Here is a 144,179-nt window from a genome sequence, read left to right as displayed (position 1 = left end):
CCCCCCCCCAACCCGGGTGCACCCCTCTCCTCCGGCCCGGGAGCTGCGTGGGGAGCCGCAAGCCTTCGGAGTTGCCCGTCGGGTTTCGATCGCGACACGCTCCGCGGATCGCGATTTGGGGCACAAGCGGGCCGAGTCCGGACTTCAGGCCCCGCTTCGCCCCGCTCCTGCGGCTCCGCTCCCTTTCCTTCCCCCGCCTTTTCTCCTTCCTCCACCCTCTCGTAGGGAAGAAACTATTTAGGCGCCTCCGATAACCTGGTAATGAGCTGGAAGCCCCCTTAAGCCCTGGAAATAACTTACTTTCGTCACCTATTGACTGTTTGGCTTAGTTTGGAACCGGTGTGGATTTTTCGGGTCTTTTCAAGAGAGCCGGTCAATGAAAAGCTAATCCAATATTTACAAAGTATAAGGGCAATTCTCGGCGGTGGTGAGGAAGGGGCCGGTGGGGAAGGGCTGCGGGGGGACACGGAGGAGGGGGTGGGGGGGCGAGGTCCGCCCCCCCGCGACGTGCCCGCTGCGGCTGGAGGGGTGAGCTCTGGCCCGGGGCGGGGGGGGGGGGGCAGGAAACCTGCGCTGGTGGCTGGGGGAGCGCCATGCCCCCCCCCCCCCTTATCCCCGCACCTGCAAATAAACCCCCGCAGACACCCCGCCCCCAGCCCAGCGACCCCCCCATCTCCCCGAAAAGGGAACAATTTAGGGGTTTATTGCTTTTCCGCAGCGGCGGGGATGGAGTGGATAGTATATATCCCGCCCCCCCGCCCCCCCCCCACCGCGGTGCGGCCGCAGGGAGGCAGCAGAGCCCCGCGCAGCCCCGCTACCCCTCCGCGCTCCCCCGGGGCTGGGGGAACCGGCGGGGGGGTCAGGGGGAAGCGAGGCGGTGGGCACCGGCCTCCGACCCCCCCTCGGGGCGGGGCCGCCGGCGGCCGCACGGCGGCGCTGCCGGATAAGGGACGCGCGTTGGGGGCCGCCCCCCCCCCCCCCCGAGGGTCCCGATGGCGGCCGGGAGCCTCCTCACAGCGTCATCCCGGAGAGCGGGGAAAGGGACCCTCACAGCCCCCGCCCAGGGGCAGGGATGGACCAGGGGGATGGGGGGGGGGGGAGCACTCCGGGGGGGAATGGGAGGGAGCAGCTTTGGGCCTACCCCCGTCTCTTTGAAACAGGGCACGGAGCTCAAGGTGTGAAAATATCCGCCCCGTAATCCTCATGCGGGGCAAGACACCGTAGAGGGGGGCAGTCCTGCTGCCCCTGCCGGTGGTGGTGCTGCTGCTGCCTCTTCTGCCCCCGGCAGCCCCAGGGCTCTGGCAGACCCTCAAGAGCCGGGCCCCTGTCTTCTGGGCAAACAGCACCCCTCCGAATCCCAGGCAGGGTTTGGTGCGAAGCGTTCACCTGTTTTATATCATGACGAGGATCAGCCACCCCAGAAGAACAACCGAACGAAGCGGTGAGGTTATCGCAGCATTCCGGAGAGCTGACGATGAAGTGACGGCACGTACACGGTCTCTTCCCAGCACTCCGTCTCTTCTCACCCCGGCATCAAGTCGGAGTGTCGGCAGCCACGGGGATGGCTACAGCTGCCTCACTGCTCTCGGAGGTGCTGGGGGCACTTACGGCTCACACGCTCAAAGGCAACGAGGCATCTGAGCAGGGCAGGTAAGTGCTGAAGGACATCCCTTTTTTGAATGATCCAACTCAAAAGCGCTTTGGGAAAGGCCAAATAAATGGCAGCCTCCGGCTGCCCTTGCCGTGCCTTTAGCAAGACTCCCCCCCTGCCCGCACCGCAGATAGCCCACCGCACTGTGCCATTGCCACAGGAGCTTTTTTCGTCCCTGTGCTATCTGGCCTCTCGTATTAGCCAAAACAAGTTCTAAAAGAATGTCGGTATTCGCGTTTTGCATCAAAAACAAGAGTCCAAGCTGTGGTTTCGTTCCCACTTCTGACATTTGAAAGTATCTGAGCAGCAGGTTAAAGCTCATAGCAAGCAAGTTAGGACACCTTCGTACCAAAAAAAATTCAATTCTGGGCAAGCGTCCGCTCTCATTCCCAAGGGCAGCATTGCATGCTCACCCCTTCTTACAGTGACCTCCCCAGGCTGACCCCATTTGGAAACGCTTCAGGAGAAACAGATAGAGCCCTCCCTTAAGTAAACTGTGAGAATAAAGGCCTGGCACTGCTCACCTCCGTACTACGGCCCCGCTGGGGCACGGCCAGCATCGGTCTGCCTTTCTCTCTGGGGTACAGCACGACGAACACACTCCAAACCAGAGACCTCCCTTTCTTCCCCAGGGGACAACCCCTTTCCAACCCCAGAGAAATCTGGTTTTCTTCACAGGCTTATCCATTCTGTGCTTATTTCTCACCAGGTGATGCATCGCTAAATTTTGCATTTAATTCAGTAAACAGCAAGACTTTCATTCAGCAGATTCACCATCCAGTGATGGCGAATGTGCTGGTTCTTGCCCAGTGTCGTTAATTAATGATACTTTATACATAAACACCCAACAATTCTGTCTTTTTTCTTTTTTTTTTTTTTTATATGTACATACACACACGCACATAGAAGAGCACCTAGAAACAAACACAATGGTGCCGGACGGCTGGGGTCATGGGGGTGAAGACCTGACTTCCCAGTCCCCCACTGGACGTGCACCCACCCGTTCTCCCTCCCCACACAGCGCTGCTCCCACCTTGTACAGCCGGTGCTGTGGCTTTGCAGACAAGCCGGCCTGGCAGCCGTCACTCACCTGGGGTGACACTCGAGGATTTGTTCTTCTGCCGCTCCTGGGTGCTCAGTCCTTACCTGAGGGGTGCCTGTCACCCCACTTCCCAACACAGAAGGCTTTGGCGTCAGCTTCCAACACCAGCTGACCGCCCCAGGTTTCTTCATGCTGCCCACAGCGGCTGGCCCGGGGGCGTGGGCAGGAGGGACCTCCCTTTCGGCTCCCCCATGGCCCTTTCAGGCAGCAGCCCCCCTCCTCCCTCCCTGGCCATACCCTTGGCTGGGACAGGTTGGTCCCCCGCGAAACGTTTGAAAGACCGGCAGGTTCAGAGCACCCGGGATGCTCCGAGTGCAAAGGACAAGCATTTGGTTGGAAAACAAAAGGATTTAAGCCTGAAGAGTGGGTTATACAGTTTGGGTGCAGCGTCCTTCCCTCCTGCAGGCTCCCGGGCTGACCACGTGCTCCACGGCACTCTGCAAGTCTGGCCAACCGCAAAAATCAGCATCTGTCCCACGGTTAAGAAAAATGGACAGCAACGTGCAGATCCCTTGAGGCACCGCGAGAACATACTGGCATGCAAATCTGACAAGTTCTTTAAAAAAAGTTTTATGCATCAGGCAAAAATAATTTAAAACATGAGTTATCACATCTCCATTTTAATGTTTAACATATTTTATTGTTTTCCACAAATCAGGTTTGAGCACGTCGAGGTAAGTGGGGTGCATATAGTAGGCCCTAGCTCCACGTACATATTTGGGATTTAGTGGCTAGAAATCACGTCAATGCTATCAATAGAAAACATTCAAAATGCGATGTAAAAAGCCGAGAGCTCAGAGAAACTTGCCTTGAATTGTTGCAGATTCACTTAAACAGAGTCCCTTGATTCTGCACAGAGATCTGCTGTATTTCGTAGGGTTTAGCACCATTTCAGGGAGAAAGTTATCTGTGAGATAAACACTGCAAGCAAAGCTGCTCCGAATAACTTGTGTAAAATCATATTATCACCACCACAGCTTGGGTCTGGTTGAACAGGCTGAACTATTTCAACTGTTTAAGGAAAGAAGAGTTTTTGAAAGTGTATGTGTATTTTGATTTATTTATTATTTTTTTTTAGTGCAAAGAACACACACAAAAGTATACCAATCTAACTCTGAGAAACAAATTCAAGCATCTTAACGTACCACGCCCTACTCTGACCACATGGAGTATATAGGATGGGGGAGGACTTACAGCATAGGATCCTTTTAGCATCTAAGGTCATATCTATACTAGTAAACTAAACGGTACTGGTGATCATTCCTGGGAACAGTGTGCTCTACAGCACCACGCTGCCAGGAGAGTCCCTGCCTCTTCCCAAGGTTACCGGAGCATAGTTTCAGTGCCACCCCTGAGGCCGTGGCAGGGGCTGTGTCCCCCCAGACCCCTGCCCTGCAGTCACGCTACCGGCGTGAGCGCTCACCGAGGCTGATGGAGAGGTGCGGGTTGCAAACAGCACATAGGAGAGCTTCTCTTTCCCTATGGCCTCTGGGGTGTGTTGTACACATCTTGCAGGAAAGAGAGACCTTTGCAAGGAAAAGAGTTCATCTCCTGTTGCCCAAGACTGTAAAAAAAAAAAAAAAAAAAAAAAAAAAAATCATCCCTGGAAAACTTCCCCAGTCGTGGATCTTCCCAGCTATTTTCTTATTCAGACATTTTTTCCCCTTCTCCTCAGTTAAATTTGTCCCACAAAAGCCTGAAAGTCACTGACTCCTAAAAAAAGATAAAAACCACAGGATTTGTTAGCCAAGATCAGACCAAGCAATTCAGCTTCAAGCTATTTGTGATAAAGGTGGCCTTAAATCCCTCATATCCTCTATCCAAGGCTCATCCTCTGCTACACCGTGAAGAAGGATTCGGCACCATATCTCGCAAGTTAAAACAAGTTCCTGATCCTCTCTGGCGCTGTTAGGGCCTGCCCTGCTCCACATTCAGCGAGCCAAAGGGGTACGGTGCGGTGCTGCTCCCAGGGGAGCGCAGAGCCAGATCACGCTGCAAACGAGGGGGTGCGACAGCAATGGCGTGGGACAGGAGAGGCACCCGCGATGTGCGCGGCGGGAGAGACGTGTTCTTTAACAATGTCTCACTGCTGCCTCGGCACAGACCTGACCCACTCCCAACAGAACCGTGGTGTCGGGGCGCGTGGTTCCCCACCGCACCTGCAGTGACAACCGCCCCCGCTTGTCAGATAAGGAAGCTCGTGTCATGCAGCAGCTGTTGGGTTTGTTTATTCCTCTTCCTCCCCTTTATGCTTCTGTTTCCGTAATCGCTGCAGCAGTTGAGAAAGTCCGGTCCGTGGTGCGGATTTCTGTCCACAGTCTATGCACAAGCAGAAATATACTTAGTTCAGAACATACGGCGGGAATCAGCCTGAAACACGTGCTTTCGAAGAAAGCTGCAGCAAAGCAACCCTTGAGGTTTTTTTCCCCGAGGCATAGTCACAAAAGCCAGCCACAAGAGCTTAGTTAAAAGTATATTGTAGCCCCCTTGCCTGAACTGGGTGTAAATCACAGCCCAGGGGGTGTTCCTAGAAGACCCATTTACATAAAATACAAGTGACTTCTAACCTGACCTTACTTTGCTCTAGAAGCAAGATGAGACCTCGCGTTTGCCAAGATGTATGCAGAGCTCAGCATGCACCATGTATATCCAAAGGTTTTTTGGAATTCCCACACTGCCTTCCTCCCAGGTGGAGGGAGGCAACAGCTATACGTGTCAGACCCATCACTTTCACACTCAGGTACCGTGATGATAGGTGAGGAGGGAAAGGGAATTACTGGTGATTTTAGAGGTTACCGCAGAGCCCAGATCGAGGGAATATCACTCCAGCCCTTCCCTCTGGCACACTGCTTACACGTGCATGCCAGGTAACCACATCTTCAGCATCTTCCAGTAAACCGTTAGAGATGTTTGAGGGAAACCCTGGCTCTGCCAGAAACCAGCCCAAGTTTTGCAGAGCGGAGGTCTCCTCCTTCCTTCAACCCATCTCCCGGGTGCATGTAACAGCCAGTGGAAAGAGGACGCTGGCTGGCACCGTCACCTCACCCCACTCACATCACCAGCAGTGGCCTGAAGCCCCTGGAGAGCCAAGCACACCTTCCCAGGCAGGAGGTGGGAAAGGGGGCTCTCAAACCCACCAAAAGGGGCTGAGAAAGGGGAAAATGGTGTTGTGCATTCACTGCCATCCATTCCACCCTCACAGGTCCTTTGCTCCACTGATGCTGCCTTCACATGCTCTTCCATTGTGACCACCAATAATCAAAATCTATATGCTCTTATATGTGTGACATGCGTGAATTTACATACACACCTAAGAAAGGCAAGGAAAGTGGTGCTGGCAGTGCTAGGCATCTCGTTAATTTACTCCTGCCATTTGGCCAGGATGAAAACACGTTAGGTTCGTGCAATTCTTACCGCTGGTTTCCAAAGACAAAGGCTTTAAAGGTTAAAAGAAAAGCTCACTCATGGCTTACGGGATGCTTTTTGAAGTAATGGGTAAATGTGGAACTTGTCTTGGCGGTGCTTTTCAGAGTTAGGTAACAGCTGGATGAAAATCCACTACAAAAGAGAATTCAATGTTATCATTAGCAGTGACTTTGGATAGCAGCCGTTTGCTGCATTTTTCAGAAGACCGCTTGATTTGTCCCCCTCAGGTGAGGCCACTTAAAACTCTATATTATGGAAAAAACAACAACTGAAACATCCCCAGCTCTTTTGTATTTCTCTTAGGGTAAATGTTTCAGAATGAGGCAAAAATAAAACTCAACCCAGAGTCAACAAAGAAAAAATCAAGCTGATTAAGGTGAGGAGGGAAGGAGAAGCAAAGAAAGTATGGTCACCCAGTCTGCACATGCAGGCACCTGACCACTCTTTGTGCATTTTGTGCTGGGTACTGCCCATATACAGTAACTACGACACACCCCACCCCCCCAGTATAAAGATTTGGGAAAAATAGGTCAATGAAGATAGGTGGATTACAAAATTAATCTGAAACAACAGAGAAATGGTAATATTGCAAGCAATTTTGCCTTTTTTGCAGCCCAGGACATTCAGGATTATTTTTTTTTCTTCTTCTCCATTCTTCCTGAACCAAATACTTTTGTGTTCGCAACCTGTAAATAACAACAACCTGATTATTAAACCACAGCCTCAGTGCCGCGTGGTCCAATTTGACAGAAACCTGGTCAAAAGTTGGTCTGTCCAAACTCACTCTGGAACAAATTAGTAGCAAATTAGTGACTGCCAGCTGGTACGCACGGTCACAAAAATCATAACAGTATTGTCTTCAGTGCGAGCATAAATTTTCAGAAGGGATTTAAAGAAGCAAAAGATTATGGCAGAGGCATCTGGGAAAATGTTTCAGCAAAAGGTATATGAACATCAAGCTCCATCCGTACTGATAGGTATGGGTCCATCTCCTGCTGATCCCAAGTCCACCAAAGTCTGAAGACACCTATTAACCTCATAAAAGAACGCTTTTGCCTTTGGAAGACTTAGACTTTGGAAAATAGTTTTTCTGGACACCCCAGCAGCTGTAAAGGAATAAATCAACTCAATAGCATGTTTTAAGCCATCTGGCCTAAAATACCATCAGTTTTTTACCACTGTCACAAAAAGCCCGAGTTAGTCTAGACTTTCAGCTAAAACCATTGTGCAAGTATTCAAATAGGAACTTAAACGTAATCACTGTTAAACTTTATCTCCCTTTCAGCTCAAATGTAAAGCTGAAGCTTGGCTGTAAACAAGATAAGACTGTTTTTTGCATAACCAAATTTGTTTGGCTTAAACTAAAATTCTAGGGCTGCCTTTTCATTTATAGCCATGCTTTGCCCCTGGGTTAAGGACTTTAAAGTATGCTAAAGATAGGCTTTTGTTCTCCATCTACTTGCTTTTACCTCTCTGTTCCTACTGAGGTCAGGTCTTCAGCTAGTGGAAACCAGCGTCTCTCCATTAGAGCCCATAGGGTGTAACACTTGCTTCAGCTGAGAGCAAACTGCTACGTACACGCTCTCTTCTTCGCAAATCACCACAGGTCACAGCTCCGGAGGAGCTCCTGGACAACTTTCTGTGTAATTCATGATTGCTTCCTGCAGTAAATAATGCTTTCTGCCCTCCCCATGGTCATTGTGCTCCTTCCTTCAAAGGCCCAGACAAATAAAAGTTTGATGTTTATTTTATTTTAAGAATGACTGTTTACCCATCTTCCCTATTCTACCTTTACTTTGTTTACTACCTCTTACAATAGCAAGAAGTCGCTGCTAGGTAGCCCCTTGCATTTCAGCCCTCTCCTTGCTAAGTAAGGACGCGTAGCCTTTGGTCGCACTGTTTGATCTGCAGCTGAGCAACGCAGTTTCACTGCGAGGCAAACACACCACGCTTTCTTCAATTCTTCAGGTAAAGTGCTGACATCTGACCCTTGTCATGTCTCCAGCTTTCCATTGGGGTTGGTCTGCCTTCCTACCCTTCAATCACATTCACCGCGTACACCAGTCAGGACTCATTATTTGCCAGACACCCTTCGTCGGACAGGGGGAACACGCCTGGCCAGGGGCCAGCTTCGTGCTGGTGGTGGAGGTGGCAACCCCCTGGGACACAGGGCTGGTGGCAGGTGCTGGTTGGGGATCTGGGACCAGCTCAGAGTCAGAACACTTCGTCGGGTGAGTGCGGCTCCACCGTGGCAGCTCTCGCTCACACGGTCATTATTTGGGCACCTTTCATGCGAGATAAATATTAACATAATCCAGAAACCGAAGCAAGTGGGTCTTTGCATGTGTTTGAAACAAAGGTTTTGGAAACGTGGTTTTCAGTAGCACCACCAATAATGCTTAGGTCATTGCATTTTCTGAAGAGGCGCTTGGCTATGCCAAGCGTGAGAAGTAGTTTAGTCCCAATGCCATCCTCTGCTCACACTCTGGTGACATCAGGTAAATGCAGAAAGCAGCAACTACCTGGGTTTTGGGAGGTTCCTGTTGCACCTCAGCCAAAGAGAAGCTGAAGAACTTTGTTGTTCCTCCTCCAGAGCAATGGCAAAGCAGAGCAGGGCTTGGGTTCACCCTCAAGGGCCGGTTTCTTGGCTGTCACTGTGGTGATGTGGCTGTGGCTCTCACCATGTCTCTTAGCATCACAAGAACAGGATAAGCAACCATCTCAGGATAAAGGTCGTCTGTGTATGTTTACCCCCCACCCCCATATCCACCTTTAAAAGATTTTTCTCAAAGCCTGTAGAACATGTTGAAAAGCAATCAGCAAAACCAGCCTTTTCCTTAACAAGAAATATCTTGGTCAATCCCACTGCAGAGCAGAATGGCACTATACAGTAACCCCTTGCCAGAAACATGAACAAAACTGGCTTTCTTCCCCCTTCCCAAGAACTGGTAGGGGAAGGGGCTAACCGACTCTGTCAAGTGCCTTTTGTTTGCATTAAATGACTATTCCAAGTTTGCTGGATGGGATGCAAGAGTGCAGCAGCAGTGTTTTGGCACAACGCAGCCCTCCGTGGCTTCCAGACAGGTAACGCTCCAGGTGTCGAAGCTGTCGTATCTCCTTAGCTTGACTGCTTACAGCCTACGTGAGGGGATGGAGGGTTTGGCCAGCAGTCTGTACTGCCTGCTAGAACAGATGTACTGGGGCTTCATGAGTTACTCAACCTGCAGACACATCCCCACGAGTGTGAGAGTCAGTTATGTACACAACTTGGCTAGACTGAGTGCAAGTATCCTTACTTAATTTGCAATAAACCATTAATGGAGCCAGGCTGGGGAAGATCCCACATATGCTCTTCCATCAGCTCCTGCTACTGGTCACCATCAGGCACAGCGGTAGGCTGTGGGGACCTCTCGCATAACCTGTGCGAACAGTAATTATGTTCCTAAATATTCAGTTTCTACTTTCTTCAGCTTGATTTTAAAGGCAAACAACAGCTTTTCTAGTTTTCATCAATTATTCATGGGCCACTTCAGATAGCCATCAAATATATAATCAAATTAAATTAACATATCTTGAGTTTTGTAACCCAAGATTTCCTGTTTCAGCCCACAGGACGCCTGCTTCTGTTTGGGTTGCCACTTAATCATTGCATAATATTTGTTTTGGCTTCGTTGTGTGTAAGAAGAGATTTATACCATTCCATCTGGCTGCAGCATGTTAGTCATCAGAGGATAAAAGCTACCCTTAACTCCTCTATAGGCTGTGTTAGTGTAACACTGTGCTGCTTTATGAAGCTTTGGAAACGAACACCAGAACGGAGTAACTAATAATACATACGACTATCTAGTTTGCCACGCTGCTTATCAACCTTATCAGTCTTTACTAAATAATACATGCCACTTGAGTCTTCTCCCACCTCCTAAATTGCCTACACAGAAATACACATGCAGGCACACACTCTACACAGCTCTCAAAGAGGTAACTTGTAGTCATAGTAGTCCTAGTTTTGTCTATGCCCCTCCAAAACCAAAATATAAGATGTGGTGTGATACAAAGGTTTCATCTGAATTTATTTAGGATGATTTCCCTGTCATTGTTAGAATAGCTCTTAGGGGCCCCAAGATGAACAAGGGTCCCATCGTACTAGGTGTACGATACTCAAAGCCGATTCAAAGACAGTGCCTGCCATCTCAGTCTAAAGAAGAGCTTGACTTGACATCCACTGGAATCAATGGAAAGACTCACATTGACTTCAGGAGACACTGAATCAGGCTCTCAAAGGAAGATACGCTACAAGAAGTGACTGATGGATATAGGCTTCACATTTATTGGCACTTGGAGATATAACAAGGAGTTCTGACAAGTCACAGATGTAAAAAAAAAACCAACAAAAAAGAAACAAACCAACAATAAAACTCTACAACATCATCTATAATCAAGTGTAAAGTAAGTGGAAATAGCAGCAGTTGCAACACAAAGTACTTCCAGTGGTACTTGTTGCAGATCTGCTATCAACACATGGGGGTTACAGAGGATAAGAGCAGAGACACTCACGCAACAGAGCTGGGTTTGCAATGATTCAGTCATTGCAACAACTCTTCGGGGAGGGGAAAAATAATTAGACCAGAGGGAACGTGCCTTCCCAGTAAACCGATGTGCCACTCCTGACCGATGCCCTGCAGCCAGCTCCCTGGGTCCCCAGTGTGACTTGCTACCAACACCCAGATGGCCAGCTGGCACTTGTGTTGCCAAACAGAGGCTTTTCCAAAACCATCCTCACAAGGTCCTTCAAACTCAGCGTGACCTGAGGGCAAGGGGTACACGTCCCTGTTTTTAGCAGAGCCATTTTTTCCCCGTGTACCCATCATTACCAGATTCCAGCCATGGCTGTGACACAAGGGAAAGGACAGACACCCAGAAGCCATTTTAGCACGGTGTCCCTTCGAGCCAGTTCTCTTCTGACCGGCGGCAGCACTTACCACATCTCTGATGTTAGCACAGTGCACGTGCAGGATGCTTTTCTCCACCGCCGTAACACACAGGTGACTGCGACCGACCTACCTGTGACAGCACGCTGGTGCCACTGGAAGGCATCACGTCGTCCTCTCCTGTTGTTGGCCAGAGAACCATGGGCTTTGCCGTCAGGTCTGGTGCAGCATGAATTTATCTTCTCTCCAACTCCTGCCAAGGTGGGTTTGTAGGCAGGCTCCTCCTGCTGATACCTGCTAGCAGCATGGTTGCGGAGTACTGTGGATAGTATCTTCTTCTGGCATCGGCTCTGCCTTCCACCGAAGAGGCTCCTCAAAGGTGAAGTTGAGCCTGGGACTTGGACTGCAGCCACCCGTAGAGGCTCAGACCCCTCCTTCTAGCAGATCACTGGCAGACTCCTGCAAGATAAATGTTTTAGCTTTCCGTGCAGCAAGTCAACACCCTCACATGCCAGAGCAGTCCAACCTTTTCAAAGCCACAGGCTGGGAGACACTGTGCACATCTCCACGGGCCACACACAGGGTCCCCTTCCTTTATCATGTGTTCTGGGGTGATCTGCAGGGGGTTCAAGGACTGCTGGGCTCCAGTGGTGGGCAATAGCGACCACCCTCCTTTACCTGCACTCCCAGCAGGGGACCATGGGTCAGGAGGCTGCACCCACCCAAGCTTCCCCTCCAACCTCTCAGCACCATACAAATGGGGATTTGGCTTCTTCACCCACCCGTGTCACTGGCTTGGACAACTGCATTGGCCATTGCATTGCATGGATGTACACCTGACAAAAGGGGGACAAATTCAAGCCGCATCCACCTGCTGGGTGAAGTAGAGGATGACCCAGCCTCCAAACAGTTAAGGGCACAGAAACAGTGGGGCAGGTACCCCAGTACTTTCTCCTGTGGGACCTCCAACACCTTCCTCAGGGGCTTTGCACATCAGCTCTGGGGTAGGCATTGCATCCACACGCAGATAGAAAAGCTCCTGGAACACCTCTTACCCTTGGTATGCTTGCATGGGTCCTTCCAACCAGCACTTTATTTCCTGGGGGAGGAAAAAGAGTCAATTCAAAATGTTATTTTAAAGAAAGGAGAGCAGATACCATCAGAAGCCAATTCGCTGAGCTCTGTAACAGCTGAACAGGAGAAGCTGTTTTACTCATTGAGTGGCATTTTAGGCACAATGGTTTACATTTTAGATAATTCAGTGTATCAACTGTGCAACAAAAGTAATTCAATGATACCATTTTCAGCCTTTGAGCAGAATGGATCTTAATTGCCAAAGAGACATTTTCCTTCATATCTCTGGATCTGTACTTCATGATTTTTGTACTCTGAGCCTCAGAAAATTGCAGCTCTCTCCTGATTAAGTGCTTAATTGTGGTCACTGCTTTTCAAAGTATTTTCAGCAGTTAGCTTAAGTTCCACTTCAGACACACACCGTTATCGACTTCTTTATCAACTCGCACAATTTCCCTGCATCAAATGCTTTCTGAAGTATACTTGGTGGGCCTTGATCACGTCCCTGTTTCGCAGGGACTCAAGTGGAGAGCCAGATGCCCGGAGGGCTGGACAGCTCTTGCTAGCTCGGGCTCCAGCAAGATGTTTTCCTACCTTCCTTCAAGGCCCTTTCTCATCTGAAGCGGCAGAGTTGCACTGCACCCAGGGAAGCACGGGCAGAATGGGCAGGCAGCTGCCTGAAATGCTGCCGCCTGCCCAGCACCCGGCATTGCACCGTGCACTGACCCCTCGCCTGCCCTCTGCACGTGGAGCGGCAGCAGCTGAATCCCAACTATTTAAGCTGGATTTGCCAGGAAACCAAAGGAATTTAACCATGATTTTAAACCAGGAAATAACAGGCTAGGAGGGGATGTGCTGGACAGCAGCTAAAGTCTATGGATGCAGTGCTGAAAGCATTCCCCTAGTTTTAAGACCTGACTCTAAATTAGGAAGTATAAGGGCTAAACCCCTTTTTTCCTCCATTCTGAAGCAGGTGACCAGTTAACACTGCCAGTTCCTCGCAGTGTGGGAGCTTTTGCAGATGCCCAGCGTGTCCAGTCACCAGCTGCCTGCTCCAGGACGTCTACACGGGCTCGGAGTCCCCTTTGGACAAGGGTCCACCCGAGAGCCCCTCCCAAGGTAAGTGGTCATGGGTTTTTTAGGGATTTCAGTTTCAGACTAAAGGAAGAGACTAGGGGAGGTGGCATTTGCCTCGGTATGAAAAAAAGGTACCTACCCCTTTGGACGGGGTGCTGCTCCGGGGCCATTTGCCCCCTGCAATACCTAAAAGTCCTGTGGTCCCACCTTTGGTGCGAGGGTCCAGCTGCAGCCGAGAATGATCTAGATCAAGCATGCAGGAGAGCTGCCCAAACAGCAAAGCCTGGTTAGCACCAGCCTTTCAGGATGATATCCTAAACACCAGCTGGACCACAATGGACTGGTCACCACCGGGTTGCGGTGATATCGTTCATATGTTTTGGCACTGTGGATGTCCTCCTCCACGGCAAAACCAAGTCACGGCCACTTACCGCACAGCATCCGCTACGTGCCAGGCTGCATCAATAAGTACTAACGCAGGGTCCCTTCGACAGGACCTAATCACTGCTGTGCATCAGCAGGAGTCAACAAGGACTCTCAACTTTATCCCCACCTCTTACAAGGCTGTGGGAACATGCTGATGGAGGGTTTGAATTTCTAACTTCACAGCTCTAGGAAATCAAACGTGATGTTTGAAGTCTTTTCTGGAAATATTGCAATAGGTCTCCATGGATCACTGTCACATTTTAAAACTTCAGTTGTGTATTGTACCACTGTGAACTCTCACATGTAGATTACTGTTGGGGGTGACACCCTGAAAAGATTTCCACTCTTGTAGTTTTCATAGCTATGTGGTAAAAAAAAAAAAAAAAAAAAAAAAAAAAAAAAAAAAAATCACATTAGTTGAAACATGCCAGACCTTAGAAAAAAAGAATATTTCAGCACAGTTCAGAAATACTCATGTTCGGGCAAGTGTATTACAAAGAAGCCCAGATCCTTGCCTCCAGTAATCCGCTTGCAACTGAGAGAAGCGAAAACAGCCCCTCACCTCCCCCCAGTAATTCACAGGCAATGGGACCTCTTGGGCAAGAAATGGTTCAGGTTATTTATCCACCTTGAAAGCCAGTACTTGCATCCATTCCAAACACAGTATATAGTCTGTCAGCTTTTTGCTTTCAAGCAGCATCAACACTATCCACGCACGGGAGTGCTCAGGAACACACGACAGGGTCAAGCCTCACACGCCAGACCTTAAACCCTTGTTGAAGCTCAGTCCGGTGCCTCTGGTTTGCACAAGTAACAGCTACGATTGCCAAGGTAAACCGAACGCTTGCCCACGGGAGTGGCCAGCAAGGACCACTGACAGATTTTCTGCTCATTTAGATGGGCTTTGGCTCAGGAACTAAAATGCTATTAATTTGTGGAAATACAGCCGCTACTCACAGCCCGGAGTGAGACGCTGGATCTCTGCAGCATAGGGCTCACTCTGTAGCGATGGCCGGGCATACCTACCTGAGCTCCACCGTGGCCGGGGCCAGGCTGCTCCTCGCATCGTCGCGTGAGCAATGCCGTGCAGCCGGGCACGTGCTGGGAACAGCTCCAGCCTCGCCACACAGCTAATGGCCTTCTCTCCATCTTCTGTGAATTTGCAAGCAGCTCTTGAAAGGTTTAATGGCTTCTCTGCATTGTGGTTTTGAATTTAGCGGGTCAAGAAGCAGCCCCAGCTAAGATCAAGTCTCACTCTGGGCACCCTGGGGTGTCTCCAAGAGGCTCAGTTCAGCTGCACAGCGCTGAAAAGTTTTCCATAAATTAGGTGTCAGGAATGGAGCTAACCGGACCTCAGCTACAGGTTCAGCCATGAAGTCTTGAAGAGCCTCTTCATGAACACTTCATTATACTTGAGCCAATTATCACCTGCTAGGAAGAGCTGTGCCTCTCTCACGTCGTGGTTCCTGAATGAGGATCACCCACAGCTCCCAAAAAGTTTCCAGCTGTGGGAAAACTTGCGAGGTTTACGCCTACAGAAGCAGGGGATGGCATTGTAAGTGGTGCCGCCGGCCGACATTCAGACAATGGAGCCAGCCGCTAATGGTTAATATAATAATATTTTCACTTCGTTGTACATGAGAAAAGATAATTACTTTCAGGATTTAAGAACTGAACGTGTTGATCCAAATGTAATCTCTGTGTTTTAGCATTTGATTATTACATTAGAAATACAAATGTCAATGGGCTGTAGTAACCTAAGTAATCAGAGGAAAAAAAAAAGAGATGTGTTACTTAAATTACAGTACAGAGGGAAGAGCAGAAGCCAACAAGGGACTTGTAACTTCTGTTAATTAAAAAGACACTACTTCTGAAAAGCATTTCAGAAGCCGAGAGCTTTTGTTTTTCCTAAGTCATCCTTTCGCTACACCTGGAACAAGTGAAGGCCAGGGGGTTGCAACCAGAAGGGGGAACTGCAGATCGCTTCCATTTCTTGATCGCCCAAATCAGAGATATGAAGACCTGAATGGCTTATCTGCCACAGCAAGGAAGATCCATGTTTTATAGCCATTTAGTGACAGTGTAGCTGTAGCCACCTACTTGGCTGTCCTGAGTTAATATGGGAATCCCAAAAGACACACAGAGGTTGAGCTCCGAGCAATGCTTCATCAACACTTCTCCTGGGCTCAATGACTGAAGATGCTTTTGTGTTTCCATTCCTTATCTTTTTTTTTTTTTTTGCAATCCAGTTGGCATCCTGCTCCGACATCTTCTTTCATCTTTGTAAGTCCAGATGGGCTTGTTTGTCCCTCTTGTCCTAAACATGCTGTAATGAATCTGGCATGCAAAGAATTTTCTTTCCACTCCAGCCCAATTCAATGCAAAACCGATGCACAGTCTAACCAGCAGCCCAAACAGAGCAAAGCCCATCTATTAACTAGTTTAGAAATGAAGCATTTTCCTCCAGGGAGAGATCCCTATTTTGAAATTCTTGCTAAAAGCATCTAACGCAAACTGGAAGCCAAGACTGTGTGTAATAGTTAATAACAAGAGTGTGCTGCCAAGAATTGATTCAAATTGTTATGATTTGCTGTTGAACAAGCTATTGCCTTGATTTCTCAGCAAAGTTCAAGTTTACAGCAGGCTGATTAGTCCTGCTAACATTCCTGAAGCACCTACCGTTGTATGAAATTTTATTAAACTGCCAACATCAACGGCTGTTCAAAGTTTGTGTGCCTTATTGCAATTGATGACAGCAAAATAAGGAAATAAAGAAAGGGGGAGGGAGGGGAACTCTGTTTGTTAAGGTTTTTTCTTTTTCCTTTTCAATAAAATGTCAACTCCATTATATAGATGTCAACTCCATTACTGTAATGCTCCTTCTGTAACCTCAACATGTAACTATCTGCTAATAAAACAAGTTTCTCAAAGGGAGTGCTGAGGGCAAGCATACCTGCCGTAGGTTTCAATCTGCTTAAGAAAATGCCTGTTTATCCCTGTAGACACAAATACCATTTTCATTATTCTGTCTTCCTGGTTGTCTTTGTCGCCCAAAAATAGAAACCTGCTCCTTATCCCAAGGAGCCTGCAGTGGTCACAGACCTGTTCTTGTTATAGGAGAAGCCAGAAAATATGAAAAGCAATGCCTGGCATGCCAGTGGGGCCATAAAAACAGCTGCATTAGACAGCAGCGAAGATGGGAGAAATAGAGGAGCACTGCCCCAGGGTCCTGCTCCAGGCAGGAGACCCCCAGTGTGCTGCCCTCTGAGGGTTTTCCAGGGGGGCAAATGCCCCTGGAAGCAGCAAAATCTGAAAGCCTGGGCAACCCTACAGGCAGGACACACTGTAACCATCAGCCCACGAGCACTCCCAGCAACGTCACTGAAGCCCTCGATGGGCTTAGACAATTTTCTGTGTTTGTGAGGTCTGGATACCTGAACTTTGGGAAGAGGAGATGGCTGTATGAAACCAGGGGCTGTTTGTAAGCACCATTCCCCCCCTCCCCCAGCACCTTTTTAAAAAAAATCTTATTTGTAAACAAATAAAAACATGACGGGGAAGACCCTCACCCTTTCCCAGGCAATAGCTGCGAGAAGCCTGGAGAAGGACAGATCACCTCCTGCAATCTCAGGTTTGTGGGCTGTACACATCAATACAAAGACAAAGATGAGTACATATTTAGAAAAGAATAAAGAAATCCATTCCAGAACGGGAGTTGTTTAGATAATTGATTTCCCTTGGACTTACAAGCACTAAATAACACCCACTGAGCCACATCTCTGAGATAACCTTTTCCTTCAAATCTCTCTTCCAAAGGATTGGCCTTTGACAGAGACATCTTTCAAAGTGCAAATCTAGCAAGCTTTAAGCCAGCTCATAGGTAAGACCTTTCTGAAAGAACACGATGATGATTCCTCAAGCAATTATTTTTCCTTAGTATCCTTTGCATAGAAAGAGCTAATTAACTGCCTGCCAGGTTCTGCAGATTCACAGTGAAAAATGAAGTAGTACAAATGTCATAATTAATTAGCAGTTTAATGCTAGAATGAACATAGCAAAGGTGCTATAAATATTCAAGCGACGGGACCCTCCACACCAGCGCACGCTCACTGTGCAAGCTGGCCCCGGTGGGGATGTTGGTGGGGATTTCATATGCCAGGGACCACACAACGGGGCCCCGTATCGCCATCCCTTAGCATTGAGCTCAACTGGAATCACAGAGGAATGAGGAATAAGCTGTCATCTCCCACCTTCGTGCTGTTAGCCGTCTTCCCCCAAGGAGCTGTGCAGGGGAAGCTCACGCCAGGCAGTGTTCTCCGCTCCTTGGACCCCCTACACCACCTCAGGCTCTACCCCGGGGGGGGTCCCAGGGCTCAGGCTGGTTAGCACAGCCCCAAATCCCGCTGCTTTTCAGAGAGGTAAGGTCAGTCCTACCTTACTTCCCCACCCATCCGGACGTTTTGTTTCTGTATTTTTAGTGAGCACAACCACGACAGTGGACATCAGCCAGCTTCCCAGCACCTCTTGCAACACACCTTGCATGGGGTAGATATGAAGACACAGCCATCTTTTGCACATTGATCTGAAGCCTTCAAAAACCTCACATGGGTAGCAATCCCATCCCACAGATAGAAAAGGAGCACATCAGCACGCAGAGTTTCCAGCTTCCCCATGGACCAGTGCAGACCGGGGGTTTTAGACCCGAGTGAAACCCAGTGCCTTACACCAGCTGTGCAATGCAAATGAAAAATAAATCATCAAGACTGGCTTTTGGCAAGAGCAAAAACCCAAGAAAACCCCCGAGAAGACGCTCAGCCCTACCCTTGCGCCTTGAGCAGATATGCCCAGCACTTGCAGGCACTGGGGAGCGTACTCACCCCTACTCGGAGCCCAGCACAGGACAGCTCTGCGTGGAACACCTCACACTCTGCTGTGGGCTCTGGACCAGCCCTCATAAGCCTACAAGGACCTAGGCACAGATCCCACACTAAAAATAAATGACCCTGGGGCTCAGGCATGGTTCCCACCCTGAATGGCCCAAGGGCTCTGGAGCAGAGCAGGATCCTGCAGGAAAAAAGTAGAAGGGGGGAAACTTACAGGTGTCCGTGGCTCCTTTCACACATGGTACCCAGGCACCCATGGCTCCCTCAGCTCTGCTCTCTTCCGCATCCACCTGCGGGAGATGTTCAGGGGTAAAGATTAAGCAAATAAATGAAGCCGCTCTGCCAGGCACCCATTTCCAGAGCATCCCGGGCAGCGGTGCCATCATTGCCATCTGCTCTGCTTTGTGGTTATGGAAGGCAATGCTGCTTTTTAATTTTTTTTTTTTTTTTTTTTTTTAAATGCCACTATCTCTTTGCAGACTGTAACTCCATGGTGACAAGCACTACCGGGAGACCTGTGACACTCACGGGTCACAGCCTGCACAGCACGTGCAGTAGCAAGGAAAGAAAACAATGAACTGTAGCAGTAACCCAGGGTAGGAAAAAGAGGATAGCCTTGAGGATGAGAAAACACACAGCAGAGAAGAGAAGGTGCTTAAGTTAAGTTTCCTCTTTTTTTAACCTAATGAAATCTTTTATTAACACAATCTGGAAGAGGCCAGCACCTCTCAAACATCCGCTTGGATGCTTTGTTCAAGTACCAAACTTCTCTTTCCTTTGCCTCCACTGTTTTAACATGCCTGGCCCATCAATGGCATATTTCAGCACTCAAAAATGTGACGTTTCCAGGTTTTTTTTCCCCAAAGTGCTGCCTTCTCCAGGTGAGAGCAGTGAAATAATGGCCGGGTTATGTTCATTGGTCATTAGGGTACCACACACCGTGGAGCTCAGCCTGTGGACACCAGTGCTTGGGATGCAGCAGTGTATTCCAGTAGCTGGGAAGGCATCAGCAGGGCACCCACTCCTCTACAGCCTTCCATACCCAAAGGCAATTTCCCTGCGCAACAGCTTTGGATTTAGGCAAAGGTGGCTAGAGCAACAGGGATTTATATGGAGGGAATCTGGGAGATGTCTTTCCAGAATGCCTTTTACTACCACTTCCTCATTTGAGAGCAGAACTAGTCTCCTCCAGGTTCACATCATTCATAAAACCAGTTTTACCAACTCCTCCTGACTCAGTCTTGACCTGGCCTGTTATTTCCAGCTCCAACTGTTCACTGCACTGCTCTGCTCTCCTGGATTCAGATTGCATCCACGCCAGGCTGTCCCACAAACTTTCATATGCATTGAGAGCCCCAAGATGCTGAACTACAGAGTCGCTGGATATACAAATCGGATTCAAAGAACGTCCGCGTGGCCTTTGCCAGCCCCATACAAGAGGCTGAGCCTTTACAGGAAGACCATGGTGTTGGAATCGAGCTACTAATCCTGGCGGAGCCAGGCAGGGCAGCACAGCAGAGAACAGTGGGATGGTAACGTAGCTGCCCATACCTCAAGCCAGAGCTGGCTTCACCCCTGTGGGATTTATAAAGCTTTTTCAGTACCTGGAGATGCTGACAGGCACCCGACAAGACAAAGATGAGTTGGTACCCAACTGCAGAGCACACTGATGCTCTGGGTGTGTTGGAGTGGTCCAGCAGCACGAGATGGCAGCCTGAAGTGCCCGATGCCCTTGCAGAATGAATTCCACTGACTTTTCTTTCACTAGGGTTTATGGTCCTTCATGAAGTCTGAAAAACCCCACTAACATCGCACAGAGTGCGGGACAGCCTGGACACCCCTGAGCAGGCACGGGGTAACCTAAAGCGAAACCTGCCTCTGCACAAAAGGGCAGAGAAGCGAGGCAACCAGGGCACAGAGACTCCCTCTCCCAGCCAAAGACCACCTTGCACCCCACCACCAGCCACCCCCTCCCATGCCAGCCCAGCTCTGCTCAGTCCCTGTGCCAGCATTCAAACCCAAGCTCAGTTCAGTTAATTAATTTCAAGTGTTGCCTCTTGATTCCTGATAGCCAATACTGGTAAGTTATCACATGCACTGGCTTCCCTCAGTGTAATTTAATTAAAAGAAAAAGCTCAGACAATTTCTTCTTTAGAAAACTGTCTTTCTGGTGGCTCCACTATCCTCTTCTGGTTTCTTGAGAATATTTATTCTTTTATTCTGCATATTCCAGTCCTCACATCACAGGGAGCACCATCGCCGGTAATGGCGCAACAGCAGCAACCCCAGGGACCTGCACACAGAAGACACGAGCAGCCGAGTCAGAAAAGCCGCCTGGGGTGCCGGGACACCACATGCAAGCTCAGGTGCCCTTTGCAAGGTCCTGACGTGAGGTGATCCAGCAGCAGAGCTGGCTGTTGCATCACAGCTCCAGCAGGTCTACACCAGTGAGGAAGCTCTGCCACCTCTGGTCCCTGCCTCCTTCCACACCGGGGGACAGGGGACCAAGCCCTGATGCTGTGGGGGGGGGGGGGGGGGGAACCTGCTCTACTGCGTGCAAACCCCACCACCTCCCCCCTCCAGATGGGCTGAGGGAGAGAAGAGAGAGGACCATATTCCTACCCTTTTACCCACTGCATTTGGCAGCCCCTGATGACCCTATTATAATCCTCATCTCCCAAACCAGCCGCATCCCCATTGCCACCAGGCAGGCAGCCTCACCTCACGCACCCACGCTGCCCCGCGGAAGCGGCCGTGTCCTCCTCTTCCTCTCCTAAGTGGGAAGAGCGGGAGCCCCTCCTCAGGTCCCCTCTGCTTCATCCAACCAGACGAGGTGAGCTCCCCTCCCTTCACAGGCAATCGGCAGGGGGATAAAAGTCCTTAAAGTCCAGCTTCACAGCTGAGTGCCATTTAACACCAGCACCCACACCTGCGCGGCTGGTGAACGAAGCCCCACGGACCAGCTCCCCTCGCTCTCCACATCCCTGGGAAATGAATCATTTCCCCATGGCCCAGCCTGTGCCGGGTCTCGCACCCACGCTGCCCATCGGACGTGCTCCTACTCCACAGGGCTTGCACAGAAACTCTTCCTCCAAAAGAGGCGTTTTCTCCCCGCTCCAGTTGCCACCTTGCTCTGCTCAGCCTCCCGGAGCCAGGGCTCTGAGTAACTATGGTTACTTCTAATTGTACAAAGAATATTATTCTGACTTCAAAGGTGATGGAGAGGATCCTTCAGGAAGTCTCTACTTTGTGTTTTCATCACACTGTATCTAAATCTAACCCAAAGAGTCACCTTGACCGTGCACTGACATAAGAATGCCCACAAAAGGAATCAGGAGATGTCACCTTCCCTGTGAGGGTGGTGAGGCACTGGAACAGGTTGCCCAGAGAAGCTGTGGTTGCCCCTATCCTGGGAAGTGTTCCCGGCCAGGTTGGATGGGGCTGGGAGTAACCTGGTCTAGTGGAAGGTGTCCCTGCCCTTCGCAGGGGCTTTGGAACTACATGATCTTTAAGGTCCCTTCCAACCCAAACCATTCTGTGATTCTATGATCAAATGAGTATGGAGGTTTTTTCACCTTTTTTTTTTTTTTTTTACCTTTCCAAAGAAAACCCATGTGTTGCTAAATGCCTGTCTGGGGTTTTGCGTAGAGCCAACTCTGTATCTGAAGACTAACTTCTCAACCTACTGCCCAGGCTGGATACAGGCAGCCTTTGACTCTTTAATCCTCCCTGTTAACATAGAACATTTTGTACAGTTTTCTAAAGAAACTGTTTGCAACATGGGCTCCTGAGCATGCATAGCGACCAGTGTCTGAGGCTCTTCCTGCACTCCGGAAGAGTTTGGCATCCCAAAGGGAAGGCAGCACACAGCCATGAAACCCTCAGGCAGATGAGGACCCAGCAGGTACAGCAAACACCAGTACGAGCTGGGGGTCAGAGTTTCGCAAACCAGCAACGATGTCAGACCTGACAAAGAGCTCAGCTCTCTGACCTGGGCACAGGAGGGGATGGATACAGGGAGACAAAAAAATTAGTATTAAATTAGTAAAATACTTGAGTAAGGGGGCTTAGGGGAAACACCGAGCCTTCTTTGACAGATGGAAGAAGCTACATGGATTTGGATAGCCTCTACATCAGCAGAAAGATGACAGAGCAGGACAGGAGAGGCATCATTAAAATTCACCCCAGTGCCACAGAAGTGTAACAGAGCCCCCAGCATCCTGCGCGCACATCTAATCCAGCTGCCAAGGAGCACGAAGAGGTTTGATAATCCCTCTGAGCGCAGCCCAGGCCAGCTACGACGTGTGGACAAACAGGCACGTCCTACGTGAAAGGGCTCCTCTTCCAAAGCCAGAAGCAGCTGCGAGCAACATGTATCAGGAGGAAATTTTAAACAGTGACAGAAAATAACCGGAGCAGTAACTCGGGAGCCCAGATTTTACCGGCGTTCCCTCGCAGAGAAATCATCGAGCCCCACACCGTGCAGTGACAAGGAAAGCCAGCGTCGTTATTCAACCCCACTAGTTAAAAAGGAAAGGAAAACAATATGGAATAAAAGAACACTATACCAACAAAGAGAGAAGGGGAAGTTGGCCGGGAGGCTGCGGCACGGCACAAAGGAGCCAACAGCAGCACAAGCCTGCTGCTAGCCAGAAGCGGTGCAGGGTTCAGTGAACCTTGCAGAAAAGGCTGGGATGCCAAATAAATATTTACATTCTGTTATTTGAGGAAAAGCTGGATGAGATGCCACTGTCACACAACATCGACATATTTTCTACTGCATCAATAATTAGAAAAACATTAAAAGCAACTCTTGGATATTTCACTTAGCCGGGAAGACCAACATTCCCTGCACCCGAGAGCCCCCCAGGAGACAGCTCTGTTCCCATCACCACACACCACCGCGTTTCTCTTGCCAGAAACTTTTCCCAGCCAAATCTGAGAGCACGAGACATTTACCTGGGATCTCGATAGCTGGGAACATCCCCTTCCACAGGCAGGAGGAAAACTGGCTTGTACTCCCACGGCTGCAGAAGCTGCCACCCAAGCCCCGCTCCGGGCAGGGCAGAAGTAGGGGGCCAGAGCCCACAGCTGCTCCTGGGGAACACCTCGCCTGCCCGTGGACGTTCATAAACTTACGTGTCTCCATGCAGGAGTCAATCAAGGGTCCCAATAACAGCCCACATCCGTGCGAGCTGCAAGCAGCCGCCTGCCCTGACTGATCGCTGCAGGCTGCCAGCCCAACGGCGCTCCGCTGCGGGGCAGGAACGACGGGCAAGAAATGCAAGGATCGGGAGCTGGCAGCAGGGTCAGCGCCGGTTAACGTTCAAAACGCATTGGGGTGAACAATCTTGTCATTATTTCAAAGAGAGGAAAACATGCTCAGCGGAGGTAACTGCCGATATGCTCTAACCCAGGCCCAAGGGATTCACTGAATACAGAATCAGCACCAGATGAAATCAATATAACCCTCGTTAACAGGATCAGCAGCTGATCTCAGGGGATAGCTGCACCCACTGCCAACCTGCAGGGTGTTTCTAGAGGGGGTCTTGTGCCGCTTAGCATCTTCTGCAGGAGTTCGGAAGAAAATCTGGAAGGACTGCTAGTGTTTTCAGCCACCCCCCCCAAATTAATAGCACAGTAAATAGCTACAGAACAGCTTACTTCCAAAAGGTGATCGAAGCCACGCGGCACCCAGCTGTGGTCACACCCCGTGGGTTTAATGCACCCAAACGCGGTGTCCATGTGCCTGGGCATCGAGGGCAGAGGAGGGATGAACCCTGGTGGGCTCTCTCGAGGGCACAGCCAGCACCCAGCCCAGGTGATGGGCTAGGCACTGCCCCAAGCCTTCAGCAAGGATGGGGCAGGCACAGCCAGCCAGCCAAACCTGTCCTTGCTCTGCAAAGCTGCGATTCTCGGGAGCAGCAGGGGATGGGATGGATAGCCGGGGGATCCGGAGGTGATTTCAGCCCAACACGCAGCATCTATCTGTGGGGCACTGCAGACACCCTGCCTGCTGCGGGTGCTGGGCAAAGGGCGGGAAAGGCTCCTCAGGAAAAAAGCCCCAAGGAAAAAAATCCAACTAGCAAGCGGGACTTTCAGGGAGGGAAAAGTCCAATATGTTTAGTGTTGGGGTTTTTTTTCCCAAAAAATAGCATAAGGAAAACGTACGGTCACAAGGAAAAAAAAAAACGTAAAGGGTAACTCTGATGGTACTCATCGTCGCGTAAAGAGAGGCAGGATGAAGGGAACCCTAAGGGTGGATGGATGTCAGGTGCAGTGAGATTAACACACACAGACATACCCCCCCCCCAAAAAAAAGTCTGCTACTGACTTTAGTACAAGCAAAACCCCCAAATCTGCGACACGGTCTCCTGCAGAGGCCGTGCCCCCTGTGGTGGCACTGGCAGGTGTTCCCCTGAGCAAACACGCTGGCCGTTAATTCCTGCCCACGATGACTCTCTAAGTGCTTGATTTCCCCTGGAAAGGGAGATGCAAACCCATCCGGACGCAGGCAGCGAGACCAATGTCTGCAAGAGGAGCAGAGATCGCTTTATGCCGTATAAATATCTTCCTTTCCCTGTGAACAGACCATTTAGTGACACTCAAAACTACTAAATCTGGGGTTTATGTGGAAATGATTTTAGAGTGCATTGGAAACCCCAGGTTCCTTTTTCAATCTAACAATGTCTTTAGAAAGCAATTCTTTAAGCCTCCATTTCCAAGACCCTTTTAATCTCTGCAAATTATTGGTAAGAGCTGAATCAAGGCAAACTGCCATCAACTGTGATCACAACACTGTAACTGGGCAATGAGCGACTATCGCTGATTATTTAGAAGAAACTATTGCTTTTAGGCAAGCTGCAACAGAAATAAATTAGCATTTATACTGGATTATTGAAAAACGCACCAAAAAAAAAAAAAAATCAGCCTCTATCTATATGTCAATTGTGTCTTGCCAAGGTCAATATCTTTACAGTAATAGGCACGGTCTCAAATAGCAAGAACAACTTATGTGTGGAAATGAGCACCGGATGGCCAAAATATGTCATTATTATCAGAAAGACAAACTGATCTCTGAAATAACATCTGCACTCCCACAGCTTTAAATAAAGGTGACCTTCTGTGGAAGGTGTGTAATCAAGAAGCTAGGAAAATAATTCAAAAAAATTAAAACCTAATGGTTTGACTTCTCAGTACGTTCTTTCCTATCACCGTCAGCCTTATTGCATTTGTTATGTCTTTTCTGAAAATCTGCTTTTGAAACTACTTTGCTTGAAATCTGCAGTTTGATCTTCCCAGGCTATAGGAGGACACAGTCCATTTTTCCACGGCACTTCCAGGTAATGACTGATTAAGTTAGAAAAATACACATTCTGTAAATGAGGATGATTTTAAGGGTTTGGGTTTTTTTGTGAAACATTTGCCGTATCAATAGGATTTTCTTTACCACCGCCAGTCCAGCACATTCTAATGAAATGAAACGTTTTCTTCCCCATCAGAAAATCCAGTCACTGAAGTTGAACTGGAACAAAGGAGCGCATCGGGTTTCTGCTAAAGTAAAACAGCAAAGGGAAAAAAAAATCACCTCGATACTTCATTTCAACAAGGACCAAATATTTGATACTGACCCTGCCAAAAGGCTCCTTTTCAGGAGGGTTACAATGCCCAGATTAAGAAATTATGAAAGCCTCTGTTGCAACGTTACGCTTTTTATAAAAAACCATCACGCTACTGATGTGGGAGAAATTCTGGGGTGTTTTCAGTGCCAAATAAACGTGAGGAATTTTGTTGCCTGCATTTCTTTCAGCCCCCCCCCAGGCTGTGCTTCCCCTTTGGCTTTGTAAGGGGATGCAAGGCGCAGCAGCCTCTGCCCCCAGGGAATCGGGGCAAGGGGTGTCCCCCGGGACTCTGGAGGAGCCCGTGGGCAGGAGACTTGGGTCAGTCCCTGGGACTGACACCCCACCACCACCCCGGGACCCACCACAGACCTCGAGCGCCCGTCCCGGCCCCATCACTGGTGAAACACCCTGCATCGCTCCTCATCCCAGCTCCTCTAACAGGAGTTTGGCCGTGGCTGTTGTGTCCGGGGTCAATTTCCTACCGGCTCGCCCTTCCTGGGCTGCTCCCCGGCTGGGGAGACCCGTCGGGTTTACACTCCCCTGTGCACAAGGTCCCCGGTTAAACGCCTCTGTGCGTAAGTGGAGGCCGCGGGGGTTGGAACCATGCCCATTGCCCCAGTCCTTACCGACCTCCTCGCTCGTGCCAGATCCCCAAAACCCGGGTCACGCCGGCCAGGCTCACGTCCTTGTTCATCCCTTCGCCTTATTGCTGTCTGATTTGTTACCAAAGCAGCACCGAGGCCTCAGTGAGATCCCAAACCTCTTCCCTGCCCCAGCGGCTTGCAAGGATTCATCCCCAGGGCACCGGGAGCAGCCTCTCCCCTCCCTGGAGAGGAGCAGGACCACCGCTCGCCGCCCCTCCCGGCCGATCTCCATCCATCCACCTCCCGGGGCTCTCACCTGCACAGAGCCGGGGCTCCTGCGGGGTCCTCTGTTTGCCAAGCTGCAGGTTAACCCCAGGGCCGTTTCCCCCCAGGGCTGACCGGTGTCCCCCTCCCTCCTCCCGCCTGGCCGGGGGGGGCTCAGGCCCCTGACCCCCCCATCCGCCGGGGCCCTGACAACAACAGGGCACCTCTGAATGCGGGGAGGATGGAGTTTTCAGCAGCCCCTTCCTGGAGTGCGAGTCTCAGAAAGGAGGGGACGTGCTCCAAAAGGGACAGAAAACGCTTCGGGAAAAGAAAACCAAACCATAAAATGCAATATAACCGTCAGCCTTTTGAGGAAGACTCTGGCGCAGTGAGAGCTGAGCTCAGATGATGCTCAGCAGCACGGCGTGCAGCACGGCTGTACCGCCGGGGGCTGGAAATGCCCAGGCTGGTGGGCGCAGGCACCGGGGGCTCTGCTCCAGGGCCCCGTCCTTCAGGGCCAGTGGGCAGAGCTGTCCCCCCCCTCTCCCGGGGCTGCCCTGGTGGGCAGGCGGGTCTCACCGGTGGGCCACCTCCAGCCGCAGGGGCAGAGCGCTGCGAGAGGGGTGGCCGCAGGCCCTCGGTGCTGCTCCCGTCGGCGGGAGCGCCGGAGGAGTTTTTCAAACGGGGTTTTTTTGAAGCAGGGAGGTGGAAAACAGGCGCAGGAAAAAATAGCGCAGGTGCCAGGAATCCTGCCCGAACTGTGGGAAAATTGCAACCGAATAAAGTGTTGCAGGTAAAATTGGCGGGGAGTGGGAGTTTCGGACAGGTGAGCAGCAAGAGCAGTAGCGCATGCAGAGATCTGAACGCGTTTAACTACCGCCCTGCACCGAGGGTCTTCCGAGTTCAAGGCGGGGAGCCCAAACTTTCAGAAGCAGACCTGTCCTCTCGCTGATTCTCTTCTCTTTTTTTCTTTGACGGTCACCCCAGGGCTGGAGGCGCTTTGCCCAGCGCTTCTCGCCAAAGGGATCAGGGAAAGGATGGGGTTTGGGAGGGGAAGGGCCCGGTCCCGAGGTGCGGGACACCCCCAGCACCCCAAAATGGGGCTCAGCCCCTCCCGGAGAGCGGCCGGTGCCTCCGGGGCCGACGAACACCGGGAGCGGAGGGCTGCGCACCCGGGGGGGGGGGGTGCAGTTCAGGTGCTGCTTCTCGCACCCACCGAGTTTTATCAATTCGTATGGAAACCGCAGCTGGGCACCCCGCGGCACCCCGGCCCGCACCCTGCGCGGAGCGGGCAGCGCCAGGGAGTGCAGGCAGCGGCCGCGGGCAGGTCGGCAGCAGCGTGCGGCTCTGGGAGAGGCTGCGCCTACCGGCGAGCCAAACCCGCGGGCTCCCGCGGCGCTTGTGCGGGAGCAGCCCGCCGCTGCGGAGCTCGGGTGTCGTCCCCCGCCCCGCACGGCCCCGAGGCGCGGAGCCCCGGTCCCCCGGCCCCGGGTCGGGGTCGGGGTGGAGAGGCAGGGGGAAAGTTTGGCCGCCGGCTCGGGGTGCGCCCCGTCCTCTCGGCCCGCAAAGGGCCGTCTAGGAGCCCCCTCGGCTCCCTCCTGCCCGCCGGGAGCGGCCGGGAACGGGCAGGAGGCCGCCCCCCGCCGCTGTCCCCCCCCGACAGGCGCCGGGCCCCAGCCCGGGGCGGCGGGGGCGCGTCCCGCGTCCGCCCCGGCCCCCAGCCGGGGGCACGGGCAGCCCCGAGGGAGCGTTTCGTTGTCGCAAAACCAACGAACGAACGAGCAACGACCAAATCAAACCCCCCAAAGCAAAGCGCGAACGAAGCATCATCCCTGGAGGGGCAGCCGGCGCCGCGGGGGTCCCCGCCCGGGCCCGCGCCCGCGCCCGCACCCGCACCCCGGCCGGAGCGGCTCCGGGGAGCGGCGGCCCCGGGGCTCCGTCCCGCCGCCCCGAGGGGCCGGGGCCAGCCGGCTGCTTTGCCGGGGCTCGGAGCCGCGCGCCCCCGGGGAACCGGGCCGGGAGAGGGCTTTCCCCCGCTCCCGCCGTCGGGTCCGCGCCGTCGGGTCCGGAGCCGCGCCGCCGGCCGTCGCGCTGCCCCCCCCCCACCCCCCCCACCCCGGGGCGGTTTCTTTTCGGGGACGCGCGCGCACAGAGACAGACGGACAGACGGAGGGACGGACGGACGGACAGAGGTGCGGTCCGCGCCCCCCGCCCCTGCCGCGCCGCGCGCCGCGCGGGGAGCGGGCCGGTACTTACGGGCGAGGGCCGCGGGGCTCGACCCGGGCCGGGGCCGCTCGGAGCCGCTCCGGCGCTGCCGCCCCGGGGCGGCCGGGCTTAAGAGCCGTCCGGCGGGCGCAGGACAATGGCCGGGAGGAGGGGGCCGGGGAGGGCGGCGGGAGGCGGGGAGGGGACGGGGCCGCCCGCCGCCGCTCTCCCCCGCCGGGCTCGCTCGCTCCGCCCCCCCGCGTCTGGCGTAAACCCGGCGCCGGGCTAAAAGAAACGGCGAGCTACCGGCGCCCGGGGCTGGTGGCCGCCGCGCCGCGCCTCGCCTGCGCACGGCTCGCCGGTGCCGGCGGCAGCGCCCGGCCCGGCCCGGCCCGGCCCGGCCCATCCCGTCCCGTCCCGTCCCGTCCCGCCATGTCGCTGAGCCCCAAGCACACGACGCCCTTCTCGGTCACCGACATCCTCAGCCCGATGGAGGAGAGCTACAAGAAGTTCGGCGGCATGGACGGGGCGGGCGCGCTGGGCGCGCCCCTCGGGCCCTACCGCCAGCCGCCGGTGCCGGCCGCCGCCGCCGCCGCCGTGCCGCAGCACGTCGTGGCCGGTCCCACCGGGGCCGCCGCCTACCACATGCCCCACGGCGTCTCGCAGTTCCCGCACGGCGCCGTCGGGGGCTACTGCAACGGCGGGCTGGGCAACATGGGCGAGCTGCCCGCCTACCCCGAGGGGATGCGGAGCGGCGCGGCGGCGGGCGGCGGCTGGTACGGGGCCGGCGGCGACCCCCGCTACTCCAGCAGTAAGTGCGGGCGCGGGGCGGCGGGGGCGGCGGGCGAGGGGCGGCCGGCGGGCGGGCGGGCGGGCGGGCGAGAGCCGCTGCCCCCGACGGGGCGGCCGCCGGCGCTGAGCCGCCTGTCCCCGCTCAGTCTCCAGGTTCATGGGCCCGTCGGCGGGGATGAACGTGGCCGGGATGGGCGGCCTGAGCGGCATCGCCGAGGGCGCCAAGGCCATCGTGCCGCTCCACGCGGCCCCGCGGAGGAAGAGGAGGGTGCTCTTCTCCCAGGCGCAGGTCTACGAGCTGGAGCGGCGCTTCAAGCAGCAGAAGTACCTGTCGGCGCCGGAGCGGGAGCACCTGGCCAGCCTGATCCACCTCACCCCCACCCAGGTGAAGATCTGGTTCCAGAACCACCGCTACAAGATGAAGCGCCAGGCCAAGGACAAGGCGGCCGCCCAGCAGCTGCACCCCGACGGCGGCGGCGGCGGCGGCGGCGGCGGCCTCTGCCAGCAGCACTCGCCCCGCCGCGTCGCCGTGCCCGTGCTGGTGAAGGACGGCAAGCCCTGCCCGCCGCCGGGCAGCGGCACCCCGGCCCCCGGGCAGCCCGCTCCCCCCCCGCCCCCCGCCGCCTCCGCCGGGGCGCTGCCCGCCGCCGCCGCCCCCGCCGCCCACCCGCACCCCGGCTCGCTGGGGCAGGCGGCCGACCTGGAGGAGCTCTCGCCCAGCCCGCCGGCGCTGCACGGCCAGGTGCCCACCCTGGCCCCCATGGACTCGGCCGGCGTCGACTACAACGGCGGCATGGTCAGCCCCAACCTGCTCTACGGCAGGACGTGGTAATCCGTGTGTGCGTGTGTGTGCGTGTGCGTGTGTCCCGCCCCGCCCCGCCCCGGCGTCGCCCCCGCGCTCCGGGACCGGACCCTCCCGGCCCCGACGGCCGCCCCGGCCCGGCGAGGCGCCTGCGGGGACCCCCCCCGACGGCCGCCCGTCGGCCGCGTCCGGCCCCCTCCCCACCCCGGCTCCCCGGCCCCGCGGCCTCGCTTCGGCTTGCTTAGCCTCTCCCCGGTTTTGGAAACCTGGCCCCGACGGCAGAGCCGCGGCGGTTGAGGGGGGGGGGGCGTGGGGAGCTTGCGGCCGCGTGCGCGCCCGCGCGTGGGCGCAGGGCCGGGGGCTCCCTGCGTGCGGGCGCGCCTTGGTGGCTCCGCGTCCCCGCCGCCTTCGTGCCGCTGTGCGCGGCCGCCGCGGGCCCGCCCGGGAGAACCGCCCCGACGGGGCGCACGGCCGGCGGCGGCGGCGGCGGGGGACGGGCACGGGGGGCCGCGGGGCTCCGCTCCCGGCCCGGCCCCGTTCTCCTGCGACCGGGCACCGGCAGCCAAAACCCGAGCGCGGCCGGGAGCCCGCGCCGGCGCGCCTATACCTTACAGACCCACCGAAGGCGAACAATAAATCTTCTGAAGTGCAACTTATCTCAGCAGAATTAATTTTATAAGGGTGCCCCTGAAGTGCAATTCCATTATTATTTGATTGAAGGTAAATCGAATTGTACCTCAAGGTCGAGGAGGCGGCGAGCGGCGGGCGGCCGCTGCCTTTCGGAGGACGGGGCGCGCCGGACCAAGAAAATAAAACAAAATCCAAGCCCGGCAGCGGCGGAGGGTGTTTTGGCGGAAGAGCTCTCCAACGCCGGTGCTCAGATTTAAGGGGGAAACCCGTTTTGATCGTTATTGTTATTAAATATGGCTTAGGAAATGAACGTACGCCAGCGGAGACGCTGCTCCGCAGACGGCACCGCAGACCCCCGGTCCCTCGCTAAGCTTCCGACGAGCTGCGGAGATCACGGAGACTCCCGGTCATTCCCGGGGCTGGACACCGCCTCCCCGCCGGGAGAGGCGGGGATCGGGCCCCCGCAGCGGCCGGGGCGGCCGGGCTGGAGGAGGAAGGACGGAGAGCGGTGGGACGGAGCGGGGCGGCGGGGTTTGTCCCCTCGCCTCTTCCCCGAGGAAATCCAGCACACCGGCAAGCGCTTCTCGGAAGTTTCCGGCAATTTTTCTTGCTTTTTTTTTTTTTTTTTTTTTTTTTTTTTTTAACAATAAAGGGAAACGTTGTTCTCAAGAGTTGCCTGCTTCGTTCTCGGGCTACCTACGGCTGCGGTTTGACCGCCCCTGGACAACCCCCAAAACCCCCGTTTTTCCGCCTCCCTCCCAGCCGCTAAGAGGATTTCGTTCCACCCCCCCCCGCCCCGGCTCCGCCATCCTCGGGGGGGGGGGGTGGGGGGTGTCCGCTGAACCCCAGCCCCTCCGGGGGCTCCCCAGCTTCGGGCACCGCCGCAGCTCCGCGCCGCTCCCGGCTGCGCCGTGAAGGAACGATTCTGGGGTGAAAAAGAGGGATTTCGGCTTCTGCGAGCCCACGGGCCGGCTCCCGGCCCCCTTCTCAAGGGCCATCCCGGGAGCCGGGAGGGGAAGGGGGGGGACCCACCGCCCTTCCCCTCCCGGCGGCCGCCGCACCGGGAGCGCTCCCTCGGGGGACAGGGGGATGCGCAAGGACCCTCCGCGGCTCCCCCCCCCCCCCAACGTTTCTCCCCGCCGGCTCCCACGCGGGACGGGGTTGCAGGACGCGGCTCGGAGCGCTCGGCACGGCCCTTTAGGGAAGGGGATGGGTCTGAGCCCTCCAACCCTGCTAAAGCAAAAGGGACGGCAGCAGGCTCAGCTCCAGCTTCGAAAACGTAAGGCAGAGCAGCATGAGGAGTGCCACGGGGATCCCGTCCCCACGGGCCCCCCCAGCGGCTCCGGGTCCCGGAGAGCGCTGGCATGCAGCAGGACCGCACGCCTTGGGCAGAGGCGATGCCCGGGCAGCCGAAGCAAAACAGGCGGCGGCGGGGCGGTGCTCCACGCCCAGGCCCCGCGTCCCAGCCTCGGGTGACAGAGCGGAGGAACCGGAGCACCCCCCCCCCCCGGCCAAGCGCGTTGCTCCAAGCACCGCTCCGAGGCGCCGGGTGGGCGCCGCAGCTCCCAGCGCCGAGGGCAGGCTCCGCTGGGGAACGCCAGCCGGCGGTCGGCCAACAGCGGGAAGAGCTGGGCAAGGGGGAACCTGAAGGGACGAGCCCTTGGCAGAGCAGCCCCCCAGGATGTTCCTCCGGCCCCGTTTTCATACCGCCCCCCGCCCCTAAACGCAGGGAGCGAGGAACAAAAGCCCGCTGGCACCCCGGGTTCGTTCTCGGGAGGAGGGGGCGCCTTTGGCGGTGCGAGGGTGAGCTACCCAGCTCCTTCCTCCAGCCTCGCACTCAACCACCGCATTTGCATGAAAATCCACATTGGCCGCTGGTTTTGTTCCGCTCGAAAAGCAAAATTACTTTTTTGAGACCCAAATATTTTCCCGGCGGAGGGAGAAGGCCATTGGTGAGGGCCGACGACGGTTCCCGGCTCCGGGCAGGATGGCAACTCTTTGCATTACAATGAAGGATTCTGCTCCACCCTCAATCACTTGAAAATAATGAATCCAGTTTCATGATTTCTTCCTCCCAAGGTTACACTGGTCTGGTCTTTCTCCTCGTTGCTGGTGATTAACATCTGGGCCCTCGAAGGAAGGGGCTGAAAAACTACTCACGCTTTGCAACCGCGCGTAGGGGCAACAGCGAAGCTTTGAAGTTTACTGATGTATACGATAGATGTGTTTAATGGAAAAGTCCACGCGTGGCACAGCCGAAAGATGGTATATTAGCATTAACGCTACTCATTTAACTGGATGCTCTCGTCATTTCTTTTTGATTAAACAAGGCTTTTAAACGCTACTGTAGAGGCCGTGTGGAATTATTTTCTGAGAAATTAATATAAGTGTGTACACGCAGGTATAGATAAAAGATACAAACACAGGCCAGAGGGGGTTAGAAATAAACCACTCGATACTGCTCAGAATTTCAAAAGCCACTTTATAAAGCAAATAAAAATATTTACTGATTTGGTACACTCACATGGAAAATCCCTAGAAAGAGTGCTAAAAATGAATGGAAAGTCCGTACTTTGCAGCTATTTTAAATTATATATCAAAACAGACAAATACACCTTCCGTGCTGGTTTATGTTACAATAACAAAGTCAAAACAGGCACAGGTTGTAAAAGTTGAAATGTTTTAATTCAAAGTCCAAAAAAATCTCCTTTCTTTGTGAGAAATTCAAGGAAGCATCTGACAAGGGATACTGACAGACGTGTCTTTAAACACCGTGCTCCGCAGGCTGCCTGCTGCGTCTTCCCCAAGAGTTAATAAAATCCGATTTCTATGCATTCTTTAAAACTCCGTGTCTGTTTTCAGGCTCTTATGTGTGAAGTAAAGGATGTTTGGAGTTCAGATTGACAGGCACAGCTAAGCACAGCTTGTATACGTAATAAAGACAAAACAGCACTCCTACCTCATCAAAAGTCTCACAGGCAAATTAGCAAGTCTAGTTTACTCGTATTTTGCAATACGCTATTTCCAAGCGACATAGCTGCCCACAAAAAAAAATAATCAGTTTGGTAAGAAATATGCACATTTAAAACAAATACTGTAGTTTAAAAACTACAGGGATGTTTCTTAAGGATTCATTCCCCCCCCCCCCCAAATAATAAAAGAACAAAAACAAAAAATCCAGACATTTTCTATACTTTAAAAAAAAAAAAAAGTCAAAAGCTAATTCCAGCTGTATCTTCCTGAGGAAGGTGGTAACGGGTAGGGCCTCCCGGGGCCATATGCCTACAAACAAACAAAAGCAAGCATTTATTTTTTGGATTAACATCACAGTAAACAAGTTAGGCGAGCTTCAGGCGCCACACAAAAATGAAACAATACATCCTTCGCACAGAAGGGTACCGCAGGCAGAGCTGAACGTCTCTTAACCCCGTTTACAGATGCTTTCCTGAAAACACAAGCTTTAACTTCCACCAGCGGAGAGTGGTTCTCTGCACAGCACCGGCCTCAGCTTCCAGCTGTACCACGGGAAGAGCCACGCTTCTAAATCAGAAATAAATTCGCCGAAAGACAGCACCGAGGACAAGTTACCTCCAAGCTGTCACACCTCCGCATGTTCTTTGCTTTCAGCGATGCTGGAAGCAAAGGGGTACAAAATGTTAAAGCCACATACACACACACATATTCATTCACACATACACCTGAAGGGCAGATTTGAAATGCAAATTTTTAATTCCTACCAAAACGCGGGCTTTGCAGTCTGTACGCTTACGCTCTACGCAGAGTAATGATGTAAATGTTCTTTTTGTGGACTAACTAAAGTATTAATTTGAGATGTGCGATGCCTGTATGCTGTTAGTAGGATTAGTCAGGTTTGTTTTTTTGAGAGGAAAAAAAAGAATTTTCCCCAACTACCAGCTTTCTGTTTTAGTTGTAAGCAATCTTATGTTAAATCAAGGCAGACATTTTTACAGATAGGTATTTCAAGGGCGGGGTGGTGGTGGTGGTGGAATTTTATTTGTTACAGAAGCAGCCCTTTTCAGCACGCACTCATTTTAAATAATGGATGAAAGATGCCTAAATCCCACCTTGGAAATAACTCCAAATTAGTTATATTTTTGCATTTACATTTAGACGAGGCATTCTGTACATCAACTATCCAGTGAAAAATCTGTCAGAAAATTTCATAAAAAGTCCCTTTGAAACATTTAAAATTATTTCAAAGCCTGATACACTGCAGAGACCAGAAAGTTAATTAAATGTGATGCACTAACGACAGCTATAGGGCTTTGTTTGTTTCTTATTTGGAGTTTTTTTTGGTGGGTTGGGGAAGAGAGGCTTCCTTTCATTTCCTTAAAAGAGAAATCCATCTTTACCCTGTCCTGCAGGGGCTCAGAGAAACGGCTGAAGAGACAGTGAGCAAACCTGTGACAGGGGAGGCTCTCCTCAGCCTGCTTGTGTCAAGCAATCAAAAACAACTTTCTGAGCAGAAACCGATTTGTTACACCCTGTTTTTAAAGGGCTCTGAAAAAGACCTGCAGAATACACCGTTTCTACTGTCAGGAAGGTTTTACATTTGTTTTTGGGTTTAATTGCAATCAATTAAAAAAGGAAACAAGTTGTCTACATCCCTTGAAAAATCCTTCCAGTTACCTAAATAGCAGCAATCCCTGCACAGAATCCCCTACAGTTTAGAGGTCTTGTAAGAGCTGCACAAGACATTTATCTGGACATTCAGTGGTGTATTACTACAGACTAAAAGAAAAATGTCAAACACCTGCACAACAAGATCAAGTTTATTCTTTAGTTTTCTGGAACAGCTGGAAGATGCCAACAAATACCCACTACCACAGAACAACCCATATCCATGGCAGTTGCATTAATTTTGTAAGTACTTTGTATCAGCGCGTTTATTAACCTCTTCAGACCATGTTCTGTATGCTGTAAAAAAAGAATTCAGAGGTGAAAGGGACCAAAGATAATTATTTATGCTGCTGTGTGTCACCACTTCCACTTGCATCCCTTTTCAAGGCTTTAAAGCTTTGAAATTTACAGGCAGCAATGCTAGATTCAATTATGGGTTTTGCACCCTAAACTCAAGGTAGCTTCTAATTTTACTCCAGTGCTGTCAGCCCTGAGGAAATAACAACATCTGAAAGTTCATTTAAAAATAACCAAAAAGATCCGAAAAAATTAAAAAAAAAAAAAAGAAAAAAAAAAGAAAAAAGGCAACCAAAATTTAAAAGGAGCTAAAAACCAGTTGGAAAGCAACACAACTGCCAAGGAAATTTTTTAAGGAAGCAACTTGAGCTGAAAGATTTGTCCTTAATAACCATCACGTAAGTGAATACAAATAAAACCATAGTCACCTCCCAGTTTTAACTTCCTTTCATGATCCAGCAGACACATCCCATGCTAGTGACAGGTGAATTACGTTTTGGGCAAGACTGCAATATTACTAAACAGCAATACGCCTCCTATTTAATCATTCCAGTGGCAAACAGCTGGAAAGCTGCGAGGTCAGAGGTTTTCTGTCACTGCCAGGCTGTAGATGTCCATGGTGCTCCGAGAGCCCACAGTTACAAGACAGCTTTCCAAATGCGAACTAACAGGGGATGCCCTCCCTGAGCCCACACTGCAACCACTTCTGGAGACAATTCCTGTTCACCTTTGTGATTCCAGCTGCAGCTGTTACACATGAAGATTTAAGGTCAGGAATGAACTAGTTTAAGCACTGATTTCTTTTGCAAATATATGCACCTACGCTGCCCAGGATAAAGGGTAGCGCAGTGTATGGTATAGCAGGCAGACTTTTTTCAAGTATCTGTTTTCCAGCCCTAATTAAATACCACCCAGACTCTACCAGCATCAAAATCCTCCACTGATTTTTCTACGTTATTACAGCAGCCCGTTATGGAGTAGTGCAATGATGCATTTATTTCTTTGTCTCCAGTGTTTTGGGTAAACCTGTGTAACAAAAAATGAAAGATTTTTGAAAACTGATTTTATCAATACACCTCATCCAAATCCGAAATATACTTAAAAAAACCTGGGGAGTAGCTGGGCAGCACAGCCAGGATTCAAGCCCCACTGTTTCCCCATTAAGCCTAATGTGATCATAACCCACGCTGTCTAGTTTTGCTTCTAGCCAAAACCAGTCCTGAAAGGATCTGTACTGGCAATGCCTCCCCACTATAATTGGAGCAAGAGTGCATGGTGGTATACTTGCCTCTTCTTCCGCTGTTTCTTCCTGCAACACCAATATGACAACTGAATGAGCTAAAGACAATTCTTACTCCAGTCTTAAAAGCCTCCTCTGCACTAAAAATACTTCAGGGTAGGAGTTGGGGGGGGGGGGGGGGGCAGGGAGAAGAGAATCTCACTGCTGCTAACAAGGGTTCAGTCAAACAAGAGTTTTAAGAGTTGGGAGCACTGGGGCAGACTCCTCGCTGGCTATAGATCTTTTCAGCAGCACCATGTAATCCTGCAGTCGGCAGACAATGCTGAGAACGGTAATAGCAGCTCACAGGCTGTTTCTGCTGGGCTTCAGTCCTGACAAGCTGAACCAGACACAGAAGCATGCGGCACGCTGCAAAAAGCCTCCCCAGCAAAGGCCAAAGGCTCTTCTCTTACAAACTTGGTTTGATAGTACATGCTTTTATCTTATCAGCTGCCTCAAAACCTCATACCATAACAATGTCATGGTGCAAAAGTGATTATGATAGCGCTACCTGAGTCTCCCAACCAGAACAGAGAAGGAAAACATAAAGCAGACAAAGAATCAGAGAAGTGGTAGAAATACTATGAGAAGGCTTTCACATATGCTGTATGACATTAAAATTTAAATGGATTGTACTTGCAGTCCCTGACTGGGATGTTATCCAATACACACACTGCAGGACAGAATTTATACCTGCATGAAAATGAGTATATGCTGCCAATAGCATGAAGAAACAGTCCCTGAAATCAAACACCAAATTTGACTGTATTGGTGCTTTACTATGTAACACAAACGTTTGCATACTCGGGAGATGAGCAGACTAGGAAGAAGAAAAGAAAAACTAAAAGCATCCGCTAAAAAGTGACTTGTCTTGAGCACATTTATGAGAGATAGCTGAACCAGGTCCCAACAGAAGGCAAGTTTCAAACAGTTTGTGCCTTAGTTTCCATACAAAGGATTGGGAAATAGTGCTGTTACCAGGCAGCTGAGCGCTCTTCCTCCTCTTTCCCCATTACTGGTCAGTAACCTTCCCACAGCTGAGCAATAGTTCTGACTTACCAAAACTGCAATGGAACTTGAATTTTAACAGAGACATCTGAAATTTATTTTAAACTAGTACATATCATTGTAAATACTCAAATTTCTAGTACAAGAGTATATGCAGATTACGTTTTTACTGGGAATACACACAGGAAAAAAAAAAAAAAATCACATAAGCAATATCACCTGCTGCTTTCAAGAAGCATTTTCATTTTGTGGCATTTTCATAAACTGATGACAAAGTCACCTATAATTTTGGATGAGGTTCTCCTATCACGTTCACTTGTTTTCATTTAACCACACAAAGCTATTTTCACGTGTACTTTCACAGATGTGTTTACTTCTCTGGCTACTAGAATCTAACATTTGCATTTAAGTAGTTTTTCAGCTACGAAAAAGCCAATAAACATTCGAGGGGAAAAATTAATGAAGTCTTAAGAATCTACATTTTAAACACACCGGGGAGAAACCTTTCTATCCCCAGAATGTGTAGGTGATAGATTTCCTTACAGAAGACAAAGACTCTGGTTGAAACACTTGCCTTCAGATTACGTTTTCTCAGGCTGCAAGAAGCGTGTGACTTGGTAGCATGTTTGATCTACTTTTAATGAAAAGCAGTGTCAGCACAGTCATGGCATAGGCCTCTTGCCCAGGGGTAAACACAGAGGGGCTGGACAAGGCTGGGAAGCTTACCTGTCAGTGCTTTCACTGGTGACACAACTACTGGGCTAAAACCAGCTCAGGAATGCCAACCTATGCTGCCATTCACTCTCCACAGCCACACATGAAGGAAGCCTTACTCGGGACGAGAATAAAACGTGCAAAACGGGGCAACATCTTCATACCTGCCTTCCCCTGTCCATCCGATCTTCAGGTCTCTGTGGGTAACTCATTGGTCCGCCCAGCCCCTGGTACTGACTTGGCTGGTACTGGTTTTGGGATTGCAGCATGCGGTTCCAGGCAAGAAGAGGAGCAGCCCCAGCAGTTCTGTGTACAGAAGAAACACACCGCAACATGAAGTTATCTCCTAGAGTTTCACACCACAAAACCAGAATTTCTATAGTCTTGTATGATAAATGATCCCATTTGTCTCAGAGTTAAACACTGTCACATCCAGCTATGCCTGCCGTGGTACTGCAGATGGCCAAGTTTGTTAGAGATAAATCAGGGAAGGGGGAATATCTTCCAAGATTCTCCTACCAACAGGCCGCATTTGCTTACTGCTTCCTTCATCACAGCTTGAAAGCTACAGAACCAGGTACTACCACAAGCAGCATTCAGTTTTACAAATCAGAGACTTTTCAAATTCCTTGGAAGGATTCTGCCCATCTTTTATTTTAGGGGCAAATTTGCCAATTCATCCACACTGATCTTGAACGTAGATTAAATCCCAGATATCACCAAGTTAGCTAAATATAATACACCATCCAAAGAGTAAACATGTGCAATACAGGAGAATGAGGCTTTCTTTTCTAAATGTCCAGACTCTTTCTGGGAGTCCATTCTTTCTAGTTAATTGCAGGTTGCAAATGAATTCTTACTGCGAGTATTCTGAATCTAGGGTAGGGGCCTTGGCTGCTTTTTCCCATCCATTATTCTGCTCAATATGTCAGAAGGTCTGATCGGGAAGAAACCTTTTCAAGTTCTATTGATGCCGTTTTCAATTGACCACGGTGACCTAGCAACATAAGCACTAATTGGCATGGACTGACTGACATTTGGTGTACAGTTTATATGGGAACGCAAATTCAACATCCATTATAACCTAGTTTGCCATCCTAGATTACTAACAGCAAGAAATGTTTTAATTGCCTTCAAGTGCCTATTCTAACATTACAATTATAAAGCAACAGGTATTACACATCAAATAATTGTTTGAATAAAAATATTTAGAAAGATGATATAGCCATGATACAGCCTTTAAAGCTGAGCGTGGGTAAGGGTACAATTCCTTACAGAATTCATAGCAGTTATGTTTTGCAGTACAATGTATTGTTGTAAAGGAAAAACATTGGATAGTCGAGACAGTTAATCTTTTCTGACCCCTGTTTAAGAGAGAGTCAGCTGAACAGCGTGTGGCCAGCCTGCCGAGAGATAGGAATAGCAGAGAGCATGAGCACTGCATTTCCCATTTACCTGCTGCACTGCTGAACTGAAAGTTACTTTGTATGTCTTCAAAGAGCCTCTGCCTAGATTTGCTGGATTAAATTGGTGGGACCTCAGCCTCGGAGGAGTAACCCTACCCAGAGGCTGACAGATTCTTTCAAGCGTCCATGCAGTTCAGGGAGGAGGTACGACTTGTGACCAAGGGAGGACTCACAACCAGCTGTACAATGTTGGGCACACTCTGCTTTGAGCAACTGAGGATGCGATGCTGCGAGAGGAAGGGCTTTTAAACACACATTTCACCAGCTGGAACAGAGGCAAAGTTGGAATCAAGACAGGTAAACATAAGATTAAAATGAATGAAAAGAGGCATTTTGGACATGAAGGCTTTCTGCTTTTGGATGCACATTGCTTTTGGTTTCACACTAAAGCCTACAGGAGAGCTGCTCCACCTGGTCAGATCAAGACCTGCCTGAATTTTAGTAAGGCAAGAGAAACTCCTGCCATCTCCAGAAATTAAATAACTTGATTCCTCTTTATAAAAGTATGAGTCTTACCTGATAAATACACAATTGGTAAATATGATGTGCAATACATGTAGTAAAAATGAGCATGCACAAAAGCAAAGTGGTAACACTGAACTGCGCCGTTTTATTTTTAACTTCAGAAGTATGTCTAACGCACAACATTATCCGAATCATTCATTAGGAGGAGCAATACCATATTTAAAGTTAATAGTACATTACACTTTCAGGGCATAACACTCAAAATCAGTATTCTGATATTCCTTTTGATTAAGTGTTGCGAGTACTCACTTTTTTCCCCCATTATTCCTAGAAAACAGCAGACTCTCCAGGAAAAAATACATTGCCCAGCCTTAAGAAAAACTACCAGTAATTACCTATATAGCCCCAGCACCGTGACGTTCATCAACAGTCAGTCTGTCTCTACAACTTTTGCTAAGGGTATTTATCACAAGCAGGTTAGCACTGATGATCACAGGCCAACGCTTGCTACATGCCTGGAATGGAAAAATTTGACACAATTTCCAATTGATGTGAATATGTATTTGGCACAGTGTTTAAACTTTTTATTTTAATGAAGTGCTGCTTAGTGAAAAGCTGTGATATTTAACAAATGAAACACATTAACACTAATATCACTATTATGTTGAGGCATTTTTGCTTTGAGGCCGTCTGAAAAAGTGAAAGTGGTGATTTTCAGTTAGAATCACTACATGTTCTAAGGATAAACCTAGTAGGAAAAGAAGAAGAAAAAAAAAAGCTGCAATGTGTTTTCTGATCTTAAAGTCAGAAAAGCAGCTTACACCTTTTTGCTGCTCTTAATTCACAGAATTATGTAGTATTTTTAAAACCCAAAATTTTAGATTTTCATCTGGTAAACAGAAATCAGGAAGTTATAGTGTCCACAGCACTTGACTTCATGTTTACCTAATGCATGTATTAATTGGTGATTCAAATTACCTGAGGGTAGAGATTTGTATGCAGCAAAGAGCTGTGCCTCATGGGTAACAAAAAAAGAATTGTGCCACTTGGAATATCACATGAGTTCACATTGGCAGAGTTACTCAAATGCGCAAGCCAGAGTTACGTCAACTTATGATTAAACTAAAGCATATACATACAGGATAGCAAAAATACAACTTCAGGAAGCTTTATACAGTAAAACATTTCTGTGTTCCAACCTCAGCCTCTTTGGAAATCTATTCTATGAGCAGGTTAAGCAAAAGGATCTACTTAACCAGATTACAAATTTCCATCAACTAGGAAACCAGGCAGCAAATATACATGTAACCTCTGAAACAAAAGGGATCACCAGCACTGAAGGCAAGAGCACGAAACAATTGTCTGCCATCTCCAGTAACGCAGCCCAGTCAGATCAGGGCCTGAACAGGACATGCTGAAGGTTGTCCTGTTCAGTGGCAACTCACCAGTTTTGTTTTACTTGCTGCACACTGAATTCATCACTAAATTTAAAAGTAAGAAATCTTACACAGGAGACAAGATCATCTGGGCTATGAAGAAGCAGCTTTACACTATTGGGTTTTCTTCCACCCAGGCCTGTGAAGCAGGAGCGTGTTTAGCCCCTGCTGCAGTACTCTATCCCTGAAATAGCACAAAGGCTCAAAGCTTTCCTGGCAGGGACAGGGCTCCTTGCATATCCCTTGCTTGATGTCGCAAATCAAGGATATCGTAGCCTCCTGCCAACCCACTTCATCTGAAAAGGCTGGAGCAGGGGCAGGCCTCCCTCAATTACTTTCTTCCCAGGAGCAGAGGTGATGGAGAACAGAAATTCCTCGCTGCTCTCCCCAGCAGCAACTTGTTGCTCCTGGAACACCTGAAGCTGCAGCAGCAAGCGGGGACAGCCTTGGGGCTAGCGGTACAGGAAACCGGCAGCTCCCCGGGAATTAACTGGGAAACTGAAAACCTCTCGGCTGGGGTGTGGGGGTGTTCAGTTCAACAGGTTCAGCCGCTTTTTCCTACACTAAGCCTATCTATCTTTATGTTTCTGTTTAAACTTTTGCTTAAGTCTCCATCCTTATCTCTGTATGGCAAATAACATCAGCCCTAAGCATCTGTTTGACTTGTTTCCCAAATCAAACACCTGCCAAGAACATGGCAAAATTACTTATCCTCAGCACCAAAACTGGCAAGTTAGTGATTTTCATAAATCAGAGGTATAACAAAGCACCATCAGAGAGGGAAGGCATTGTAAATACACTGTTGTCACTCAAAAGCTAGCACAGCATTCTCCAAGCTTCTCTAAAGCTTATTTTCTAGGCGAAGATGATACATCTTCAATTTAAAGTCACCTCAGGGGACACCAGTTTCCTTAAGTCTGGGAACTGAACAGTGAAGTCAATACCACAACACTAGAAGCACGCTGGACAGGTTAACAGATTGAATCATGAACACCGTCTATCTGCAAAAATGCTCTGAAGTACCTGGACAGTGTGCAGTCACTTCTAAAAATATTAGCGCAAACCAAGCACAGTAATCTTACGATAGGATTCTGATTAGAAAGACAGTAGATTATTACAATTGCAATAAAAATATGTATTTCAAGTGAGAAACAAACAGATTTTCTGGCTGAAAGAAGTTATTTATAGGTGAACTGATAAACTCTTCCACTTTGGAAAAAAAACCAAACACCCCCCCCCCCCCCTCCCCAAACCCCCCCAGCTCCCCCCCAAAAAAACCCACAGCCTGGTAAAATGATAGGAGTATAGCATTACAAAAGTAATGACAAGTTACAGACCTGTAGCAATATTTCACAAAACGGTACTATATAAATTGGATTTAATTAAGATGTAGGAATACCAACTCCCATGGACAAAGTAATATTAAAGTTTGTAATGCAAGATTCATTTATAATGCAATATTCCACATTGACGTGGCACAGGACAAGGGAGCTGGACTTATTTCAATAGGGATCAAAATGGTTGCCATGGAAAGTGTGATTGTGGAGAGCTCAATAAATTCTCCCAAAGCTCGTATTTCCAATGGTTAACATTTGCAAATAAAACCACGAAAAAAAAAAGTGTGCCCCAGAGCAGAAGCTTCAAAGATCTCACATACAGTCTCATTCCTCCATAAATATAAATAAATGTCATTATTCATAGCTTTCACAGGTACACTGGAGTTTATAAAGTCCATCTGACTTAAGAACATACAACCTATCCATGAAGGAACGCATGTAAAACATCCCTTATTATCAAACCATGTCACATTCCTTCTATTCGATGGCACTTATTGGACTGCAGATTCCATAATCCTTCCCTGAGTCCCTTCTGCATTTAATTCAGTTCAGTCTTAAGTAGTTAAAGAAACTGTTTTCAGTGGCAACTAATAACTACTGACCTACAGTGACACTGCCCTACAATAGGCTTGTCAGGCCTGAAAAACTTGTACCAAAGAAGCTGATTAGGACTTCAAGAGGTTTGTAGCAAGAATCAATGGCTAGTCTGTACTAATGCTGCGGTTGCGGCACAGAAATGATAAAAGTGGAACACCATTAGTTATGCCTCATTAAGCTCCACAGCCCTCCTAAAAAGAAATTTGTTTAGCCTGTCCAAAATCTAATGCAGTTTTAAGCTCTCTGTGTTCAATTTCATAGTATCTCAAAAGCTTCAATAAGATAAAGGCCAAAGAACCAAGAACGGTACCAAAGCACCAACAGTAAAGTTAATTTTGAAGTCTGAGTTTTAACGGAAAGTGTTTTTGCCTTCTTTTTTTTTTTAATACAAAGTACTCAAGCCTTTTAAAGGATGAACACCACATAGTGCACTCACAAAATATAAATAAATCATGGACATTAATTAACTTTAAAAAACCTGCTGTACAGCATGATTTCAACAAATTTAAACAAAGTTCAAAACAAAGTGGGGGGGGGAAGTCATGAAGCCTGGCAGAACCAAGTACATCCTCCTGGCCACATTTTACAAAACTTCAATCCCTCCCGCCTTACCTTTGTGGTGTCTGTTGAAACAAGGGCGTAGGACCTCGCCAAGACTCCTGGGGTCTAAGATCTAGAGGGTAAAATAAAACATTAAAATAAAAAAGAGCAAGTATACTTAAAGAACTGTGCTCCATTTATTCTTACACATGCTCAAGAACTTGTTTTAAGAAGTCAAACAGAAAAGCTCAAACTGGATATACTACCACATATATTTCACCAAGTCGTTGGTTAGTACTGCTGATTTTGATAGAGCCCTTATGTCCATCAGTGGCAAGCTTAGTATTAATTAAGAAAAGACAACTTTTTTTTTTTTTCATTATGTCCAATAATCTTCAAGTTATGGGAAGACTGAATTTTAATTGCTAGAACTAGCATTGGTTAGTGCTTGGACACTTCACAGGTATCTTCTCTTGAACTTTAAAAAATGCAAAACCGTGTCTGTTACCATAACTGAAGACTTAATTTAATGTTTACATTACTTACAAGTACATTCATCACTACACTATCTGAAAAACCCCCACTATAGATACATATACACACACACACCGCTGTGCCATCATCATAACACACCATGTTTGTGAGCAACACATATTTAATACTCAAAATATGTGCAAGTTTCCCTCTGATTACGCTAAGTTATTCTATAAAGCAAACTAAAAGAATGACCAGAGCACGTAATAGAGTGAACAGTTCCACTTTATTCACATTTACATATAACTATACAAAATATAGTTATATTTAGGACATATTTAAAGATAGTAAAAATATATAACCTAGACAATGTAATAATAAAAATCTATTAATTATCTCTCAGATAATGTAATCAGACTGAATTAAAGCTTCTGGGGTAAAAACTTGGCCCGAGACCTAGCACTGCAGTTATAAGAAACCGCAGTGAAAAAGACCACCCACTTCTCAATTGTTTCTTCTACCCAAACTAACTCTTTACAATGACATCGCAGTAACAACATTGCTTTAACAGGACATGCAATTAAACAGTTGTTGTTCTTCTAAATAAACTGTTCAGTAAACAGGATAAAAGAAACGGCTAGTCAATAGCTCCCTGGTCAGTCCACAACACTCAAATTGTGCATCAATCAAAAACTTCAGTTTCAGTGACACCTTTGATTATTTTCAATAGTGTTTAAGTGTGACCTAATTTCAACAGCTGGTTCCAAAAGTTGTCTAATGGACGTACTGCGATGGGGCAGTAACACCCTATTAAACTGCCAATATTCAAGTACACTAACGCTTTGCAATAATTTGAAAGAAAAGGGGAAAAAAACCCCAAAAAACAGACAGAGGAAAAATCTGCACTTCTCTCCTAACTCTGGCTGGATTTTCTGCGGGCTGTAATGGTCTGACCCAGACGGAAACCTTTCACGGCAGCACTCCAGCGTGCAGGGGAGAGTGCAGGCAGCCCCCCTTGAAGATAACACCGTTTCATCAGGGGAAATAAATTCTGATCCCCAGCACCATTGCCTTTTTTGCCTGGGCCTCCTCTGGGCAGAGATAATCCAGCCCAGCAATGGCCTGAGCTGCACAGGGATACATGCTGTATTTATTTATTAAACATTACATGCATACTGTTACCGACTGATGCTCATAATCAGGTATAATTGGTTACTTCATATACACTGTAACCAAAACAGTGTAAAGCATCACAAGGACCAAAGATGGATAGTGGCACTTTATACTGATCAGCCTGTGAATTACAAGGACTTTTACATGCATAAACAGGCTGTACTAACACGATGCTTTAGTGATGCCGTGTTTGCTTTTGAATATAAGATTAGTGCAACACAGGAAAACCCAGGCCACCCTTCAGCTACTTTGGGGGAAACGAGCAATTAAGACTCAATGTTAAACTGAAGCTTAAAAAACCAAAATTACAAAGATGAAATTGCTAAAAAAAAAACCCTTAAAAAATAAAAAATTTGGTAAAGCCCAAGAGCATCACTATTTTCAATCAGAAAATATCATAAGATGACTTCAGTTCTAAAAATTTCAAAGTTTCACAGGCACCAGCACCACAGAAATACATGCAACACAAAAGAACTGAGTTCTGCTAAAAACGCTTTCAGATGCCCCAAACCCCTCTATCTGCAGTTACTAATACCTGTTGTTCTTCACCCGCAGCCACCAGGATGAGGGCTAGGTTTTGGCTCTGTCACCACAACCAGACCTGCAAGTCTGCTAGGCCTGGCTCAGTTTTCCTTTTGCTTGCTCTGAGACACAAACTTCCAGAAACCATCCCTGCTATATTCCAGGAAGAATAATGGCCCTGTTTCCCCCCACCTTTCTCCTCTGTGCAGGCTGAGCTAGGCAAGACCCCAAAGCATCTGGACAATTATACAGACTAATAAAGTCTCTCCCTCCCTGGTCAGAACTTCACATTTTAATTGAAGTTTATGAACATATTTTCCATTCCACTGCCAGGGTCAAATGGTGCTCTAGTGAGAAACCCAGTGAGATGATGCTGGTCTCACCCTGGTACAGTGTTCCCCATTCATACAGACCTCTGCTTCAGGGCTAGTCAAAAACATCTATTCTAGTTAATCACTTTCTTCCCATCTGAAAAAGAAAGGACCCAGCTCTCCTGCGGTAACCAGATGTTTTTGCAGCTCTAGGGAACAGTTTAAGGAAGAGTTTAATGAAATCATCCATAAAAACATTGAAAGCCACCTTATTACTATTCATTTGTATAGCTCTGACAGAGAACAATCTTTGAGGGGAAAAAGCTTGGAGCAGTGAATTGCACTTCAAAAAGGTGCAAAATAGGAGAAGAAATGACAATTAATATTTTCTTTAGTCTTCAAAACTTAGGCATTTCCTAGAGCTATAAGGCCAGATAAACTGCCTTCTCTAGCAGCTCCTCAAGTAACAATTTATCTAATCAGTGTGGCAATCAAAGACGAGATTCTGTGTTTACTGATTGCACTAATCAAAATCACTTTTCAAATGCAGCTAATTGACAAGTTTACTGACTGAAATGAAAGTCATAAATCAGGTATCCTGCACTGCAGAAACCAAATATGCCATTCACAGAGTACTGCCATACTGCACTTGACTCCCCAAGTTATCAGCACAGACAATTATTCATCAACTGAAAATTGGCACATCAAAGTCAAATCAGAGAACAACAGTAAGAAACACCCACAGCAGGCTCTTGAGGAAGAGATGGCACTTTGGTTGACCGCATTGCCCTTCTAGAGTCTAATTTTACTTCATCATACATATAAAAACATAATACATAAAATGAAAAGTTATCCGCATCCATCCCACAAAATGTGGGAATTTTAACCACATCAGGTCTAGTTTTTCAGGAACATGTGGGTTCCGGAAGCTTCCCAATCCAATTATGCCACAGCATACAGCTGTTCTCTCACAATTATATGGCTGATGAACACAATTTTGACACAAGAGATAACCTGCCCCATTAAAAACTCAGCATACGCCTTCCTGTTCCTTCTAATTTGATTTTCTAGTTGAAGATATCTGTGCCTTGACAGAGACATTTGTGCCTGAACTGAAGGGGCTGATTGGAAAAGGAAGAAGATAGCTGCACTGTCAGATCTAGGAACACCTTTTGGTACTCCTAGACAGAACGCTGTCTGGGTGAAATTGGCCCATGTGCTCCATTCTGACCACAAATTTCCATCAGAACAAATGCACTGTCCGTGCAGCCTGTTCTTGTTCAATAAGATGACCACCACCTACTGCAGTGAGGTTCAGAGAGTTGTTGACACGCTCCCATCTTGACAGGTTTGCTTCACACTCAGCCCACACAATCCATAATCCAGAATGTGTTATGGTGTCCGGGTGTAGTCCCATTTGCAAAAGCATCCTTCAGTGTGAATGTCAGAAAGACTGATTTCAGCAGAAATTTTGGGCTATGACACTTGGAGGTATTCTTCTAACAAGGGTTTAAGCAAGGGTTTAACCCTTTTACCAGGGTCTCTACCTGGTAAAAGAGGAGTTAAGACACATGCAGCCACTTGGCATCGATTAAGTCAACTGCCACTGTAGTTGGTTGTAAAGAATTCACATTGCAGTCAGTTTAAATCAGAAGTTAATTAGAGTTTAAGACTAATCTCCTGCGACAGCTTGGTATCCTTAGTAGAAGAGGAGGAGAAATACAACAAAATTAACTGACAAAGAATATATTTGCAGCATGTTGCACCGCAGCCTCCCATGAAAACAGTGTGTGTCAGGAACCAGCTTCTCAACTCTGGGATGAAGAGCTCTGGAGAGCAATGGCAGGCGCACAACCCCTGCTTTGTGAAAAAGCCTTTGTACGACAATTGCTGGCGGCGTGCGAAGCAGCGTGCTGCAACGGTGGCTGGAGGGACCAGCAGGTTGACCTGGCACCTCTTTTTGCTGCATGAACAGGAAAGCAGAGATCAACCTCTGCCTAATGGAAAAAGCAGCATTAAGGAAAGTGGCACAACAAAAGAAAGAAAAAAAAGGAAAAAAGCTCAGCCTTGCCTTCAGATTTGCCAGGCACACCTGCAGAACAGCAACTGGGAATGCCAGAGGCAATTTGAGGGTGATGCAAGGGCAGGAAATGAGGAGAGGAAGGGACACATGAAAGAAAGCCACCAGACAGTTTTTCTGAGGCCAACAGATGGACTGGGATTTCATATCCATCAGTGGATTCAAGCCTCCTCAATTTGAAAGAATGATGGCATTGGGGCATATTTGCATGTGGAGTGCTTCCTATACAACACAAGGTGCTCAGATGCCATGAGGCTGAGAGCTTTCTAAGTACCTAATTGGCAAGATCAGCTCCATGTACATAAGGCAGAGAAAACTGCTTTGAAATAAGTATTTCCCACAAAGCGTCAAGACTCGAGCTTCAGAAGACCTGAACAGCAGTATAGGGAGTGATGGGCTCACAAATACTTTCTCTCTCCCCCCCCAACCACACAGACTTTCTCTTTTTGAAGATTAATACAAAAAATGTGATGCCTGTCTGGTAATTCTGCTTTCCCACTCCCCACACTCTTCTCTTTAGATTGTATTTCTTGTTTGTTTAAAAAAACCCCACTCATTTTCCTTTAATCAAAGTTAATAGCTCCAGGCTCTCATACTCAATCTGTCTCTCCACTTAAAATGATCCGATTCCTCACACAAGAAAGCTTCTGCACCCACTACTCAACTACACTTCATCTACTTTGGGACTGGACAATAAGCTTAGTTCAGAGTGGCCATCAATATTATTTATTCGCTGTTTCATACGCAGCAAAAATGTAAATCAAGTATAAAAAGGCTGACAGCTTCACTATGCAGTAATCTGGTCTTCTATATGTGACAAAATGTTGGAGTTCAAACTTCATCTGTGCCAGATGTTTTAACTTCATACACCTGCATAATTCAATATTGCAAGAATTCAGCTGAACAGTGAGAACTTCTTACTTTAAAGCACCTTTTTAGGCAGTTTAGCCAAGTTTCCTCCTGTCTCAATCCCACCATTACAGAAATGCAGCTCCTAATCACAGGCGAAGAGAGAGGACTCTTAACTAGCACCCTTTTTGGGAGCCCTTCATGCAAGCAATTCCCTCCCAGGATGAAGTAGTCCACTTTAGGTCACATGGGATTTGTCTTAGCACTTCCAGTGACTGACCCACTTGTTCACCAAGCCAACAGCAGTGGCATCCCTGACCTCCTGACCAACTCCTACCACCTCTTTGCCAGAAGTTGCAACACCTACCACAGGCAGAAGCGGCCAATACAGGACTGTGAATTAGCGATTTTGTTTCAGTCTGGCATCTCAGCACCGACCACAGCTCTTCTGTCAGTCCTACAATCTCTCCTGACCTGCCACTGTGCCTTGTGCATTAATTATTTTCTGTGGCCAGCACCCTCCTCTTGCTGTTCTCTTCAGACACAGAGCACCAAGCTTCTACAAAGTCTGCTGATGCTGAGATTCAGCCACATACTGAATATGTTCCAGACAATAGACACTAGGAACCCTTAGGAGACAAAATGCTAGTTTACTGCATTTGAATACTGAGCGCAGTATTCAAAATGGGATCCCACTTACAGGCACATAATTACATTTTAGTACATTTCACTACAGCATTCCAATAAAGGAAGAACAATCGAGAAGAACAACACAGGGTTAATGAAGATGGATGCCTGAATCCACTTTTTATTTGTAATAGTGTGACAGACCAAAACAAAATGGAAATATTTTTCAAACTCAGAAATGTAGAAAGCAGAATCCACTTACTTGACAACAATTTAGGAATCTGCTGCTGCCCACTCAGAAGTGGCCTGGTGTACGGGCTCCCGTAAGTTCCAAGAGGTACTGCATTGGCATACATTCCTGGCATCCCTCTTTCCCTTGGCATCGTATGGCTATTATGTGTAGGAAATGGAAACGAAAAAGAATAGGATGTTTTTTTGAACGCCATCTTACAGCACAGCTGCTACCCAGCCCATGAAATGCCCCAGCTCTCTTCAGTGGGTCAGTGGAGATCGGCTCAAGCACGATGCAGTGACTTGCTTACAGACCAGGGTCCCAGGCATACGACCAACAAAGCACATGCTTTGTGAGCTGGTCCCAGCAAAAAAAATTCTGAAGTTTCTATAGCAAACCACAATAAGCAGAAGAACATGTATTCCCTGCAGATTGTGTAAGAGTTCAGTAAAACTTAACTGCTGTCACCTTTCCTAAGAAGTAAGAGTTGATAGAGGTGCGGGATTTGCAAATATTGGTGTATCAGTGTTTGCCAGGCCTTTGCTCTTTTTCCTGTACAGAACTACATTCGCATTAAGCTTTGATGCTTGTGGTGTCTGCCACCCTGGACAGCAATTTAATGAGACATCATATGTGATCAATAACACAGCTTTTTTTTTTTTTTATATAATTACGACATGGAAGAACAGAAGATGGTTTACAAGTGTAGCACTGGAACTATTATGCTTTCCAACACACAAATGGAGGGAAGGGTGTTGCTTTTTCTTCTTCCAGCTCCTCCAGAGCCATAAGATGAAGAAGAAAGTATTTTCTCTTCCTAAAGGGACACTCATGTTCAGCTGCTCACAGAGTTTACTTTTATTTGCTAATAATACAATCTCCTTTAAAACATTACCTTTTCCGGCTCTGAAAAATGCATGGCTCCTTACACTCCCCAGTAAGGAAAAACATTTCATTTTATCTGTAATTCATAACCCCAGCTCATTCTCTCATCCTGCACTCAGAAGCATTCTCGTACTCCACTGAGCATCTGGAAAAGTTACTTGTACTTTGGGAGAACTAATAAAAACTGACTGTGGCAATGCCTTGAAAAGTGACAATCAAACAGAGTGTATGGTGTAACGCACACTTCATATGAGGGTTCTCAAAACTCCTTAATTTTTAAAAGCATAAAAGACATTCCTGTCTTCATAATAGTCTTCATTATCACTTGTGTGCAATATTCTCACTGTACCTTCTGTACTTCAAGCAAGTAACCACCAAACAAGTTGAAAAAAATACAACAGTGGGAAAGCTAGTTAGAAATATTTAGTAGAACCTCCCCCCAAATCAAGAAGAATGCAAGGCATTACTGCAAAATTATAGTAATATACAGTTTTCATCAATACTTAGTTTAAGTATCACATGCCAAAGTTACCAGCATGGAATACCAGTACCTAATCTCCAACAGTCCACTCCCACCCCCTTTGCTGCTGCTTTTTTTTTTTTTTAATTAAAAAAAAGGCAATAAACGAGTAGTCATCTCAGCAAGGCAGCCAGTAACAATGCCACCAGTCTTACCCCAAAGTTCTGAATGCTGACTGGTCCAAGTGGACTGGTTTTCTGTCTCTGTTAAAACTAAGCTGCGGTCTCCAAGGCCTGCCATCATTGTTGGTTTTTTCCCAGTCTCCTGGCTTCAGAACTGGAGCAGGTTTCCTTAATGTTAAAAATAATTCCATAAATACTTATCAGACCAAGTACTCAGATTAATGAAAGAAAATGGACTTATTTGAAAACTGACAACTGATACTTACTTTGCACCAGGTAACACTATAGCCTTGAAAACAAAGTCTTCATCAAATTGTGGATCTTTGAAAGAGATACTAGGAGAAAGTATTTGAGGATTAGGTTTACCTGATAATTAAGACAAGCAAGATTAAACAGTAATTGCTGCTTTATTAACAGTGACGTACACAGTAGAAAATATAAAATTCAAGAACCCATGACTTAAACTGCAAGGTGCGTTTCTTGCACATGGATATACTGACTAATTGGACTCGGACATCTCAATTATTTGCCACGAGGTGACCTTTTTCCTCCCCTGTATCAATAGCCAGTCCAAAAGAAAGTTTAATGTCTAGAAAACAGTTAGTCCTATGTATGGTAATGAAAGTATCTTCTGCAGACCCTTAAGTACAAATCCTCTAGTCAAAGCACTGATTGTACTTATTAAATTTAAAGGCTGCCACAGTATAGACAGGAAGGATAGCAGCTTGCTCTGCAGTCTAGTCAAAAGCATACAAAACTTAGAAGTGGGATTTCCTCAGCCAGGGAGTTTTTATCCCAAAAGGCGGCTTTGCAGTTGCATGCAGTTCCCTTGGAGGGATATATACCCACTTTCAGTGACACCTCACAGACCCTGCATTTTGAGCTGTCTGGTATTACACAAACTAAATAGTAATAGAGCAAAATGTGGCTGAAAGCTTAACTTCTGCTGGTACAATGCATTATATAGCAGGTTGGATTTTCTCTAGGAAAGTTCATCCACAATCCTAGCAATTCCAATCTCCTGGTGTAAGTATCCAGGTCTCAGGTAGGTCCCATGAGGCACATGTTTGAAGTACATGGCACCAACCTGCTTCCTGTTCTCTCACTACCTACCATTTGATATAGAAGAATGCTTGGGATGCCAAGAAAGATAAAAGGAAACAGCTAAGCAGAATAATGTCACTCTTCCAGGTGAAATACATCTGTTTTCCAGCACAGAGAATGAATGAGACTTGAAGGAAAGAGAATAATGGTCCCTTGGAAAATTCAGCCAAAGTCACAAGAACTGAAGAGCAGAATCATGACTGCTCATACTATCTCAAAAGACAGGAAGAAAAATCCTTGCAATGGAGAAACATAAAAACAATTCAAAACTCCTGACAGTGGCAGATAGAAAGGCAAAAACTACCTTTAACTCATCACTCAAAGTAACTAAATCCCCATTTCAGAACATCCTTTCTACAATATCCTGACAAACCACAACTTAACATTTTTTACTGCCTGTAGATAGTTGTTCTAGCTGAACCAAGTTATACCTCCTTGGAAGAAAAAATGATTCAGACGTATCACAAGTGATTTTCAGTGTCTCAAGTATCTTACGTGGCTCAAGAAGTGAAAGGTTATAGGCTCAAGCATTACATACCTATTATACTGTGCCAAATTAAGTGAGAATGACACTAGATCTACAGAAATTTGCTGTCAAGTGCAAGAGTAACTAAAATCTTCTGTGACCACAAAATTTACTCTTGGAAACTCTGCATTGTTTTTTATTCATTATGAAGTCTCTTATTCTCCCAAACATCACATTCAGGCAGATAGTATTATTACTCCTTTACTTCTTAAAGACGTGAAGCTTATATTCTCAGGCATCCCCTGGGAATTGCTAGGAATAAAAATGGATAAAAATCCAAGAGGCAAAAATTAAGAGCTGGAGAGCTTTCAATCAATACCCAATTCTGTCTCAGAGGTTTAAAAGGCTTGATACAGACTATCAAGTTCTGTAGGTGTTGCTCCTTGCTTGCCAAAGACCCAGAAGTCCCAACAGAGAGTGAGCAGAAAAGCAACAGCAGGAAAGATGAGGTGTTTCTGAAGGGATGAAACACGCTGGGTTTGATGAACTGAGAAATGACTATTTTGGACATCCCTGTGGAACGTGCCACTATGCACACTCTGCTTAACCACCCTAACCCAAGCCCGTTGTATTACGTCACCTTGGATTCAATTCTCACAGAAAACCAGAAACGTTTGAAGTAAAAGCTTCAATTTTATTAAGAGATGGGTTCTGTTGCAAACTCAACCACACAAAACACCAGAACAAAATGAGTTTTGATTGCTGTATTTTGTACGCCATTGCATTAAAACCGAAAGTTTACTTACCTGACTGCAGAATTTTGTGCAAGATCACGCAGCATTGGAACAGGAGACTCCACTGTCCTAGAAAAGAGAAAAACCTCTATCAAAATTTTGTAAAACATTTCTCATCATTTGCTCCACTTTCTCTGTTGTTACCACTCCTGTTCTTCTGTTAACTAAGCCTGTGACACATAAAAGGGATTTCAAAATTAACTCGCCTTTCCCCTAAATCAAATACTTCTATAACCAATGGAATTACTGAATCCTTATTTCTTAATGTCACTACTTTTGCAGCTGGTCTGTGTGAATTCTCTAGTGTCTAACAGTGGGTTCACACACTTCCCACTACCCAGCAGCCTGTTTACAAGCCTTAGTACTATTCTGCACCTTGGAAATCTCCCTGTACTGCTAGGGTTTGACTATAAGCAGACAACAGGTCCTAAGAGGGCAGGAGAAGACCAGAGACAGACACACATGCAGACACCAGGAAGACACAAACCTGCTTCTCTAAGACGACGACTTTGAAGTAAAAAAAAATAATTAAATTTAGCTCTTTTACACAGCACTTAGAGTCTCCTTCTAACTGAGATTTAACAGCCTGATGTGCAGTTGCATGTGAACCCTTTCCTTTCCTCCAGAAAACCTTACCCCTTCAATTCAAGCAGACAAACAACACGCTCGAGAAAATTACTCTTAGCAATCAGACAGCAGATTTCTTTGTCCACTCTACTGTGCACAACTGTCGCAGACCCATGTTACACAAAGAGGTCACAAACTGTACGCATGCTGGCTGAATTTGATCCAAATCTTTTTAGCAAAGTAAGACACACTTTGAAGCAGAAATATAAATGCCTGCTCATCTGCACAGAATTCCTAGCAAAATACTTTTCTAGATAAAAAAATACCCATTTCTCACACCCTATCCAGCAAAGACAATGCCAGAAGAGGTTTTTTTTCCTCCATTGCTATTCCCTCCAAGAACAGCTCTGACTTGCTCATATTCTTCACAAGCCATGACAAGAATAGAGAGATGTATATTAGTGAGTGTGACCTAGGATACATTATCTGTCCAACAAAATCAGAGTGTTTGTGCATTTAATGCAAATGAGTTACTGAACACCTGCTTATGCCTCTAAGCAAAGTTAGATAAACAAATGTATATCCTACAATGCAAAGATTACACTGATAATTTCTCAAAATAAATACGTTATCTAGAAAACAAAAAATATTAGCGTTTTTTGTATGCATAGCAGTCTTGAATTTAGTGCTATAGCCTAAATGGAAAACAGCAAAATACATCTAATATATCTTTATCTGGATTTTTCTTTAATGTAATTAAGATTAGCATATAAAAAGCAGAGTTGTTGGGTTGGTTTTCTTTAAATAGCATGCACTATTGGAAATTACATCAGACTGCACTAAATTAACATTCATACAAAAGCAAAGAAGCCAAAACGACATGACTTTACTCAATAAGGCCACTGATCACTACTACTTTTATTATATAGGCCCTGTTTACCTATTAAAGTTTGAACATCACTAAATACATAAAAAATAGTTTTCCATAGATGAAATGACAAACAAAAAAAGATTCATCAGCCATTAAACACACACATTAGAGTGCTTTAAAGATTTCTGATGCTGCCTTAAAAGCCTAGTTCTGAAATAAATAAACATAAAATAGGATCGTAGAATGCAAGTTTTACTTGCTTGGTTTTTTACATACGCTGATGATAATTCACACCTACTATGAAACCTAGTGGAAAGCATGTTTAGCCTCAGAACTAAATGCATTGCCTTGTCAGAGGTTTTAGGTTTCTCATTGTGGGCACAAAGATATTTTTATTTAACTGCAGACATAACTGAAGGAAATGTCCTTTAGCATCAAACAACCCATACTAAAAGACATACTCACTGATCTGGAAGAACAGCATTTTCATTCAGTGTAAGCTTTCCCTGGATTCCATGGCACAGCTCTGGGGGTATATCCACTGGCTATGGGAAAAATAATTTTTCAGCTGAAGCGCTTTATTAGACCTCCAACCTCAACAGTTACACAATCCCTTAAGAACAACTACAACCTACCTCTGTATTTTTGGTCTTGTACTGTTCTACAATAAAGTCACAAAGTGGATGGTGTTTTCCAACAAAGAGAACATCACCACCAAGGCTATTTCTTCTGCCTAGAAAAGATGAAGAGAATGGGCTAAGAGTTCAGAGCAAATAGGGAAGGAAGGAATACAGCAGACCAGCACACTGCACTGTTGACATCTCCACAAAAGGAAAGCTTGACTGTGATTTAGGAGAAAGCTTTGAACATTCCTTGAGAGTGTTGGAAAGACAGCATCTTTGCCCAGAACAGGACGTCTTTGGTCACAAGGGTGGTTGGCAGACAGTAAAACAATGGGAATCTTGTGTTCAATGCAGTTACCTACGAGAACCAGCTATTATCTTTGTACAATGGAGAAAATAACAAGTACATTTGCCTACATAAGCTGAACATAAAGCTTCACATATCGTAACCAGAGACAGCCAGCCTACTGGTCAGAACAGCCAATACACCTATCAAGTTTTACCATCAACTCTAACCTTGGAAACAGAGTTTATTCTTTTGATTACAACATAGTCATCTAACAAATACTTTGACAGTGTATACTGGTAGAAGCTTTTCATACAATGAAGCTACCATCTAATTTTCAGGTTAAGTCTTCTGCAGGTCTACTTGAGTAAAAGAAAAGTAAGTGAAAGCTACAAAACCAAACCCATTGAGGATCATTCTAATTACCAGCACCATCCATGAAGAAGAGGCTATAGCCTGCCATAATTCAATCCAACCAAATGTCTATTACACCTTGCTTATTCAGGGTGAAACACAGTAGTAATAAGAAGTTATAACAAAATACCATAATTCTTACTTTCTTCAGGAGTGAGGTCAGGGTAGACTTCTTCCAGGGCAGCTCTAAGTCGTCGCTCATCAACAAATGGCAATAACGCAACACCTAGTAAAACCAAAACATTATTTTTTCCAGACTTGTTGGGGATAAAAATAAACAAAACCAACAACAACAACAAAAAGACACTAGCATGGAAAGTGCCAATAGAATCTCCATCCAAGAAACAACTGTTGTTGCAGTCACAGAAAAGAAAACCCTACATTTTCAGAAGTTGTGACCCTGCAGGCTGTTTAGAGAAAAACAGTTCGGTGGTGGTGCAGGTTGAAAAGGGAAAGTTATCTCCAAGCACCCCTTCATTCTCCTCCTCCCCCCCAGTCCTGGGCAGGCACTGAGAAGCAGTAACCTCTACCAACACCTGCCTCAAGATAAGCTCAGTAACAGTCATTATTTGTCTCATTTGCTACAGATACTCCCCTGACAGAACTCAATGCTACTTTATTCAAATTAATTTATTAAGAGACAACAATGGAAGAAATCACTCCAAGTTCAGAGATGAGGTGATACAGATATTATCCATTAGGGACTATTCACACCAGCTATTAATTTTACTCCAAGATAACATGGAGGCTCCTCTCAGGATCAAAATCCCTCACTAAGGAGCACATCTCAGAGCCCACTCAATCACACTGGATGAAACTGGAGAACAGCCTTCCCTGGTGTGCTTCTGTATATGTTTTCTTCTATTACAAAATAAAAAAAAGCACTAAGAAATTTACTATGAAGATTCTTCAAAGATCTACTTCTGTTACCCTTTTATTGGTTGGAATCTAGAGTAATTATTTTAGTTTTTATTTTACTTCCCTTAGCATGAAAACTAGAGCTTTTTCTGAACAAGATGACAGTAAAGGTTTTCTACTAAACTAATATTCAGAGTTTCACATTTGTACCCATACCAGTTCTACCAGTGGGCAGATCTCAGACATATTTGTCATCACTTTAAGGTACAAAATTCACAGAGACTTTGGACTTCCACAGACTTAGATTCCCAATCTAAAACTTGGTCTGCCTGAAACACTTTTGCTTCAGAAGTTAGATCTTTATATGGCTTTATTAAAACAAGTACTATTGTCCTGGAGCTGAAGGAAAGGGGACAACCTAAAAGTGTAATTTCACCAGAAGCTCATACCCTCTCCTAACAAAACCAGTTTGGAACAAACCATAAACGAAGTGTTAAATATGTTAGAAGTTTAACTGAATCAGAATTTTATTTAGCGTACTGTAAAATAATGAGGAGCAGAGCTGTACAGCCCGCTGTTGCCAACCTCACCAAAATCTGCACTGTCCCTGCTTATGAAGTATAAGGATCATCTTCAGGCAGACTGACTACCGCTTTATCAAAGACAGCACCAGACCTCAGCCAAGGTCAAATTTCAGCTGGAACATAACTACTTGTGAAGAGAAACAGTGATAGGCCTACTCTAGAAAACAAACAATTTATTTTCACCTTCACAACACGCTGGTGGAATGACAACAAAATAGGAGGTGTTCATAACCCAGGAGATCACAAAAAGGATCAATGCTGAGTTTTCAGAAGCATAATAACATCTCTAAGAGGAAGAGCTTCAAACACTTCGTTAAGAGGACAAGGTATACTAGGTGCTTTTTAACCAAGATAGTCTGTACTTCCAGCTTGCAAAATATTTCTTGTTTCACAACTGCCTCTTAAACATGAGAATCCTAGATGTTAATCCAGAACAAAGAATTTACAATGCAATTAAGCATTAAATGAATCAAAAGTAATGTTACAGTCCACAGAAAGCATGCAGGAGCTACTTAAGACATTACTGCTTTATACTGTAGATTTGATAACTGGACAAACAGACTAAGGACAGTTGCCAGAATTACAACAGGGGTAAGAAAGGGCTTCACGTTATAGAGGGAAAACCTGCTATGCAACACATCTCACAATACCTAGGAATATTCGCTCTGATTTTGGAACACTGTCCCGAGTAAGATACTCATAGGTCTAACTGTGGCTATTTCAAAGCATAGGTGAGCTGCCTCGGAGGAAGATCACAGAACTGTTGATGTCAGCAGGAACCCCTGGACTTCAGGGTATTAGCGGGTGAAAAACCGAATGTGAACCAGCAATGTGCGCCTGCAGCCCAGAAAGCCAATGGCATTCTGGGCTGCATCCAAAGAAGCGTGACCCAGCAGGTCAAAGGAGGTGATTCTCCCCCTCTACTCTGCTCTGGTGAGACCCCACCTGCAGTATTGCATCCAGCTTTGGGATCCCCAACAAAAGAAGGACATGGACCTGTTGGAACAAGTCCAGAGGAGGGCCACAAAGATGATCAGAGGGCTAGAGCACCTCCCCTGTGAGGGGAGATAGGCTGAGAGAGCTGGGGTTGTTCAGCCTGGAGAAGAGAAGGCTCTGGGGAGACCTTCTAGCAGCCTTCCAGTACTTAAGGGGGGGCCTACAGGAAAAATGGGGAGGGAGTCTTTATCAGGGAATGTAGTGATAGGACAAGGGGTAATGGTTTTTTAACTGAAAGAGGGTAGATTTCAATTAGATATTAGGAAAAAAATTCTTCACTGTGAGGGTGGTAAGACACTGGGGCAGGTTGCTCAGAGAAGTTGTGGATGCCCCTATCCTTGGAAATGTTCAAGCTCAGGCTGGATGGGGCTTGGAACAACCTGGTCTAGTGGAAGGTGTTCCTGCCCATGGCAGGGGGGTTGGCGCTAGATGATCTTTAAGGTCCCTTCCAACCCAAACCATTCCATGGTCACCTAGTCCACCCCTTCTGCTCCAGCACGGTCATGGGCTGCTCAGGTTGCCCCGAGTAGGGTTCCCAGGACCATGTCCAGCTGGGTTTGGAGTATCTCCAAGGATGGAGACTCCACAGCCTCTCTGGGCAACATGTTCCAGTGTCTGACCACCCTCAGAGTAAAAATGTGCTTTCTTATGCTCAGATGGAATTTCGTGTGTTTCATTTTGTGCCCAAATAATTCTTTATACCTATAAATGAGATGTTACATTATTAGCTGTATAGTGTAACCAGCCACAAAATTTGACGGACCTTTAAAATTAATAGTCTCTAAAGAAAGAAGACGCTGCATTAAATACTGTAGCTGTTTCTTCATTCTTTCTAGGCATCCAAATATTTTTATATTCCCCAAAGCATTTTTCACAAGGTACTAATGAGCCACTGATTGAACAGAACAAGATCCATTAATTAAATGCAAACGAGACAAAAGACAATTACACATTAAGGCTGATAAAAATAGAAAAATGATTACTCTAGATCAGGACAAATTAACAAATCTAGAATGACTGCTGAAATTAATAATAATCATTGCCAATCCTAAATCAGTTACTGAGCCATAATTTGTTCTTCATACTAATTTCTTTTAAAAAATATACCTGCTGCAAAATACTTCTCCCCCCACATGAAGTAACACAAGTTAGTAACTTGGTGCGTCATTATCTCACTAAGATAATTTTCCATTTTCTTCATATTTTTACATAGATTCTTAAGACTAAGGTCAGTATACTACAGCTCAAAAAAAGAAAGTTGAAATTTCACCTTGCCAAGCATATTTCTTCCCATTTAAATCAATAGCAAAATCTTCAGGGTAGAAGTCAATTATGCTTGATTCCTGTATTTGAGGGAAAAAAAAATATCATTAAAGCTAATTAATTGATTCAGAATGCCATGTAGTACTGTACTTCGCAGAGGGTGAGCAAACACAAAGCTAAGGAGGATGCAAAGAACTTTGACTAATAGAAACATCTTTTATTAAATGCTATTTAAACATGAAGTGTGGTAGGGCTCTTCCATTACTTAGAGTATCAAAACAAGAAATTAAGCAGGATAGAATAATTCCAGATAACTGAGTTAAGGTATCTGCTCCCCAGTCAAGTTTTGCAAGGTTTCTATAAGAAAGTAAAGAATCTTACTAAAGCATAAGAGAGTCAGGAAATATTTTTTTCTCACTGAAACATCTGAATTCAAAGAATCACTTTTAAGGATCTTTGAAGAATCTCTGCAATATACCAAAAATGTTCCCTCCTGGTCTCCATTATTTTTCTGCCTGAAGTAAGAAGGAGCAAATCATGCTCACACAACTGCAAGACAACATAACCTTACAGAGAAGAATACAACAAGGCCTCTTACCGGATCTGTCATGAGCTTCCTCCATGTTGGCGGCAGAAAATTTCCACTTGCAGCTGGAAATACTCCCATAAGTTGTTCAAGAGGCTTAAACTGTTGAAATTAAACAAGCAGATGTAGGACACTTCTAATGAACTGTTAAATCACAAATAAATAAATAAATAAAGATGCCCTACCGGTTTTGAGCCTTTCTCAAAATCTGAAGGCATGTCTGCAATACCCTCAAAGTCAGAAGCAAACGGAGCATAGTGAAAAGGGTAATACCAGTTCCAGGATGCACAGCCCTAGGATAAAGAAACAAGAGGAACAAAATCAGACAAATCAGAAAAGTAAAATAAAAAAAATAAAAATCATGTAGCCCAGTCACTAAAGACGACAAAATTTAGCCCAGCATCAACCAGGAGAAAGAGGAGTCCCCATGATTAGAAAAGAAAGAGCTCTTGCCTCTAAAGGTACTCTGGACTTCAGGTTGGGACTTAACTTTTCATAGCCAGACTAGAGCGAGTGAGTTCACTGGACAGTGAATGGAGACCTCGGGCATTTCCTCGGCAGCACAGAACAGCAGATAGACTTCTATGCCAAAGTACTCTTGCTATGTGCTAGGTTTGAGTCACTAAGGGAGACAGCCAAAGAGACAGGACCTAGCACCAGAACGACACAAAAGACCTTACAGCAGAATCTTAACCTTAGCTTCAGGACACCGTAATGTACCTCATGCCTTTTTCCTCCCCCTTGAGAAAAAACACACGAGCATGTGCACAAAGTCCAATAAAACCAAGCAAAAAAATTTCTTGCAAAGAGTAGGAAATCACAGTCTATCCATACAGTTAACCAGTCTCTGGGGCTAAGCTGAGGAGCCTGTAACAACTGGACACATTTTCAACTTGTGTAGAGTTGCTACCACATCTCGAACAGGGAAATACACACGGATGACACAGAGAGGAAATTTCCAAGTTCTCTGTAATTGTATAAATGGCAGAATCGTGCCAGTCAGAAAGCCATTACAGAGGTCTCAATAAGAACAGAAGTAGTATTTTTCTGGCAGCACACAGTTTGCGCTACTGTTTATCAATGCAAAATCTCACCGCTAACTTAGGAATATGCGGGACCAGAGAACCCCCATACGATACACTCTACAAGGTGTGAAAATGTGAACAATATTTGTTGCAGGTTTAAAAGTATTCTTAACTGTTACTTTTCTAATACACACTTTGAGTAACATTTTGCTTTTCCCCTCTTATTCTTTTGTCTTGAATATTGGGAAATACAAAGTGCATTCACTTCAAAGAGGCAAAATAATCCTCAAAAAGGAGAAAAAGTAAACTCAAAACATATCAGAACACGATGCACTCTGTAAAGGAAATGTGGCTTTAGAAGGTCTAAGTCAAGTTTTCACCTCCTCAGCTATTTTTCTTAGCAGTACCACTTGAAACAAAAGCCTACTATTTTGACTTCCAATTCTGAATAAGTAAATGTCAATGAGACTCCTCCAGTGTTATTTTTGGTATAAAATTACAGAGAATGTAATTATTATATGTAATTCTTCAGATGGTCTCAGTATGTTTCAAAAGCCAGGTGGATTGTTTCTTTCCTCCCCCCCCTTTCTTTTTTTTTTTTTTCCCCTTTCCAAACAGATGTTCCCACTAGTGGAACATGATCTGCATTATTAGCTTTTTATAAGAATAGAAAAGCACATAATGTATTCTGTCAGAAGTTTTATGGACAATGAACAGTAGTTATTGGAAGCAATTCTTATTATGGTAAAAAAGAAAAAACCCCACCCAACCAAAAACCATCAAGTGAACCTGTTTTGAAATTCCCCCAGTCCAACAGCTTCCTAATCTAACTTCCATATGGGCAGAAAGTGATTTGATTGCTGCTCCATACCGATCCAACAGACTGCCCACGTATAGCAGGTTACAGTATCCTGCCTACACACAGTTCTGTTATGCGAGTATAAACAGCAGCACATGCAAGTATTTCATTGCTGCGCTATTTTAAGTCTGCAATGGAATTTTTATAAGGTCTAGAGAGAGACTTGCCTTCTTTTCGAATAATCTGAATATGAAGCAAAACAGCAAAACCAAAGCCTTAACGTTTCTGTACTTTCATCAAGTTTTCCTTTGGAACATTTCTAAACCAGAAAATATTTCTGTACAGTCACTTTTCCTTGACCAATCCTTCTCAATTTTCGTGAGAGCACTGTGGTCCTGCCTGAAGTTGCTGTCAACCTCACAGATTTATTTTCTTTGCAACTGTAATCATCTGTCACTTCTATATGCATCAGTCACTTCAGCCACCACATCTACAAACTCAGAAGGACAAGAAATCACCTACATAGATCTCAATAACTACATTCGTTTTACAAGCTAAACTAGCAAGTGTTGCATAGGGACTTGCCCATATTGTTTTAAGTTTGGTATATGCCTGTCTTCCAGCTCCTATACATTTAAACCCACAAATTTCTCAACTGTGCACATGCAAACGCAACCCCGGTTTGAACAGTTGCAAAAGCACACAATGATGTCTGCACAAGGCCATGGCCACAGATCACAAAGCAATGAATGCGCAGCCCATGCACACTTCTTTGCATAAAACAAACTTAATTTTACAACAAACTTAATTTTACAATCTTCACATGAGTATAAATATTTTGGTCATCTTGTAAATATTATCTCAGTTTTGCCATATACTTCCTTCCTCTAAGCTCTTCAGTTTTCCTTAAAATCCAGACTTTTGCAGTGGTTTTGTACTCCTGCATTACTGAAGGTCACACTGACAGTTTTCCACCAAGTCGACACCTACAGCTAATCTGAAGATTCGTTTATACACTCTGAAGACATACGGGCATATATAGAGTTCTAGGAATGTATCTTGCCACGGTTAACAGGAACACTGTTTGCTTTCAGCAGACCTTAACTGTACGCACGATCATGGGAATTTCCACCTATAGGTGGAAATAGGTGTCCAGGTGACATTTGTCCCTTGCAAAAGGAGCTACAGAGCTGAGCTTCCCTGCAGATCAACTGCAACAGACTTGCAAACCTTAAACCCTGTGATAACATGCAAGTCGGAGCCCAAACTCAACTAATGAATACAGTGGAAGGGAAGGGAACGTACTCCCGTTTTGTTCCCAAGGTGGCGGTGGGGGGGGGGAGTGGGGAAAGAAGTACACAGTAAAATAAACTAACTTTAAGACTGCATAGTTTTTTGCAGGCATGTGAGGTATTTGCCCTGCCTGTGCTCTAAGTTGGGCAGGTGTGAGCCACCTATGAAAAAATGTGCAGTTTTATTAAACATGGCACTGCGCTCAAGCTACAAAGCCCTGCTGAGACAGATGAACTTCATCAGTTCAAGCACATTCTGTTCCCAGGTCGCACACAAAATAGAACTTACTTTGTCTTCAGGGCACGAAGCTAGTTATTAACCATCAGTGCAACAAACCCCAATATGTCTAACTAATCTCTCGCCAATCTGACATCTCAATTATCGAAAGATTTAAATCCGATACAGATTACTTCAATCACAATACACTTCATAGGACATCATTACAATCTATGGAGGAGACTGACAACTTTGCTCCTTTCAAATTCTTACTAGCATTTCACAGGCTTTGCCCTTTGTTCACTCATTTAGTCATCTGCAATTTCACTATGCATGGCTATGCATTGCAAAGGAAAAATATGCATCAGTCCTTAACAAACTAACAAGCGCTGTTACTGTGAGAAACAAAAACTGCATTCAAATCTTGAGTGTCAAATAGATTGGGCACCCTGAAAAGAAATAGGTTGCAGACACAAAAGAAGACTGAAGTTTCAGAGATGAAATTTTTAAGTACCTGATAATAATATCTGAGAACCCAGCAGAGCCCTTCCACATAGGACTGTACAACTTTACGACGGAATTTCTCATCAGATGCATCAACATCAAATTTGTTCTTATAGTAGCGCTGTTTCCAACCAGTTTCCCATAACCTGTATAACAAACACCAAAAGATGTCAATACATGTTAATATATGCACATTTACATATTTGAATTAAAGTATAAGCCAAAGTCACTCGCTACTTCAATTCCCATTTTCATACGATTTAAATGAAAGCATAAAAACTGATACTCAACAGCAAGAGAATAAAATTTGATGGTTGGCATCATAGAAAATCCAGATTAAATTCTGAAGCTACCATCCCGATAAACATGTCTTCAAAGTACTTATTAGAAGCAGGGTAGATTTTCAAACACGTGCGTGCTGCTGTCACGATTTTTCAGAACAATATTGTTCCTAGTCAGCAATTTCATCTTTCTTGTCAGGAATCTACTATCAGAACTGCCATTTGAACTTTGCTCTTTAACTCTTCCAACCACTAGAAAGAGAACAAACTCTTCCCCTTCCTTATTTTGTTTAAGCTACCCTAGGCCAAATCTTTATCTTACTGGAATATCTTCTCACATCAAGTTCATTCCTCTATTCTTAATGGCCCTCTCAAGCAGTAAAGTGATATAGTTTCTGTGCTACTCAAAATATAAAGTAAGCAAATAGATAATAAGCAGCAGCAGCTTGATTTCTATATTATATTGCTGTTCAGACAAGCTATGATTATCAGCAGAATTATATGCAACTCAGGAATCCTGTGCTTGCTGGCTCACATCAGACAAGTTCCCTTTTACACAGGGATTTTCAATCTTTCATGCCAGTGATGGATACTGGAGTCAAAAGAGCCATCTCAGACACCATTTATCCTTACTTCACACAGCTCCCCCTTATGTCTGTCTACAGATGGGGCAGGGGAAGACAACGACTTGCTCATCTTTGACATACAAGCATCTGAATCCGACAGCTCTACTGTATAACGTTAGGAACAATGTGAATAATATGCTATATTGTGCCACATTTCTAGCAAGAATGTTCTGTGAAGATTAACAGTAAGCACAGACCATAGGCTCCTCGCAAAACTGAAAAGGCAGAGGGAACGCAGCTGTGTAGGGCATGGGCAGCAACAGGAATGACTGCCTACAGACTCCAGAACTTTTCCTCCTTGGACATTTTGTCTGCTTACTACATCTGCTGTGCCTCCTGTCATTCAATAGGTGACGTCAATTTTGAGAGAACAGTTGTGCCACAAGCAAGCCATATATTAAAATGCACATGAAACTTCAATTTGTTAGTCCTAACAGACATGACGTAACCTTGGGGGAAATTCCAGTCCGATTCAGAGTCTACCATCGAAAAAGCTAGTTTAAGTAATGGAAAGATTAAGATCTACTTAACACTTGTTTCAGTCATGATGTCATGCTTCAGAACTGGCCTCCCTCATAAAACTATTTGGGTTGTTTGTTTTGTTAGTTTGTTGTTGTTTTTTTTTAATTTAAACCTACCTATTATTCACCATAGTGCATGCATTTTACACACACATATCTCAAAGTTCACATGAATTTTGGTATTCAAGTGAACTAGAGTAAAGCAAATTACAACTCTGATTTAGAAACTGTTAAATCAGATAATCCCCTAACAATGATTTTTTTTTAAAAAATATATTTTATTCTCAACAATTCAAAACTTGGCATTGATTATCACATCTGAAAACCACTATGCAAGATCCCTTTCCACAAAGGCTGTGACCACTTTAAATTACATACAGAATCTGAAGCACACAAGTAACCTGCAAGGTCAACTCAAACTTAACACTTGTCAGAATCTCACAGAGCAATAAATATAGCATATGAAGCCTTTAAGAGAGAGTAAGGATCGATTTATGCTTTTTTACATGATGCATATCCTTTTGGTTTTGCAAAAAAGATCTTCCCTTGCTTCTGTTGCCCAGTACAGAGATATGTTTTAAAATCTGACCTGAACTAGTTCAAAGATGATTCAAACTGATGAGGAGGTAAAAAAACCAAGAGATGTTTTCAAGACTTTAAGAAAGCCAGGTGAGCAAGGACAGAGCTACTTGTGCTAAAGTCTTGAAGGACAGAGTGAAGAATAGCTGCAGTCTATGAGCATCTGACCCTAGGAGCTCCCTGCAGCTAGACACTTGCATAAATTTCAAAAACCTTTCCATAAGACAACAAAAAACAATCTGCTAGCTGACTAGAACTACTTGTTCTAGTTTTAAAGTCAATCTAAATACAAAATATATTTTTTGCAAACAACTTTGTTGCATCTAGTACATTTATACAGTTGTTTAAACATTAAAATTTATCCTGATTTTAGATAAAAATTCTGCTTGATTGATTAAAAAAAATAAAATCAATCCATTCAGATCTGCACATACAAGAAAGAAAATGAGAGCTAGAATATCCAATATTGGAAGATCTGATGAGCTAGATATCACAAATATGTCACAACAGTAGTCTTGGACACTAGTGATCAGTACTTCACAATGAAGTAACACTTACTGTTTTCCCATTTCCACCTACATTCCCTGACTCTACAGAAAACAAAACCCTACTGGTTGCATTTATGAGGGCAGAACCTTTAACAAAAAATTATAAGGCCTTCACCCTCAACCTAAAGGGCAATAGGTTGATTTAAACCTTTGATAAATGCAGACTCACTGGTAATTCACTGTCAGTTAATTCTCATAAAAATCCTATCCCTTCATCATCTAGGGATCAGCTGTCCCAAGACATTTAAAGAACTCATCGTAAAACAAAACAAGGCCTGCTACAAATCAAAGATGGAGGAAAACATATTGTGAAAATCAAGATAAATAATGGTGCACACATGAATATAACTGAATTTTATGGGTTAAATAGCTCAAAAATTCAACTGCAAAACAGCAGCATTCAGCTCACATAATCAAAGCTGAACAGTGAATATCTAGCCAATCTAGTGCTTGGTCTCAAAGGGAGTAGTGGCTTGGAGGACGAAAACCTGCACGCATACTAATCTAGATACTTAGATTTAACAGCTATAGCTTACACATCTCACTGGAATTTACTGAATATTCTAACCCTCCACATTAATTACCGGTGGATAAAAAGATCATAGAAAAGCATCTGAAGGCACTGCTGCACTAAGCTAAATGGCATTAATTAGACTGCATCTATTTCAGCAATTTGCTAACAAAGTGCTACAAAAAATGGCTTCACCTGATATTATCCTCTGGCTCAGGTTCACTGTCACTATCTTCAGCTTTTCGCTTAATTCCTCCTGCCAGGGATGGGCTGCCATCAGAAGTGAGGCTGGTATTTGGAGACGATGAAGTTGTCTAGGGTCAGAATTATGAGAGATAAATAGGGGGAGGATTTATTAGGCATTTTAAATTCAAGTTAAAATTAACAGCTTTGTGATAATCACAAGCATTATTTTTAGTTCCCCAAAAACTCAAGGCAAAAGCTACACAATGCTTAAGCTATTAAGTCAAGTAGCAAAATAAAAGAACACATCTTTGCATTAAAAGGCTGGCATTGATACACACAGGCAAAAAGTTAATTGTATTTGAGAAAGAAAAAGATGCAATAAACAAGACAGTATAAACTGATAAAACATGCCATTTTTTATATATTCCAATTTTGGAATACAGCTGTTTTCTCTAGTCCTACAGCTTACGTTACAACTTCATTTTACAGCAACAGTGAAAAAATGCATATGGAGACTACTGTAAAAATGCTGCTTGTAAGTTTTTTCCCAACAGATCTTTTAAACTCCTTTCAAATTTATCTATTTTAATACTACAGAGTCTAAAAGAAACTTCTCCCATTCCATAAAGGAACTGATTTGCTTAACTCACATGCAAAAATTTCAAGATTAAAAGGGAAGAAGAGCAGAAATTGTACTTTGAAAAAGCATATTGTATTTATTTAGACTTAAGAGACAGAACACACATCTTTATGAGGAAAAGGACCTTTAATTTATTCGCTGTTTGGATGAAAACTTATGCTCAGAAAGAAAAAAATTGTCATAATTATTATTTGAAGTTAACAAGACTTCTAACAGAGCACTCAACTTCTTTCCACTTTTCCCTCACTTTCTAATACCTTTCCAAAAACCTCATCTAAGCTTCTCCTCTTCCCAGTGGAAAGCAATGCTTTGCAAAGTAAAAGCAGCTGACAAGCACATAGCTATGCAAATCACAAATTTCCAAAATACAGATATTTATGTCTGTGTGTGTATACAAATTCCCAAAAGAACATTAAAAGACCTCCAGCTCAAGTATTCAGTTTGTCTCTCTCACAAACCTACTGAGAAAGTTCCTAAACCTGTACTCACAAGGAGGTTTGACTCCACAAGTACTAAACAAGTTTGTGGAGAAGAGCCACCGTATTTGACCCAGATGCATTCACCTCACACTTGCCCTCCCAGAGCTATTTAATAAGCGGTATCATACCAAACATTAAAATGAAGAACATAATTTTATTCAAGTAGTCTCACAAAAATTGGTTGTTAAAAGCTGCTTCCTTGAAAAATAAATCTTTTGGTGTCTGCTTTTCAAGAAAGCTTCATAGGGTAGAGAAAAACTACCAGAGTAACAGAGTAACATAGGATGCGATTATTTCCCCTTCAATGTGTAAATACCTTTGAACATCTACTTACAGAATTCTGTCTGTCATGCATTCTCATCTCAAAGGCGGCTTGTCTAGGGTTACTGATTGCCTGAGGACTCGATCGATTTCCCAGAGCTTGAGGGGAGAACTGTCCACCAGGAATAAAAGAAGGCTGATCCCTCTAAAAGATAAATATATACAAGTGTACTGAAAAAGCTGTGTAATCTCCACAGCAGCATGATGATGCTTTCTCACAATTTTCAGATTAACATGTTATATAAAACAAGCATGATTTACTCACTCACTCAGTTCAGCTTAAATTAGTTGACAGTCTCAATCAGACAGAAGATGACAAAAGTGAGACCCTTATATTCCTATAATTTATTAAGTTCTTTAAAAAAAATCCAAAACAAACAACCAAACCCACAAACACTGCATTTTGTGCCCATGTTCTTTCTAGGTAGGCTGAAAGGCAGTTTTTTGGGGAAGTGAGACTTCATCTAACTCACTGGGAAGAACATATTCTTTGTAAGGAAAGTGAATAACCTCTTCCACTCTAACAGGGATAGTCAGAAAATATGTAATTGAAAAAACAAACACAAGATCTAAGTAGTACTCAGAGTGGGGATATCACATGCCCTGAAAGTTTTGGAAGCTACACTTATCTGAACGTCCTAACCAAGAACAAAGCTATGTTGAAAGGAACATACAATAGCCCATTTTTAAAACATCAGAATATTTTGTGAATAGAAGAAAATTCAACATTGTCCCAATAACATAATTTTAAAGAATTTGGTTTACATGGGTCAGAAAGGGCAAACACGTTCCCACAACAGTTAATGCTTCTCTGTTACAGTTGAGAGATATTTGGCAACACTGACTTGCTTGCAGGCAGAATGCGAGATAACTATAGTTTGGGGTAAACCTTCCTTGCTTTTTTAGACACATGCCTCTAATCAAGCAAATCCATTTAATGCAAACTGGTATACATATTTAAACCTAAACTCTTATGCTAAACTCCATTGCCCTCAGCAATACAATTGCTGAGAAAACTTGTGTCAATGCATGGAAAAGCAATTCCTGTACAGTGACCATGCTGAAGCATCACTAAATAGTCATGAAAGTGCAGATTTGTGTAGATTTGAGGGATACAGCATACAGCTATCATCCAGCACATTCAACACTCTCCCTCCTTTCCCTTTTAAGAAACCTTTAATATTCAATTCCTTCTTTCAAAGCTCCAGTCTACAAAGAGCCATGAAAAAACCCTTTAAAATAGTTTAATCACAGGCCAGAAAATACCATGATTACAACTGCAGTTTCAGCCAACACATCTGCTGAAAGCTATAGGATACATTTTAATTCTTGCTAGTTTTTGCATTGTGAAAGGAATTAATTTACCTTCATTCTTTTTCTTTTTTCTTTCTGCCGTCTTTTAAAGTTATCCTAAAAAGAATAAAGAGAAATAAAGTCAGTCAAGCATACGGATTTCTTGGAAAAATATTTCACTGTAATCCTCTACTGACCAGAAGGCCATAGGGTTTTTAAGGTAATGTTCTGAATAAGACATAGGTCAATTCTTGTGTCTGTAAATCCAATGGAAATGGGATACAATTTTCTATCCTACCCTGAAAACCTATGGGTGAAAAAGTAGCTGCGTATTCAAAGCCCCACAATTTTAGTAATGGCTTATATCATCTACTAAGTTTAGTGAAAGCCTTACTTCAAGGTCACAGCAGTGTCAAAGGACACAAGCTCCTTGCCTGCACTGGAACAGCCACCCAAAAAAATAATAATAAAAAGTAGGAGACACATTAAAGTCCTAGAAACAGGAAAAGAAGAGGCTCAAGGAAAGATATTTCTTATTCTTGGGCCACGGAAACTGAAAACTTGAACTTCAAATTGGCATTTCCACTTCAAGAGAGGTGCAGGCTGCAGCAATTATAAACAAAACATTTTGCCAGCACCAGCACTTGATTGGAAAGTAAACATAATTCTGCTCTTTCACTCACAAGGTGTTTTATCCCCTGTACTTAATGAATAAACTGGAATATTTCTGCAAAAAACTGCACAAACGGCAGAGACATACCAGAAGAACAACAATTTATGGGTACTACACAGCAAGAATGCACTTGGAATTCAAATTTAGTATTTCACCCCTGGTCACGGCTTGCACTTCCACAAGTTGCAGTAAATTACAAAACAATTCTTTCTTCAGTTTTCATAGTGGCTATTCAAGAAGCTGCAGGCAGTAACAGAACTCACATACAGTTTTCATTTTGCTATTACTTGGGATAACAATCAGAAAAACAGGCCTTGCAGTACAGGAAAAGAAAATCAACTGGAAGCACGCAATTCTTTTTTGAGTATGGAGGAATTCACTAGAGATTATAACAAAAAATAGAAAGTTTGTCTTTTTCCTTATTCTGTTAAAGGAGTGTCACAGTCTAGCAGTAATGCATGTGATTAAAACCAAACACCAAGAATGTAACAAAAAAAATTACATCATCATCTTTCCTCTTTTTGAAAATACTATCTTCAACTTCTCCAACAGCTAACATGATCATCTGGACCCGTTGTAGGTTGACAAAACCGCTTTCTGTGAGGTACCCCTGCAAATCAGAAAATAATATAGTTGAAAAACAAGCCTATTTTTTTAGTGAACACCCAGATATTTTTAAAGAAAAAGCAAAAAAAATTTACCCCAGTTTTGTGCACCACATTTTTATATATGTTAACCAAGCGATCAATTGCTCCCTCCCTAAAAACAAACAAACAAAAGCATGAGATTCTTATCATTTAAAACCACAGTAGGTATACTTGCAGGAAAAAAACCACACATATATTCTCATCTACCTGATCTCCAAAGATGGCAGATGAGGAAGAAAGTCATTTCCCACAAAGAAGCACATAAAGACCCAGTCATCAACACTTCTTTCAAAATCAAAAGTGAAAGGCAAACTGGCCATAGTGAGTTCTCTTTCCAAATACTGCAACACACACACAAAAGGACGTTAGAAAACACTGTGTATGAAGTTTAAAAGTATTATTTATATAAAGCAGACATAGTCACTGCTTCAACATACCTCTCGCAAAACACATAATCGGATGAAGATAAATTCTTGTTCAGCAATAGGAAGACTGTCTGCAAATTGATCGTGCTAAAATAAGAGGAAAGACTTGCATGACATCCAAGCTTACCTTAAAGTTTCTCAGCTCAATTTTAAAGGCTTACTTTGAGAGGAGTTAAGAGGTATACAAGTACAGTTTGCCAAGTTCTTATGCCAAGCATGCATTTTACTACTTTGCATGTCTTAAGTTACCGATCATTTTCACTTGCCAGTGAAAAAAACAAAACAAAATGCCACAAGTGAGGATGTTAGGTTTGGCATAATATTTTGGTGCCACAGAAGTACAATTTTTACTCATTAATGTGAGAGGAAAGCTAGGTAATTCCAATAATATAATTTTCATTCTGTTTAAGCCAAAACCAACAGCAAGAACAATTTAAGGATCTCATTAAAACATAAATTAGCTTACAGACAAAAAGAATTTCTAGAAATAGCAAAATTCTTACCTTGCCTTGTTTTTCTCTGGGCAAACCTTGGCAATCCTTAACCTCATGACCCATCTGGTTACAAAGAGCACATGGCTTGGGTTTATTTGGTTTAAACTCTTCCCTAATTATAGTGAAGTTTGGTTCATGTGTAGCTAACCCAAGCATGATCAGATCAGCTACCAATCAAAAGACAATAATAAAATATAATGAAGGACAGATACTATTAAGCTTTTTTTAAAAAAAAAGTTTAAAAGCAAACTACATTCTACCTTAACCAAGTGTGAACACACAGACGTGCTTACCTACAAACTACCCAGACAGCACAACTAAGTGAAAGTTAGCCCTTCAGCTACAGACAGTTCAAAAACTAACAAACACACTGTATTATTTACACAAATACAAGTGAAACCCTAAAAACTACAGCCCAACTCAAACAAAACAGCACAAGAAAGCTTAATAGGACATATTGCTAGCAAAAGAGAACTCACCATCAGCCCCACACAGACAATGATGAGTGTTTGGGTCATGGTTTGGTTGAGCTATACGAAAGAAAATTACATGTAGTCAACCCAAGTGACGTAAAAATTACTACTGACCATACCTTAATTTAAAACAAAATGTTCACATTTATTTGAATTTTACCTCTTTGTCTTCTAATGTAATCCATGATTTTATGTTCACCTTCACCAGGAGCACTAGCATCAGACAAAATAACCTGTGAAACATTTAAATTATGTAAACAATTTATGCCACCATAGTAAAAAAACCAACTTATGTAGTTCATATACTGAATCTGACTTATGAATACTTGAAATTTTAATCTGTAGTTTCAACTGAAATATTATGATTCAAAATGAAATTAATTAATGAGTTTGGAACCAATTAGTAGACCTTAATTTTCTTCTACTAATTCTAGGATGAAGCTACATATTGATTCAAATACCACTGAAATTATCACATCATTAAGTAACATAATTTATCAGGAAACTTCAAATATCAGGGCAATCGAAATATGCACTAGAGAACTAAAAGATAAAGCAGACATATGCCTGCTTCCTTTTAGGTCTTCTAAACGCGTAGATAAATACACTGATACATTATCACATTATACACTTCCTTACACTGATGTCCAGATGAGCATTAGCGTTTATAATTCCCTCCATCAGACATGAGTTGTAAGCAGAGTCAACTGCCCTCTAATTAGACCACTTTAACAGTCAACTTATGGAAAATAAAACAGACAGCTGCATCTGAGAAGACTGACTACTCTGCCCTCTTGTACAGAGCAAACACACAGCGTTGTCAGAAACAAAACTCAGTGGGAGTAGAGTAGTTGAGGAACAGGAGGAGAGAATTTCAAAGTCCAGAAAGCTGCCTGTTATCTATTGTCATCCATCATTAGATTAACAGAGAAAATGCAGCCTACCTGAGGTAGCAAACCAGTTAAAAAAGAAACAGTGAAAAGAATACATATACAATGTATCTTGACACTTTTATCCAAAAGAAGAAAAACTATTCCTAAAAACCTGTCTCCTATTATATCAAATTGTGGCTTCTACTATCAAAGCTTTTCATTGCTCTTAAATGAAATCAAAACAAATGGTGCTGTTAGATTGAGTTATTAGGATGAAATGTATCTCTGAAGTCCCAGCAGAATGTGCAAGTTGGTCCACTATTAATAACCACACAATGCCAGAAGGTGAAACAAATCTGTTAAATTTATATTTTTCAATCATATCTCAACCCAGCCTAATAGATCACCTTAATTTTCCTGAAGTATGAAACTGTGAAACTTACTGTCAAATTCTTCCACCCTGGGTCACTGTTCAAACGGTCAGCAATGTAATAGCGGAGACATTTAGCAAGATTGTCCATAAACTCAGTTCCCTAAAAAGTGACAGAAGAAGATAAATTAAACCTTCATTCAGACACTGGCAATTGTTGGTTAAAGCGCAAGATTACTTACCGGGGTAATACAGTTGCTGTCAAACCTCTCTTTCACTTCTTCTGGAGGAAGAATGCCACCTAGAGCAATAAAAACATTTAACAGAAGTAAAATACATTAGAACATTAAAAACATTTTTGCATGACAAACCCAGATGGCTCCCCTGATAGCAACTAGCACTTATTGAAAATTAGTTTGTTAAAAACAAAACAAAACAAAAAAACCAAACCCCAAACCAACAAAACTAAAACAGCTCTTACCATTATATTATCTCCATCTTAATATAAGGTGTTAGTATATTTACAAACATTACTTGAGGAAAGTGATTTCACTACCTATTCTGTCAAAAGACCGTGAAAGAAATCTCAAAGAAACTAAGCTTGCTAAATGAGATAAAACATTAGGAAATAATTATTTTCTTACATATTCTCCCCTATGTTTCCACTATCTATTCACTTGGGCTCAAACACAGGGTTACACCAACTTCTCTCATCTCTGAGCTTCATAAAGGGTCTTCGTAGTCTAGAAATGCTACAGGAAGAAATGTTAAAAAAGTCTTTGTCCTCCCTTTTTAATCCCTAACTAGGTTACACAATGGCCCTCTCACTTGGGCTACCGTATTCATTCCTCCTACACAGTCACCTGAATTAATTGCTCCAGCCCAGACAGCATGCTTCAGCTACACACACTCCTTTCACTTGAGTCATGTCACTGTCACCCTTAGGAAGTTGCACTGACTTTGTGTCCTCACTGAGTTTAGAGTTTCCACTGTCAAGTAACTACCCTTGCTTGCAGTTCATTACTCCTCTGCAGCGTTATTTTCATTTGATCCCTGCTTTTAAGCCTCAACTCTCCTTTCAACAAGCCTTACAAATTTGTACTTCCTTCCATAAGCGTTTTGGTTAGTTTCCCAGTACTACATTTATCTCTGCTCTTCCGTTCAATTTTTTTTCCAAAGGAATTAAGAGTATTCAATACAAATCCATTTCAGGCAGGAGACAGAAGAAGAAAAGAGTGACATTTTGTTTTATCTTAGTTCTTAACTTTGAAAAACACAGATCCATCCTTCTGCAGACTTGCTATCCCCCTCCTTCTCCTAGTAACACACAGACAAATACCCACTAAGCAAGACATCTCTTTTCTAAACCTCACTGAAGTATTCAAAACAAGTTGACTCTCACTTGAGAAACCTGAGACATGGTCACAGTTCTACCTTTTGCCAGAATTTCTCGTCTTATTTTTTGCTTCTCTTCAGCAGCTTCCATGCCCTCCTTTGATGCTCTGAATCTTCTTGACCGCTGTTGATTCATTTTTGCACGTGGAGCCTAAAAAAGGTATCATAATGCTTAGTTCAGTTATTGCATCTGGACAATTGCTTCCTTTCTGCTAGTTGTTTTTGGTAGCCAAGACAAGTCTTTTGAAATTGGTCAGTCTGTAGTTATCCAAGCATTTAACAAGACATCAGTCTAAACTGTAACTGAAACAAGGATTTGTTGTCCCTCCCTTGTGTCACCACTAGCTCTCATATAGCAGCACTGGGAGCTGGACATGTTTCTGAATAGGTCTCTTAAGCTTCTCCGTGTGGTAGGCCAGCAGCACGCACAGCTGTACCCCTATCTCAGAAATCCACAATGCTCAAGGATTCAAAGTTTCCCTTGCAATATAAATGAAACTTACAGTGACACGTATCTGAAACCATTATTTATTACATACCCGTTCTCCAACAAGAAACTCCTACAATTGTATTTATAACTCTCTTGAAAACAAAAAGACTACAGCAGACAGTAGTTAGCTATTACTTATGGCAGGAACGTTGGTGTTTTTTAAAAGGCTACGTCAACATTTAGTTGCGATTGCTTCTACATAAAGTGCTTCTCTCACAATGTAGAATGACTGGCATTGAATCTTGTCCCTCTCTATTCTGTCACGTTCCTCTCTATTCTATTGCATTTTGGGCCATACATATGCTGCATTCACTGAACATTCCCATATTCAGCCTCACCGACTTTTGTTTAGGTGCATGGCTAGGGATACTGGGGGAGGAGTGCAGTGGACTGTATTTATAATTACATCTCTGATATTTATCCATTCAAAAACAACACAATACACACATATGTTAGGAATTCCTGTACTTGAATTCAGGCTAAAAATCTTTTTACTTAATGATACTCATTTTACCTTTGAGAAACTGAAAAGCCTAGAAAAACAACCAAAGCTTAAGAGACCTATCAGCAGTCTCTGCTAGGCTATTTTGGCATCTTTCACTGAGACTACGCAATCTGGATAGAAAAATACTCAGTAAAGCAAAGTTATTGAGAAAAGGTGGTATCTTTCACTAGACCAAATGATGTACCAAGGGGAGATGAGGATCAGGTATGGAGAAAGACAAGCTTTCAGCCTCAAATATCCCTTAAGGCTAGCCTGTAAAATATTCTGTAGCACAACTAAGTCACTGCCTGTTTTAAGTGCACCTGCTTAAATGGTTTTCTGGTCTTTCCCTGCCTGCGGGATAAATTATTACTAATGCCACAAAACAGAGGAACATAAGTAGTTTCAGCGTGTTACTGTCTTGCAGAAGCAAAGTTCAGACTGCAGTAGACTACAGTAGCCAGCTCATACAACCCCGTGGACAACAAAACCCATGAATACTTTTAATTACCCTCACCAAAACTAAATTAACAGTTTATTTTACCTGTAGTTTCTCACGTTAGAAAACTATTTCCCAAAGGATCTTACGAGAGCAGATGGCATCTACTCTCATTTTACAAACAGCTATTACTGGCTGCATATCAATAAATAAGTATATCAATACTTACTACTCCGTCTATAGCCATGTAAAGAAGTCGCCTTGGTCTTACAATGTTGAAGATCCTGTCAATATACTCAAAAATTGCAACCATCATTTCATCTTCATTTTTGGGTGCTGGCCTAAAATGTAGAGCATTCAATTTAACATCTGAAATGCTATCAGTAAATCATATTTGTAAAGAGATAAAAAAACGCCTTACTTGTCTTCTGGATGCGTACAAGGGTGAATTATACCATTCATATCCAAATATAGGTTATCAAACTCCACCTCGTTAGGGTTAGGTTTGCTTGTATCAATTGGAGCCTTGACGCCATTGCACTCTTTAGCCTGTGAATACAGTTGAAACAAATATTTCAGTATCTGATTAGAGAATTATCACAAATAACCAAGAGGTATTAATGTACAGACTCATAAAAGTTTATTTTTTTCAAGGGAAGTAGGAAAAAAAGATAGCAACAAGCTACTCACAGAATTACCTGAAGATGCGTGCTTACATTATTAAAATAGCACTGCCTTTTTTTTTTTTTTTTTTTTTTTTTAAGGTGTTTATAAACTAGCACAACTAGAAGATATTACGATGCATTATGGCAGAGTTGGTTCATTTCTGTTGATCAGCATGTATTATAAACAAGATGTTTCCGTATCTCATATTATTCAAGAAAGCAATTCCTTTTACTGCCAAGACTATACTGACTCCCTCAAAATCTAGCAAAGGGACTTCAAAGTTTATAATATGATGCTGTAACTTTAACATGGTAACTATGAAGAATCAAAATCTTTCCACTTTAAACACTTAGTGCCCCAGATTAACACATCCAAACAAACTTGCACCTCTGCCTTTTCTCACTGCAATCAGGTATTTAACTCACACACACAACTGGGGGAGGCAGGACAGTAAAAGTGATTCACCTATGGCTGATGACATATTGGAGCACGGCTGATGACGTGACAAGCCTCCCCAAAGTATATCAGCACATCCTGCTGAGCAAAGGACAATGAGATTTAACTAGAAAGAGGACTTTTCCCAGATTCCTCTACACAAAGAAAGGAGATCCTTTCAGATCCTACCAGCTGAATCTCCACTTTGGGTACATGTCTTACTTCTCCTCATGATTATCAAAATGCACCAAGATGCTCAAACCCCTGAACTTTTCAACTCCTACCTCTGAGTTTGTCTGTGGATATATTTGAAATTCTAAATAAAACCCAGTCCTTACCCTTCCACTTCCAAAAATAAGTAAACTTTTGACCCTAATGCTTCAGTTCTTTTACATCAGTGCTGCTTCTACTGCCAGGCTGCTGCCTAATGAACATGAAACTCAGGCCACAGTTCAGATGGTAAACTTGAAACAAATTTATAATCGCCCTAAACCACCTATAGCCATCTATGTTCCTGTACTACTATGAGATGCTTGAACACTTAGAGCAGGCTATACAAGGTAAACCCAGAAGTACAAAGAAAAAAAAATCTCAGCTGAATTGGAAGTAATAAATAATCCCACATTATTTTGCATATGCTGTCACGTCAGTGGCAAGCAACCATCTAGGTGAGGAGAACAGTCTCTCTAATCAGCCCCAGAGCAGAGACTGGAGTTGGCACTATAACACCTACATGAAAAACCTCATCCCCTTCTCCCAAGCTGTCAAAGCAAGCCGTTTTGAAACACTCGTGAGTGTTTCAGAGACTGGCTCCTCTGCAAGGTGGATTAGCAACCATGTTCAATTTTGTCTTCTCACCTTATGTTTAGGGTTTGGTTTTTTTGTTTTATTTGGGGTTTTGTTGTTGTTTTTTTGTTTGTTTGGGTTTTTTTTTTAGTTTGGTCAAAAGGCTATTAGCAACACTCTTACTGCGATTGTGAGCAACTCGGCATTCTTTCTCAGCATTCTTTCTCCCTTTCAAAGCAATATCATCAGCCAAACATGGAAACCACTGAATTAAACACCAATAGCATCAGTGATGAAGAGACGTGAGCTGATCAAGAAAAAGTCAAATGATTTTCAGAGAAATTATGGCTGGAAAGAGTTATATCGCAAAGTTGGAACGAAGTGTACTCTTGAATAGCTTGGCATAAAGTGAAATAAAACAAATGAATGTCATGTTATTATGTAAAGCTATGACCACAGTATTGCATGAGACAGATGGGAAAAACGTGATACTGCTGGTTCTCTTTCACATGAAACTTACCAGCAGATGATGAACCAACATCAAGCACTTACTCTGAAATTCTATTTGCAGACTTGCTGCCCACTACTCATTTAAGGAGTTCCCCACACCTCTCATACAGAGCTCAAACTATCAGATTCAAAAGTTAAAAAAAAAAAACAACCCTTACAGATCGTACCATCAACTTCCTTACAATTTTCCTGCTCAGAGTAGCAGCAGAACTAGCTGAACTTATCCCAGTCTTAAAAGGCAAAAATTAAAACTTCTCAGCAAAACAAGTCTTTATTCAGTATTTACATTTTCCACAGTTATAGGTATATGAAATTCTTTCAGGGCAATTTTGTGAAGTCATTTTGAAATAATTAAGTCCCTCTATTTCACTTCTTTAAAAGGGGTGAAATTTCTGCTAATTCACATCTATCTTACACTATTCATCCAAACGAGTCAAATCCTGACAGATAAAAATCCTGACCACTGTTTGCTTCCTTTACTGAACTTTCTAGAAGACAAGCACAAAAACTACATGGTTTTAGCAGAAACTAATTGTCAGGTGCAAATACTGCACCGTACCTTACAGTTCTAATAAAGTTACACTGGGCAACCAAGACCTACAATTGTACAAGAAGAGTATTCATTCTGGTTTACATCAGATAATGGGACGAGAAGCTTGCCTTGTGTTCTACTTGATCTTTCATCAAACCTCTTGCCAGAGCTAACTGTGACTCAGAAGATATCAAAGGCTTACAACTCTGTGATATGGAAAATAAAACTGCCCCTGTCACAGATCTTATTTTCTGTCTTGAAGGTAAAGCAAAATAAGTATGATCTTTTTCCGATGGCTTCGAAAGCCATTCAGTTTTCATCTGCATACCACTACATCAGCAACTTCACCATTACACCCTCATAAACCAAGCAGATTTTTAATGTAACAGCCTCGTAAAAGGTTTAAGTATCTGGGAGTGATATCTCTTTTGATATAACTAAACTGTTCACTTTTAATCTACAGCCTCTTTTGAAACCATTGAAAATAGATCTTCAAATATGATACTTTAGGTGCAGCTTTATTAATTCGTAAGAATTTGATTAAGAATATTCTCTCCTGGATTTTATATTATCTTCAAGATCTTCCTCTTATTCTTCCTGCTCAGCTTAAGAAGAAGATTAATCAGATTTAAGAAAAAGAAATAATCTAGCAAGGTAAGAGAACAAGGATCAACTTTTTAATATTTCAAAGAGACAAGCTACCGGGAGATACAAAATTTCTGATTAGAGAGATTTATAGCAATCCTAAAATACACATAGAGCTGATTACATCGTGAGAGAAGTTTAAATTCATCTACAGTAAGACAAACTACAGCTTGTCACTACTGTCCTAGTCCGCTCTCAAATTTATAACCAGTTTTGAATATAAAAAATTTTAATGAATATGATTTATCCATGCGCTGTTCTTACTGTAATTGCAACGTGCTCTTAAGCTGGAACAAAGCAATGTGGATGAGGACATCAGGATCTGGCACTTCAGTTACGGTAAGTCTAACTTGGCCCAATGGAATTTGTCATATCTTTCCATTTCTTCTAATAAAGAACATTCACTGTTATAAGCTCAATTATTAAAGAAAGAAAGAAAAAAAAAAAGACAATCACAAACTCAGTAAAACCAAGACTATACAAACCTTTACCTAAATATTAGAGCAGTTTTGATTACATGAAGATTAATCTAAATGTTTACAAATGTGAGGAAAAAGACAAGTCTTCTGCTCTGAGAGAAAACTGTACTTAATTGTTACAGATTGCAGATATATTTGCTGTTTAAATTGTGACTGCTTTTAAATAGACAGATCTTAACGCATTATCCAGAAGCAGCTGGACAAGCTTGTAAGACAAAAAGGTAAAATACCCATTCATAGTAAAGACAAACCTGTAAAAGAATCTACTTTATGCTGTCAAAACTCTACCTGCATCCTTCTCATCAGAAGAACACTGCTTCAAAACATCACAACTAAACATCACCTCATGGTTACTGAGCACTGAGGCTATCTTGCCAGCATGGTTACAAATACGACAGGTAACTATTAAAGCTGCTGTCTAAACTGTCTAACTTTACTGCTGAAATGGATGTTCCTTCACGCAAGTGAACTTTTGACGTAATGAAGGAAAGGGGGATTTGGTGGATGAAAGGCTTGGACTGTACAGCCAGCTATGATGCTGACTGGAAGCAAAAAACCAAACTGTTCCTCTTTGCAAGTTCCCCGCTTTGGTGAAAAGGGGATAAAGCAAACCAACCAGTGTGAGTTGAAGACTAGTAGGATACACACACATGTTCAGGTGTTAGTACTCTGAAGACCCACAGCCCCAGCTGGGAGAGATAGAATGCCACATCAACCGTCATATGCTCAATAGGTGTAGCTGTTAGAGAGACATTGTTCCCCAGTTCCCACCAAATACCCTTGCCACCTGCTTTTCTCCAGCAGATGCAAACGTGACACATGTACCTGACAGCCCTCTAAACTGAGGGTTACCCAGATCCTCAGAATAGATCACATCAGAGATGACACAAAACCCAAGAGTTTGGTAGTGACCAGAACAATCCCTGCTAGCTGTTAACAGCTTATTCCAGAGTAAACACTCATACGAGCGGCTATTAAGCTACACTTGTGAACCCACAAACCACCTATTTCTATAACAGTTCCCCCAGGCAGACAAATCCTCAAAGTTTACCTATTCACTGGAATAAAAAACTCACTTCTTGCAGCTACAGGTAAAATGAACTTCGTGCTGACAGGCTAAATGAAACCACAATTGCAATAAAAACAAAAGAGTAACTCACAGTTTTAACTGTGCAACATTTGATTAATCCAAACCTATGATTCTGTTTCACTGTCTGAATCTGAAACACAAAAACACTCTGACCGTAACAAGAACTGAATACCGAAGCTGATCTGTCTGCCATTCGCATACACTGAAATCTTGCTGAAGGCGGGCAGGTAATAAAAGCAGTCAAAAAAACCCAGTGTCAATACATAATTCAACCACTTTACTCTCTTTTCCCTTATTGTCTCTACCTTGCCCACAAGCTTCCATGTCCTTCACAGTAGAGTGTTTCCCAAATGTAAGGCACATCTCTCCCAGGGAAGGACAGGGGGTAGCAAAAAGGCAGCAGCCACAGCACATGCTCAGCTCTAGGGACATGAACTTTCAAAAACAGTACTACAAAGAAGAGCAGAATGCAGCTGGTACAACTTGACAAAAGCTGATAAAAATTACTTGGAAAAGCATACAGGAAAAACAGTTTGGGAACCATGAACTCAAGAGTTCATCTTCTCAGAAAAACTTTGGCTAAGTTAGCCCTGAAGAGAGTAACTTGCCATGTTCACTACACTGTAAACCTACCAGAGTGCAGTTATTCAAATCCAATGCAAGTCTGTGCTGTCACTGAAGGGAGACAGCCCCGTCCTCCTTGTCACCTTCCACCTCCTACCATGTCCCTTAGGACGGCACAAGCATTCACGTAGCTGCAGTGACATGCACAAAGGAATCAGCCTATCTAAGAACCTGCCTTGCAAAAACATATAACCAAACATTATTTCAGCTGCGTTACTTCCCAGAAAGGGCTCCCCAGATAACCATACAGACCTCCGTGCTGATGCAAGGGAGAGGATAAATATAAGCCATCAGCCGAAGGCAGTGACCAGCCAGCAAAAAGCAATCAACAAACCGTACCTACTGTGAGTTGCAGGTTAGTGAAAACCACCTGTGGGTCCAGCAGCTAGGTTGGAACTAAGTCTTCACCAAAAAGCATCTTCTGTTGCTATGAAAAGCCAGATATTAGAGGATGTCTTTGGAAAAATCAGCTCCCTGTTTGGGCAGGAGATATTTCTCCTACACTAGAAAATACCAGCAATGAGACAAAAAAAAAGCTGAAGCTGCTCAAGTTTAAAGAGTACAGCTACGGACGTGTTTTAAGTCTCGGATGCAAGTGTGACATCCTGTGTTGGTGGACACGTCGAAAAAAATTTAAAAATCAGAGTAAAGTAGGAAGCTGTATAAAGATGTGAACACGTGAAAGACTGACAAAAATAATAAGATCCGAAAATGATACAACTGTAAACTATTCAAATGTTAGGGGAATGTGAGCCCAAGGAAGCGTATGACCATACGCGCACCCAGATATCGTTTTAATCCTACATAAAACTCGTACAGCTATAAAGGACAGCCCAGTTCTCCAATGTCTCACTCCTGCACTCACTCTTATGCTGGCACCGGCTTTCCTGAGCCCACATCACAATCAGGATCACGGAACCGATCCGCTTCATGGAGACAGATGAGTTTCCAGACCCACAAGACATTTTTAACCATTTGCGCTTGCATTTCCTTACTCTTTTCAATACAAGCAGCTTCACTTTTGTTTTCGACAAGTCCTAAAATTTGCTGCAGCTTGTAATTTACACAGAAGTTGCTGACAAGCAGGGGCTACAAAGAACATACATGGAAACAACACAAGAAACAGCAAAAAGCATCCCCACTAGTCCCTATTCACCGTAAGTTTTGACAAACAGTTTCATAAAGCCTACTATTTTTTGCCCGAAGCAATACAAACGCAGAGGCCACCTCGCCGGGCAGGGCTCGCATTTCAATGAACCGGCTGAAGACTAGAAAATCGTAGGAGAAACCCGATTCCCTGCCCCAAAACCCCATTCCTCCCAAGCCGCTGAACCGCTCACGCACCCGAGTGAAAAATCAAGCAGGTGCGTTAACTTCTCCTCGACACCCGCCACTTTCACCGAGATTAAAACCACCCAGTCCAAGGAAAACCGGCAAACCCCACCCCCCAAATCCCCCGACCCCCGCGAAAAGGCACCCGGAGCACCCGAGATAGCGAAAACGGGGCTGGAGGCGGCACAGCACAAGCAGTCCCTAAGTACCGACAAGTGATGCTTCCCAAACTGCCCGCCCCCCCCCGACCCGCAATCACGGGGCGGCCGTCAGAGGGCCCGGCCCCGTCCCGGGACAGAAGGCCGGGGAGGGACGGGACGGGGCGAGGCGAGGCGGCGGCGCGCCTCACCTTCTCCTCCACGCAGTTGACGATGATGGAGGGGTACTTGCGACTGAGCCAGCGGAAGAAGGCCGGGACTCCCATGGCGGAGCGGAGAACGGGGGCGGCCGGACCGCGGCTCTCGGCGGCGGCGCTGCCGGGTGAGGCGGCGAGCAGCGCTTCCGGGGGCAAAGGGCAGCGCGGGGTACCATGGGGGAGCGCGCGCGCCCGCGGCGGCGCAGGCGGCGCCGGCGGCGCCCGCGGCGGGAGGAGGGGGCGGTCACGTGAGGCGCACGCGGCGGGACCGCCATCTTAGAGGCGGGCGCGCCCCAGTGCGCAGGCGCAGGGCCGAGGGCGCCATGGTGGGTTGCGGGGAGAGGGGGCGGAGGCGGCTTGCCCCTGACCTGCCGTGAGGGGCCTGCGGCGTCATCTCGGCCCGGAATCCGTAGGGGAGCTCCTTAGGCACAAAGATGACAGTCGGAAGGGAAAAGCCTGAGGCTAGACTGACGTCTGAGGCAGCAACACTTGCCGTCCTTGCTCTCAGACGGGGCTCTGTGTGAAAACTGTCCTCCATTAGCTGCTCTGTTAAACAAAAAAGTTAGCTTGCCGTCGTGGGATGGTTTGGGCAGAAGACACATGACGAAAGTGATTCAGGGCATGGCTGCTCTGTCAGAACTAAAGCTGTGAGGCTGCTTTCAGTTTCTGTGAGCCTCCATCCACAGTAAGGAACTGGGACCGAAGGGTGAGGCTCTGGAAGAGGCCTTTTCACCTTCGAAGGAGGGAGGGAGTTGCTGGCAGTGCTGGCAGGGTGGTGGAAGAGCAGCAGAAGCTGAGGGGACGTGGCCAGAAGCAGCGAGCATAAAATCACTTGGTGCGATTCGTGACAGTGGCAAGAGGCAGCGTAAAGGAACCCCGTTCTATTGCTTTGCCCATTGCATAAGCAAATACTATTAAGTTAGCCGTTTGATGATGTTGAAATGGAATTAAACCTTCAGGCATTAAATGGGATTAACATGAGGAAGATTTTGTGCTCTGCTGTGTCCTGTCGCTATACATCACCTTCATTAGGAGGGCAGTGACGGGGGCGAGGACATGAAAAAGCAGCCTGGGAATCATTAACAAAAATAACAAAATCTCAGCAGTGCTTGTTGAGTCAATGCTGCTGATTTGGGGACGGGAGAGGAACCTTGCTACCTTGCTAATTTGCTGTAGAACAAATTAACCCAATATTGTATTTCTCATTATTTTTAGCCTCACTTAGCTGTTGTTAAGCCATTTTCTGGTGTCACTCCTCTTAATAAAATCTGTGACTTGAATAAATTTCCCCAGCAACTTTGTATTGGCACCACATCTGTTGTATCAGCTAAAGATTGTCCTTTATCTGTTCCTTACAAAAAGTGTACCCTGATTGAAGTTTCCTATTGTAGTGCTTCTCCTCCTGGAATTTGGTATCGAGCACGACAGCTTAGTATTAACATTTTGTTTGTATTGATGGGCAATCAGTTGTTTTTCTGATAATGCTAAAGAAAACAGAAGACAGCAGCAGTAGCAAATGCAAATGAAATGTGATCATCTTATCTTATAATTACTTGAGTAAACAAGTGCTGAAAAAATTAATACTGCAACAAACATTTCCTTGAAAAGTCAATCTGCATTTTGCTAAAAAAAAAAACCAAAAAAACAACAACCCACAAAAAAACACCAAACAAAACAAAACCCAAACCCTTACAAATATCCTAAAGCAAAACTGGTGCTGCAGGAACTTGTGACCTGGAATCCTCGGTGAAGGAGTGTGCCCAGTACTTGGTAGATGAAGGCACAGTTTTTTAAGAACAAGATAGGCAAGGCAGAGGCAGCTGAGTGGGAGGGCTGCTGTTGTGCCAGGTGTGCACCAGTGAACTGAAAAAGACAGAGTCTTCTCTTGTGCAAGAAGCAGTAGCAGAGGTCTGCCACTAGAGAAAAATAATCTTGTTGACAAACAGCAGTAAGAGTTTCTGCCAAATGTCCGATTTGAAGTGGGGATGAGCTCCTTTCTCAGTGCGACCTTCTTTCCTGGGAAGCGACTGCCAGCTCTGTTGGCTTCCCCATCAGCAACCGAAGGCCCTGCTTCTCTCTGCAAGGTCTCGGAGTCCAGGCTGCATGCCCACACATGACTCCATTTCGGCTCACCAGACAACGGCACTCATCTGGCATTTTTTTGTCAGCCCCTATGTGCTAACTTGTTTTTGTCAGCGGGTGTACAGGGGCATGAGCTGAAGTTTTGCTTAGCAGCTGTGTGCGTGTGACATGTGAAAAAAGACCATAGCACCAAGTCGCTGCACATGCACAGCAGGAATACGGGAAGACTTTTCGTTACAGTATTTTCCATAGATGAGTGGCATGCTGATTTAAATCTGTTAAGGCTGTATTGATTACAGTCCCCCTGTCCATCACCATCATCTGTCATCATCTTTGGGCTGCCAGCATGACAGCTGTGAAGGAGCAGAATAAAGTTGACTGGCAGAATGTTTTGCATCTAATGAGTCTGTGCACAATAAGAGTATAATAAATAATGCTCTGGAGGAACTCGGCTATCGCTTGAACACCGAAAGAGAGATATTGCCTTAGCAGAAGCTCCCAAAGCCATCTGTCATCTGTCACGAGTTGCACGTCTGTGGCTGAGCTGGACTGAGGGAATGGAAAGCACCAAAGACTGGTGATGGGCGCCTTGTATCATGCAGAGATATAAAGTGGGCTGACATCAAGAACCCAGAATCACTCAGGAAGAGCTTAAAACTACAAAGGTGCTGTGGATTTGATGCAATGTTACTTAGCAGTGCAGGCTGCTAGAGAGACTTTTTCCAGATGAACCTTGGTCTGACATTCACTGAAAAAATCACGTAGCAATAGTCTGTCTGTGGTGTGACATGCTGGTGAGCTTACAATTACCAGATGGCTAGGACCATCAGGAATGAATTACCATGGCTTAGGGATGATCGGAAAAAAGCAGCAAGGAGTGATGACCCAGCAAGGTACCAGCCCTCGGATGGTGGGTTCAGACAGTGGTTCTGATACAGGTCTCCTGGGTGACATTGAGCATGTGGTACACGAAGAATAATAAGCCTCCAACACGCTGCTAGGAGAAGCCCCTAAACCTACCTGGTGGTCCACCAAGAGCAGCAGCATGACAGTGAGCCAGCCCTTCTGGTCACATTGCCATCACATCGCAGAACTTGTTTTCAAGGGTCACAGTTTGCAGGACAGTCCTGCGATTCCCATCCCCTGCCCCCCTGAGGCTTTGATAGCCAGGTGTTGACTGAGGCTGGCCATAGCAATGAAGAGCTGGGAGATGTGCCACCCTCTCCAGCAGCCTGGCACAGCTGACACCATCGCCTGGCACATGGGAATTGCTGCTTTGGGAAGCAGGAGACCTCCTGTGGTCCCCATGGGCTGCCTTCTTCTCCCAGCACACCTCCAATCCCTTGACTAACTTGCCCATCACACAACACAGGGGCTTCTTTGTGGGACAGTGGTCCCACAGGACATGGGGAGCTGGTGTGGCAAAAACTGGGAAGGGCAGAGGGATCTTTGCTGGTTTTGTGGCTGAGGCTGTATCAGCTAGCCAGCCTCTGAAGGGATCACAGGAGCCTTAATTCAAAATAGCCTGTGGTCAAACAGGCACGGAAACCCCAGCACTGTGGGGGAGGACATTAAAGCCTTCAGTAAAGTCCAGCTGTCCCACATGACATCAGCCCTGGTCATACACCCACCCAGCTCCGTCCTTCGTGCAGCTGATTTTCCCATTGTTGGAAGAACATTCAGCACTGCACCATTGCCAACGTTAGACTGAAAACCACAAGATTAGGCAAGCCAGCAGACATCTGTACTAAGGGTTTCTTCCCATTTTCAAGCCTTCTGCAAGCCTTTATTTCATATTCTCAAGCTTGTCTCGGACCACACACTTTTTTTATTAAATTGAATATTGTTACCATTTTAAAATTGTTTTTGATGGACTGGGTCCAGAGATTGGTGCCTGTATTCAAAGATGCAGCACTGCTTTGCAGTCAAGTTTAATTGGGGTGCTGTTTTTTGCTTTTGAACTTATCGTAATTATGAACAGATATTTTTTTTAATATGTCCCCTGGTTTCTCCCTTCGAAAGAAAATCTCATGTTTAATGAACTTAATTTTAGATAAAAGGAATTAAAAAAGAGAAAATTAAAAATGCATGAAGCTCCTAGAGTCATCCAATTACTGTGATGTCCGTACAGCAATGCCAGCATGGATTTTACAAAGCAAGTAAAAGCAGAAAATCACTGGGGCTTGCCACATGTAAATGCCGCTCTATTCCAAAACGTGCCGAATTAGAAATGTACATTTTATGCATTTCTTCTTCTTGATCTGTTGCAGAAGAAGATAAAGATCAAACATGCCAGCCCGCCCTGAGTAGCATATGTATGCATACCCAGAATGCTCGCTTTCTTTCTTCAAAACCCCATCTAGCTCTGTAGTCGAAATACCAGAATACATACAAGCAGCAGAGGATAGTCTTTGCATTCACAGTGCAACAAAAGCCGCGATCAGGCTGGTTGGAGAAAGTGGCACTACTGAGCAGTTTCCAGCAAGAGAGAGGCAAGCCGGATTTGGCCAATAAAATAGCACTGTCTGTTCCAGATCACTAGCAATTTGAGTCCTCACCTGTGGCAGCCTCCTCACCTCTGCCACACAGAAGAGTTACCTGTCACACAGCTGCGTCCTGCACCTGTCCTGCTGGCACCGGGCAGGAGATGCTCACCGTGAGCAGGGGACTGCGGACAAGCAGTGCCCAGCCCCAGCAATGAAGAAACAGGACGCTACACAGAGGGACCCCGCTGCCTGTCTGAGGAGGAGGTTGTTTTATAGACAGCCCCCACTCTCCAAGGTGATAACGCTCAGAGGCGACCACTGTGCAAGCATCTCCAAGAAAGCAGGCATCTCAGGACAGATCTTCACTGATCCCCCAAAACCAAATACATCACAGAAAGGCTCAGTCTCACAGGGCAGGATTGCCATCAGATCAGGAAAACACTTAGCAATTAAGAGAAAGCACGCATACAGGAAGGCCATGAACAGTACCAACTAATATTTATTTTGTATTTAAATTTTATTTGACTATAAAGCAATAAGCTGCACTTTAAACAGTGGCGCTCTCAATATGCACATGACGATATTGCTTATTTCTTCCCAAAAGCGAGCAGGGGAATCTTAATCATAGAAGTCATCAAATTCATCTGCTTCTGTGCTATGAGTTCGTGGGCGCAAAGCAGCCTCAATCTCGGAGCTGCTGTCTTCAGATTCGCCCCAGAAAGCTGAGGGTGAGGAGAAAAAAAAATAAAATAAGATCTTTTCCACATTTATGTCATTTATGTCACAGACATGATCATTTCACAGCTCTCCGGGGGCACCTAGACACCATGGCTTATAGAAAAGGTCAGAGTTTTGAAGACCGCAGGACCTCGGTGTGCATTTCCGATACAGCATGCTGTCAATACGTAGTGGTCTCCAATACTACCGGAGCTGCTGTGGCCAAACAGTGGGCTCATTCAGAGGTCCCACTTCATTGTTCCTCAAGGTAGCTTGAGAGAACATTTCCACTCCAAGCAATTTACTTGACCAGCTGCTGCCTGAATTACAGCTTTGTCTATTATGTTCCACTTTCTCCCTCTACTTGACCCTGTGGTGAAGTCACAATCAGAGCATGACATCACAGAGTTGGCATAAAAATGGCAATGATGTCACACATGAAAAATGACCACTTTGAGATGGGATCAAATACAGGCAAGATTGACTTCAAAGAACTGCATGGCTTTAACAAACAGCTCTGGGAATTAGCAAACAATTTCACTGAAATAAACAGAATCACATTTAAATTCAGAGTGCCTGGGAGATTCCTCAATACATAAATTCATTTGACCCGAAAAAAAGTAAAAAGCAGGGCACATGGGGAAGCACAAGTCAAGCCCACAGTCACTGACAGAGCTGTGCTGTCTGCTTTCAGAGGGCTGCTGTTTGTCCAAAGTCAGTGCAGTAGCCACGATATCCCAAATGAGGTGTAAGACTCAAACAGGGATTCAGGCAGCAGGAGGGAGGAAGGCTGTCATACCTCCTACAGAAATTTCAGCTCACGTTTAGTTGAGGCACCATTAATGCGTTCAGTGCTTTTGATGGCACAAGCTATATAAACATCTTATCTACAAATGGAGCAGCTGCATCTTTCATCCTATATCCCTGGCCCCCTGGACTGCAGGTCTGCACTCGGCTGGGAACATCAGAGCGGCGCCAGCTGCACCCTGCGCTTGCTCCCATGCTTGACACCTGGGCAGAGGCTGAACATGGCTGAAAGGCTCCAAAAAATGAAACTCCTCAGCAGAGAAGGAAATGGGCTGGGGACGTGAGGGCACCTTTCAAATGGCACCACAGCAGCTGTTGTTTATGGCATCCTTAAACCAGCCCAGACACCACACCTCTAAAATATGTTCTGTACCACTTGGGACTGCATAGTGCCTAAAGCTGGGCTCCAGGCAAAGAGCTGCCTGCTCCCAGCACTGACTTCACTTACAGAAGGCTCCATTAGAGGTGACTTCAGATACCAGTGGTCCTTATGGTAGTTAAAAGAGAAAAACGAAATGCAGGGGAGAATGAAAATGTGCAGGGCCCAAACACCAACTAAAAGAAAAAGCCTGCTTGCTCGTGGAAAACAACTGTTCCAGATTTTTTGTCCCAGGTGCACACCTACCTATTGTAACTGTGCAGACACACAGGCTGCTGCCCATCCACTTCTGCAACCCATATTTCAAAGGGAAGATTAAGAAAACATCAGGTTTTTCTTTCTCTAGGTTTTCTCCCACCTGCTATTCACTGCTGTTTGATTTGATTTGAACCCCGAAGCAAAGATCACTACTCCTTCCACACCACTGCCAACTATTTGCTGGCTCCTGTACTGAGACAGGGCCATCCCATGCTTTCCCATCTCCTCATGCCCATATTTTATTCAGTTCCATGATGTTGTCCTTAGAGGTTTTCTATAATATAAATTACACTTAGAAAGACATCTATGTTAAAGGGCGTGACATTGGTTTCTTACCTTTGGATTTTATCGCAGCTACCATTCCCTTCCTGGTTTCAGTCCTGTAAAAGAGAAAGATTTCAAATAATCGGCACAATGTGACAAAATTAAAAGAATGCAAGTCAACTTTTTTAAAAAAAACCAACTGTGAGGTGGTTTAAAAAAAAACCCAGTAACTTCTGTAACTACTTTTTCTTTAAAAATAACTATTTTGTCAAGGGTTTCTTCACCTTTGTGTCTTCTAAAAAGTGGAGAAATTAACATGCAGCAGGGAGACTGGTCCAGATGTTCAGGCAGCGTGAACTGGAGTCATTCCTTGGTAACAGCTCCAATTTACACCAATAGTGAATTAAGGGTACAAAGGATCAGAGCTCCGTCTATCTTTTGCAGCCTTTCAGATAATGCAAAGAAAGTAAAGAAAAAATCCAAACAAAAATAAAAGCACCCCCCACCGATGCTCACTGAACTTCCTTAGTCCCCTTCCTGCCAGTGTCCTCCTCCAGCCCAGCTACTGGGTTCCCATAGCATCATCCACATCCCTATGTAAATGTGCAATCTCCCGGCTGCCTTTGATCTACCTTGATGTATATGCAGTTGCGACTCTGTTCTGTTAAATGACTGCTCTTGTGTCTAGAGCATCACAGGCCCTTTTGAATCTCTCAAACAAGCTGGAATCATTTTGATCTTTTGTGTGTAGTGTGTGTATTGTGTTGGGGCTGTGAAATAATCACATAGGGGCAATGATGTAGGAGAATTAACTGTTACATTAACAGTCCTGCAATAAGCTCTAAAAATAAAGCTTCAGCTGATTTCAATAAGGAAGATCAAATAGGAGATATTTGTGACATTGCTGTGCGAACTAGTAAAATATAAGCAAATGTCAAGCTGCAATTTGAAGCTGTTGTCACAGTCAAAACAGGACTCAATCAGCTGTCAAAAATTCCATACGATTTGCTGCATTTCATTTAAAGACATGGCAGCTAATGCATAGTTGTTTAAAGTGGGGAGTTAAAAATATTCTAACTACTATTGTGGAGGCATTTATGATTCACTGCTTGTCTTGTACCACTGTATTCAGTAAGAATTTGGGATTGCAGCTGGAAAGCTAAACTTCAAGCAGGGGGAAGTTTCATTATGTTACAGCTACCTATGTTACAAGAACTTTTCCTTCTAAATAAGAGAAAGCTCTTACTCTTTAAATCACATTCCTTTTCTACAAGCTGTGAATGCCACTAGCACACAGCCTCCCTCTTTGCAGATACACAGAAAATGCCCGAAATAGAATATTAAATGTAGCCAAAGTTCAACCAAGACACTGAACTGAAGCTTAAGTACTAGTAACAGTAACAATACTAGTAAAGTATTAACAGCGATATAACTGCTTATTAGCTTATTAAGTAAAAAGACTTCAAAATGTTAGCCTTCAGATGTTTGTCTGACATTTTAGCATTAGCAAACCATGCAAATGCCTTTCTGTTTTATTCAGAGTCAAACCCTACGCTGCATTACACTTCAACTTCTCGTTCAAATACATTTACTCAACAGTTACTTCCAGCAAGTATTTTAAGTCGGAGCCTCTGGGCTGAGTCCTGCAATATGAACACCCTTAACTCTTGTTCAGTTTGGTGAGATTCCATGACCCTCAGCATTTCCCAGGAGGTGCTCCACGTATCCCAGGCTTAGCCCATAAAAATGTGCTCAAGAGGCTGCAACTCTGGCAACTGGATCGTTTTTCCCCTGGGTGTAGAGAGAGAAACCACTTGTTGCTGAGCTACAAATTGAGAGGTGACTTCTGTGGCAGACTGCACAAGAACCATTTTATCTTCAAGTAGTTCAGTAAAACAAGATCAGGCAGCTGGCAGCTACTGCTTCCACTGCCTGCTGCTTCGTCTCCCATTGTCAAGAAGGGAAGCATGTGGGGTTTTGTTATTCAGCCATGCTAGGAGGTCCCTAGAAGTGATTTTTTTGCTCGACTTCTCTCCATGGTTCAAGCCCAGATCAAACATGAGAGGGTTGGTCATTTGGGCCCAGAGCCCCTGCTGTGCTGAAGACCACTGCGCACAACGTGGAGCGTGGGACCACCACTGCAGGACTTCCCAGGTCTCAGGCGGCTTGGTCCTCTGGACAACTCAAAGCACTGTGAGGTGCTCCAGGTCTGGCTAAAGGCCAGTGGTCTCATGGAGAAGTTGCAGCAGATAAGGACCACCATGGCTGTAGGAAGGTCTGGAAACCTTCCTCCTTCTAGCCTGGCTTCCCATGAAGAAGGTGGTCAATGCTGACAGGAGAGGGAGAGAGACAGATGTTTGTATTCTACCAAAACCCATCTATTTGCTGGGGTTCATCCTCCCAGAGCTTATCCCACTGCACGTCGAATGGGATTCACTCCCAAAACAGCACAGAGCTGTAGCGCTGCACCCAAGGAGCTGGGCGTTAGCGTGACACAGCAGTCCATAAAGAGAAAGACGGGGAACAGGGCGTCAGCAAAGGCTTGGCACAAAAGCTGTTGGCACACAGAGAAACGCCTGGGGAGATAGGGAAGAATGGAGCTAGGACTTCAGAAGAGCCAGATTAGAAATCGCAGCTCCACCAAACCAAGCCTGGAAAATGCTGCAAGATAGCTTTGTAACAGGGAATAAAATTATTGAATTATGTCTGAAGCGTTGGTCAAGGCTGATAAGATGCAAGAAAATCTCTACGTTGCAAAATATTTGTATTTGCAAATCGGCAAATTCAATCATGAAAGTTATCATCTGGTATACTGAGCACACAACAATGACACAGACCTCCGCGAAGAAATTTTAGGAGTATAAATGAAGTAAGGCCAGTTTCACTGCCTCGACTAATCCCCCGTCGTGACTCTTCAATATCCATTTACACATTTGCTTCTTCCCTAAAATAATTCCAAACTGAACCCAGGCTCTAACAATGAAAAAATCCCAAACTAGTTTAACTTCAAAGGGCCTTTTAATCTCTCCTTTACTGTGATGAAACAGGCTTTTTGTATTGAAGATGCTGCAACAATAAGAAATGAAAAAGCTCCAAGAAAATATTTTTCCCTCTCTGAAGAAAATTAATATTAAGAGGAAAATACCAGACCAACAAGAGCCAAGTTAATAGAAGTGGCGCACAGAAAAACAGCAGAAAATGTTTACTTTACTCTGAGTATCTTTTTGCTATAGCACCTGTTGAACCTCTATGTTTTAGTGTCAAGTAAAAAAAGACACCCAAACGCCAAGGGGGGGGGGGGTGGTAGACACCCAATTACAAAAAAAAGAAAAAAACCAAAACCAAACACCACAGAGAAAACTACCCAAACATCAAGGGGACGGGAAAAAAAAAAACCAAACCAACAAAAAACACCCAAGCACCAATAGAAAAAAAACACCACCCAAATGCCGAGTTTTATCAGAAAACCAAACAAAACAAAGTGTAGCAGTGTCAGGAACACTGATACTCAAGCTAATCTTGTCAGAGGCTCAAAGCCTGCGCGCCTCCATCCTGCACAAGCGCTGCTGAGGCAGCACGCCACGGAAAACAAATCGAGCACTTCTTTTTCACAGGGTGGTGCTTATTAGCCCTCAGCGAGAGAAGCGATGAAGCTTCTCCCCAGCAATACGTGAGGATGCGGAGTCGTAGATCCATCTTTAAAAAGCATTTTTCAAAACCATCTAAAAGCCTCTTGGTAGTAAGCAGGCCAGGCTGCTTAGTGGCAGTGCCTCCGATGTGACAGTCTCAGCTGGGTATTCCCCGTGATCATACGCTTTCCTGCCAGTTCCTGCAGAACCCCGAGGGCTCTGTCATTTTCTGCTGATCATTTACTAGAAACTGGGCATCACAAGTATTCCCCACCCTGGAAAGTCAGTATAAACTAAAAAAAATCCATTCATCATGCCAGAATAGGAGTAATACTATTGAATTTAAGTAATTACACGGCAAGCAGGATGACCTTTTTTTTAGGATACAAAGACCTACATCGAGCTACATTTAAGACCGTTCTCTGTTTAGATACAACACGCTGAAGAAAAAACCCTACCATTCTTGCCTAGAGAAACTGCTAACACAAAGACTGCATCACAGGGCGGTGATGAAGCTGTGTCGGAAAAGCGTAGGGCACCGCCGCAAAAATAAACGATTTCCTCTGTACTACAAAGGCAACGTATTTCGATAGATGTCGTTGCCTCTCCCCACAAATATCTGTAGAGCATCCCCACTACAACATTACGATTTCTGCAACAGCTGGATGCTACGATTTAGGAAACTAAGCTCACAGAAATATCCGTAACTTCAGAAAAACGTGCTTGAATTTACAGTCGGCTTCTTACAGAAGTGATGTGACAACTGAAAGTACAGCAGGAGGATACAACAGCCGGATACGGGCTGGTTTCTAGGTGCATCTCTCAGGAGCCTGGAAACGCTTTATGCCGCTTTCCCTGGATTTCCCGGTAAAAGCATCTCCCGAGCGCTCCCAGCCCCAAACCTCTGGAGACTCCCCAGAGCCCCGGCCAAGGCGGGCAGTTCCCCCCCCCCCCCCCCCCCAGCCAGTCAAGGGATGTCGGGGCCGGTTTTGCAGGGGGGGACGCGGGGGATGCGCAGAGCCGGAGTGCCCCCCGATGGCCAGCCTCGGTGTTAAACATCGCCCCCGAGGATAATTAAGAGGATGAATTATAATCTGCCAACTTTTATTTGCATGTCATTACATCTGTGTTTGGTAAAGGCAGCTTTCGACTAAAAAGCTGCCTTCAGAGACCAGACCGGATTACTTCCAGAAGACAGATTAATCAAAGTTTAAAATACTTTACACCATGTTTATGTCCTGACAAATTAAAATTGTTCGTTGGTTCTCAGTCGATAATGCATCTCTAATCTCCAGATTATTTCGAAACGAGACAGCGCAAACAAGTCAAAGAAAAATAAACTGCTTGCATCAAAAATTCGGAATTACCCAGAAAGCTAGTGACCTCCACTGGCTGCATCCATCGCTACAGGACTACAAAATGCCACACACATCGCCTGCTGCCCGCTCTCGCTGAGAGATTCAGTCCTGACTTCTGATACCTTTTCCCCCAAGTAATTGTACAATTTAACGTGCTCTTTTCTGCTGCAAAACGCTAACTCCTCAAACGAAAGCTGCATCTCCGTGCACGTAAGTATTCCCTCAGTAAAGTAAATGAAGCCAGGAGAAAGTAGTTTTATAGCTAAGCGAAGAGCAGGATGATATTTGCGGGAGAAGAGGAAGCTCTGGCATGCACCTCCGAACAAAAGGGAACAAGTGGTCTTTACTCGGAGAGCAGCTTCCTATTAAGACTCACTCCTTCGTACATTATGCCTTTCATCCCCACTCAACCACAAAATGATTTTGCTGTAGGAAATACAATGGCAGAAAAAGATTTACATTGAAAGAATCTTTAATAATAAACTGTTGCAGATCTGCCTACTTCCCCATGATTTATAATACAATAAACATCGGATTCTATTAAGTCTCATGCACTGAAGACACGCACTGAAAAACCGAATATGAAAGCCCTCAATTCTTCCCGTCTCCAGTACCATAATAGTGAAATGAGCATGTATAAATGTGCTAAGAGTATCTCTTTGCATCTTTTATAGCTTGTGTGTATTAATCTGTAAAGCTTATTAAGAAAGTCATTGCTATGCAAAGCAGCACCCAATCTCTTTCTCTTGCTTTTCAACAGAGCGCAGTGTTTAGCCAATAGGACCGGTCCCCTGCCCCTCATTCGGCATTCATAACATGCAACATTTGCACAATGTATCTCTCAAAGGCTGCTGAATAGAAAGCCTTAATACTCATGTAAACAACTGCAAACCAATTACTTAATGAATCAGGCCCACACATAATGAGGTGCCAGACAAAGAGCTATAAATGCATTTTTGCGCCCGAGCCTCTGCTTTAAAGTAAAATCCCTCAGCTGTAGTTTGGGCTTAACTGGCACATCATAATTATTGTCTGGAGGACATCAGAGGAAGCCATTTTTTTTATTTAGGTCCAGCAGGGTCTTTTGCGAGGTCACTCATCAGCTCAGTGACAAAACGGAGCAAAGAAGAATTTATAAAAAGTACCACAGCAGTGCTACACAGTTATGTTTATTCTCAAGTAGTGGGTTTCGAGACCACTTGTAAAAGCAATAAAGCCCGAGAAGTGACTGCAGTAAGTGGAGCGCTTAAATGTGAGCGGCAAAGAAATTGCACTGCGTCCTGGCCGCAAACAAGCGGCTGGCCGCCCCTTCCATTTCTCCGTCTTTCTCACTACTTTTGCCGCTCTCCGTCTCTGCAGAGCAGATGCCAAGTGTCCAAAAGCAAGGGTTGTTAACAAACTTCATGTTTAGAAGGCTGCATTATTTTTGAGTCATTTTGAAAAACTAACTTTAAGCCGCTGTGAGAGATTTCTTTTTTTTAGAGCAGCAGCATCATGTATCAGCACATGAAGCGCACTTGCTTCTCAGTGCTGAAAGGCATGAAATTATAGGGCAGAGAAAATTATTTTAAAATCTATCGCAAACAAGAATTTGAAAAAAAAAGTACGCTGTATGAACAGCATCTGAAAAATGCAGAAGTTGCCGAACGCATTATTAGCAAGCAGTGCAACATCCAAGGGGGAAAAACCTTGGAGACTTTTTTTTTTTTTAACTAAAAAACCCAGTTCATTTTAAATTATACATATTTTATTCAGGTGCTTAGCAGTGATGCTGTAAGCGAGTTCTCCAGGGCCTGATCCTCTTCTTCCTGCTGCCTGGGCTCCAGTAAATGATTAAAATTTAAAAATTCATCTATAGGAGCACCCTTACATTTCACAGCATTGGGTAGTATGATTTGGAAAATCATTCTCAAAGTTTCAGAAAATTTAAAAAGAGAAAAAAAAGAAAAAAGAGTTTGAGCATAAGACTATAAGAATTAATCCTAAAGAAAAGCATGAATGCCATTCATCAATACTGTATTACAGCATGTATTTACTGTACTTGAAGAATTACAGAAATACTGCGATTTTAACACAAAATGCAGAACAACCCTTGCAAAATTGGAACTGACCTCATCAATAACAGCATAAAAAAGCTACAGAAAGATAGCAATGCTGTATAAGCAGAAGGACTTAAACATTTATCAAAATGCTTTAAAGTCCTTTCCTGAGTGCTATTGATGGCAGTTTTCAGACCAGGAGCCGCGTAGCAGCAGCACCCACTTGCTGGGCTGTTCTAATAAGAGCAGATAAGGATCTAAAGCCCAGCCAATATTTCATGAGATGGCTGTGTTATATCCTATTTTCTGCTGCTTCTTGACCACTAATTTGATTGCTGCTGTTTGATTACCGTTACGTGCCAATGAAGAATACAAGGAACATCCAACAGAACTGCTCAGGGACCCAAAGCGAACTGCTGTAGTTAAAAAAACCCGCACACAAAAATCCCCCCAAAAACCCACAAACCAACTTTTTTTTCCTAAAAGAAAAAAAAAGAAAACCTGCACCCTTTAGGTACATGTGAGGCCATTAATTAAACCTACTCAGTTGGAAAGCAAGAAAGGCGTTATAAATACCCCAGTAAATATAAAAAAAAACCCCAAACCCTGAGCCCATGAAAAGCGTTATCCAGTTACAGCTAGTTTACATCTCAGATACATGGAGAAGAAACCCACCACTTTATTTCTTGAAGACTTTATGTTTTATGTCTGCCCCTCTCCTGACAACTCCTATTGTCTGGCCCCTGAGTAGCCCTACTGAGAGCAGCTGTACACGCTAATTTGTGGTTCACTGAGATGTCAATTGAGTCTTAAAATGAGAAAACAACAGCTGCAAAACAATACTTGGCTGTGGCACAAATATTTTCTAAGGTGTACCAAAGTTTAAGATGTTTTATTAGATAAACATAAATACAAACCTTAACCCTAGATCAAGTAAAAAATAAATTAATTGGAGCTTCAGTGATTTTCTGTCGGCGCTTCTCATTCTACGGAAGCATTTCAAATGTTACAAGATTTAACAACTTTACCTTGAGAAGGGAGGACTTCTTTCATTTGGTGAAGAACTAGTTTCTGAATGCATTTCTTGGCCTGCTTTTGCTTTGGAACTATTATCGCCACCATCCCGACCTGTTAAGTGAAAACATGAAATGTAAATTTTCAAATAATGATGGCTGGACCTTACAACAGCGTGCAGTGCCTAGCAGCAACACACTCTTATTTTCAAATAGATGCACATAATGGCCACACTCTCAGTTTGATGACAAAGTCCAGAGAAGAGCACACAGTTATGGTATCTGCCTCAGGATTGCTTGCTCATGATTAAGTGAAAATCAGTTAAACACACAAAAACCAAGAGTCCCTCACTATCACTTTTCTGATGATGATTTCTTGTCAATAGTGAAATTTCTATATGCTTTACCTCATTTTAGAAAACAGAGCAAACACTGAGATTCTTTTAAGAGCTGTATTGCATCACGGTAACTTCATACAAAACTTAAAAGGATTTCTGAGGTCTTTCTAACTTTTTTTTTTTTTTTTTTTTAATTCCTGAGTTCTCATTTCTTTAGTAATCAGGAAGCAAAGTTATTTTTATTCCCTTTCCCCTTAAATGTAGATTATTTTTTGTATAGGGTAGTTACAGTTCTCTTAATATTATTTGATACATCAGTATTTTCAACCATTCTCTTGAAATAGAGCTGTGTTTGGGAGACACAAATCTTGGGATTTTTGACTTAAACAGCTAAATACACAGCTATTTCAAAACCTTTTATCCACGCTGTCCTTTCTTTCCTTTCACCCCCCCGCTCTGTGTATCTCATTTCCATTCTGTAGAGATTGATTTAAAAAAAAAAAAGAGAGGTAAATGAATTCATTCACTGGAATTGTACATTTGCTCATCTTTGTACTTGTTCCCAAAGAACATGATGCTCAAGTACAAATCCCACTTTAAAAGGCTACTTTGCATATATATATGAAAAAAATATATATAAAAGTACCGAAATTATAAACAAGCCCTGATTGTTTCCAACTTCATTCCAACCCAGGATAATTTAGTATTTCTGTACATCTTGGACACTCTACTTTCTAACTGGCTGTGCACATCACCAGTCCGCTCCAGCAGCTCACACCACTCTGCGCTTGGATTTCAGTAGCACAAATCTTGCTTGGTCTCAGCAACAACGAGCTGCGAGATGCCTGACCAGAACAGAGGATGGCACAGCTTGGGCACAGGTGCTGCACTGGCAGCAGCATGCTGCTTGCGAACAAAGTCTGACCACTTCCCAGAGAATGCATGGAGAAAAAAAGAAATCAAGAATGGGAGGGGAAAAAAAGAGAAAAGGAGAAAAAAAAGAAAAGGAAAAAAGGGGGACACCTCCCTTTCCCGTGATGTACATGCACAGAGGATCAGAGACCTGCGGAGATCACAGAGGACGTCCTGGATACAAGACTGATGGCAGCTCAGACCCGCAGACTGAGCAGTGTGGGCATGCACTGAGAAACCCCTGACCACAAAGGAACGAATAGTCACGCTTGTTTGTACATTACTTTGGGAAAGTAAAAAAGCTAATTTAATCTAATCAAGTCAGAACTCCCAGAAACTGCTTTTCACTCCAGCAATAAAGCACTTAACATGGGGGTGTTTTTCAGGGCACCTCATGCATGGATTCAAACTACAACACGCAACACATCCGAGATTACGTGCTCACTTCTTGCCTGGGGATAGAGCAGGCTTTGCTTCAGGACAGCATCCCTCTGCCTCGAGAAAGCCTTGTACAAGCAAGCTTGCCCAGCTAACAGAACACAACAGGCCACAGACTCTGTCAACATTCAAAATCCAGTTACATGTGCTCTCAGACATGGCTCTGGCGTGTGGCTCGCTCCTTGTGTGAAGGAGAACGTGAACCAAATGGGCTCCACACAAATCATCAGTTCTAACCACCCTTCCCATTTCAGCCCTGCACATGCAGAGGGACATATGCACCTCATTAGTCTGTTAATGAACTGCACGCTTCTCCTCTTTCCCAACTGTAACAGGTAGGGAGTTTCCAGAGCGGACGGCAGCTTCAGAGGGTGTTAGCACACCAGTTAAGTGGCTGCACGTGGTGCGTGCTTCTTAAAGCCTTCCATGTTTAAGGCTAAGCCTGGGAACCCGACCCTGAGCAGGGACCCGATACGTAGCTTTCTGTCCATGGGGTCCCCTGCAACAGGAACGTATCTGCAAACTCAGGGAAGTGCTTCTACCTGTGCATGAGTAACTTCCTCTGTTGCTGTTGAATGCTCTTCCCATCCCTCAGGGCAGTGACATGGAGCCCGTCTTTGACCCAGGCATACCTGCCACACCTTCCCAGTTGGCACTTAAAAGTCCAGGCCTTTGCCAGCTTTACCAAAACTCAAACTGGGCCCTGTTGTTGTGCAACTCTCCTTACAGCTTTTGCACACACACCAGCCTCAAAAGACCATTCTCCCAAGCTTTCTGTACCTGCACTGGCTCCCCTTCCTTCACAACATCAAACAGTAACACAAACTACTTGTTCTTCACCTTTAAGACATTTCAGAGCCCGGCTTTGCCTTATCTGTCAATGGTAATACAATGCTGGGCTGTCAGTCCCCACTTCTGCCTTAGTTACACCAGACTGCCTTGCCAATTAGTCCAGTCTCTCCCCTTGAGCATCTTTTGTGCTGACTTACACCCTACACACCCTACAGAAATGGGAGATCCTTCTAGGAACTCCTAAGCCCAGCAGCTCACCTCCCTGGAAAGCCTGCTGCGGCGATTCATCTGGGCTGCGGCACCCACGAAGTCTCTGACAACGCGTAATCAATGCGCAGTGACTGCTGCTTTGTGTGCTGAGCAATCACCTGCTCTTACCTCTTCTTACCCCACTCATCCGCTTAATCTCCATGCCTTCCACAACGTGTCCGGATTGTGAGGTGGCACAAAGGAAAAGTCTCGGTTATGGACGTGCAGCGCTAACAAAACCAGCCCAACCTGGGCGCACAGCAATACTTGCTTCACCATTGTGAGAAAGCACAAGCGATTGGCACAATGTACAGGGCAGAGAAGACAGAAGAAATACGCTGCTAGGAGAGAAAACCCTTAAGCACTTCACTCCTGATAGAACTGCATCATGCCATAAAACCCTTATGCAGATCAGTGTATTTCCTTCATAAAACCTATCGTCACGCTTAAGGTTAAATGCAACTTACTTCAAAAAGACGCTTCTATTTTGGGTTGTGTGCGTGTTTTTGTTGTTTGTTTTGCCAGAAACATCTAACTTGCTGTGCTATAACAGCCAAGAACACCCTTCCTGTTGCAGGTTGGGGACAGCGAGAGGCATGCTATGCTGAAACACAAATACACGTTTATCCCTGAGCACGCAGCAGAACACGACAGCGCTGGCAAGAAAGATGCACCGAGTGGAGAAGAGGCAAAAAAAAGAAAAAAGAAAATTAAAAAAGCTAGGTTGAGAGGGCATCAGCAGCGTGCAGACTGAAACCCTTGGATACAAGAATTGCCAGTGCCATAGAAGTCATTCAGCAGGGAGCAGTGGCACTGGGAAGCAGAAGCGGAGCCGAGAGGGTGGCTGCAGGCTGTGACAGCGCTGCTGGAGAGCAGCGGCTCCCGACGGCCATCTCATAATGCCTCCTGGGCCATACACAGGCTTGGTAAAAAGCACCTCTCCCTTCCCATCCCGATTTGGTAAATTCAGACAGATGCTATCTGCTTCTGCTTGATGTTCTCTGCCTAAGTGGTCTGCAGAAGGAGCAGCCTCACCACACCACCAGCTCTCATGTTCCAGAGACACCCCAGAATCAACACAGGCACACAGGGGTGAAGCTGTCTGGGTGGGGTGCTTTGAGTATTTAGTCAGTCTGAGGGACCAGCCTGTACGGCACAGACACAACTGAACAAGCTTGATAAAACTCAGTCTTTAAACACAAACTGGGATGTTAATAATGGAAAGATCTTAATCCAATCATTTGAGCAATACTGCAGCAGAATGGGAGCTGGTGCGTCCCAGACAGACAACACAGCTCTCCTTGCACCTTTTTCCCTATGCATTGTTCCTTCCACTCAGAACTAGCAAGGGATCTGCAATACCACTATTAATTAAAAACACTCCACACTTTTCAACTTTGAATTAATTGTGCAGTCAGCATGGGTCAAAGTAGCTTTCATGTCAGCTTTTACAATTTTGTTCTGAACAAAATGGGTGTAGTTTTCTTCATTAGCCAACAATTCCAGGAAAAAACCACTGTTGTTGCATAATGAACTACTATTATTTTGTTCTGCCAAACCATTAAACTGTTTTAACCCAGAACACACTGTACCAGCCCAGAAGTGAAAAGAATTATTTTCTCTATGTGTTCCTCCCTCTATGGCCTAGGCTGCAGCATCTATCAATTTATAGCCAAACATCTCAGCAGCTAAAAAAGCGATGTCATGTAATTCTCTGCAAATGAAGAGATAAGAAAGGTCTTGGCCTCACACTTGCAACATTTATATCTTGCTAATTTTATTAGCTGTCCCACAGAGGAAGAAGCCCACACTTTTTAAACATCAAAACCAGCATTAAAGCCCTTCACTGCAGCTAGAGTCCCAGCATAGAAAAGTCATCCGCAGACACCAAATTGTCTTTCTACAAACAACCTCCAAGTGCTTGACTCTGCCTGTCTGGAAATGGAAAAGCTAAATCACAAGGTTGATGGTTTTTAAAATGCACACTGGAAAACCAGAAATACCACTGTGTTCATGTGTAGCCTGTACGGTTTGTGAGCAAAACTGAAGTCTTCGACCTAAGCAACAAAGCACATAAGCAAGCCGTAGAAACAGAATAGTAGGTGCTGCTCTACCGGGAGCGGAACAAGAGCACTTTGTATGCCACTCAAAAGCTATAAAGAGCTATCATCCATTATTTCCAATAACAATCAATAATCCTGTATGCAAACGGAGGTAGTTGGAGGCCAAAAGACCCCAGTGCTTTCGCAGACTCAACCCAGACACGTGTCCACATCCTCCTCCCATATGCAAGTGAGAACCTACACCAAAAGGAACTTAGCTTTTTCTGTGTGCTTTTATCACCAATAAAATAGTTAGCAGTTTGGGTATTTCAGCTGTCACTAGACTTCAAAGTCAATAATGCCTTGAAAGGAATATTATCAGGATCAGCTGAGCCTGCAAGCTGTGTAGCTTTACAGTTACCTTGGCAATAGTTACTGCATCCACATTCAGAAGTCCTGGTAGGTCTGGGCTGCCATACTGCTAGGTCCTGCACCAAAATAGAAAACTAACAATAGTTCCTGCCCAGAACAACTTTAAATCTAAACAAGCTCCTCCACCACAATAACACTAATTACTGCGCTTGCTGACAATCTACAAAGAGCTACGCAGGATTAAAGGTGGGCTGTCAGCCACCATGCCACTGCCAGCACACCAATGGCCGCTGTGCACACCTCTGCCTTGGGACCAGAGGTGTGAGTCCTGGCTGTATGCGGGCCCTTATACACATTGATTGCCCTTGCAATAAAGCAAAAAACTTGCATACAGAGAGAAGATAAAGGCTACCTGCAAATCTGATAAAAGGATGTGCTCTTTGGAGAGCAAACAGACAGAAAAAAAAAAATCTCCAAATTAAAACCTGAGCAGAACAATGCAGTAGCCAGTATCCAGAAGTAGGTCAAATACCAACAAATATCTCCCCTCTTCCTTTAAATGAAAAAGATGATAAATCCTCTTATCATAATAATATACCAACATACGATGCTATCCTTTCAAGAGCAGACACTTGGATGACCAGTGAACTTGGGAAATATCAGTGGAGCAAGCCATCCAGTGAGAATACTCCTAGAAGCTTCTGCCTCTGTTTAAAGATGGAAGAAGAATTTTCACCCAGAATTCATAACTATAAAAAGACTCTGAGGTCTTTCAGGAACTTAAGTTGAGCAGCATAAAATATCACCTACTGGAATACATAATCCAAACTAATTTAAGCAAAACGTACAATCTAACGCTGTCCCAAGGTAGTTCTGTCAGACGACAACAGCAGCAGCAATTAATCACGTACAAATGAACTTTTTCATAACAGCAGTTGTGAATGGGTTGATATCAAATAAAGCAAAAAGTTGGGTAGACTTATTAACGCCTTTATTAGTGCACTCCAAGTGGAAGCTCGGGAACCTTTTAACTTGAAGCTCAAAGGAGGACCTGTGAGGAAGGACGCGTGGGTGTGGGAGAAGTGTTGGCAGGATTATTGGCTCATTAAAGGTGACCTAAAAAGGAAAGGAGAATTTCATTTGTGCCCTTTCATGTTCTCTTATCATATATAAAGAAGGGCTAATTTTTTTTTTCTTAAGAGGGTTTTCCCTCCTTATTTCTACTTTAGAGATTTTATACCTGGAGAGTAGCTGGAAGGTGACATTCAAGATGTTGTGAAAGTGAAGCCTGATGAATGGAGAAGTAACGCCTTTTTTATTCAAATGCTTTATAGCTTTAATGTCTATTTAAATCAAAGACATAAATGAAGGGTAGAGAGAATCTGGTTTTGGTAAAGATTTAACAAACCTGCCCCTTCAATAAAACCAGCAGTTTCCTGCTCATAAATGAGACTCTTGAACAGTCATCCAGCAAAACAAGAAATAATGGGTTTTATCCTTTCTTTTTAATCTGGCATTATTCGCATACCTCAGGAACAGCAAAAAAGCTGAACAATTTATTTTACATATCTTCCCACGACAAAAAAACAAAGCATCCATGAAGAAAATGAGAACGAATCCACATATCCTCCTCTATCCTCATATAACCTGGTAAAAAATGAGATTGCTCTTAATAGCTAACTCCTCTCTGGGTGAGACCATACACAAAATACAATCCTTTTAAAGTCAATTACCACAACACAGCCTTCCACAAGCTTAGGAAAGAAACCATCTTCATGCTACGAGCTACATTGCCCCCATGCCCCCAGGTGACTATGGCTTTGCAAAGCTCATGTGGCCTGCCAGGGATGGGAACAGCTCAGCAGATGTTTCAGTCCAAGCCTCTCTTTAGAAGAGCTCTGGGTGAAGTCTCATGAGCAGTTTCAGGCTGTCCCTAAGGGACATCCAAAACCATGCCAGCTCTGACTCTAAAGCCCTTTCCCCAAAGCCACACAGCTGTCTCCTTCCTCCCCTACAGGCATTAAAAATATACAAATATTTCCGGAATATTTAAAGAATATTAAAACAAATAAATATTTTTGTTCTTTTTTTCTGTAACAGAAGAAAAATAAACCCAAACTATAGAAGTATTCGTAAAGTGCCATCACAGAAAACTGCTTGGAAGCATGTCCACCCAGCTCTCACAACGAAGTCCATCAAAACTTGGAAGCCTTGGGGCTTTTAGTGTTTCAAACCAACACTTAAAGCCCTTAAAGAATTCAGCAAGTACTGAAAAAACCCCAAAATTTGTATCCCTTAAGCTTAGAAAAAGTTGTACAGCAAAACGATCGCGTACAGAATGGACATTAAATACCAGGCCATCTAAAAACACAGAGCCAAACCCTCAAACAAGTCATTTGAACCCAAGAGACAACGCACAGAAATGCTGTCTCTGTTTTAGGCACAGAACAATTTCAGAGCTCCAGGGCCGCAATCTACAGCAAATAATGATGAGCAAAAAATGAAAAAAGCGACAGGCTGGAAGGGCGAGGAGCCAGAAGAGAACAAGAAGCCCAGAGAAGATCATGGGCTGAAGATGAATCGCATCTGAAAGGAGCAACTTTGCTTTCAAGTGAGATATGAAAAGCCTCACTCCTAGAGACAATGCAACCGCTGGATACTGGAAACACGCTGCAACAAAACAGTAACTAAAGCAGACTCAGAAAGAACAGATTTTAAACTGAAGTTACCGGTTTCAGTGTTTAGGTTACGGAGAGTTTCTCAGCAGTTTTACAAATAGAAAGGATTAGTATTTGCATGCCTATTCAGTGAGAAAGCTACAGGAGAAGTAGGAAAGGGGGATGTCCATTGTGGCTTAGCTTTTGACTAACTGACATCTAACACAGCAACCAGCAGCACACACCATCAAGGTCCCCAGCAGGAAAAACTGCAATAGAGAATTCCCTGACAAATTTGTATGCAAAATCATAGCTAAAACTAGTACTGGCAAGTCATAAAATTCAGGGTGGGGAAAAGCAAACCAAAACCATTGGCAGCTATGGAGAACCAAACTCAAGAGCCGGTATGCTCTTTTAAAAAAAAAAAAAGTATAAGTGATGGCATTAGTTGGAGGGAGTCACTGTTCCTGACATTGTTCTTGCTGGCACTCTCTGCAGTTTAGGGAACTTAAACCCCAACCCTCAAATTTGAATCCTCTTAAGTTAAACAAAATCGAACCAAACCCAAGATTTGCAAAATTTTAGATTAATTTTCAAATGAGAAATGTGTTTTGTTTCATGAAAAAGATTTAAGTGGCTTTTAATTCCTCTGAAAATTAATGCAATTCATGTTTTAAAATACACTGCCACCTGTGACTGAAGGACAGTTTAAGAAGCAGGAAAATAGAAAGCATTCTACTCTCTAGAAAAAAAATAAAATCTAAGTTTTATTGGGCTAACATAGGAATATTATTGCTGCAGTATAATTCAGGAGTACAAGAAGCACATTTTTATATTTCAGCTGCAAATTAGGCTCAAAAAGCAGCAGAGGAAAACCTCTATAGAGAAATGAATTGCCCTCCGAAAGACAGGCTATTTTGAAGCCGTAAAAGAGCAGAAAAGCAACAGCGAGTGTTGCATAAGCAGATGCCCTCGCACCTTTCTGTCGGAGTACACACCTGCATAAATAAATATTTAGCCAAACATCAAAATTTATAAGGAAGCAGCCCACGACTTCACAAAATCAGGCAAAAGCAAATTGAGACTCATTGCAAAGAGCCCTGCCCTGAATACTAATGTGTTATTGATACCCCAGGACCGAAAAGCAGCAACATCTCAGGATCCTAAGCAAGCCTCATACATCTGCTGCGGGAGGATCTGAACACGTCTTGATAAAGCCTTATTGCTAAAAATTTTGTGTTATCAGTCAGCTTTTGTAACAGAGACGAAGGCAAGGCTTCCTGGCTAGCAGGGTTTTTCCCTGCGCTTATTCTAATGATACACATTCAATTACTCAAGAAAAGAAAAGAATCAAATCAGAAACATCTGTAGTTTGCCATATAATTACTGGATCTTCCCCATGGAGACTGACCTTTGTAACACTGATACCGGGACCTGAAAGGCTAAATGACAGGATATTCACATGGTTTAAATGTATAACATGATTACAAGGAATTAAATAGGCGCTGTTATTTTCCATCTTGGTTTATGTTAACATGAGCGTGGACTTTATGATCTTACGTTTAATCTTTGCGCTCAGTATGTAGTAGCTGAATTTACTCACTATTAGTGGACCCAAACCACTAAAATGCCATGTTTTGATTATATAATAAAGTTGAATACTGGATTTGAGGTTAATATGCAGCCATTACTTTTACCTGTAATAGGAATCTTTTCAACCGTGCTTTCTTCCTTGCTCTCATCTTCACACCAGCTTGTGACTTCTGGATGTGAACACACTATAATGAAACACATTTCAAAGTCGCAGTGATCAGACTGGTTTGTTTGCTTTTAAGCCCTACTCCCTTTAATTTCTCACTTTTGTTATCTCTTGTTTATTGATCTAAACTATCCATTACCGTTCTTAAAAGAGGTGCCTACTGTGAACTTTCCTCGCATGCGAGGCTACCCTGCCTCTCTGTAGCTTCCAGAGAAAAGGACAAGCTAACCAAATGTCTTAAATAATTTAAGACCCAATGGGATTTAGGAAACAAACAACCCACAGTAACTCTGCGATCTCGTCCAGCAGCCCGACAGCAGCAACGTATATCATACCGACCACAGAAAATTAGTTTAAATCAAAGTCTCCGTCTCCTCAGCGGATAAAAGTCGCGTGAATTTAGGAGGCCTAAAGCAGTTTGTTTACATTTGTTGTGTAAAGAGCATTGCAACCTAATTGCCTGTCTCTTCCGGACTTTGATGTAAGGGATGCTCTGAGAGCAGACTGAGCAAGTTGCCGTTGCCGGTTATTACACCGGACTAATATATTACTTCCTTATCTAAAGAAATTAACTGGGTTTTCACAAACATATTCACCTTCTAAGCTCTCAAATGGCACCATACACCTTTCTCAGCATGAACCCTTTTATTTTTGAAAATCTATTCTGCCGTCTGACTTTATAATCAAAGGCAACAAATATACGCTACAATTTCTAAATGGCAGATATTTTTTTAAACACATGCACACCTATAGATCCATTTTTAATAACTGCCACAAGGCTTGCTTTTCTCCTCCTGCAGAAAAAAATAGCCACAATAGGCATCACTCATTTTAAGAAGTAACAAGAATGACAAAAGATACTGAGATATTTAGGAAAATCCTCCAAAGTTCATGACAAATACACATTAATTTGCCAATCACTATAATGCAGTCCCCTGCAGATTTAGATAGAAAATACATACATACAGAGAAGGACACTAACTTCAAGCGCACAGCTGGACCTTTTAACACTTGTTACCTTGTCCTCCTGTGCCAGCGAGCCGGGGAGCGCGTTTCGCCTGCTTCATTTCCCTGCCGTCGTTTGGGATCGATGGCAAGCTGTAAGATGATTCATTACTCTGAATAGATGACCTATCCCCACACTCTTCTGGAAGGGCCTCTCTCAACACCGGTAGAGCCTGCAGCATTAAAAAAATAAAAATAGCCGCAGCCCTATTATCCTTCGTCTGGAGCATTTTCCAACATACATTTAGGCTAATCTATACTTCACGGTGTAATCTGTTTCCAGGGTGTTTTTGTTAGATGTTAAATTACCTCTGAGTTAAATCGTCGCTAGCTCAGGAATTGCATTCTGCCTTGAAGTAACACAAACTTTGAATTATTCTTTTAATCACTAGGTTTTCTGGACATTCTCAGTATTCCCTGCCTCATGCATTCAGGGTAAGCAAAACAGGAGGGTGTATCAAATACGCTGCAACAGCAACAGACTAAGAAGAAATCTCTCCATTTCAGGCACACAGCAGTAAGGCAAGTTAACCCACAGCGTTGGCAAAAGCCTGCAGCTTAAAACACCACCAAGACTGATGAACCCAAAGGCAGAGAACCTGATCCACAGCTTGCCCGAGCTAGCCTCAGCCACGCACGGTTCTGATTTTAATCTGTACTACTGCTACACGTTCATGAAGTTTGTTCTCTCCTGCCTGTGTGTGCAGCCCTCTGCAGCAGCACTATTCAGACCTCCATAGTTAAACATATTTTTGATGCAAAAAATTAAGCTGGAAGCCAGTACCTTTATAGGGAGCTGAACATACCATAAATATGGCTGAGTTAAAAGCAGGCTGAAAATAAAGCAAGCGCTTCTTAGGTTATCATCCACCTGTGTTAAAAGTGCTGCATGTGGCTTTTTATAAAGCTCTTTCTGAGAGCAGGAGAAATCATCCTTCCTGGCACTTATTATTTCACACAGAGCAGCAAAGGCTTTTTGGGCATCCTTCCTATCTCTTCTTGACTTGTAGGGTGTTCCTCTTGGTTTTATTTTGTAACACAAAATATGGACTTGAGTCTTTAAAATCTACTAGATTTTCTGCTCTAATTATCTAATTATTTAATAAAACAATTGTTTAATAAAACAATAAGCCTTCAGCAATGAGGGCAAACATCTCAGAGAGAACTCCAGGTTTTGTAACTTGTATGTATTGACCTGAGAGTATGGAACGGCTTCAAGCCCAAGCATGTTGGACTCATGAGAAAATTTTGTTCTCCTGTATCTGCCCCCTCCTCATTAATCCGTATTTACTCAGGAGCCCAGAACAGCAACTTTTCAGCCTTAAGCAAATGGCTCACCAAATTTTTTTTCTGGAAGTCTCCATACAAAACCAATGCGAGCAAGCTACTACTTCATTGAAAAAATGCAGATTTCGAGTCTTGTTTTCTTAATGTAAAGAATGCCTTAAATTACAGGCAGGATCAGGAAATCTTTACTATTGAAATAAATTAATTCCCATGTAGCAGTTTATCTCAGTGTGGATTTCTCACACCAGAAGTACTTCGTTTACCTTTCTGAAGTATCATTTAACATCCAAATAAGCATGAATCATCACCACCAAATATAAGCAATCAATGTAAACTCTAAACCCATAATTAATCCAGGCAGAAGGAAGGGTCCCACCAGGAGAACCAAAGCTTGGCGTTCAGAGTCACGGGGACTAAGGCAACTTCAGGGTGGCCAACATCTCCATCTGGGTGTGAAGGCATCTAACACGCTGCATGAGCCACATGGGTCTTATTCTTACAGGAGTGTAACTTGTTTGAAAAAGGCATTCAAGTCCCCAGCCTTCACAACCAAGAGACTATCCCACTGCCCAGAAAAGGTGTTCCTACCACGCTAGCTCCTTATGGCTGTCCCATGTCCACAGGAACAATACCCAGTTTTCTTAAGAGGGGTAAAGGGAGAGATCCGTGAGAGAAGAGAAAAACTGATAGTAAGACGTAAGAGAATAGAAGACAGATGTAATTTAGTGATAAGAGATGAGGAGAAGACAGGCAGGTGGACATACAGACTCTGTGGACCACTGGAATGGGTGACATGATGAAAGCACTGAGGGAGAAGGTGGACCTGCTGCTGGTCATCACCAAACCTCCATGGAGCATAAATGCTGATGGGGATGGAGCTGGCAGACTTGACAGGTCTCTTTGTATGGTCAAGAGCTCAAAGCTCCCTCCTGCACCTCCACTCTGCTGCCTGGCTGCACACTACCATCATCCAGTGGGGTTCTTGACAGATCTTCAAGCCCTCAGAGAAAGAAGTTGTCAACATGGGCAAAAAATTCAAACTTTGGAGGCGTAAATATTTAAGATCCTTAGGTGCAGATTGCTTATGAGTTCACTACTACATTATATACATCTTTATCATAAAGCAGCTGTTCCCTGTACATGCATGTTGTGTAATTTATATTGATCCTGTTCTGTGCAACCTGCTTGGAAATAAGGTGTTTCAAAGTAGGGGATGCATCTTGGCATTACATTTAATTGACTAGATCCACTTAATAGGTAATATAAATGCTAAATGCATATGCGTGGGCTACAGTAATACGTAGCAATAAATAGATTATTACTGCCTATATTCACCCACAAAGTTTGTGTTATTGAGCTTTGACTTTGTAAAAGTTTTTACATGGAATTATAAATTTATGTACAGTATTTGTTTATCTCTCACCAACGCATTCCTTGTTCATCTCTTCTACTTGACTGAATGTTTTAAGGACAGAATACAAATTACTTACCCAAATATAGAAAAAGAAGTTATCCTGGCTATAGGTGAAAGCGTACAACTGACTAAAATATTGCATCTTCATTATTTGTTTCAAATCTATTAAAACTAGAATATAGCAAAGCAGTTCAAACTGCTTTTTAATTTCTCATTAAAAATCAGAGGAAAAATATTTTTTGCAAATATTTTTTGGAGCAGGGCACTGGGCCAACTTGTTACCAGCAGGCTGCCTGGCAGACCTCCCGCTTCCCACCCCAGGGGCAGTGCAGAAGCAGCTGGGACGTCACCCCAGTGCCAGAGTCCCAGTGCTCCTGGCACGGCTGCAGCCCCAGTGCTGGAGGCCACAGGGATCAAAGCCTTGCCCTCCCTGCACAGCTGGCTGCTCTGGGTTTGCAGCGAAAGAGGTCAGGGCACTCACAGGTCTACTAAACACCAACTTTTTTTTTTTTTTTTTAAAAGAGTTAGTTCATAACCTTTTACATTAACGTTTAAAAAAATGAGCACACTACTGTTTGTAAAATGCACTGCGTATTCAGTGTACTAAACATAACTTTTTTTAAAAAAAATTAAAATACATAATTCATGATAAAAAGCTACTAAGCCACAGAGAAAGACAGATGATATAAGCCTTGTGATAAATTTGCACCACAGCAAATGGTGAGCTTGTTTAAATAACTGGTTTAAAGGGTGGAAAATAGACACCCTCCTGGAGACCTTAAAGAGACTGTTTTCTTCAAGGGATGAAGTGCTGTATGTGTTTGCACTGAGACAACTGTAGAACCTGTATTCTCTCCTTAGCCACCTCCTAACCATCTCCAAGGCTGATTAATGAATGCAGACTGCTTGTAGTTCCCTTTAAAGCCCACGCACCAGATCACTTTAGCAGCACAGGGCCTGTCTCACCTTAACAGTGCAAATTAGTCTCTAGGTGTCATTGATTTAGGTATTATTAGATGCAAGTGCCAACCTGGCTGTCCTGCGCCTTCTTGCTGGAAACCAGCAATCTTTCAAACATCTCTGCCACTTCTTCCGTGAGCTGAACCTGGTGCTTTTTCAAGAACAAGGCATGGTTGCTCAAGCAAGTCCGCAGCATGTCCACGTCCCGCTGCTGGTCTGGGCTGAGAAACAAACCCAAGCACCATTAGTAGGACACCCTGCATACATGAGACTCCCACAGGTGCGACGCTACTCATTTATCTGGATAAGTGGGTCAACATACAGTGGGAAAAGCATCACACATTTTGTCCTTAATTCCCACTTTTAATTTTAAAAATGTCTAAGTGGAAAATGCAAGAAGTCACTTGTGACTTCTGCAAATGTGGGGAGGACAGGCAGGGGTGATCACTGTCGTGTCTGTCCCCGGGTCCGTCCTGAGACTCGGGATCGGGAGACATTAAACCTTTTCTGCAGCCCCTAGTCTCAGCCTTGGGCAGACCTCACTTACTCCATCAGGCACTCTGCTGAGCACCCACTTCCCCAGGCTCGTCTTTTTTTTTTTTTTCCCCAGAATTCTTTTTATTATTTTTGAGCAAAAGTGCCTTTTCTTTTAACGCAGAAAATATAAATACTTCAATCTTGTTTGCCAAAGATGTTTGTTTTTCCAGTTGCTCCAATGAAGTTCCACAGAGGAGTGAATTCCAATTAACTCTACAAGTGTTTGTCCCTAAGAAACCATTCAGGAAATACAACAACATATTAGTGCTTGCAGGCATATCAGCCTCGAAAGGAGAACCAGGTATAGTTAAATAGACCATTCTTCAGTGCTCACAAGTGCCCCGATCCTGCTAACACTTGAGCATTGCTGAGCCTGTAACAGGGAAGAAGGTCTAGACAGAAGCTAAGTAAGAAAGAATGGAAATTGTTTTCATTACTGTACTAAAGAGACCTTAAAAAAAAATAAATCAATTCTCACTTGTCCTTGTGGCATACGCACAGGAAAGAAAAAAAACCATTTTGAATAACTGTGGTTTATTGTTTTTAAAGGCTATATGCATGTTCTGCTTCACAGAAAAATAATTTGCTTTTCAAAATTACATTCCCCATCCTTACGTGCCTGAGACTTGCGTTGAAGATCACAGAAATTACTGGCTAAGAGGTCTCTGAAGTTAATGTTTCCTTCCCTGCTGGAGCAGCCTGGGGTGGGAGATGCTATGGACTGGGCAAGATGGTGGGACTTGGCCCCAGAGCTGCCCCATGGTGTAAGATTCACCGTCAGTGAATGAAAAAGAAAATAAATTAATTTGCTTAATGTTGTCATTTCAAGTCGCGTGCCTGCTGCAAAGATGCATTAAGATCAGCATTTGGATGTCTTTATTCTCCAGTGCAATCAAAGTCTGGCCCCAGGTCTGCTTTCTTTGCACCAGAGAGGCAGAGCAGACTTGGGGAGGAAAGAAAAGAACATTAATCACACCCACACGCAAGTTTTGTGTCTGCGATACCTGGTTTGCTTTTCATCCACCGCTCTACCTTCAGCGTCGAGTGTCTTCTCAGGTAGGAGGCATCCATTCAGCATGCTCTGTAATAAAGCCTGAAGCTGATGAAGGACAACTGCTTCGCATGCTTCAAGGTCGTCTTCTTTCAGACTGCTGGCCCAATTACAAAAGCTACAAAATAAAGCAGGTATCACATGCAATGTTTATTTAAAGCCCAGAGAACCAGTATTGGTTTGAAGGCAGAATCTGTAACACTTCTCCTGGCTAATGGGATAACCGGTGGGACAGCCCGGAGGAACAAACATCTGTGATGCTCTCTGCAAAAGATATGGAACAGGACAGGAAGCTCAAACCCAGCGCTTAGAAAATGCCAGGTTTCATCTCACAGCTTCGCTTTTTGACAGGGAGGGAGGAACCTGCACATGTCCACTCGGTGAAACTGCTTCTTGGCCAGGCAGCCTCAGCCATGCCGTGGCCAAAGCAGTCATGTCGCAGGAACCCATCTCCAGCGGTAGGCTGCAGGGGCCAGGTTGGTTTGGCAACCCTTCCCCTTAATTCCCTAGAAATCCTCTAACCATCAAGTGCTTGGAAGAATCCTAGTTTATGGAGGCTGACATGTAATTTTAAGTGAAATTCCAAAGCCTTTCCTGGTTCTTGTAATTAAGAGCCTGTGCTGTGCAGAGACAGTGAGGGCTCTGTGAACCCGGTTTTGTTAACACATGGGTTTTGGTGATTCTCTTTGCTGTTTTACCTCGAAGAAGAAATTATTTTTCTGGTTATTGTTGTCTACCTCAATAAATCATATCAGCATTACTAGCTAAGGGGATGCTGTCACTCTTGGAAATAAGTATTTACTTCACCTAAGGGACGTGCGGAACAAGGCTGCAAAAAGCGCTACATTTAGGAAAGAGTATTTGTTGGGAGTAATTTGCTTATGTGATTCTGAGTGCCATATTTCAGCTCTCCGATGACATTAAAACAGCAGAAGAGGAGGAAGGCCTCTTGGCAACTAGCAACGTTTGTTTGCAGGAGCCCGCTTGTTCTTTGCACTGGCCATTTGTCACCGCAAGAGCGAGGACCCCGGCTCAAATCTCAACAGGCTCCTCCAAAGCTGCTCGGTAACAGCCTCTCGCCATTGCTCACCTGAATTCAATTAGAAGCATGTGAGCAATCAACAACAAAATTATTACAAGCATTACACTGGATGTACAGCAGCAAGCAAACAAGAATACAGGGGATGGGGTTAAGGCACAGGCAGCACTGCCTGCCTCCCTGGTTCCTGCCTGCAAGAGCAGTGGAGGGGAAGCAGCTCACAGGGAAACGGCACTAACCTGGGCAGCTCCGCTGTCCCCATCATCCCCATGCACCTGCCCTGGTACAGCACCCGGTGCTGGGGGCTTGTCCTCACCACCACATCTTCTATCAGCTGCAGCGCACAGGAGAGTCCCGCCAGCATCCCGCAGTGCCTGCGGACAGACAGCAAACAGGGCTTGAAAAGACCCGAGCTGTGACAGGTATTTTCAACGCATTCCCATCACACCAGCCGGAAAAATAAACACCCTCATTTTAGCTTTTCAAAGTAAACAACAGCAAAAATCATGTTGCTTGAGCTCTGTAGGAAGACAAAAAAGCACATGAGCAAACAAACCATCCAAAAATCAGCCAGGGCCTGAGACACTGCATTGAAATTACCCCTGCGCTGAGTAGTTTAATTCCTTCACCTCCACAATTGAAATAAATCTGGTGACCACCTACAGGTATGGGGACATAACTGGGACCTCAGAGGGGTTTTGATGAAGCTGCACCTCTATAATGATGCAAATTAGGACTTAAACATTGAAACAATACAGCAGGCTAATCCTTGAACAGAGGTGTAAATGGCTATTCAGGTCCAAGCCGGCTGCCTGCTTTGTTGGGGACTTTCCAGGCCAGGTCTCCACCAGCAATGCCCCAGCTGGTCCTGTGCCTGCAGAACTCCACAGGCAAAATACAGACTTTTTAAAAATATTTTTTTTCCATATGTAGAAGCTGACATATTTATACAGTTAACCTTAGTTTATGCTCCCTCAAGTGAAAAGCTCTGTGCACAAAAAACTTGCATCATTTTTGCAATCATGTTAAGCTGTACCAAAAGTTGTGTTTTCCATTGGACTGTTGGGCAACAGTGAACAATTAAGTGGGAGCTGCCGTGCATTTAGTCGAGTTTCCTAGACATTTAATAAGCAAAACAATACCAGGGAGATCACATATGCAGTTAAACAGTGCTTTTTCTTTCGCCCCGGTCTTACAAACCCTGTATTTTAGCGGCCGGCTCGTTTCCCATTGTTTTCCTCCCGCTGGGTGGTCCTTCCAGGGTGCCACTCGAGAGGGATACAATAATAAAAAGGGAAGGGGAAGGAAGGGACACCAACATAAAGAAAAACAAAATGTATGACAATCTGCAGCAGGCTACGGATCAGAGGTCAGCAAACAAGAGGTCCTTCTCTTTTACAGGTTGCTTCCTGGAAACAGTCTGATTAAGCTGACAGCTTGAATTATGTGTTACATTTTGTAATGCACAATCCATCTGTGCTAAGTCCTCTTCAATGCAGCTGAAGCAGCACAGGCATAAGCTCTGCCTTTTTCCACCCCCTCAGCACAGCCCTTAAAATAGTCATCATCTTTCTCTGCACTAATTCTCAGAGATCCTCTCCCCCCCCTGCCACTCCCCGGGTTTAAGTCCTTAAAGAAAGGGCCGGGTGCTGTAAGGAATGGTAAGAGGATACAGAGCCTTTCACCTCCGGTTCAGCAGCTCAGACCGGCAACAAGCAGCTGAGGACCAGAGCTATCGGGTGGCTTCACCTGGCAGGAGGGGAGATTGAGTGCTTCTAAGGTGCTGCTCAAACAAGCCAGGCAAGCCCCCACTGACCAGCGGGCTCCTGGGCTGCGAGACGAAAATACACAGCCCAGGCTGTCACGTGGGCCTGAGCTCGCACGATGAGCCTGAAAACACATATTTACAGCCTCTGATCAATGCAGCCACCCAGCAGTGCTCAGAAACACAGAAGTTATTTGCCAAAAATCATAATTTTTAATAACTGAGGTAGCAAAATTCCAGCACCCTACTGTGAACTGCAAGGAAGGTGCAAGGCTTATGCTAAATAAACTTTCGTAGCAACATCACCTTTATTTAACAACTCGATGTCATCATGATAACCATTCTTCTAGCTGTTTTACCCAAAGGTAAAATACAACCTGCAAAAACACTTACTGCGGGGGGGAAACCCCCCCAAAACTTTTAAAAAAGGGAATGGCATCCCTGCAGTAAGGTGGGAAAGGCATTTTCTCCAAAAATGTAAACTTGTGACTTCCTGACAGGCAACAATGATTTTGTTTTGCCTCTCAAATAAGCTGTGGTCTCTAAGCTGTGGTCTCTGCATGTGAGAGCTCCTTTCAACTCCATCTCCTGTACTAATTTCAAATAATACACCAAAAGTGTACGAATGGCCCAAGGACGACAGGGGAGGGAATGGTACTTCGTTCGGATGCCACAGCAGCGACACTGCTGCATTGGGAAAGTCCAAGCTACAGATATCTTAATTTAAAATGATAAATATGCAGTTTTGCATAATTTCAGCATATTTCTTCAGCCAGCATAGGACTTTCACTGGAGAAAAACACAGGGACTGAAGGGACATCACAAGACCTGTGATATTATGCATTTTGTGAATCTGTGGCATGATATATTCAGACCAAAAAAGTTGCATTCTCATAGTTTGTGTAATCTCTAGAATTTAAATTCATGCACTAATTAACTTGGAAATTTTTCCCCCAAGATTTTCAGCTCATGAATTATTTTGCAAGACTTGAGCATGCACACTACGTTTCACATGCATTGGAAAGATGGACTTGGAAGGCACACCTGGTTATAAGCACAACAACGGAAAGGCTACTTATCCCTCCATGAGATCTTCCATGCCTGCCGGTTTTGAAATTTTATCTGCGTTTTAATTTTCAGGTAAAACAAATTAAGATTTGTATCTTTTCTGCAGAAACAGCTAACAGTGGCAATCCCACTTCCATGGCCTTGAGAAACAGAGGTATTCAGCTTGGCATAATGCGAGAGGAAACCTCCACGTTCTGGTTTCAGTTGTGCTCCGCAGATAATGCGAGCAGTGAAACCTTTCGTATAATTTAGCTAGGCTTCAAGAGCATTGCACAATATTTTCATCAGTTCGTGAACAGCGAGGCATCACTAGCATCGACGGGGAGAGAACAAAAGGTTAAATTACCATCGCTCAGCTATGACTTCTCTAGCAAAGGCAGGCACTCTATGCAACTTCCCTACAAAGTGTTATGATTAACAGGTGTTATACAAAAGAAAAACTGGGTAAAAGCTATTTAGATGTAAATTAGATGATGTTTCCATAGCAAGCAACAGTCTGATGCAAGTGTGAAATGATAAAGTTACATAAGTGTATACTGATGGCCACTAGTTTCTGCTCAACTGCCATATATTAAAATACAAACTAATATTGAAATCAGTACCTAAGACAATGCGACCATGAATGTAGGAAGAATAGATGCGTTAAGCAGATTAAAAAGCTGCAAATGACCAAAAAAAGAAAAAATAAACAAAACAAACAGCCAGCAAAAGAGTACTTGCTCTCCAGGGGTAGAAACGCTGGTTTCTTTCATGCGTGGCCTCTCCCCAACGTACAGCCACCACCTAACCACCCTGTATCTAGTTAACCCCTCCAGCTAGGAACATTTTGCATGTGAACAACACCCACACAAGGTAGGGAGACCCAGGGGAGCAGCACCCACTGGAATACAGAACATGCCTGCACAAAACGCTTTTTTCAATATTTCTTTTGTGACTGGGGGCACGAAAACGCCGGTGAGGAGGGAGAACGGTGTTGAGGATACAGAGGACAAGGAAACAGAAGCATGTCACTAAGGGAGAGCAGGCAGGAGAAAGGCAGCAAGCAGTCATAGGTCACAAAACTGTGGGGCCAGGCAATGGTAGGATGGCTGGGGTGAAGGGGGATGTGGACATGAAACACTGCAGAGGGAATTGGTGGCAAATGGACTTTCAGAAGAACTAAGAGACGGGATAAAAGTGGGAGAGATGCTCCTGCAGCCATGAGGCATGACAAGGAAGGGATGACAGCAGTTGGCATGGGGCTGTTCACAGGCGGCAAGGGAGCAAAGCCAGCCCTCCCATGCGACCTGGCCAAACCCCGTGGACCATCTCGTAGTGGGTATTGCCCCCCGGGATGGGGATGTGCTTTCCTGTCTTACAAGGGCATTGCAAGGCTGAAAATTCAGCTGTGATTGATATTACAGCTGACACTCCAGTATTGCAGTTGTTGGCAGTAAAACTCCATGACTTTTGTATGGTCGCAAAGGACAAGCCGTGCATCGCTGTGTTGCACTTTCCTCTCTCTGCTATTTCCAGATAAAAAGCTCAAGAAATTTATCGGACTGGAAATTTTAATCCACGCAAAATACGCTGTTTCATAAGTTATAGGTACTATTAAACTTGTTGAAATAAGATTTACTTACATTTAAAGAATGTCTATTGCATTTTAATAAAAACATAAATTACCTTCTCCAAGTCTCACCTGAATGAGTTACCTGAAGCCATCTAACCACTAGCACAGAGGTAGCGAGATACTAAATAAACAAGAAGCCTGTGCACTTGTATACAAGCTTTAGTGCCACGCATCAGCCAAGCTGTGAAAATGGCCTCCAGGGCATACAGTAACAAATGAATACCAGGAGAGAGAAAATACATAAGGACATACCTGTCTGGTGCTGAGCTGACCAAGGGCTCCTCCTGTGCTCCGGGAGGGTTTGGTGGTTGCAGCGGAGAGCCCTCCACAGCACTGGCATCCATGCCCCGCTCCCAGCTGGCCGCTGGCGAGGACGTTCCCTGTGGCACACTGGGAGTGCTCGGCATCACCTCCTCAGCACTTGCAGGGCCTGGGAGCTCAGTGCTGCTCTTCCAGCTTGCCTCCTTACAAGTCCACCAGTTACTCAGGCAAGGCTTTGGTCCTGTTAAAAAAAAAAAAAAGAGTACATTGTAGCATAGGGAATGAAAATAAGATTACCGACACTGTGTGTTCACCTCTTTCACTTAACAGGCATGAACGAGCATCCCTCTGTTCTCCCTTCACTTTGGGTTTCCCTGCCCACGGCCCCGTGTCCTTCTGCGCTCCTCTCACAAGGGGGAGTCTGGGGAGGCTGCAGCCTCCACACTCACGATGGGGTTTGCAGCTCCCGGCAAGTGGGAGACAAATCTGGCACTCCTCAAAAACCATCAGCGGCATGAAGACCAACTACTTCACTAAATCATCTCTGGAGGCATGATGAAACAGAAAAGCTGGAAAAAAGCTTTTCTTTGGGAAAAAAGTGCACCTGAAGAGGCTACTATCATATACTTTTTTTTTTAAACCTTGCAGAAGAAATACATGCCTGGAGGCTTTTAAACTCTGCACGTTAATTGCCTTCTCTAAAAGAGGAGAGTATGGGGCTGAATCATGCTTCTAAGATGACAGATACACGCTACTTATCTTTTTATACAATGCCAAAAGTTAATGGACCAGTTAGTGCTGTAACAAATTAGTATTGCTACAGAAATTTCCAGTTTTCCACAAAATTCACCATGGGTTTAAATTAACCAGCATTCACACACCTGCTAACACTACAGCACCCAGCATTTCTGCATGTCTTGGTCATGGAGTTTCATTGGAACTGAATCACTTAAGGTTTATGCCAAACAGTAGCTTGTGCCAGGATGGGCTCTCTTAGCCTTGTTTCCAAATTTGTGAAGCAAGTATGTGCTACAGGAACGTCACTCCTTCACCTGCTGAGAAATGAGGACGGAGAGGAACAGAGTTTTTTCCGCCCCAGTTTTGGGGGTGGGGGTGGGGAAGGGGCCATTTTCTTGCTTCATTAACCTGGGGGAAATGGGATTTGTTCCCTCCTACATTTTTGTGCTGTTGCTGCCGAGCAGTGGCCAGGGAGCAGCAGGAGAGTCTGGCAGTTGCTGCTCTGCACAGAGCCGGCAGCACAGCCCAGTGCGTGCTCGCTCCTGGTATGGCACAGCCAAGCATCTTCATCAGCTCCCATCATTTGCAGCATGGAAGGTCAAGCTTAGGAGAGCTGGAACAAGCCAGTCCCCTCCACACATTCAAACCTGGACCGCATTACCCTGTTCACTTCGCAACACGCATTTGGCAGCAGACAGACATAAAAAGCCCCCCGGGTGGTCTGAGGTGATTACTGCACTGTTTGACAAAAAGCTCATTTTGATTTTGAACCCAACTGTACAGTTTCTCTGAAGGCATAGATACTGCATTCCAGAAATTAAATGGGTATTTCTTTCCCAGACACGATGCTGGCCACCTCAACCTTCTCCCCTGGGGAGGAACCGTCGCTCTCCAGAGCTGCAGGCAGAGCCCAGGGCTAATGTAAGCCAGGCTGGACTGGTCTCCTTCCAGCACCAGTAAGGACAAGCTTTCATTAAAACAGAGAAATGGCAAATACATCAGATGAAAGAAAATTAGAGGCAAATAAATTCCTTAGAGAAAGAAAAAGGAATGGAAAAAAAACCTCAAGAAAGAGGATGCCAGAAAAACCCCAAGAAGGAGTACAGAAGAGCATCTGATGGGGATGCCAGCTTTCCTCTATAAAGAAACCCACAATCGTTACAGGAGATCAGGAGTCTCTGCATCACTAGGGTTGCCACCAGTTTCCATTATAAATAGCTCCATTCTAGCAATTGTTGTGGGACTTGGAAAACTAGTTTAAGTTGAAAATTGCGACGTTAACTGGCAAGGTTTGGGGAGAGTATTTCTGCAAGGTCTTAAAAAAGGAATAAACTGTTACTTAGCGACAAATCTTTGTCACTGTGACTTCAAAAACAAGTCTATTAGTTTACTTCAAAGTAACCGACCAAGCCAGTAAAACAAGAGATAATATATTTTGCCAAGATGGAGGTGGGGGGAAGGAATGAGAAGTTGGAATGCAGCCTTCGAGGGCAGCACATCTCATCCCAGAGCAAGAGCATCTCGGCTGGGAGGGTCTGCACTACCTTTCTCAGGAAAGTCCAGAACAAGGCAGAGAACCACCACCAAGTAGAAGTTAATCCAGCCACATACGGGAACATACTGATCCTCAGCGTCCATTGCCAAATCCTGTTTTTGGAAATGGATGAGCTATTGTGCACAAGCACAAGGGAGAAGGAAATCAACCTGAAACAGAAGTGACATACTCTTCCAGTGAAGTAGGTTCATATTAAACCTCTTAAAATGAGGCTCAGACTACTACAAGACAACTGTGGGCACAGCATGAAGAAATCTTCACTTTCTAATAGGGAACCTGAACAGGATCAGCCCCCCAGCAAGCCCTTGCCTGTCCAGATGAGTGGCCTGGGAGGAAACAGAGTCAAAAGAAAAAAAAAGGCAGGTGGGAAAGAGTGCCACCATGCTTCAGCCACAGTGCAACCGGCATAGGGGAAACCAGCAGTCGTGAGCATCACTCTGGTTGAGATGAGCACGTCCCAGCACCGGGCAGAGGCAGACAGGCACGTGTCCCGACGTACCTGGGACACTTCCCTGCAGCTGTTCCTCCTCAGGGGTAGCTGGTTTGGGATCAGATGTTGAGGAGAAGAGTTGTTCAGAGTCTTCTTCACTGGCAGGCAGGTCCCTGTGTTTCGCTGCTCCCTCCACTGATGCATCACTCTCTAAATCAGAGCTTCTGCTCTCTGGACCAAGTCCTTCAAGTGATGGAGAACATGAAGGCGGGTCAGGCGCTGAGTGGCTCTCTGTGGGCTGTGGGGGTTTCTGCCATGTGCCCAAACCTCCTGCAGCTGAGACAGCTGATGCGTGGCAGCCCATAAATACTGTTGCTGGATGATACAGTCCTCTTGGCATGGCTGTTTTGGTGCCGATTCCTGCCTGTTGTCCAACCCACGGCATCTGAAAAACACAGGTGGGAGATGGCTTAAGGAAACAAACAGGCAGTGCATTGCAAATTGAGCTTCTAGGGGATGGCATGTTGGTTTCTGGAGAGAGAAGTGTCACAGAATTCAAGTATTGTCTATAGTAGTAGTAGTATTATTACACAAACACTTGGCATGCATTTCTTGCATTCTAGTGTGAAAATGACGGCCTGGACCTCAACTGGAGCTCTGTGAGCCAAAGCAACCGGTGGCAAAAGCACACTGCACCCCCAACCCGACTAAAAGGGACTGAAATACATGAAGGACTCAAATTAATCTAAACAGTAATTGGTTTTTACAAACAGGCAGACCTTTAAGATTAGATTCCTGCGAAGGCTTTTAAGACCCTGGACCAAAGCATAACATTTAGAGCTACCCAAAGTCACTGAAAACGCCTTGAAGTTACTGACTCTAGAGGAACCATTGTGCTCTACTTGTGCATGACTCTGTACAGCTGCGGGTAGCCTGTGGTTTAGGTACCGCAGCATCTCGAAGCCAAGACATGCCCATTAGGACCCCATTGCAGTGTCCGTGGCACAGCTGGCCTTTCTGGAGCCACCCACAGCAGCTGCTCTGATCAGCCTCCTCCTGCCGCTCTTCTCATGGTCTTCTCTAGAAGGCAACAGGATGAGGAAGGGTCCCCAGAGAGTCTGAAACACACATCTGCCATTGCTTACTTGTCTATATCCAGCTTTGCTCACAGCATGTCAACAAAGCAAATAAGAATGAGGCAAAAATCACTGTATTCATTATCTTTCTTCTGCTCTTTCCTGTCTGTTAAATCACACCAAAGAGGTAGACTACTCAGCTAATACCACATAGATGAAATCGCATTTTCCACAAGGCAACTTCGGGCACTGAGCAGAAACATTTTAAATAGCACTTTCCTTCAAGAACTGTTGAACTTGCATAAAAATAGTTCCAACAGTATAACCACTCTGCTTCTAAATGCCAGTGTTTTAATACTTGTCTTTTTTTCTTTGTAAACCTACTCAATCAGAACAATTTAGGAGGAGTGGCTACTGCCACCACTACTACTAAAAGGTCACTGCCAGTTTATGCAAAGCCAAAATTAGCTATCGTAATACCATTGTTCATACTAAGCAGGGCTTACTTTTCAGCCCCAAATCACAGCAGGACAATTTACAGTCACCTCCACTCCTCTCTCTTCTCTTTCATTGCCTGACCTCTTCCTACCATACAAAGTCAGCTGCCAAGCCCAGCTTAAAGGAAACAAAGGCATCTTGTCTAGTCTGTGACCAAGTTTCATTAAAAAAGCTCAAATTGCACGTAACAAGAAGCAGAACAAAAAGCCATGAAGTTATTTTAAGAAGAAGTAAAGGTTTGCTACTCAGATTAATTTCATAGCTTATTCTATCACCACTGCTCTCGGGTTCCTCCTAATTACTTTTTGGGTCTTGGATTTGCTGCTTTAAAATGCATCTAGCAAGTACTTTATGGATTTAGCAGCTCCTGGATGTAGTGTTCCAAAACAAATGCAATTCAAACAGGTACAAGTGCTTGGCAGAGTCATAGCAGACGCACATCTCTAACAAGCTCCTCTCTGATTGCGGGGCTGGGGCGGGGAGGGGTGGGGGGGTAGAAATCTCTTCACCACCTTTGCATTCTCAAAGCAAAAGTATGACGGATAACATTGGTCTGTGTACTGTTTTTGCCACCACACCAAAACAGTAAAAACATGTAGATTAATTACCTAGAACAGTCAACAAAATTACTCAACTTCATGTCACTCCAGCTGGCAGTTAAATGAAGTCTCTGCACAAAGCACCCTTACAATCCTCTTTTCGATTGTGGAGTGCAGGCTCCCCACTTCTTCCTCCAGTAACAAATACAATCTTTTTTTATTATCATTAAAGTGTTTTGAAGGAACAAAGATAAGAAAAAAAACCCCTTCCATTAGGACTTAACAAAAGGGCCCGGTCTCCCCCAGCAGCAGACGACCATGTGAAAGCTAAGGAGGTGAAGATGAGCCAGAGACTTGCCTCTTCCAGGCGCCAGGCGTTACTCTCACCTGGGGACACCCCCTTTCTAGGGGAAGGATGCTCTGCCACCCACAGGTGTCCCTGGGAGGTGCCCTGTGCCCTATGTCCAACAGACACGGCTCCGCCAAGACGCACAAGTCCAAAATCTTTGAAAGACTTCAAGAAAGTGCTTTGAAATTGAAGAAGCCAGACTTCATGGCACAAAGGTGTCAGATGCCCAGGTTACACAGCTCTGCCAGCTGAGAAGGACCTCTTCAGTACAGGACCTCTCCTCCAACTTCCAAAAGCGGACTGCCATTACACTGGGCTTCAAAACACTGGTGCTCAAGTCCTTTCCATGGAGAATCATGGTTTTCTAGACAAACACCTAGGGTATATGATTTCTGAACTGCAGAACTCCATAAAAATTGAGAGTCCAAGAGGGTGCATATCCCACAGCTCAGAGAAGTACCAGATATTCATGATGGTGTTTTAGGGGATGGGATACTGACCATCTCTCTAGAAGATTGGTTCTGTGATTGTCCTTCTTGGTCTCTAAAACGCATCAGTGACGAGGTTAGCACATGACCACTCCTGAAGGAAACGATTACGATACCAGTGCTGGTAAATAAAACCAGTTCCTAGCTGTGTTGATTTGCATCCTGGATATACCACCTGCTAACCATACGTGCTCGCTATGACTGACTCTGCCACATCACTGAGAACAAACTCCCTTATTTTGGACGTAAGAATAAGCAGATTTTAAAGTGAGGTGAAGGTGGTGGGAAACAGGCACAATCAGTCTGGGAAAAAAAATGGAGCTACAGAGTAATATCTGAGACACAGCACATAGACAAGGCAAAAGGATGCACAATTTAGTTGAAGTTAACTTTGTATTTAAGGAGGAAGATGGGAAGAAGAAAGAAGGTACCAGGGGATGAAAGAGTCTGCAGTCAAGCTATTAACTGTAATTCAACATAAAGTGACATTCGGGTACGCACCAAGTTCTTGTACTGTCCAAAACCTGCTAACAGTTTTTAAAAATCTAAGTCACACCACAAGCCTTTGATGTTCTAGTACTTATGTAAACTTTTCCATAGGTTAGAAATCATGTCTCCTACACTGACTGCTTTTAATTGAAGAATCTAGCATTCAAAAATCAACTTACCTTTTCACGTACGTCTGAATTAAAAACGTAATTCGCAAACTGCTGGAGGCCTGCTTATATAGGTCAAGGTTGCTCAGGTTCATTGCTTTGTATATTACAGTTTAAAGAATGCTCTAAATTCAAGGTTTTTAACTTTTTAATCTATGGGGAAAACTTCCTATAAACTCAGATTAACGACTGCTAATGCACTGAAGAAAGAAAACTGAAAACCTTCCTCCTACTATAAAAACAAAATAGTGTGGCCTCTGTTTCTTTTCTGATAAGAGTCTTAAATACCAAACATTTAACTGCATAATAACATTTACTGGCAGCCTGGCAGCCAGGCAGCCTGCTTAGCAGATATATAAAGCAGGTAAAAGGAGAAAAAGTTAATTTCTTGGCTGAATGATTCCATCGGTAGCTATAGGGCAAACTAGAAAGTCTTTTAGTAAAGTAGCAGTTGATTCTTCTATCAATCTGCAGCACACATACTCTTCCAAGGAATGCATTAAATATGAAAATCATATCCCGTTATCATCTGTTTCCAGCTTTCAGCCCAGTAAGCTTTTCTTAATGAATGCTGTAGCCTAAGGGACAAGCATGCTGTTGGCTTTTCTGAATAATGGAGTGATGCTACCGTTTTTGCTTATTACAATATCGACTAGCTGAGGGGGTTTCACACATAGTCACAAGTGACTACTCTTGCCAGCATGCTCCAAGTTATTACAAGATGTTTTTAGACATTTCATCTAAAAGAGCTTTACTGCTTTTAGTGAAGAAAACAGCTATGGTCTTGAACTGTATCATTTATATGGAGATAGGAGGAGGGATTAGAAGCCTGCATTACTGCAGATATATAGCAGAATATATTTAAGTATTCCTTGTCAGTCTTTTTGTCTGTTACTTAGATATGCAATCTCTTTTTGCTTCCTCTGAGAAAAGGTCAAAACGCACAAAATTATAAATATACCATATGAATCGACTGCTGCATTTTTAAAAATATCATTCATTAAGAATACTTCCTCCTCAGTCAAGACCATTTTCACACTATTCGGCATAGGAATTATAAAAACCAACAAGAAGATGAATATAAACAGTTAAGAGTTCTCCCCCCTTTTATAATTCTAGTTCTTTGGTTGAAATAATTGCACTTTTTACCCAGGTTATTCTACTTCACTCAGGCACTAAACAATATTTCACACTACAAATGACACAACAAAAATCCCCATGCAAAGACTGCGTAGCAATGCCTGCCTCTTCTTGCAGCAGCTGAGAGGAAAGCACATCAATGTAATAAAACACGATTCCCCCACTTCTTTCACATTACCTGCTGGTTGTATTCTTCCCTGTCACCTTCTGCTGACAAGTTACCCTCTTGAAGGGATAACACGCTTTTAATTTCTCTTCCATACCATGCCTAAATGTGAACAAATCCATTACATAAAACTGAAGGCCAAAAACCCCAAACCACAACTCAACAAATATTACTTTGCAAATTGTGCACTTTTAAATGTAATGTCCCAGCAGCATTTTTCACTTGGACTATATTTGAAGAGCCAGAGATCCCATTTTCTCCTAATTTTTCCGCCCCCATGAACAAATGACATGGCCTGTACACAATCTTCTGCAGGTTTTGAATACACATTTATTCATTCACGTAATTTAGAATCCTACAAAATAGTAGTAACTTGTTGACTCAAATTTATTTCGTCCCAACTAGTATTTGTAACGCCAAATTATTTCTGCTGTAACCAGACAATGACTCCGTGGCTTTGGGATGAAATGAGCTTTAGAATTTGTTTTACATACATCATCTCACAACTCATTGAGCTATTATAAGGAAAAATATATGGCAGATGTTACAAAGAGCAACCCAGCATGAAAGGCAACTTGCTGTAGTGTTACTAACAAACAACTGCATAAACCGTCTTCACCTCCACTACATTGTTTAATTGACCAAATGTAATGCATTCATAGGAGGACTACTGCTTAAAAGCCAAGCACATGCAGCACCTATAATTAATCCTGTTTGTTAGTAATTGTAAACCCCAATAACAAGTTACATCCGCCCTGAATGAAAGCACTTCAGTACCTATTCTGCATCAGGTAATATGCATGAAAATAAATCTTTAAAACAATTAACTTAACCAGCTCTGCACTTCACTCCAATGGTACATTCAGCAAGTCTGCTATTTCCCAGGTAATAGAAGCTGTTCGTAAAATTATAAACATGAAATTTTAAGAAACAAAAACCTAACCACATGATAATTAAAGATGCTTAAAATAAACTCAAATGTAACTACTGGATTTTCCTGAAATATTAAGTGAATGTACTTATGCTCCAAAATTACTAAACAAACTGCAGACACACACAGGGAAAAAAAGTGAATCTTTCAGAAACAAAAGAAGTTTTGTCAGCTATAGCCATATAATAAACTGTGGACATAGTTATGATAAAGCACCCCTAAAGGGCATTCTCTCTCTATAAAAAAAAAGTGAAAATAGTAATAATTTCTTTCTGTGTACTTCCATGATAGATTAAATGATTACATGCTCCATAATTCTTATGCAATCCACAACAAGGGGGCTTTCCATAATTGTAGCATAGGGGACGTGTAATCTGTGCTTTGTTCGACAGCTCAGAAAAAAATAAGTCTAACTGGGCAAAAATAAAATGGATGGCATAGAAACGTCAAAATGGAAGCAGTGAACGAAAACCCTGCATGCAGATCAGCCATGGCACAACTGACTCACACTAGTGTAACAACCTACCACTAGTCAAACTGGCATGTATTAGGGTTGCTCAGAAAAAAATAATCCTTAAAAACAACAGGGGAAACCTAGCATCACAACACATACCCCCAGTCCTGCTCTGCTTTAAATAAAAACAAACAAAAAAAAAATTAAAAAAGGAAAAAAAGAAGAAAGGGGGGGCAAAAATCACACACGCACACCCAGGGACAGTCTCTTAGCTGTATGTTACTAAGCTGAAGCAAGGAAAAGATGCTCTGTGAATGTCACCAGACCCAACAGGCTTAAAAGAATTACCAGGCACTAGCTGGCTATAGTTGTGCGAGGAATTTATTAACATGGGTATGCAACCGTGGGATGTTAGCGAGCCCGTTGGTTTATTAGAGTGGAAATCAATTGCCACCAAAAGAGATAGCTTCATCTTTTCCAGGGAGCTTCCTTACTTCCAAAGGCAAGGAAAGCAGCTAACACCCCCCCCAAATCACCCGCTCTGTACACTGAAGTCAAGGACAGCACCTCCCAAATAGGAAACGGACCTGCAAACCTACTAGCCTTTCAGAGGGAGCATTCATCAACACAAACTGGCCTCATCACCCCATCTCAAATCCCATACATAAAAATCTTCCACATGAGCAGAGAAAAGCAGAGATTGGGACTGTTTACTCTCATACGAACAATGGAATGCAGGGTTAATACATTGCAAGTTACAGCAAACATGGGGAGAGTTGTCTGAGGCCAGCTAGTTGTTGTTGTTCTTAATAAAAAAAGCAAGGAGATCTTCAGTGAAATCAAAGACAACTAATTTTAAAACAATAAAGTTTAGGGTTTTTTTTTTTTTTCCTTTGGTGGTTGTTTTTCTAGCCACAGTACAAAATTACTCTATAGGGCTTGTTGTCACATAATACTGATTTGACAAAAGGCTCATGAGGATTCAAAAAGGACTAGACACTGCATTAACATTAACATCCATAGTTAAAAGGACCAAAGATTTTTAGAAAGGACAAAGGCTGACACTTCAGGTCATATATTTACCTGCTGAAAGGAACTTTTCTAACATAGGAACTGCACACCGTGCAGTTTACTGTGATGCAGCTAGTGAAAGCCAAACCAGACAGTAGAAAAAAAAACCCCAAAACCCCAAAAAAACATTACTGCTTCTACATCCCTATTTCAGGCTAAGCTCTAAAAACACTTCCTAGTGTGGTGTTTCCAGAGCATATTAAGAGAAAAGTTTCCAAAACTATTTTACAGTAAGGTTTGCTTGTTTGTTTTCAAACTTCTACATCATTTTATGCTTTTTCCCCTTCCGCTCCCCCTGGTTTTATGTTGCAGTCTGATTCTTTCCTCCTCTTAGCTTTTTTCAGAAGTACTTACGTATTTCTTTTCGTATACTTGCTGCATCTGAGCACCTCAGCTACCCCACATTTTTCTTTCAGTCCTGTACCCCGGTCAGCTGCAAGTTCACGTTTTCTGGAAACTGGACCCTGGCTCTTTAGACAACTCCTTTTAAGAGGACCCCAGTCTAAGTTTTACTGTCTCAGAACAAGCTCTGTGTGCCCCTGAACAGAAGAGAGAGGGGGGGAACAGTACACTCTGTAGAACACTGTTCCTGTTTTAATTCAAACTGCATTTCAGAGAAATAAAAAAACAATCACAACTGAGCTCTAGACAGCCACACAAAAGTAAGTGTTGTGTCAGTACCACATCACAGGGGCTTAAAATGCCTCAACTAATTTGTTTCCTTCCCTCCTTTCTTCCAGCAAGTTAAAAACAGGAGTGGCAGAGGGACAGAAATAGCCCCTGCCAAATATTTCTGAAGAATGCTACTGCTCTTGGAAAACAGATATAAACACATTTCCTTCCCAGATCTTACCTCCCCCAAAATCTGACTCCATGTATTAGTGGCACAAGTACATCCGAGATCATTACCAAACTATATCACTTCGCAACATCCCAAATTGTTCTTCAGTGAAGAGCAAGACAACATATTAATAATACGATTCAAAAATCCTCAAAAGTTTGGCTTTTTCTTATAGTAGCCTATTAAACTGAAAGTACTTCAGTCATGAGTTATGATAAAAAAATCCTATTATATAACCTTAAATATGGATTTAAGAATCTATTTACCAGTACGAGTTTCATCTTATTTCTGCACTAATTATAAAAAAAGCAATACAAATGCAACTCTTAAACCTACAAATAGCATTACTGATACATAACCATAAGGAAAAGACTGAAGCCATTTACCCCAATAGGGCTAAACAGGAAAAGCAGAAGTCTGTTCACATTTGCAAATGAGGGTTTGAAAGGCTGGAAAATTAAGAGAATCATCAAATTTTACTTCAGCATGGGGAAAAAAAAATAATCATAGTATTTCAGGCCTAGTGGTAACTGATCTTTTTATCTCAACAGAAATGGAACTACTATAAATGTGTTTTGGTTTTTTTTCTCAATTCCAAAACTTTTTTCTCTCATACTATTTTAAGATATTAAGGTAGATTGACTACTTACTGGAGGTACAGAAATCCCCATTTAGTTATCAGGTCTAATCATCACAGGGAGAGATATTCTAGTAGGGGCTTGCCAGAAGACAAATACTTTTCTCCAGAAGGAGAACACTGCAGAGTCAAGCTGACTTTTGCAACTGTTTCCACAATGAGAATTACAGACCAAAACAACAGAAACAGGCAGAACAAATAGCAGAGGATGGCCAATGTAGTTGTTGAATAGTCACTTTCATTTGTCCTCATGAAAGCTTTTATTCTTTCTTTTAAAATGTAGTGACCATGCATGTTTTCTACCTGTTGTGGTAATTTTTAAGAAATTAATCATTTAAAATCAGAACAGGCATGTATTAGTTCAACAGCCTCTTTTGTAAGGCTAATTCATCCCAGCACAAGCTCTCAAACTGATGACATTCAGTGAAGTCAGTAATAAGACCACTTTTGCAAATGTAGACCTTTGAGCTGACACCAGTCAAGCCTATGAGGAAGAGCAGCATGCTTGTGGTCATCTTTGATAACAAAGATGCTACAAAGAAGACAACAAGAAGTATATTCTATGGGGTATTGGCTCTTTTAGAAGTGGTTATTTGGTACTACCACACTCCTACCATGTCAGTTATGACACACAGCTCAAGCATACAAGGTAATGAAACACTCCTTGGGCCTAGCTTTACCAGCCCAGAAGGAAAGTTCACAGCTTCCCCAACTCTGAAGGCAGATGAATCAAACCTCTCTGAGTACATGCAAAAACATTACCAACAGCAAAGTTAGGAGTGATGCAATAGGATACTGGAGGAAGTAGTTTATTTTCTCTTCGCACTGTTCCAAGTATTGCTAGTTGATTGTTTAGTAATAGAACTGTGACCTCATTTGAGCTCAGATTTAGTCCCGATAGTTTGAATGCAATAATCTGTTGTAACATAAATTATTTACTCTTACGCTTCCTCTGCTGATGAAGATGGACCAATAAGCAGGGGCAAGACTAACTATGGCTATTTAGGGTGTTCACACCAGCAACATGAAAAATATGTTCTGAAATGACTTCCACGAAATATATGTGGGCACTAAAAGCCTTACTGAAATACTGGTTTTTAACAAAGTCTCTATGAACATTTTACAACTCAAGCTGCCTTTTTGTCCTAACCTAGATATCACTGGTTTATTATCACTAACACCCCAAACACATGATCCATTTCCACATGTTTTTATCTCAGCTCTCCCTTGCTTCCAAGAGACTCAGAAGCACAGGGCACTTTACTGTGGACCAAACGTAGAGTTCTGTGAAGTGTCGCCGACTACCCCTGCAGCTACAGTAGGGTCTATTACATCATATAGTAGCAGAGTTTGGGTTCATTTCAAATTCCCAAACTTTACCACTTTAAGCACTCCAACACATATAATGAGGTTTCACTAACATCTGAAGTCTTCATGTGCATAATACTCAGACAAAGCCAATTTAGCAACCCTGTAATAACAGTAAACACTAACGTATTAAGTCTTATAGAAAGTTACTTCCATCTTCTGAATCATCTCTGAACTTGAAGTTTTCATATTAACTTCAAATTGGTCGAATTCCTTTAGAAAGGCCTGGTTTCGCAGTAGAGCTCCTTTTTGTCGTTCATCTATTTCTTTCAGGTATTTTTTCAGCTTCATGTATTTTAGTTTCATTCTACAGGGAAAAAAGAAACTGTACTTAGGGTATGAAAATAAAACAAATGCATCTATTGCAATCACTTTTCCTCAGACACAGACATACTAACACTTACGTAGGAGTTGCCCCCCCAGCCCCCCAAAAAGGAGTAGACACATTCTTCTGCACAAGTGTCCAAAGCTACATTATACAACTGACAGGATGACTGCTATATAACTTCAGATTTAAACAGGGGTTTGGGTGTTCAAAAGGATAAGTCTATTAAAAAACGCTTGTAAATTTGTTTTAAATGGATTATGTTTTAGTCACTTATATCACATTCAATCAAAATGAAAATGGCATTTAGAAGAATGTGCTCTGAAAGTCATACAAATTGTCACATAAATGCTGCGGTTTCACAACTGCTTTAAGCCAACCTAAATCCACGCTGCCACCAAAAGGGGCATCTCACTCCAAGCCTTTCTTTTTTGTGCCAATACTATCTGCTATGTGGCCACGTGGCAAATTAGGCCAAGAGTAATCCAGCTAAACCAGTTCTCACCCACCCAAAAAAAGAGATTCACTTTCAGCCTGACCTATTTTCTTCTCTGATTACAGGGCAGCCACACAAAGGGAAAATGTGAACCAGGGGCAGTCAAGAACGTATTTTGGTCTCAATCTGCCTACAGGTCTGCTTAAGTCAGTAGTGAAATTGCAACCTAAATCCCCCAAGCTGCCAATATTTTCAGAGAAACTTCAGCTCAAAACCTGTTAGATTAAAAAACATCAAATAAAAACAAAAAACAAAGTACATGTGATGTTTCCCTACCCGTTCAGGCATCTTTTTTTCTTTAATTTACACCTTTTTCTAATCTAAAGGCCCTCTTTCAGAAGAGGAGTTCCTAAGGGATTGGCCATTACTGCGCCTAGCCCTCAGTCGCTTGAGCCAAGACAGAAAAGTTGAAGTCACCTCTATGAGCTTTACAAAACACATCTGGGGAAAAGAACAGAACATTGGATAAGACACACTTTAGCCCTCTTTTGTTGTTGTTGTTTGGGTTTTGGGTTTTTTTTGCTTTGGTTTGTTGTTTAGGGTTTGGGATTTTTTTTATTATTTTTTTTTTTTAAAACAGACTGTATATGTAATTTGCATTAAACAGATAATGCAGAAACAATCCAAGAAGCAGGCCCAGAACCTAGAATATCCTCTAGGACTTCCTAAAACTTTCAGACTTTATAAGACCCTAGGACTTTCTAGCACAAACTATGCTACAGTGATTTTGTAAAAGCTGCATAAAACCAACCTGCATGTTAGTTATTACTAAGACAATAACACTTCCATATTAAGAGAATAAGTTAGTTATGTTAATGCTGAAGTTATTTCATCAATAACTTGGGAGACATGAATCTTACATTACACTTAACATAGAAATATAAATTTGTTATCAAAAACCCCTTCAAGATAACATTCTAAAAACATTCCATGATACCTAAGTCTTTGTAGCTAAAATAACCTCCGAGAAGTTTTTAAATAGGCTTACAGGTATGCATCAGACTTCTTGTATTCCACCAGTTTTCTTTCTAATTCCAGCCTTTTGGCTTCACTGGAAGAAAACAAACAACATACAGTAAGGCAAAACTATTTCACAATTTAAATTCTCAAAATGCAAGAAAGCAAGCATTTTACAGAGCATAACCTTTTCAGAGCAGAGAGCACATTTTTGCTAGATCGGTAGTCTTACAGATTGATCTGCCAGCCAAGCTTATCACAAAAAAAAACCCTCAAAGCTTTTACTTTTCTCTTTGTTCCTCATTGGAACAAGAGCTAGGTTGTTTTTAAAGGGAAGAGATGCCTGAACATGTATACACCCACACAAGACCACCAAAAAGCCAGAGACTTCTGCCCAGCTTAAGTTGCTGTTTCAAGTCCCTTCTCCAGCAGCTCCAGCAAGGGCTCTAAACCCTGGGACTGGCAGTTCGTGAGTTCATCTCTCCCTTTCTTCCCACTCTAAGTCTAACAGCAGTCCACTTTCAACGCAGGAAATACTTTGCTGAACTTGTTCAAAAGAACAGCTCCCCAGAACCTCTCATAGGATGTATCAACATGTAAAAATAGATTTCGAAAAAATCCCAACATCTTCCCTGGCTTACAGACCCAATGGGCTATCCAAGTATTTTATTTAACAATTTGAAGTTAAAATCAAGTACATATTTCACACTTACGCATTAAAGGCAAGTACATCTAGAGATATGCTACCGCTACTGGCCAGAACTTACTAAAGGGTAACAAATACAAGTAACCATCAAAAATATTTATGGTTGTGAAAATGCTAAGGGGCCATACGTATCTGCCAAAAGCAATGCAAGGCTATAGGCCCATGGGGATGATCAGATTGCTTAAGAATGAACTTCATACCTCACCTACAATCTATTTCAAAGAAAATCTATTTTCAGGAAGAGCAAAGAGTAAAGCTGATGTTATTCAATGATTACAAATTGCATCTGAAGATGAGCAACCATCCCATGAGCAAAAAAAAATAGAATAATCAATTGATAAGACAGAGGCTTCCAGTAGATTCACATTACAAACTCTGCAACAATCAAAGCAAGTACCCCAAGTTGCTTATTAAAAAAAAAAAATAAAAATCTCAAATTCTTATTAGCCAGGAAGGCTGTACATGTGTAAGTGATATGGGCAGATACGTGAGCCTGCATGCACCCATGTGGCGAGGCATGCTTATCTATGGATTTGTGCACTCCCCTACAAACGCGTCCATGTCATAGCCACACACGTTTGCCTCCTCCCAGTTGCCCTGCACAGAAGCAAGCAAGGAAAAAAACCCTTTCTGCTTCTTAGTCTGAGAGATCAAGGCATCCATTTTACCCATCTGATCCTGCCACTGTCTGAAACAAGATTAGGTTTTCATGTCATGTATGCAATTTAAAAGCCACGCTTCATCTGGGATCTCATCCTTTCAATTTCCTTTTACATGATGGACAGCTAAGCAAAAGCAGATTTCAAGATCTTGTTTTTACACTTCTAGAAGTAATTTTCACGACTCAATAAAGAACACCGATATCCTGATGGATGTAAAAGCCGATGGATGCGAACAGCCATTGGCTCCAATCCTATTCCTCATTCTCTGATACCACAGGTAGAACATCACATTCCTTAGCTCCTGAAAGATTGTTTCCTTTCTACCAGCGTGGTTTTTCAGTATCCCATTCATTAGTCTGCTACAGCTATTTAGACAGCACATGAATATATAAGTAAGGTCTTCTCAAGGCAAAACAAAGCAGTATAGAAAACATCAGGTAAGAATCTCTCAGCATTTGAGCATCATCATTATGGATGCCTGGAATGGTTACCACACAGCTTGTGCTGTTTTGCAACACAGCCCCATCCAAGCACTGAATTAGAGGCAATCAAGACTTTACTTGTAGATTTGCTTGCCCAGGTTCTGCCAAGGTTCCAGCACAGTTTCTTTGTGTCAGTGACAGAAATGAAGCTTGAAGCAGTACAGGGATCATTCTGGCCACTCCATTGCACCACCACCTCCTTTTTTACATGGAAAACCAAAGCCCTCTGCCTGAAAATTTTATTTCTTCACACAGTTTTGCATTAGGTTAAAATGGTGCAAACAGTCAGTTATCAACTTTTTTCTTAAATGGGCAAAAATAGCACACTTCAGAACTTTTTAAGGACCCAGGCAGCTCATTTTCAAACAGCCCTGAACCTTCAGTCTACAGAGAAAGAGTGTTAGTCTGGGATTTGAGAGCAGAATTAAACTCCCTGGTCAGCCAGAAGCTCTCTCTAATCTCTGGCATTTCACCAGGCATCGATCTGTAGTGATATTTGATCCCTCACCTCCCATTTAAACCAGCAGGACTAAGAAGCCTCAGTATTTTTTGAGATACCGGGCCTTAGTCTCTTTGTGCTTCAGTTCCGCATCCATAATGTAGGAATAACAGTACTCCTGTCATGATACCCTGTTGAGATAAGTACATAGAAAATTGTGCAACACTTGGACACAATGCAATTTTCCCATAAAAGTAAGAAATGTTATTTTTACAGTTGTTTTTCTACATCAGCCTGACATTAAATCAACTGTTGAGCACTGAGCTGCATCCACCTTAGTAGCCTGGAGCCTGGCCAGAGCCTGCTCAAGCCTTAGCAACTGCGTTGGTCCCCTGGGCGGGTTAGAGGGGGCCTGTTTAGAACCATCATCTACATAGAGCTGATACCAGCAGATATTTCTGAAACTAATAATCCTACCTGGTTTACATCCTCTGCTCAGGACATCTCAGTATTTGTACAGGTTTACTGCAAATCACCCTTAGCGTGAAGCATCTGGCCTCACTGTCTGAAAAGCGAAGCTAATTGCAACGTTAGTCACAGTGTTAAGTACAGCACTTAACTATATAATTTATTTACTTCCTTGCCCACACCGCTGAAACACTGCCTTTCTCACCAGCAACCACCGAAGATTAAGTGCTGAGTAATCACAACATGGTCAGATCTGTATAAAACACAGAAGGTAAACTCTCTGCCCCATCTCACTTATTATCTTAGACACCTCAAACCTAATTCTTCATAATTTTGCCCACAATACAGATACCACTGACCAGCGTACAAGGACCTACGCATACAGTAATTTTTATATTCAGACTGGACAAAGTACCAGCATTAAGAAATAAAGCACATCCAATAAAGTCTAACATGGAATTTAAGGTACAGTTATGGGGTTTTTGCACAAGTGTTAAGGCAGTCCATGCTGACTGTTTATCAGAAGCTTAATATGTGGTGGCTAATTTCTCAAGCACTTCAGAACTCAAGCACTTAAGGAAAAAACAGATTTATGAGAACAGGTGGAAAAGAAATATTCATGAGAACTCCCTTCTAGTTCACCAAGAGTCAGATGGGGGACATAACCAAGCAGCAGCTTCCTCCACCATATTCAAGCCCTTGCACATACGGCTGCTTACTAGTGGCTCATTGTTTGCTTAAGCACAACTGCAAACTGCAAGCAGGACTGCTGTCAGGAGTGAAACAGCTGTCGGGTACTTCAGGTCCTAGAACAGGCGACTTGGAATTAGATCGGTGCAGAATTCCAAAGCGGGGCTTAAAAAGCTCCAGTGATTTAACAAAAGTTTTTATATTTTTCACTTTAAAAAGTTGGTTAGATAAAAGGCATCACTTCGAGAAATTCTGAAGAGGCAACTGCCTCTGCAGCACTGTTCCCAGAGGCAACAGCAGCATACAACTTGCACTCTGGCATAAAAACTCCTCCTTGTGTGTCAACACCACCAAGTGCAAATACATCTTTTATTTTGTATTTTAAAGTACACACAACAGAAGTGTGCCAGGTAGAAAAGATCTATTTATTATCACAAGACCTTTTAAGCTGGGTCTCCAAAGGAAGCACAGCTCATACAATCATGCTGTCTGTCTGCCTTCCCCGAATAACTCCTGAATCATTTGGTGCAACTGAGTTAGAGGAGCTGATGTCTGAAATGTATGATGTTCCCAGAGGTTTCAGAGGAGCTGAAGAAGGGAAGTCCATTCCTGCAGCATGAGCTCCGCCCTAGCTCAGACAACAGAGAGGCTATGAAAGAGGTGACCAAACTTGACGCAGACCGGGCTTTTGGGAAGCGCAAGACATCTCTACTCCTAACACGAGGGACATCCGCACGTAAAGACACAGTTTAAAGCAGCACACCGTCTAGAACACTCAGATTTTAATCTGCCCTCTCCCTGCACTTTCTAACACCACAATTTAGATAAAGTGTCTTCTATATCTAGGGCCCACATCTTTAATAATTTCTATACAATAAAAATATACTGTGTATATTCTTATCCAGTCTTTTAAACAGCAAATTATTCCTGTTTTGTTTGCCAGCGGTCTTCCAGACCAGAACAGGATATTAGTGAAGATACACACAGCGTTTTCATCAAAGCAGTATCTAAATACAAGTTCAGATTATCACGGCCATGGTGGTGTTATTTCTGCTAACTGTGTGTATTAGCTAATGTATAAAGCTAATACAGTACTGTAGCTAGCATGAGACCCAGAAAATCAAAGTCTTCTGTATAAGACAGAAAACAGGTACTGCTTAGGAAACAACTTCATAACAGTATACCACAAATGATCTCAAGAGACTTCCTCTGGCCAGAAAAAAAACCACGCTAATTGACACCAATTACTGTAGTTATTGCAGTGAGTAACAGGCAGGGAGCATCACTAATTGCACACAGCTTCAGAGGAACTGACCGGTGATTGAGATCGCTCAAGCCAAAGCCCCTTCAGAAAGCTTGCATCACCACCTACACTTGCTTTTCTCCTGAAGTCTGATCCCCCTGAAACACCCACAAACTGAAACACTTACAATAACTTTTTCTTAAAGATTAAAAAGATGCCTGTAGAGGAAACATCTGTACACACCCGTTCATCAACTAGCCAGCTCTGAAATACCAGCATCCATATTATTTGCTTGAAGTAACAAGTAATTTTGTAAATGTCGCCAGAAGCGCCGCGGCAGAACTTCTCAGACAAGGGGTAAGAGGTCCTCGGCGCTTTCAGAAGTCACCCAACAGGCCAATACAGAGGTCGTACAGCACAACGAGGAAAAATATCGAAATAGGGCGTTACCAGTAAGCTAGCTTTCAGTACACACGCCTCCGCCAGCACGTAATGGGCCGAAGGAAGATGGTAAGGCAGAAGGAGGTGACAGAAGTGCCCCCTCTGAGACGCTGCTGGGGACCTCAGACTACTCCCCCCTCCCCGGAGAAAGCCCCCTGCTGTAAAGATGCCCCCAAGCCACCCCACGAACCCCATTTCGTTTCTCCCGGGGCGCAGCACTGCTGCGTTCCCGGGAAGGCGAGAGCCCGCCTCCCCCCGCCGCGGGGCAGAGACCGGGGAGCCGGCCCACGCCGGCCGGTCCCTTCAGGAGAGCGGCCTGCGGGCGCGCCGGGGAGAGGCTGACAGGAACCCGCGGGTGCCGCCCTCCCCTCCTCTCCCGGCCCCGTCCCGACGGCAGAGCCCCGCCGGGGAAGGGGGGGGCGAGGCCTCACCGGAGGCCCGCAGCGCCCCGGCCCGGCCCGGCGCCGCCGGTCCCGGGCAGCGGGACGCAGCGAAGGGGGCGCGGGGTCCCCTCACCTGTCGCGGAGGCGCCGCAGGAGGCCGCCGAGCCCCTCGCAGCAGGCCCGGGGGGAAGCGGCGGCGGCCGCCGGGCCGGGCCCGCTCATGCCGCCCTGTTTACGCCGGTGGCCAAAGCGACGGCTCCCGCCGTGCACCGCGCCGGCCCCGCCCCGGAAGCCCCTCCCCCTCCCCGCGCGCGTTGCCGTGGGGACGGGGGCGGGGTCTTCCGCCGCCCTGAGGCGGGGGCGGGGCCGGCGCGGGGCGCCCCGCCTTCCTTCTTCCCGCCTTCCTTCTTCTTTCCCGCCTTCCCGCTTTCCCGCCTTCCTTCCTTCCTTCCTTCCCGCGCCCGCTGCGTGCCTGTACGGACAGGGACACGCACCGGCAGCCGTGGCAGGGAGGCATGTTACTAAACCTGTTAATTTAGGTATTACTACAGTAGTTGCAATGGCTGCGGCGCCCAGCCGACTCGCCGGGCGGGCGTTGAGGAGAACTGGGCCCCAGCCTGTTCGGCAGCCCTGGGCGAGGCAGTGATCTCCGTGACCCTGGCAAAGGGGGCGGGAAATAGGGACTTTGCAAGGTGCCAGGACATTAATTCAAAAAATAATGGGGAGCTGCTGGACAGCTGCGGTAACAGCCCCCCCCCCCCCCCCCTTTAATAGTTGGTTTTACTGAGTTGGTTGCACACCGTGTTTCTCAGGAAAAAAACTAACCGGAAGATGCAAATGGCCTCTTTCCATTCGTACAGCAATCAAAC

The 144,179-nt window shown here is 44.3% G+C and overlaps 3 protein-coding genes across 8 annotated transcripts; 1 reads left to right on the top strand and 2 right to left on the bottom strand.

Moving 5' to 3' along the window:
- The first annotated feature begins 29,674 nt into the window (after nucleotides 1-29,674).
- Nucleotides 29,675-30,866, top strand: NKX2-4 (NK2 homeobox 4). 2 transcript variants are annotated; one of them, XM_049801153.1, is made up of 3 exons: nucleotides 29,675-30,053; nucleotides 30,181-30,662; nucleotides 30,726-30,866. In XM_049801153.1, exons 1-3 carry the CDS (start codon nucleotides 29,675-29,677, stop codon nucleotides 30,864-30,866), a joined length of 1,002 nt encoding a protein of 333 aa, XP_049657110.1. The 2 variants fall into 2 exon arrangements, with proteins under 2 accessions (XP_049657110.1, XP_049657109.1); XM_049801152.1 differs by having other exon boundaries at nucleotides 30,181-30,866.
- A 3,081-nt stretch (nucleotides 30,867-33,947) lies between these two features.
- On the bottom strand, nucleotides 33,948-86,640 carry XRN2 (5'-3' exoribonuclease 2). Of its 5 annotated transcripts, none has more exons than XM_049801118.1 (30): nucleotides 86,486-86,640; nucleotides 79,459-79,586; nucleotides 79,267-79,378; nucleotides 77,664-77,775; nucleotides 76,472-76,530; nucleotides 76,303-76,392; nucleotides 75,148-75,220; nucleotides 74,994-75,044; nucleotides 74,524-74,681; nucleotides 74,033-74,107; nucleotides 73,803-73,936; nucleotides 73,650-73,707; nucleotides 73,451-73,558; nucleotides 72,348-72,392; nucleotides 70,996-71,127; nucleotides 69,552-69,670; nucleotides 66,301-66,436; nucleotides 62,639-62,746; nucleotides 62,466-62,555; nucleotides 61,875-61,947; nucleotides 58,309-58,392; nucleotides 57,479-57,576; nucleotides 57,309-57,388; nucleotides 55,418-55,474; nucleotides 53,308-53,376; nucleotides 53,075-53,209; nucleotides 51,545-51,672; nucleotides 45,319-45,379; nucleotides 39,570-39,711; nucleotides 33,948-34,748 (listed from the first exon to the last, which is right to left on the bottom strand). In XM_049801118.1, exons 1-30 carry the CDS (start codon nucleotides 86,558-86,560, stop codon nucleotides 34,686-34,688), a joined length of 2,853 nt encoding a protein of 950 aa, XP_049657075.1. In that variant the 5' UTR covers nucleotides 86,561-86,640; the 3' UTR covers nucleotides 33,948-34,685. The 5 variants fall into 5 exon arrangements, with proteins under 5 accessions (XP_049657075.1, XP_049657078.1, XP_049657077.1 ...); XM_049801121.1 differs by lacking the exon at nucleotides 86,486-86,640 and adding an exon at nucleotides 85,144-85,232; XM_049801120.1 differs by lacking the exon at nucleotides 86,486-86,640 and adding an exon at nucleotides 80,169-80,279.
- Nucleotides 86,641-91,557: 4,917 nt separating this feature from the next.
- On the bottom strand, nucleotides 91,558-143,583 carry KIZ (kizuna centrosomal protein). The gene is made up of 14 exons (XM_049801135.1): nucleotides 143,444-143,583; nucleotides 137,828-137,890; nucleotides 136,173-136,325; nucleotides 130,729-130,819; nucleotides 125,874-126,249; nucleotides 123,073-123,322; nucleotides 118,615-118,749; nucleotides 117,290-117,454; nucleotides 115,819-115,969; nucleotides 112,101-112,260; nucleotides 111,021-111,101; nucleotides 101,539-101,638; nucleotides 93,557-93,600; nucleotides 91,558-91,781 (listed from the first exon to the last, which is right to left on the bottom strand). The coding sequence occupies exons 1-14, from the start codon at nucleotides 143,530-143,532 to the stop codon at nucleotides 91,678-91,680; spliced, it is 1,962 nt and encodes a 653-aa protein (XP_049657092.1). The 5' UTR covers nucleotides 143,533-143,583; the 3' UTR covers nucleotides 91,558-91,677.
- Nucleotides 143,584-144,179: the final 596 nt, after the last annotated feature.

This window comes from Accipiter gentilis, chromosome 5, assembly GCF_929443795.1.
Source record: "Accipiter gentilis chromosome 5, bAccGen1.1, whole genome shotgun sequence".
Taxonomy (NCBI): domain Eukaryota; kingdom Metazoa; phylum Chordata; class Aves; order Accipitriformes; family Accipitridae; genus Astur; species Astur gentilis.
The sequence above is the reverse complement of the archived record's forward strand: the minus strand, read 5'-3'. Positions and strand labels throughout refer to the sequence as shown.

What these genes read in the sequence shown, in the direction of transcription:
- NKX2-4 (XM_049801152.1), top strand. Translation starts at nt 29,675, where the DNA reads ATGTCGCTGAGCCCCAAGCACACGACGCCCTTCTCGGTCACCGACATC. An exon ending in CGACCCCCGCTACTCCAGCA is followed by an intron (nt 30,054 to 30,180) that starts GTAAGTGCGGGC and finishes GTCCCCGCTCAG; the next exon opens with TCTCCAGGTTCATGGGCCCG.
- XRN2 (XM_049801118.1), bottom strand. Translation starts at nt 86,560, where the DNA reads ATGGGAGTCCCGGCCTTCTTCCGCTGGCTCAGTCGCAAGTACCCCTCC. An exon ending in ACGAGAAATTCTGGCAAAAG is followed by an intron (nt 76,531 to 77,663) that starts GTAGAACTGTGA and finishes TTATTGCTCTAG; the next exon opens with GTGGCATTCTTCCTCCAGAA. An exon ending in TTGAGAAAGGCTCAAAACCG is followed by an intron (nt 62,556 to 62,638) that starts GTAGGGCATCTT and finishes TAATTTCAACAG; the next exon opens with TTTAAGCCTCTTGAACAACT.
- KIZ (XM_049801135.1), bottom strand. Translation starts at nt 143,532, where the DNA reads ATGAGCGGGCCCGGCCCGGCGGCCGCCGCCGCTTCCCCCCGGGCCTGC. An exon ending in GGGAAGAATACAACCAGCAG is followed by an intron (nt 126,250 to 130,728) that starts GTAATGTGAAAG and finishes TGTGTTTTTCAG; the next exon opens with ATGCCGTGGGTTGGACAACA. An exon ending in AGAAGGCGCAGGACAGCCAG is followed by an intron (nt 112,261 to 115,818) that starts GTTGGCACTTGC and finishes TTAATGCTGCAG; the next exon opens with GCTCTACCGGTGTTGAGAGA.